This window comes from Alosa pseudoharengus, unplaced genomic scaffold (genome assembly GCF_046254945.1).
Source record: "Alosa pseudoharengus isolate Yale_2024_CS ecotype anadromous, Long Island Sound unplaced genomic scaffold, YU_APseudo_1.1 YU_APseudo_1.1_scf_56, whole genome shotgun sequence".
Taxonomy (NCBI): domain Eukaryota; kingdom Metazoa; phylum Chordata; class Actinopteri; order Clupeiformes; family Clupeidae; genus Alosa; species Alosa pseudoharengus.
The window spans coordinates 1-116221 of record NW_027468844.1 but is presented as its reverse complement, the minus strand read 5'-3'; the positions used below and the strand labels follow the sequence as shown (position 1 = coordinate 116221).

General features: G+C 41.0%; 1 protein-coding gene and 3 long non-coding RNA genes across 8 annotated transcripts; 2 read left to right on the top strand and 2 right to left on the bottom strand.

Annotated features, from left to right (window-relative positions):
* Positions 1 to 25733: 25733 nt before the first annotated feature.
* Positions 25734 to 26465, top strand: LOC143105440 (uncharacterized). Of its 2 annotated transcripts, XR_012983450.1 has the most exons (4): positions 25734 to 25752; positions 25845 to 25901; positions 25986 to 26183; positions 26274 to 26465. It is a non-coding gene; the product is annotated as an uncharacterized LOC143105440 (long non-coding RNA). The 2 variants fall into 2 exon arrangements; XR_012983449.1 differs by lacking the exon at positions 25734 to 25752 and having other exon boundaries at positions 25806 to 25901.
* Positions 26466 to 38596: 12131 nt separating this feature from the next.
* Positions 38597 to 39616, bottom strand: LOC143105438 (uncharacterized). The gene is made up of 2 exons (XR_012983447.1): positions 39162 to 39616; positions 38597 to 38840 (listed from the first exon to the last, which is right to left on the bottom strand). It is a non-coding gene; the product is annotated as an uncharacterized LOC143105438 (long non-coding RNA).
* A 651-nt stretch (positions 39617 to 40267) lies between these two features.
* Positions 40268 to 114277, top strand: LOC143105446 (NACHT, LRR and PYD domains-containing protein 12-like). Of its 3 annotated transcripts, none has more exons than XM_076269434.1 (14): positions 40268 to 40439; positions 89829 to 90106; positions 90646 to 90683; positions 91274 to 93050; positions 93295 to 93468; positions 94066 to 94239; positions 95719 to 95889; positions 97944 to 98114; positions 101501 to 101671; positions 102142 to 102312; positions 108491 to 108661; positions 109542 to 109709; positions 111182 to 111225; positions 112648 to 114277. In XM_076269434.1, the coding sequence occupies exons 2-14, from the start codon at positions 89838 to 89840 to the stop codon at positions 113178 to 113180; spliced, it is 4032 nt and encodes a 1343-aa protein (XP_076125549.1). In that variant the 5' UTR covers positions 40268 to 40439; positions 89829 to 89837; the 3' UTR covers positions 113181 to 114277. The 3 variants fall into 3 exon arrangements, with proteins under 3 accessions (XP_076125549.1, XP_076125548.1, XP_076125547.1); XM_076269433.1 differs by lacking the exon at positions 40268 to 40439 and adding an exon at positions 54995 to 55129 and having other exon boundaries at positions 90655 to 90683; XM_076269432.1 differs by lacking the exon at positions 40268 to 40439 and adding an exon at positions 54997 to 55129.
* On the bottom strand, positions 80588 to 85239 carry LOC143105441 (uncharacterized). 2 transcript variants are annotated; one of them, XR_012983452.1, is made up of 6 exons: positions 84659 to 85239; positions 83749 to 83835; positions 83520 to 83606; positions 83290 to 83439; positions 82965 to 83041; positions 80588 to 82191 (listed from the first exon to the last, which is right to left on the bottom strand). It is a non-coding gene; the product is annotated as an uncharacterized LOC143105441 (long non-coding RNA). The 2 variants fall into 2 exon arrangements; XR_012983451.1 differs by lacking the exon at positions 84659 to 85239 and having other exon boundaries at positions 80589 to 82191; positions 83749 to 84632.
* Positions 114278 to 116221: the final 1944 nt, after the last annotated feature.

Sequence of the window (116221 nt, the reverse complement as noted above, 5' to 3'; positions counted from 1 at the left end):
TTGGACGCGCGTTCACACACGTAACTTTTGACCCATAGGCCCAATTGTCAAAAATGAGGTATCGTTGGAATCCTTGGACCAAGCCGAGTTCAACGCACCATATGACATCATTTTCCGCCATGATGGATTTTCCGCCATTTTGGATTTTAGTGAAAGTGAAACTAATTCTTCACAGGTCACAAATTTTGTCCGATCGTCACCAAACTTGACACACATGATCTTCAGCCCAAGCCTCACAAAAGATACTCCTTTTCGTCTTCGGAACTCAAACCGTTCACCCGTAACAGCCAATCGAAACATGCGGCGAAGCCGCCAAACAGGAAGTGAGCTCACATCTCAGCAACCCTTGCATGTATCAAAGCCAAACTTGGTGCATGGACTCAGGACCCAATCATGGGGACGTCGAAGAAATCTGGTGACCTTTGACCTCTAGGGGGCGCTGTAATTAAGAAACATGTCATTTGGCCTGTAGCTGCAGTTGTGCTTAGAATTAAAATGCACTAGTGGTGTCTGGTAATACTGTTGGAGGTCCTTAGGCCGACCCAAGCCAACTTGTGATGTCATCATAATTGATTCGGCCGCCATATTGGATTTAATCAAAAACACGTACAAATTTTCGCAGGCCACAAATTTCAACGGATCCTCACCAAAATTGGCAGAGACCATCTTCAGACCATGCCTTATCAGTGCATCGCTTTTCGGAACGATTGACAGTAGCATTCGGCTGTAACAGCCAATCGAAACTTGCGGCGAAGCCGCCAAACAGGAAGTGAGCTCATATCTCAGCAACCCTACCATGTATCATAACCAAACTTACTACATGGATTCATGACCCCATTAGGAGGACGCTCAAAAACTTTGACCTGTAGGGGGTGCTGCAATTAGCAATATTGCATTTTGATCTGTAGTTGCCAATGTGTTTTATTGATGTTTTACTTTTTGATGTGAAACTGATGACAACATGTTCCATCCAGTTCATTCTAATGCGTGCGTGCATGCAAGGGCGGGGCAGGACGGGGTGGGACGGGCAGGGGTGATTAGGTGAGGGGGGCTGGCTGGCGGAGGCGGTGGCAATACTCAGCCCTGTTTCAGCCCTACAAAATCAGCTATGTTTTGATGTGACACTAGTTGAAAGTGTTGATCGCGGGTGTTTGCTGAGTTCTATCTTGTCGCCGTGGCTACTCCGGCCTATACTGCTTGGCCCCCTCATTGCTGCTTGCAGCTATATTTATTATTATTATTATTACGCTTCCGTCATTGAAGTCAATGGCAGCCCATAGAACCGTCTGGTGAAAAGTTCTGAAATTTGGCACACTGATTAAGGACAGTCTCATGATTAATTTCACCAAGTTTCATACCGGCACCTTGAGCGCTCTAGCGCCACCAACAGGCCAAAGTTGGATGTGCGTTCACGCACGTAACTTTTGACCCGTTGATCCGATTGTCAAAAATTAGGTATTGTTAGAATCCTTGGACCAAGCCGAGTTCAACGCACCCTGTGACGTCATTTTCCGCCATGATGGATTTTCCGCCATTTTGGATTTCATCAAAAACACTTAAAAGTCTTCAGAGGTCACAAATTTTCTCCGATCAAAACCAAACCTGACACACATAATCTTCAGACCAAGCTTCACAAAAGTTATTCCTTTTTGTCTTCGGAACTAAACCCGTTCTCCCGTAACAGCCAATCAAAGTTTGCGGCGAAGCCGCCAAACAGGAAGTGAGCTCATATCTCAACAACCCTTGCATGTATCAAAGCCAAACTTGGTACATGGACTCAGGACCCAATCAGGGGGACGCTCAAGAAATCTGGTGACCTTTGACCTCTAGGGGGCGCTGTAATTAAGAAACATGCCTTTTGGCCTGTAGCTGCAGTTGTGCTTAGAATTAAAACGCACTAGTGGTGTCTGGTAATACTGTTGAAGGTCCTTAGGCCGACCCAAGTCAACTTGTGATGTCATCGTAATTGATTCGGCCGCCATATTGGATTTAATCAAAAACACGTACAAATTTTCGCAGGTCACAAATTTTAGCGGATCCTCACCAAAATTGGCACAGACCATCTTCAGACCATAACCTATTAATATATTGCTCTCTGGAACAATTGACAAAAGCATTCGGCTGTAACAGCCAATCGAAATATGCGGCGAAGCTGCCAAACAGGAAGTGAGCTCATATCTCAGAAACCCATTCACCTATCATAATCAAACTTAGTACATGGACTCAGGACCCAATCAGGGAGACGCTCAAGAAATCTGGTGACCTTTGACCTGTAGGGGGCGCTGTAATTAAGAAACATGCCTTTTGGCCTGTAGCTGCAGTTGTGCTTAGAATTAAAACGCACTAGTGGTATCTGGTAATACTGTTGGAGGTCCTTAGGCCGACCCAAGTCAACTTGTGATGTCATCGTAATTGATTCGGCCGCCATATTGGATTTAATCAAAAACACGTACAAATTTTCGCAGGTCACAAATTTCAGCGGATCCTCACCAAAATTGGCAGAGAACATCTTCAGACCATGCCTTATCAGTGTTTTGCTTTTTGGAACAATTGACAGTAGCATTCGGCTGTAACAGCCAATCGAAACTTGCGGCGATGCCGCCAAACAGGAAATGAGCTCATATCTCAGCAACCCTTGCATGTATCAAAGCCAAACTTGGTGCATGGACTCGGGACCCAATCAGGGGGACGCTCAAGAAATCTGGTGACCTTTGACCTCTAGGGGGCGCTGTAATTAAGAAACATGCCTTTTGCCCTGTAGCTGCTGTTGTGTTTGGAATTAAAATGCACTAGTGGTTTCAGGTAATACTGTTGGAGGTCCTTAGGCTGACCCAGCACAACTTGTGATGTCATCGTAATTGATTCGGCCGTCATGTTGGATTTAATCAAAAACATCAAAAAGTTTTTGCGGGTCGCAAATTTCATCTGATCTTCACCAAAATTGGCACAGACCATTTTTAGACCATAACCTATCAATATATTGCTCTCTGGAACAATTGACAAAAGCATTCGCCCGTAACAGCCAATCGAAATTGGTGGCGAAGCCGCCAAACAGGAAGTGAGCTCATATCTCAGCAACCCTGCCATGTATTATAACCAAACTTACTACATATATTCATGACCCCATTAGGAGGACGCTCAAAAAAATTGGTGACCTTTGACCTGTAGGGGGTGCTGCAATTAGCAATATTGCATTTTGATGTGTAGTTGCTGATGTGTTATATCAATCTTTTATTTTTTGATGTGAAACTGATGACAACATGTTCCATCCAGTTAATTCTAATGCGTGCGAGCAAGGGCAGGGCAGGGCAGGACGGGGTGGGACGGGCTGGGGTGATTAGGTGGGGGGGGGGGGGGCTGGCTGGCAGAGGCGGTGGCAATACTCAGCCCTGTTTCAGCCCTACAAAATCAGTTATGTTTGATGTGACACTAGTTGAAAGTATTGATCACGAGTGTCTGCTGAGTTCTATCTTGTCGCCGTGGCTACTCTGGCCTATTCTGCTTGGCCCCCTCATTGCTGCTTGCAGCTATATTTGGGGGCCAAGCAGCGAAGCTGCGAAGGCACCCATTGTGTTTCTATTTGTTCTTATTATTATTATTATTCCGCCATGGAAGTCAATGGCAGCCCATAGAACCGTCTGGTGAAAAGTTGTGAAATTTGGCACACTGATTAGGGACAGTCCCATGATTAATGTCACCAGGTTTCATGATGGCACCTCAAGCGCTCTAGCGCCACCAACGGGCCAAAGTTGGACGTGCGTTCACGCACGTAACTTTTGACCCGTATGGCCGATTGTCAAAAACGAGGTATCGTTGGAATCCTTGGACCAAGCCGAGTTCAACGCACCCTATGACGTCATTTTCCGCCATGATGGTTTTTCCGCCATTTTGGATTTCATCAAAAACACTAAAAAGTTTTCACAGGTCACAAATTTTGTCCAATCAACACCAAACCTGACACACATGATCTTCAGACCAAGCCTCACAAAAGATACTCCTTTTCGTCTTCGGAACTAAAACCGTTCGCCCGTAACAGCCAATCAAAATTTGCGGCGAATCCGCCAAACAGGAAGTGAGCTCATATCTCAGCAACCCATTTATCTATCATAACCAAACTTTGTACATGGACTCAAGACCCAATCAGAGGGACGCTCAAGAAATCTGGTGACCTTTGACCTCTAGGGGGCGCTGTAATTTAGAAACATGCCTTTTGGCCTGTAGCTGCAGTTGTGGTTAGAATTAAAATGCACTAGTGGTGTCTGGTAATACTGTTGGAGGTCCTTAGGCCGACCCAAGCCAACTTGTGATGTCATCGTACTTGATTCGGCCGCCATATTGGATTTAATCAAAAACACGTACAAGTTTTTGGAGGTCACAAATTTCAGCGGATCCTCACCAAAATTGGCAGAGACCATCTTCAGACCATGCCTTATCAGTGCGTTGCTTTCTGGAACAATTGACAGAAGCATTCGGCTGTAACAGCCAATCGAAATTTGCGGCGAAGGCGCCAAACAGGAAGTGAGCTCAATTCTCAGCAACCCTTGCATGTATCAAAGCCAAACTGGGTGCATGGACTCAAGACCCAATCAGGGGGACACTCAAGAAATCTGGTGACCTTTGACCTCTAGGGGGCGCTGTAATTAAGAAACATGCCTTTTGGCCTGTAGCTGCTGTTGTGCTTAGAATTAAAATGCACTAGTGGTTTCAGGTAATACTGTTAGACGTCCTTAGGCCAACCCAGGCCAACTTGTGATGTCATCATAATTGATTCGGCCGCCATATTGGATTTAATCAAAAACATCAAAACGTTTTCACAGGTCACAAATTTCATCTGATCTTCACCAAAATTGGCACAGACTATCTTCAGACCATAACCTATCAATATGTTGCTTTCTGGAACAATTGACAAAAGCATTCTTCCGTAACAGCCAATCAAAAATGATGGCGAAGCCGCCAAACAGGAAGTGAGCTCATATCTCAGCAACCCTGCCATGTATCATAACCAAACTTACTACATAGATTCATGACCCCATTAGGAGGACGCACAAAACATTTGGTGACCTTTGACCTGTAGAGGTTGCTGCAATTTGCAATTTTGCATTTTGATCTGTAGTTGCTGATGTGTTTCATCGATCCTTTATTCTTTGATGTGAAACTGATGACAACATGTTCCATCCAGTTCATTCTAATGCGTGCGTGCAAGGGCGGGGAGGGGCAGGACGGGGTGGGATGGGCAGGGGTGATTAGATGGGGGGCTGGCTGGCGGAGGCGGTGGCAATTCTCAGCCCTGTTTCAGCCCTACAAAATCAGTTATGTTTTGATGTGACACTAGTTGAAAGTGTTGATCGCGGATGTCTGCTGAGTTCTATCTTGTCGCCGTGGCTACTCCAGCCTATTCTGCTTGGCCCCCTCATTGCTGCTTGCAGCTATATTTATTATTATTATTATTACGCTTCCGTCATTGAAGTCAATGGCAGCCCATAGAACCGTCTGGTGAAAAGTTCTGAAATTTGGCACACTGATTAGAGACAGTCTCATGATTAATTTCACCAAGTTTCATACCGGCACCTTGAGCGCTCTAGCGCCACCAACAGGCCAAAGTTGGATGTGCGTTCACGCACGTAACTTTTGACCCGTTGATCTGATTGTCAAAAATTAGGTATTGTTAGAATCCTTGGACCAAGCCGAGTTCAACGCACCCTGTGACGTCATTTTCCGCCATGATGGATTTTCCGCCATTTTGGATTTCATCAAAAACACTTAAAAGTCTTCACAGGTCACAAATTTTGTCCGATCAAAACCAAACCTGACACACATAATCTTCAGACCAAGCCTCACAAAAGTTATTCCTTTTTGTTTTCGGAACTAAACCCGTTCTCCCGTAACAGCCAATTAAAGTTTGCGGCGAAGCCGCCAAACAGGAAGTGAGCTCATATCTCAACAACCCTTGCATGTATCAAATCCAAACTTGGTACATGGACTCAGGACCCAATCAGGGGGACGCTCAAGAAATCTGGTGACCTTTGACCTCTAGGGGGCGCTGTAATTAAGAAACATGCCTTTTGGCCTGTAGCTGCAGTTGTGCTTAGAATTAAAATGCACTAGTGGTGTCTGGTAATACTGTTGGAGGTCCTTAGGCCGACCCAAGCCAATTTGTGATGTCATCGTAATTGATTCGGCCGCCATATTGGATTTAATCAAAAACACGTAAAAAAATTTCGCAGGTCACAAATTTCAGTGGATCCTCACCAAAATTGGCAGACATCATCTTCAGACCATGCATTATCAGTGCTTTGATTTCTGGAACAATTGACAGAAGCATTCGGCTGTAACAGCCAATCGAATCTTGCGGCGAAGCCGCCAAACAGGAAGTGAGCTCATATCTCAGCAACCCTTGCATGTATCAAAGCCAAACTTGGTGCATGGCCTCAGGACCCAATCAGGGAGACACTCAAGAAATCTGGTGACCTTTGACCTCTAGGGGGCGCTCTAATTAAGAAACATGCCTTTTGGCCTGTAGCTGAAGTTGTGCTTAGAATTAAAACGCACTAGTGGTGTCTGGTAATACTGTTGGAGGTCCTTAGGCTGACCCAAGCCAACTTGTGATGTCATCGTAATTGATTCGGCCGCCATATTGGATTTAATCAAAAATACATACAAGTGTTCGCAGGTCACAAATTTCAGCGGATCCTCACCAAAATTGTCAGAGACCATCTTCACACCATAACCTTTCAATATATTGCTCTCTGGAACAATTGACAAAAGCATTCGCCCGTAACAGCCAATCGAAATTGGTGGCGAAGCCGCCAAACAGGAAGTGAGCTCATATCTCAGCAACCCTGCCATGTATCATAACCAAACTTACTACATATATTTGTGACCCCATTAGGAGGACGCTCAAAAAATTCGGTGACCTTTGACCTGTAGGGGATGCTGCAATTAGCAATATTGTATTTTGATCTGTAGTTGCTGATGTTTTAGCAATCTTTTATTTTTTGATGTGAAACTGATGACAACATGTTCCATCCAGTTAATTCTAATGCGTGCGTGCAAGGGCAGGGCAGGGCAGGATGGGGTGGGACGGGCTGGGGTGATTAGGTGGGGGGGGCTGGCTGGCGGAGGCGGTGGCAATTCTCAGCCCTGTTTCAGCCCTGTTGATCCCGAGTGTCTGCTGAGTTCTATCTTGTCACCGTGGCTACTCCGGCCTATTCTGCTTGGCCCCCTCATTGCTGCTTGCAGCTATATTTCAATAGAGAATTGCAATGTGTGTAGCCCATAATATTAGATATTAGATTAGGCTAGATTTAGATTAGATTCAACTTTATTGTAATTTAAAAGAGTAGTACAGGTACAGAGCCAATGAAATGCAGTTGACATCCAACTAGAAGTGCAGTTAGATAAATAGGCAAGTTTTCAAGTTTTCTGTTTCCTATTGTTCCATGCCACTCTCCTACTGTCTCAATATCTTAGCAATATCTTAGTTCAATTCAATGTCTTATAATGGTAAAATATGTGGACAAATACATGATATGATATACAAATAAATCGTTGTTCACGACATGTTATGGTTAAATTATCGGAATGAGTGCGATGGTGATGCAATCCTGCTTTTCAATTAGTTGAGATGGTGTTTGACATTAAATTATAAGCAGGTCAGTTTCACATAATAAGCTATTTGTTTCTTTGGGTCTGGGTAATTCATGTGACAAAAAATTCTGTTATAGGCTTCTACCGTTTTTCTGAAAAACAAAGCAGTACAACAACATTTCTATCTCCAAAATAATGCATTGTACGCATGTGTGTACTACGTACATGTAGTGCATGCAGCTTTTAATGTCCAAAGTAGCCTATACGGATTTTCCTGCATAAAAACTACAAATACTCCTCCAAAACTACAGTGTTGACACTTGAAGTTGTGGAGTTATATTTTAGTAGCCTATTCTATAATAGAATAAATACCCACATCAGTTTTACCCTTGTCTCACCTGTATACAACATATGTCTATGAATTGCAGTAGTGATCAAATGAAAAAGGAAAGAAAGGTGTCCTGATGTGTTGTTTAGGGATGGTCCTGCAATGTTTTCTCGACATATCTTTATGTCTTTTTTTTCTCCCCTCTACTTATGTTTTCACAGATCCTTGCTCCTGATATCCTGATGTATGGGTTGCACTTCATTATATGACTCCAACAGAACACTCACAGAAAGGAGAGTGGTGTCAAACTACAAGACAGCCAGCATGTAAGCAAGGCCTTGTTTGTCCTTGTTTGGCTACTCATTTGTCTACTTCCTGAAGAGGCTGGAGCATGATGGCCTTCACACCCCAGTCCTTGCTTCCATTAACAGCTGTGTTATGGAGTGCATCCTCACATCATGGTCTACTGCAGCGGTGGATACAAAGGACAATTGGCAGGTATTTTACGTCACTTTTGCATTACTTTTACTGTGATTTTGCTAGATATGGTTGTCGCTGTGCTAAATATAGGCTTTCAGAAAATATATGGTTTAGGTGGTCAATTCAGCTGTCCCTTAATAGTATAGCCCAAGATGTATCCGCTGTACAAGGCGTTTCTCCATCTACAATATGGGCCTATGTACGCCTTATGATGCACCAAAGTCAGTAGGAAGGTGGGGCATGTCTTAATGTATATTAATTGACATCTAGAGGCTATACGCTTTCAGAAAATATATGGTTTAGGTGGTCAATTCAGCTGTCCCTAAATAGTATAGCCCAAGATGTATCCGCTGTACAATGCGTTTCTCGATCTACAATATGGGCCTATGTACGCCTTATGATGCACCAAAGTCAGTAGGAAGGTGGGTCATGTCTTAATGTATATTAATTGACATCTAGAGGCTATAGGCTTTCAGAAAATATATGGTTTAGGTGGTCAATTCAGCTGTCCCTTAATAGTATAACCCGAGATGTATCCGCTGTACAATGCGTTTCTCCATCTACAATATGGGCCTATGTACGCCTTATGATGCACCATAGTCAGTAGGAAGGTGGGGCATGTCTTAATGTATATTAATTGACATCTAGAGGCTATAGGCTTTCAGAAAAGATATGGTTTAGGTGGTCAATTCAGCTGTCCCTTAATAGTATAGCCCGAGATGTATCCGCTGTACAATGCGTTTCTCCATCTACAATATGGGCCTATGTACGCCTTATGATGCACCAAAGTCAGTAGGAAGGTGGGGCATGTCTTAATGTATATTAATTGACATCTAGAGGCTATAGGCTTTCAGAAAATATATGGTTTAGGTGGTCAATTCAGCTGTCCCTTAATAGTATAGCCCAAGATGTATCCGCTGTACAATGCGTTTCTCCATCTACAATATGGGCCTATGTACGCCTTATGATGCACCAAAGTCAGTAGGAAGGTGGGGCATGTCTTAATGTATATTAATTGACATCTAGAGGCTATAGGCTTTCAGAAAATATATGGTTTAGGTGGTCAATTCAGCTGTCCCTAAATAGTATAGCCCAAGATGTATCCGCTGTACAATGCGTTTCTCGATCTACAATATGGGCCTATGTACGCCTTATGATGCACCAAAGTCAGTAGGAAGGTGGGGCATGTCTTAATGTATATTAATTGACATCTAGAGGCTATAGGCTTTCAGAAAATATATGGTTTAGGTGGTCAATTTAGCTGTCCCTTAATAGTATAGCCCAAGATGTATCCGCTGTACAATGCGTTTCTCGATCTACAATATGGGCCTATGTACGCCTTATGATGCACCAAAGTCAGTAGGAAGGTGGGGCATGTCTTAATGTATATTAATTGACATCTAGAGGCTATACGCTTTCAGAAAATATATGGTTTAGGTGGTCAATTCAGCTGTCCCTAAATAGTATAGCCCAAGATGTATCCGCTGTACAGTGCGTTTCTCGATCTACAATATGGGCCTATGTACGCCTTATGATGCACCAAAGTCAGTAGGAAGGTGGGGCATGTCTTAATGTATATTAATTGACATCTAGAGGCTATAGGCTTTCAGAAAATATATGGTTTAGGTGGTCAATTCAGCTGTCCCTAAATAGTATAGCCCAAGATGTATCCGCTGTACAATGCGTTTCTCGATCTACAATATGGGCCTATATTTAGCACAGCGACAACCATATCTAGCAAAATCACAGTAAAAGTAATGCAAAAGTGACGTAAAATACCTGCCAATTGTCCTTTGTATCCACCGCTGCAGTAGACCATGATGTGATGATGCACTCCATAACACAGCTGTTAATGGAAGCAAGGACTGAGGTGTGAAGGCCATCATGCTCCAGCCTCTTCAGGAAGTAGACAAATGAGTAGCCAAACAAGGACAAACAAGGCCTTGCTTACATGCTGGCTGTCTTGTAGTTTGACACCACTCTCCTTTCTGTGAGTGTTCTGTTGGAGTCATATAATGAAGTGCAACCCATACATCAGGATATCAGGAGCAAGGATCTGTGAAAACATAAGTAGAGGGGAGAAAAAAAAGACATAAAGATATGTCGAGAAAACATTGCAGGACCATCCCTAAACAACACATCAGGACACCTTTCTTTCCTTTTTCATTTGATCACTACTGCAATTCATAGACATATGTTGTATACAGGTGAGACAAGGGTAAAACTGATGTGGGTATTTATTATGACCGCCGCGCAGCGAATCCCGGGACACTGAAAGACCGGGGTACACGAAACTTGGTGGGCATGTAACCCCACATGGATAGCATGGAACCATCGTTTTTCGTTTTGATCTGTAGCCCCCCCGCTGGACTGGACCCCCGAAAGGAGGGTAGGGCAGACACAGTTTTCTGTGAATATCTCGAGAACTGTAGGGTTTAGGAGGACCATTTTTTTTTTGTATGTTGACCTCAAGGGGCCATGTCAACCCATTCCATAACCACTCATTTCATGTATAGCGCCACCTAGTTAAACACAAAAAAGTAAAAATGAGGTGTTGTAATCGCAGGTATCTGTGACCTAACATAGTCAAAACTGCACGAAATTGGAAGTGTAGGATCATTATGACACCCTCTGTGTGCACGCCAAGTTTCGTGGAATTCCGTTCATGGGGGGCCACACAATAAATTAATTTATGTTACTATACACCAACTGGCCTGTAGGTGGCCGGAGACAGTTTTCTGTGAATATCTCGAGAACCGTAGGGCCTAGGAGGTCCACCTTTTTTATGTATGTTGGTCTTAAGGGGGCATGTCAACCCATCCCATTACCACTTATTTCATGTATAGCGCCACCTAGTTAAAAATTAAAAAGCAAAAAATTAGGTGTTTTCATCACAATATCTCTGGCTGACAAGGTCAAAACTTCACGAAATTAAAAGTGTAGGATCATAATGACACCCTCCGTATGCATGCCAAGTTTTGTGTACTTTCGTTCATGGGGGGCCTTACAATAAAATAATGTATGTGTACATTTAGTGACGTACACCAACAAGGATTCCCGGGACACTGAAAGACCGGGGTACACAAAACTTGGTGGGCATGTAACCCCACATGGATAGCGTGGAACCGTCGTTTTTCGTTTTGATCTCTAGCCCCCCCGCTGGACTGGACCCCCGAAAGGAGGGTAGGGCAGACACAGTTCTCTGTGAATATCTTGAGAACTGTAGGGACTAGGATGACCATTTTTTTCCGTATGTTTGCCTCCAGGGGTCATGTTAACCCATTTCATGTACACACATGTGCACAAACAGATACACACACACACACATACATTCACAGTAATCATACGTATGACACATACTCACACAGTAGACATATGTACGCTTGCACAGGCACATACACAGGCACACACACAAGCACGCACGGACGCACACACACACACACACACATACACACATAACATAAACATGAACATGCACACATGCACACAATTCAAGAATTTCTCAGAATTATGAACAGGCAAGATGGAGGTGGGGTTGTATAAAATTAATTTTACATGTGAAATCTATGAACTAATCATGTTTTGGTACTTGTTGTCTAGCAGATATCAGTGAGAATTGAGTGTGGATAATGCAATTTAGTGAGACAGTTAGAATCATATAGGCCTTTCAGCGTGATTTATTTTTGTGGAAAAAATGTGCTGGACTGGGCGGCGGTCATATTTTGTACCGCTCTGCGGTACATCTAGTTCTATTATAGAATAGGCTACTAAAATATAACTCCACAACTTCAAGTGTCAACACTGTAGTTTTGGAGGAGTATTTGTAGTTTTTATGCAGGAAAATCAGTATAGGCTACTTTGGACATTAAAAGCTGCATGCACTACATGTACGTAGTACACACATGCGTACAATGCATTATTTTGGAGATAGAAATGTTGTTGTACTGCTTTGTTTTTCAGAAAAACGGTAGAAGCCTATAACAGAATTTTTTGTCACATGAATTACCCAGACCCAAAGAAACAAATAGCTTATTATGTGAAACTGGCCTGCTTATAATTTAATGTCAAACACCATCTCAACTAATTGAAAAGCAGGATTGCATCACCATCGCACTCATTCCGATAATTTAACCATAACATGTCGTGAACAATGATTTATTTGTATATCATATCATGTATTTGTCCACATATTTTACCATTATAAGACATTGAATTGAACTAAGATATTGCTAAGATATTGAGACAGTAGGAGAGTGGCATGGAACAATAGGAAACAGAAAACTTGAAAACTTGCCTATTTATCTAACTGCACTTCTAGTTGGATGTCAACTGCATTTCATTGGCTCTGTACCTGTACTACTCTTTTAAATTACAATAAAGTTGAATCTAATCTAAATCTAGCCTAATCTAATATCTAATATTATGGGCTACACACACTGCAATTCTCTATTGAATTAAACCCCTCTCTTAATCAGGTTAAAGAAATACAATATTATATTATAATATAAGTGAATATCTAACATCTGGAGAACTGCTGTATCAGAATACAATTGTTTTATACCTGATATGTGGCCTAAAACAATGCGCGTTTTCGCAACGAAATCTATTCACGTTCATCATGATTATCGATTATACATGCCTGGCTGATAGGCTACCTCCCAGCTCTTAGCTGTAGCCCACACTAACAATATTAGTCTACAATGTTAATTTACACAGACAACAGCTGTTTTACAGATTAATGTAACATTACATCATGCACGTTAGCTAAATTATAAGTTGTGCAAGCCTACTCTGAATTCACAGTATTGCCCATGCATAGGCTACTATTTCATGTTAAATCAACTTTAAAATGTTTTGCTCAATTGCTAGCAAAATGATCATGCTAGCGGCAGTAGCAAGGCTCACCTCATTTCCCATTTGGATTCTTCTTTTTTCTCCGTCCCTGCTTGGTTCTTGTTTCTGGATTCTGGGGTTCAGCCTTCTAAAACTGCTAGCTAGAAGGTGGCTCCTTCTAACCCACAACTCAAAGCAGGCTTAAGAGTGTGAAACTGCACGTCAAAAGCATCAAATAACATTCTCGCCATTTTGTGAGGTCAGGCTTTTTTGACAGATGACGTGGTTCTGTTGGCTCGTTGAAAGCGAAATACAACGTGATAGTAACACGATAATTACGTCCTGCTCAACACGTTTTTTAACAAGGAAACGTGTTACACAACACCTCCCAATAGATTAATTAACGTGACAGTGACACGTTCAGACGTGAGACTGGGTTGGCTGGACGGAACGGCCATCACAAGGAACAGTTCCTTCTTCAAGAAGATTCATCTTGAGGCACAGCTGGATCCAATGCCACATCTTGACCCGGACCTGGATCCTGATCCAGATGATATTGTGGATGCTGAACAAGCACCAGCGCCACCCAGATATCCAGTCAGGCAGCACAGGCAGCCTCCAGCCTATCTGCGTGATTTTGAATGACAGACTGTGAATGAGTTAATAATAAGAGACTGTTGAAGAATCCCAACATAGTGGTTAAAAAGGGTTTCTGCTGAATAATGTTGCACCTTTTTCTGTAGTGCAAAATGTGTTATGTTGAATGTGACATCCATAGCTTTAAACATTCATGCAGTAATGTGATTTCATTAGGAATCTTTCATTTCAGTATTTGTTTAACTACATGTTTAGTTTTGATAGCCTAGAAATCTAGACGCGCCCCTAGCGGCAGCAAATTACATTTGCTGCCAGGGCTAGTCTAGCAACTCTCCGTTGACTTGTGAGTTCCAGAAATCGAAACTTATTCAGGACATTGAAATCGTGTATAGAGTCGTTTGTTGGGCTTAACATAATGATTGATGGCAGAGTTGCAACGGTTTGGCTTGAATTCCCTGGTACTTGAAAACAAATATCCTATTGCGTCCTATTGCGTGCAGAGGGAATTTGAAAGACAACTGATTATCCCGCCCCTCGGACTGAGCACTGCGAACGGTGAGTGCCCAGACCCTACATTTTAATGTGGGTCTGGCTTGCCAGGCTATAGTTTTGATACTCTGAGCCATGATGTGTTTATTGACAGATTGTTTAAAAAAAAAAAAAAAGAGTAATGTAATGGTTTGAACTGCGCTGCGCAGTGACGTCATGGACAGATACGCAATCGAGAACTAGAGTTGAGCACAGTGTGTGTGAATGTAACCTGTAAGTTCTAACAGTAAAGATACTAAACGAATTCCAACATCTCTTCTTTGAACTATACGCACCACAAACATTACACCATCTGTCACAATTGTGAACATAAAACACTCCTTTTCACACACTTTTTCATGAAAATTTGAAAAATAATTGATTAGGCTACATCAAAGGGTTACTCAAGACACATGATTTTGATATTTTCATGTCTGGGAAAAATGTGGGATTAAACGGGCTAATTCTCATTACTCAGTCAGTTTTACATGCTATATTACTGGCTAATTCTCATTACTTAGTCAGTTTTACATGCTATATTACTGGCTAATTCTCATTACTTAGTCAGTTTTACATGCTATATTACTGGCTAATTCTCATTACTTAGCCAGTTTTACATGCTATATTACTGGCTAATTCTCATTACTTAGTCAGTTTTACATGCTATATTACTGGCTAATTCTCATTACTTAGTCAGTTTTACATGCTATATTACTGGCTAATTCTCATTACTTAGCCAGTTTTACATGCTATATTACTGGCTAATTCTCATTACTTAGTCAGTTTTACATGCTATATTACTGGCTAATTCTCATTACTTAGCCAGTTTTACATGCTATATTACTGGCTAATTCTCATTACTTAGCCAGTTTTACATGCTATATTACTGGCTAATTCTCATTACTTAGCCAGTTTTACATGCTATATTACTGGCTAATTCTCATTACTTAGTCAGTTTTACATGCTATATTACAGCCAGATAGTCTCATTCTTTTCTCTCTCTCCCACAAGTCCTCCCTCTGTCCTCCCCTCCACACTAAACTAGAATCACACCATAAGCACACAATAAGCACACTAGAAATACACTGAGGACCCCTAGTGGTGAATCTTATCTGATGTATTTTCTGCATTTCTGACTAACCGCAGGACAGTGCAGAGCAGGACTGATGGTCTCAGTAGTTCGTCTGCATCCGGGTCATGGGTGGAGCAATCCATTCCTTAAAAATGTACAACTGCACACAGTTGAGTCTAGAATACTCCTTAAAACGCACACCATCGAGACGCAACTGCGGTACTAATTTGTGATATTCCCCCAGCTACCCAAACTCTCTTTGCTGGAGGCTCAGGGAAAAGCTAATATGGGAGTTCTCTCCATTGATTCCATCATATCATATGCTGGCTCATAATAAACAGTTCTAATATTACATTATATATTATTATATAATATATATATATACATATTACATTCTGATTGGACCTGATAGCAGAGGTATGGTGGCTCATAATAAACAATATGTACAGTATAATAATTTAACCAAATGTTATACCAAATTACACTAATATGAAGACAGTAACACAATACATTGTTTTTATAGATACAACTGCATACACTGACACACACCAAGAGAAAGGGGGGGGGCAAAGGTGTGTGTGTGGGGGGGGCTTCAAGTCAGATAATCTGGCTTTGTAGTATCTGTGTGTATGTAAGTGTGTGTGTGTGTGTTTGTGTTTGAGTGTGTGTGTGTGTGTGTGTGTGTTTGTGTTCTATGGAGAGGATACAAAGTGCAATGCTGAAACACACACACGCACATACTTGCTCTAGGTTGTTGAGCATGGTTGGATACGTGCTCCCAGACATGCAATCTGTCCAAACACAAACACACAGGCGCACGTACCCAGAAAACCAGGAGTGGAAGGTGAAAAGATGAGCTGTTCAAATTCTCACAGTCTACCTTGTAGTATCAGAAGACTAAAGTGCTCAAAGGCACAACAGGAATTGAGCCCACAACTTTTCAGGCTAGCCCTGCACCTTAGCCCCTATGCTACCCCTGCACCACATACACACACATAAGCACACACACACACACACACACATGTGCGTGCGCGCACACACACAGACAGACAGACACAACACAACAGAACAGCAAAGATAAACAAGCGATATGTGTGTTTGTGTGTATGGAGAGGATACAAAGTACAATCACCTGTTTTGACATCAGCCCTCTGAGTTTGGCAATATTTTTGAGGTGTTGACTGAGATTTAAGATTTAAATATGAATATAGTGCAATGATAGTGTATTAATAACAACGTGACGTAGTTGGCAGAACAGTGTTGATTGACTTTGATCAGTGTAAGGGTGGGGGTTATTCATGAGCGTTCAACAGAGTGACTGCTTGGGGGAAGAAGCTGTCTTTGTGTCGGCTGGTTTTGGCGAGCAGTGCCCTGTATCACCTACCAGAGGAAGGAGGTTGAACAGGATGTGAGGGGTCTGCAGAGATTTTTGCTGCCCTTTTCCTGACCCTGGACCGGTACAGGTCCTGGATGAAGAGAAGGTCAGCTCCAAAGATGCAGAAAGTATAACCTCTGCTGGCCCTTTTTCTGGATAGAGTCAATGTGGGTAGACCATTTTAGTTCCTGTGAAATGGTTGATCCCAGGAACCCAAAGGAATCCACTGTGTCGTTCTGAATGGCGAGGGGGTTGGGGGGGGGGGGCTTCTCCTAAAGTCCACTGTCATCTCCACAGTTAAAGATGTTAAGAGTTAAAGCCAAAGAGTTAAAGCTAGAGAGTGTGTTTACTTTTTGTTACATAACAGGTTGCAGCAGCCACACTGCCTCGGTCATATGCACATCATGGCTCAAACCCACACTGAAACCACAACCAGCTAGCAGCTAGGTTCTGTGCAGAAATACATTTAAAAGACCAGATTTGGTTTTGGGTTTGGTCTACACCGTGCTACGCTGTGCAGGGTTTCTTCCATCAATTGTAAAAAGTCTATGGTAAAATGAGTGTGCGTGTGTGTGTGTGTGTGTGTGGAGGTGGCCTCAAAAAGTAAAAGCCCTACATATTTGTTATAATTCTTCACAAACACCATCTGGGTCTTATGTCCCAACGCTCAAGTTAGGCAAATGAGATAATATTAGTGAAGTCATCTAAGTTAAGTGTACAAGTAGAACTTGGTCGAATGAAGCCATCTGGGGTAGAATTTGATGTATTAATTCTATTATTTTATTTAAATTTATTAATTTTGGTATTAATTCATATCCATAGCCATACATGTGGGCTCCGTAAAGCCTATGAGTGGAGTGCACGCACATCTACAAAATTTAAACAGGTGCTAATAAGGCTCAGCCGACAATTGAAAAAAATAAAAAGATACCCGCACACTGTTCTATAAGCTCCCAGAGTTTAGGTCGTCAGGTATCAAGGACCAGGTCTCTGGTCCTTGATACCTGACGAAGACCTCTGGTCCTTGATACCTGACGAAGACCTCTGGTCGAAACGTTGTTAATAAACCACTCTGGGAGCTTATAGAAACAGTGTGCGGATATCTCTCAGTAAAGCATATGCCTTCATTTAGTCTTCCTCTATCAAATCAACAAATCTCCTCCCACCCCCTTGATCCCCTCTTTTTAAACCTCCAATTGCCACTGACACACACACACAGACACACACACACACACACACACACACACATATTTGCTCTAGCGTGTTGTGCATAGTTGTGTACATACACGCAAACTGTCCAACCACAAACACAAGTGCACGTACACACATAGACAGGAAACCAGAAATGGAACGTTACTAGATGTTCAAATTCTCACTGCCTGCCTGGTAGCATCAGAAAGACTCAACTGAACGCAAACACAGAAGTCAGAATGGACACTGCAGTGTGCATGAGTGGATTTCTCCCGCTGGTTTTCATCACTGGCGCCCACCTCAATCCAGATCCATATTATGTGTATTGGGCCTGAAGGAGGACACGTGAAAATTCAACAATATATGTGGAGCGACTACGACTCCGTGCTGTACAGAGTTTAATTAAATAGAGATCTGCTGCTGGCCAGCTGCTCACAGCCAGATGGAACACCGCCAGAGGGACACAATGTGGAATGTAATCGCGATGGTTTTGTGATGAACAACCTCACTATGTCCCAGACTGGAGACTACAGGGCAATACAGTGGAGTGGAGAATACACTGCAAAAAATGTAAGTGTGTATCTCACTGTCTGTGCAGAACGTGGTGAAATGCCATCTGAGGAAGCAGTCATGTATGATGATGATGCTGTACTGTGTAGACTGGACCCTACTCTGCATGGGACCAGCCTGCAGCTGTATCGAGGTTACAGGCATTACATGTGTACTCAGGTCCTGGACACCAAGTCCTCACTGGAGCCACTTGTGGAGGATCTGAGGGGCAGACTGTAGCCTGGCTAGCGCCACCACTTCTCAATGAGACGTGGCCTGGGAACCAAACGTTCATTTTCTCGTATTTGAAAAAAATGCCCAGATCCGTTTATTGGGTGCCACGGATGTCTATCAAATGCGTCTGTGCATAGCTCATCATCGTCTTGCTCCCCCCCCCCCTGTTCTGTGATTGGTTCCCTATCTGAGGCAAACATTAGGGCGGTAGTTTCCAGGCTGCCTTAGCAGCGTGAATCAAATCACGCGCAAGGCAGCATGGGAACACCCAGGCTAGGCAGACTGCAGGTGGATCTCAACAACTCTCAGGTCAGACTCACTGGGGTTACAGATGTTGACTATATGGATTTCTATTGTGTTACATGGAGAGGAACACAGTGCCAAAGTTATAGTCAAAGGACTGTGAAAATAATTCCTAAAAATGTCTTTACTCATAAAGAGGAGAATGTGACTCTGTCTTGCATTGGAAATGGATCGTCCCCCAGTAGAATGCATTGGCGCCCTCCAAGGTCTAGATTTGTCCATCTCAGCAATAATAATCAGAATGATCAGTACATGCTTAACGGCAGCCAGACTGGGGACTACTCCCTCATCATTCCCTCTGTGTCACTACAGCACTCTGGGGAGTATAGATGTGGGGGCAATAGCCCAATAAAGTTAATTCACCTCTATGTTTGCATCAAAGTCGCCCCCTTGGATGTGATGTTCTCTCGTGGTGAAAGAGTGATTCTGGAACACAGTGCTGACTTAGATGACTCGCCTTTGGAGAGGGTTCAGTGGTACCATCAGAAAGTTCTACAAGCACCGGTTCTGATTCTAGACTTTAATAGATATTACTGAGGACCTGAGGGACAGAGTGACAGTGTCCAGTTTACACCCTAATCACTCTCTGACCATATCCAACCTCACAGCAGAGGACAGTGGAGTGTACACGTGGAGAGTCTATGGAGGGGACACAAAGAAGTACAATGTCAGGGTTTGTTATGAGGGACAGATCCACCTTGTGTACAGGGATCCGTTTGGGGTGCACTCTCCTTTCTACAGAGCGTACGCTCCACTGATGGGCTGTGTGCTGCTGGGGCTGGTCACTGCTGTGATCTGGTTCAACCTGAGGAGCAGAAGAGGAGAGCAGACCTCTGGACGTCTAGTGATGGGGACGAGACCGCCTATGCCGAGTCCGAGACAAGACCGAGTCTTTGAAGGGTCGAGACCGAGTCCGTTGGTTTTCAAATACAGTCGAGTCCGAGTCAAGACCGAGTCTTTGAGGAAGCAAGTCCGAGTCGAGACCGAGTCCTTTAGGAGTCGAGACCGAGTCGAGACCAAGACCATAAAAACATGTCAGTTTTCATATTCATGATTTAAAATCACCCCAATTAATAATCAACAGTTAGGCCCAGGCTTGGAATTTCACCATTTTAGGGGCAAGGCCACTTGGCCTTCAGTTGGGCATATTTAGTGGGGGGCACAAAGGCCACATGTCAGGGCACCAAGGCCAAAGTTAACTATACAGTAGTAGGCTATAAAAATAATCAAAGTTGTATTTAGCCTATTCACAGCAGTAGACCTGCATCACTGTATGAAAAATTACAAAAACATGAAACATGACATATTACATAGAACTGTTAATCATCTGATCATCTAATATTTAGATGTCTAGGCTATATTTAATATTTATATTTATTTTATATTTGGCCTGTTATGGAATCATGTATTGAACAATTTAAGCACAGCTCAGCTTTAAGAAACTCAAATAGCCTAGATGCATGCTTAGCATTTTTTGATCGATCATTAAGACTCCTTTCACAAACTTTTACTCAGCTGTAAATCCTCTGATTTTAACATTTACCTATATCTAGGCAATATTTGTAACATTTATTTTGTATTTGGCCTGTTATGAAATCATGAAGAACGATTTAAACACATTTTGAAACCTAAAGACCAAAGTTGAAGACATGAATGTAGACCTTGCTGCAGATTACATTTTTAATTTAACCGGAATACTCTGGAACGGCTTACTGTACAGGGGACTGCTTTACACCTTTGTGTTAGGTAAGGTCTGCTGTTTATTCTGATATATGGTTTGTCATGTGTTGAGCGAAGGGTTCGTGAAGTATTCCACCGAGATGAATGGGTAGGGAGATGGGTGTAGCACCTTATGTAGACATTATGATTAAATGTAATTATATTATTTACTTTTCTCGCGAACCGATCACCACAGCAGTTAGCGGCTAACATTGTTTAAAAGCTGAGAAAAAGCTATTTCATGTGACGTGATACATGTGTCTGTGTGATGAGTAGGCTTAGCGATTGCGAGTAGGCTATTTCAACTGAGAAGAATGGGTGAATTTGGACGCACTTTCTGTCTTGCCATGCGCTGTCATTTTCTACACTGTGTAAGACTGAATTAGTTTGCGCTGTGATGCTAAGATTATTTTGACAGGCTATAGGCTAAATAAAAATCGCTATTAAACGGAAGCAAAGCAGAATATTGAAAGAAGGGGGCAACAAGGCCAACGCAATGGGCAAAGACGTGGCTGCCGTGAAATTTCATTTTCACATTTTTTTTATGAATATAAAAAAATGCGTTGGTCTCGAGGACTCGGTCTGAAATTACGAGTCCTTCTCCTCCCACTGTGGTCCGAGACCGAGTCAAGACCGAGTCTTTGAAGGAACAAGTCCGAGTCAGTCCGAGAAAGCAGAAATCGGTCTCGAGACACTGTGGACGTCAGAGCAGAGAGGGTCAGCAGAGTGGAGATGAAGACGACTATGATGACGTGGAGATGGCTGAACTCAGCACCTGAACTCAACATGCTTCTCTCTCCTGTGTCTGCGGTATTGTAAGACCATTAGTGTACAGTATGCTGTCTTGTCATATATTGAATGTGGAAATATTAAAACATATTACCCATGTCTGAAAATAGTTTTAGGAAATTATTTTTCAAATATTTTTGAAAAGTATCTGGGTGTCTGTTGTAGGTTGTTCATTCATTCATATTAGATCATTTCTCTTCTAAATAAGATTACCTGCTATAAGTTAGCTTACGTACGTTGAAGAGAAAATCGAACCTATGTGTCCGCAGGAGAGAGAGAGTCCCTTAACTACCCACAATGCCCTGCTCCAGAGGTGCTCTGTCGCATAGATATTAGAAAGCTAGATACCGCGTTGGGCACGAGTTCTATTAGGTGGCATACGTAAACGCGGACGCCATATTGCTGGGGGCAGCACGTTTACTGTCTATGGGGGAGTGACAGCAACACTTGCCGCAATCAGAGACACCTGTTTGATTTCCAATCAGAGACACCTGTTTGATTTCCAGTCAGAGACACCTGTTTGATTTCCAATCAGAGACACCTGTTTGATTTCCAGTCAGAGACACCTGTCTGATTTCCAATCAGAGACACCTGTCTGATTTCCAATCAGAGTCACGTGTGTCTCATTGGCCTCCAGTGATTGCTGCCCCCACCAATATGGCGACGCTATTTACGTGCGTTCGGGAGCCCAATGCGGTATCTAGCTTTTGAATATCTATGCTCTGTCGTGTGTTAAACCTGATCAGGTCCAACCTGCACTGACAGGAAAAGGCCTCAAGGGGACGCAGGGGGTCAGAACCGAACTTGTCCTCCACTTGCTGCTAAATGTACACATTCATAAAGTGTAATACCAACACAATTTTAAACCACTTTATCAACTGCTTCTGAACACGATTTGTCTCCCCACACACATGCAGAAAGATCTACACACACTGGACATAAACAACCTCTCTCTCACACACAAACAATCTCTCTCAAACACTCTCACACATGTCTGTGGATCATTGTAGTAAAATATGGTTTCAGTTAATCAGGTTATTTTCCCACTGCACAACATTTCACTCTCAACTTTTCTGTTTCCATCACGACAATATATGCAGTGACTCTAGTCTGCCTATAGAGGGCACAGGAAGACTGCACTGTAGGCCTAGTACCCATCTATGAACAAAGTAAATTCCCAGATTTTGTGGAGATGGCTGAACTCAGCGCCTGAGCTCAACACGCTTCTCTCTCCCGTGTCTGCGGTATTGTAAGACCATTAGTGTACAGTATGCTGTCTTATCAAATATTGAATGTGGAAATATTAAAACATATTACCCATGTCTGAAAATAGTTTTAGGAAATTATTTTTCAAATATTTTTGAAAAGTATCTGGGTGTCTGTTGTAGGTTGTTCATACATTCATATTTGATCATTTCTCTTCTAAATAAGATTACCTGCTATAAGTTAGCTTACGTACGTTGAAGAGAAAATCGAACCTATGTGTCCGCAGGAGAGAGAGAGTCCCTTAACTACCCACAATGCCCTGCTCCAGAGGTGCTCTGTCGCATAGATATTAGAAAGCTAGATACCGCGTTGGGCACGAGTTCTATTAGGTGGCATACGTAAACGCGGACGCCATATTGCTGGGGGCAACACGTTTACTGTCTATGGGGGAGTGACAGCAACACTTGCCGCAATCAGAGACACCTGTTTGATTTCCAATCAGAGGCACCTGTTTGATTTCCAGTCAGAGACACCTGTTTGATTTCCAATCAGAGACACCTGTTTGATTTCCATATGTAGGCTACACTAGAGCCATAGAGATGGCTATAGATAATGTCAGAGAATGTCTAATAATCCTTAGAAGGGCTCTGATAATGTAGGCTACACTGTCGGCGGCCATTTTGTAACACAGTTGATCGGATAGACGATTCAAGTGAATAGACCTCTGAATTTTGCCTTCAAAAAGCTGAGATCCGGTAGCCTATCTTGCAATTTTTGCTATGGGAAAATAACATGGGGAGAGAATTATTGCACTCTCCCGGGGACGAAGAAGTCTGAAATGCAGACATTTTGCTCAACACACGTTTGTCCTCTGCCTTCGAGTGGTAGGCTAACTGTGATCTTCAACAGGCCTACGTTAAGACAGCAACTTAGATTTTTGCTACCCCAGACCTAACTTGCAATGTAACTTGTCATAGGTAGTTAGGTTAAATTAACACCCTGATCTCCTTATAGGCAAAGATGGCAGTTTTGGTTCCTTTTTGTAGGCAAACTTCAGAGGTCTGTTGGGAAGCATACAGGAAGGGGCGGAATGTGTCTAGTAGGCTATACACAGCTGCCATACTGGCTTTACAAACTAAGCCCATGCATTTCTATGGATGCTGTGTCTCCCCATTAGAAATTCTCTGGGCTACAATACAAAAATCAAGTCAAAAGCTGGGCCAAATATCCAGTCAAGAAAATCTGGTTGTGTACAGATGACTGATTGCTGCAATACTATCAATAATAGTTTTCTCTATATGGAAATACTGCTTTGCGCTACTACTGGCTCACAAAAACGTTGTTCTCTTAACGTAGATTCATACACCAAAGCTATGGAAAAATGTCAGCGGCTGATGGACACTTCTAGCATTGAGGCGGAAGAAGATGCGAGCGTCCACAAAAGGCAGTGCATGGTCACGTGATGGTAAGACCTCTTAAATACAGACTACATTATTTGCACAATTCAAATATTCTTTTTGCAATCAGTGCAGATTGTATGGTCTTTTATTTCAGATGAATCCGTTCCGCAAGCAAGAAAGCATTCCAGGATGGTGCGTGTGCCTGGAAGCCCTGTCTGTAAGTTAACATTTATACATGTATTATTTAAGAAAACCAGTTGAGTCATATTTCCTACCATGGAACTACTGACATTCATGTTTATTAACCTAGTGCATATCATGTTACTGTTCTGATGTATTTGTCTCTTCCTGCCTTTTATTAGGTCAGCAGATGTCACTGCCTCCACCACCTGCATGTGAGTTTTTCTTTTTAGCGATTGTTTCATGTAACAGCATAGGTTTATCTTTTGCAAATGTCATGTGCAAGAAACCTACCATAAATTAACTGACCAATATCAAAGTCAAAGTCAAAGTCGGCTTTATTGTCAATTTCTTCACATGTTCCGGACATACAAAGAGATCGAAATTACGTTTCTCACTATCCCACGGTGGAGACAAGACATATTTTACCAATTTTAAGTCCACAGACAAACATAACATTCAAGTAAACAAAAAAGTAAGTAAATAAGTAAATAAGAGGGCACATATAATGAAAAAATAAGAGCAGCAAAATTTGGTTGAAATTGTGCATAGACAGTCAATAAAATAAAATACTAGTGCAAAGTCAGGCCAATAAGAGGCTGAGGTAGTTCTGTTTGACCTAAGTAAGAAATAAAGTGGCATAGTGGTGCAAGTTATGTAAGAGCAGCAGAAGTGTTGTGTTTTCAGGACAACAGCAACAAGTTGCAAAGTGTACAAGTGTGCAAGTGGAGTGGTGCAGGCGGCCATTGTGGGTCCAATGTCCAGGATGTTATGTAGCTGAGGGTGGAGGGGGGAGAGGAGGGAGAGAGTTCAGCATCCTAACAGCTTGGTGTATGAAGCTGTTGGTGAGTCTGGTAGTGCGGGAGCGCAGGCTTCTGTACCTCTTCCCAGAGGGCAGTAGATCAAACAGATTGTGAGCGGGGTGACTTGCATCACTCACAATTTTGGTCGCCTTGCGGGTGAGGTGGGTGGTGTAAATGTCCTTCAGGGAGGGGAGTGAAGCACCAATAATCCTTCCAGCTGTGTTCACTATGCGCTGCAGGGCTTTCCTGTTGTATTCAGTGCAGCTTCCGCCCCACACAGCGATACAGCTGGAGAGGATGCTCTCAATGGTGCCTCGGTAGAATGTGGTCATGATGGCTGGTGGAGCACTTGCTCGCCTGAGTTTCCGCAGGAAGTACAGGCGGCGCTGAGCTCTCTTCACCAGTGATGCTGTGTTGGTGGTCCAGGAGAGGTCTTCACTGATGTGCACCCCCAGGAATTCATTTCATATTTACTTTCTTTTTAGATGAGTCAACACCACACAGGCAACCAGCTCATTGCCCAGAGCTGGATGGGTCTATTATAACGCCTGCCACTTCATCTTGGGACCCAGTTGAAGGTACAGTGTCTTTGAATTTTCCATTTCCAAGTAAATACAATTTCATGACAAGGAACTTGAGAGTAAGTAACTTTTTTTGTTGTTGTAAACAGCACAAGTGACTCATCACACAGAGGGAGGTGGCTTGGCCATGGAGACGGAAATAAGAGGTAAGAACACTCACTTAATTTGTTCACATATGCAGGTATATAATGTATTTAACAACTAAAACTAACACCATCCATTTTCCATAGCAATAAGGACAACCATTACCGCATGGCACAGCGAATGGAGGAGGAGATGGATGAGCTGCTCATGCTCTTAAGGAGCTCCCAGTCACCTCCCTCTGCTCCAGTCGATGACATATTGCTGTCGACCTGCTCGACAGTCACTGAGCTGCAGGAGAGGAGGAACAAAATGCCCTCCCTCCAGGACTTGGGTGCCAGTTGAAGGTACAGCGGCTTTGAATTTTCCATTTCCAATTAAATGCAATTTCATGACAAGGGATTTGAGTGTAACTTAACTTTTTTGGTTGTAAATAGCAGAACTCGTCACACAGAGGGAGGTGACTCCTCGCCCAGTCGGTCGCCCAGTGCTGGATGGGTCAACTTTGACTCGCCCTTCTTCACCTTGGGTGCCAGTTGAAGGTACAGCGGCTTTGAATTTTCCATTTCCAATTAAATGCAATTTCATGACAAGGGATTTGAGTGTAACTTAACTTTTTTGGTTGTAAATAGCAGAACATGTCGCACAGAGGGAGGTGACTCCTCGCACAGAGGCAGGTGACTCAGCCATCGAGATGGAAATGAGAGGTAAGAAGACTCGCTTAATTTGTTTACATATGTAATTTTATAATGTATAACAACTAACACTATCAACTTTTCCATAGCTGTGAGGACATCCATGGTCCGCATGGCACAGCGAATCGACTTGATTGAGGGCAAGATCGAGGAGGTGCTCAGCCTCTTAACCCTTAGAACCCGATTGACGCAAAGTGCGTCAAAAAACACACCCTTTCTTCTCTGTTACATTGCTCCGGAATGGTTCATCGGAGCGAGATGAAACCTTTAATGCACGACAGAGCAGAAGTGGGGCTTTCCAACGAGACTACACACTTGTCTGTACGATCAATTATGAAAATTAAAAAAAATCATGAAATTAAATCAAATTGCATCATATTTACAGTCTATACTTCTCTGCGTTCACCTGCACACACATTACTCTAGTTTGAATTACTCGCGAACCCGTGATCGCATCGATATGGCAAGCATATCAGATGAAAGAGGGGGCACAGAGCTATCCATTGGTACCATGTTTATCGATCCTTCATTTTTTTGGATTGTCTGATTATCCGTAGACGGGCTCTGGTGCGACGGATTAAAATCAATGGTTCCGTGTCATCCTTGTGTTGCTACATGCCCAACAAGTTTCATGTACACATCTTTCAGTGTCCTGGGAATCGTTGACATACAATTACTGAAGAAAAAAAATCCGGAAGAAACACTGCGCTGCGTGGCGGTCGTAATAAATATCTCCAAAATGCTTCTGTCTAGTTGTTGTGTGAGTAGACGACACTCGCGAATTTGTTGGCCCACCCCCCTCTTGTGCCATAGGCTATAGGCTCTATCATAACAAGTGACGTGGTTATGTTGAAACCGAAAGTAGCCAGTAGCCACCATTTTAGAAAAGTCTATTCGACAGCCAGGCAACTCCGTGCACAATATACACCGTATTTCCTAACAATTTGACATAATTGTGCTGCAGGGTAAGTATAGCCTACATTGTATTTTATGTATAAAAGCTGATAATGGTGGCGGAAGCGTTCGGTAGCGACTCACTTCTGAGAGTGACAGCCTCAAAGAGGCCTGGGCCTATGGCGGTCAAAACAAGCTAGTGAATCCGTAGCCTATATAGCCTAGCCCAAGGAAACTGCGAAATTAAGCTCTCTTAACGTTAGGTCTACACACCTGAGGATGTGAAAGGATGTGGGCGTTGCGCATTAACATTTAGTTTAATCTTAACCAGAATATGAACTTCAGTGTTTCGCTAGATGTTTTTTTAACAGTGGCGGCAGCCCAACCCACAACACTGCCTTTATTTGGTGCAAATCTCCTTTAGGCCTACTCTAGCCTATAGTCCGCGATTCACATTAGGCCTACTAGGCAATCGCCGCGTGCATACAAAATGTTTTTGGCCAAGTTTTGCAATTAATTTACCTTCGTTACTACCAGTAGTTGCTTTTTTTACTGGGTCGATTCGCGATTGAGTGCGCAACTAATGTAACGATGTCTTCGCGGAGACACTCTCCAGTTTCATTTTTGCTCTTGTTGAGAGCGAGTTAATAAGCTACGATAAGGGACATATTTTCAATACTCTAGTATGAAAAAAATGGGGGTTGGGTGTCGCACCCGGGATGTTTTTTTTTAATTCTAGTTAATCACACTATTTTGCCTAACGTGACTTGAGAAGGACATGATTCAGGAACTAAAGACAGGCCCATCTTCTGTCTGATTCACGTCACGTTAACCCAGTGTTTCCCAAACTTTTTTTCTGGCGACCCACTTTTTAAAAATGACAGACCATCGCGACCCATTTCACTTCAAATCTACCCTGCAACCACCAATATTGTTTTAGGCCACAGGTTCTCCAACTTTTCTATGCCTCCCCCAACCATACATTGCTATAGGATCCCTGCTTTGAACACGGTTGTGTTGCATTTTGAGCACCATCAGCGTGAAAAGTTGGAAATGACTACTGAAAAGATACGTTTTAATGCGCATCCGAAAGTAGGGGAAATTCTCGCATGTTGCGCAGTCGTCATTCGTCAGCATAGTAAGCTGTTCCTGTATTTCTAAAAAAAAATGTTGTAGGCTACGTTGCGTTGCAGACAAATGGGTCCATAAGAGTTTAATGTATTCAAACTAGGGAATAGATTTTGGCAAATTCACGTTTAGGTGTACCTTTTACTGTGCTTGCTTGCTTGCTTGGTGTAGGCCTACAATGCACATTTGTTCAGATAACTGTCATTACGTGATGCATGTAACATTGCTCATCATGTACTTATCATCTTATTTTCTGTTTTCAGGATATGCTTTTTTTTCCCATTGGTTGTTGCGTTAAATCTTACCCAGATACAATAGTGCTATTTTCTGATTGGCTATTGTGTAGCCCCTTTCTTTTTTTGATTGGCTGAAAAGAGGCAGGCTCGACTAAGAACTCCAGGGGAGATGTGCTTGATTCTTGCCGGTGTTACATGGTAACTGGCTCCCATGTTAACTGGCTGTGTTGATGATAATGTTTGACAATTGATGACGAGTCTTTGACAGATGCGGCTGCTTGCAGATTTGTCACTTTCTGATATAAACTAGAGACGAACACAAATACGCATGACATGTTTAAATGTCATAATTGTCTGTAGTACTACATGCACTGGACCATGAATATGCCACTCAAAAAACAAACACCTAAATAGTCAAGTCAAGTCAAGTTTATTTATATAGCGCATTTCATACACAGAGGTCATTCAATGTGCTTTACATAAACAAAACCAAACAATAATAACAAATAAAAGCATAGAAGGGCAATATAGTCAAAGAATAGTTAAAAGGTAAAGATCATAATAAAAAGGAAACATAAAACAAGGTAAAATCATTTAAAAATAAAGAATAATTAGTAAGCAAAACAAAGGCAAAAGTAGTAAAAAAAGTAATAAAAGACAAAGTAGAATAATTATCAAGGCAGATTCAGAATTTGTTACTCGGCACAGTTAGCAGAAAGCATCTGAGAACAGTTTGGTCTTAAGTCTAGATTTAAAACTGGCTACAGTTGGGGCCTTTTTGATGTCATCCGAAAGTTGGTTCCACAGCTGAGCCGCATAGCAGCTAAAAGCTGCTTCACCATGTTTAGTTCTAACTGTAGGTTTTACTAGCAGGTTTTTCACCTGGGACCTGAGAGGACGAGAAGGTGTGTACTGCTGAAGCATGTCTGACAAGTATTTAGGTCCTGCTCCATTTACTGATTTATAAACAAGCAATAGTGCTTTAAAGTCAATTCTGTGACTTACTGGAAGCCAGTGCAAGGACTTAAGAATTGGAGTAATGTGGTCAGTTCTTTTAGTTTTTGTTAGAATCCTAGCTGCTGCATTTTGTATCACTTTCATGTGGCTGTTGAAATTTAGATCACTGTCAATTAATACACCAAGATTTTTAACAGTATCCTTTGCCTTCAACCCTTTTGCGCCAAGGAGAGTGGCAACCCTAAGTCTTTCCTCATTTTTACCAAATATAATTACTTCAGTTTTTTCTTTGTTCAGCTGAAGAAAATTTTGAGACATCCAGGTGTTGATTTGTTCTATACACTGACACATAGATTCAAGAGGACCATAGTCATTTGGTGATAGAGCTAAGTAAATTTGTGTGTCATCTGCATAGCTATAATATGAAATCAAATTATTTTGAATGATTTGTCCAAGTGGGAGCATATAGAGGTTGAATAATAGTGGCCCCAAGATTGACCCCTGGGGAACACCACAGGTCAAGGACGTTGGTGTTGAGGTACAGTTTCCGATGGCAACAAAGAAGCTCCTTTCTTGTAGATATGATTTTATCTAGCTGATAACTATGCCTGTAAATCCAACCCAGTGTTCTAGTCTGTGTAGTAAAATATTGTGATCAACAGTGTCAAATGCTGCACTAAGGTCCAGTAGCACTAGGACTGATGTTTTACCTGAATCTGTGTTGAGGCGTATGTCATTGGAAACTTTAATGAGAGCTGTTTCAGTGCTGTGATTTGCCCGACAACCAGACTGAAAGTAATCAAAATACCCATTTGATGTTAGGAAGGTGGTTAATTGATTAAAGACTACTTTTTCAATAATTTTGCCAATAAAAGGTAGATTGGATATGGGCCTGTAATTGTTTAGCATGGAGGCATCCAGGTTATTCTTCTTGAGAAGTGGCTTTACAACAGCTGTTTTCAGTGACTTAGGAAAAGTGCCAGACAGCAGTGATACATTTACAATTTGAAGGACATCCGCCGCTATGAGGTGAAAAACAGTTTTGAAGAAATTGGTAGGCAGAGTGTCTAAGACACATGTGGAAGAGCTGAGATTCTGTACCGTTTTTTTAAGTGTTTCGTAGTCTATCAAGCTGAACTCTGACATCAAGTTTAGTTTCCCTCTGTTTGTTGCTGGAAGTTCAGGTTGTTTAATTTGTAATTGAGCAGATATGTTGAGTCTGATTTTGTCAATTTTACCTTTAAAAAAAGATGAAAACTCATTGCATTTATTAGTTGAGAGAAGTTCAGGCGCTAATTGTGAGGGGGGATTTGTTAACTTATCAACAGTTGAAAATAGAATACGAGTGTTATTTGAACTTCTATTGATAATGTTAGAAAAGAATGACTGTCTTGCTTTGCATATTTCAGAGTTATATGTGCGGAGCATCTCTTTATGGATTTCATAGTGGATCTGAAGTTTGTATTTACGCCATTTTCTTTCAGTCTTCCTACACTCTCTTTTTAGAAGTTTAACTGCTGGATTTTGCCTCCATGGTGCTTTCTGTTTGTCCTTAACTTTCTTGAATTGTAATGGAGCAATGTCATCCATAATGTTTGCCATTTTTGCATTAAAGTGATCAAATAAGTCTTCAGAGTCTGACCGTTGACTTGACTTTAGTGAAAGTGCTTGCTCAAAGAGAGCACTTGTCTGATCATTTATGATTCTCCTTTATGATGAGAGAGGGGGAAAAAGTCCGCAACACCAGTATATGCTCCCAAGTTAAAGTTTATTTACCGTGACGTTTCGGGCCAACTCAAGCCCTTCATCAGACGTAAGTCAACAATCCAAAGACACCCATATATGTACAATTAAGTGATCACATGATCACACAGTGGTGTTACACAGGCAAGTTTTGATATCTAGTGTTTTGATATCTAGCGTATGTATACTTACCGCTGACTGTTTTTTTGACATATGAGATGTGGAGACATGCTTGCTCTATGGATATGTACTATCAGTGAACATGACATGAGTTCTGACACAGACGTTAACTTGCACAATGTGATTTTGCACATTTTTATGGATATGTACTGTAAGTGAACATGAGATGAGTCCTGATGAGAAATGCGAATTTGCACAATGTGGTGATAGACGCCAATTTGCACAATTTTGCACAGACTGTCTGTATGACATCTAGCTGGTGATTTGTGATATGTGGTTTGTGTATACTTGCTTATTCTATGGACAGCTACTATAAGTGAACATGAGTTTAATGCCGACATGCTAATTTGCACATTTTGACAATGGATGCCAATTTGCACATTTTGCACTATTTGCACAGTCTGCTTTGACATCTGACCGTTGTGTATCCGGGGGACAGAGAATGAGGTCATGTTTTTTGTAGTTGTTGGATTCCTGTAATTTTTTGTAATTTTTTTTTTGTATATAGTGTATGTAGGTGTTTCTGGAAAATGTAGATATGTGTATGGATGTATGTATGCACTGCATTACTGAACATGTATTGGCTATTGCTGTGATTGGATAATTACTTGCCTGTGTAACACCACTGTGTGATCATGTGATCACTTAATTGTACATATATGGGTGTCTTTGGATTGTTGACTCACGTCTGATGAAGGGCTTGAGTTGGCCCGAAACGTCACGGTAAATAAACTTTAACTTGGGAGCATATAGGCCTACTGGTGTTGCGGACTTTTTCCCCCTCTCTCATCGTAAGTGTTTTGTCCAGCACCCAGGATTAGATCGGGATGTGCGTGCGTTTTTTCCTTTTTATACTGATTCTCCTTTTTATACTGATTCTCCTTTATACCATCATAGCTGTGTTTTGAGTGTGTGGGGACATAGACACATCAAAGAACACGCAGAAATGATCAGATAAGGCCAGGTCTTTAACAGCTGTAGAGACATCGAGACCCTTTGTGATAACAAGGTCGAGGGTATGGCCGAGAGAGTGTGTTGGCCCCTGTACATGCTGTGTTAGGGAGAAAGTATCGATTAGTGCAATGAATTCCTTGGCATAATTGTTTTCAGGATTATCCACATGCAAGTTTAGATCCCCTGATATAATAAGACAGTCAAACTCTATGCAAACAACTGATAGCAGTTCACCTAGTTCTTCAAGAAAAACTTTAGCTGAATGTTTTGGAGGCCTGTAAATTGTCAGTAATAAAATCTGAGGAGAAGACTTAATGCATGCACACAGATATTCAAATGAAGTAAAGTCACCGAATGACGACGTCTTGAAAATTGTGGCTACCTAGTTAAACACAAAAAAGTAAAAATGAGGTGTTGTAATTGAAGGTATCTGTGACCTAACATAGTCAAAGCTGCACGAAATTGGAAGTGTAGGATCATTATGACACCCTCTGTATGCACGCCAAGTTTTGTGGAATTCCGTTCATGGGGGGCCACACAATAAATTAATTTATGTTACTATACACCAACTGGCCTGTAGGTGGCCGGAGACAGTTTTCTGTGAATATCTCGAGAACCGTAGGGCCTAGGAGGTCCACCTTTTTTATGTATGTTGGTCTTAAGGGGGCATGTCAACCCATCCCATTACCACTTATTTCATGTATAGCGCCACCTAGTTAAAAATTAAAAAGCTAAATATTAGGTGTTTTCATCACAATATCTCTGGCTGACAAGGTCAAAACTGCACGAAATTAAAAGTGTAGGATCATTATGACACCCTCCGAATGCATGCCAAGTTTTGTGTACTTTCGTTCATGGGGGGCCTTACAATAAAATAATTTATGTGTACATTTAGTGACGTACACCAACAAGGATTCCCGGGACACTGAAAGACCGGGGTACACAAAACTTGGTGGGCATGTACCCCCACATGGATAGCATGGAACCGTCATTTTTCGTTTTGATCTGTAGCCCCCCCGCTGGACTGGACCCCCCGAAAGGAGGGTAGGGCAGACACAGTTCTCTGTGAATATCTTGAGAACTGTAGGGACTATGATGACCATTTTTTTCCGTATGTTTGCCTCCAGGGGTCATGTTAACCCATTTCATGTGCACACATGTGCACAAACACACACACACACACACATACATTCACAGTAATCATATGTATGACACATACTCACACAGTAGACATGTACGCTTCCATGCACAGGCACATACAGTACGCAGGCACACACACAAGCACACACACACACACACACACACACACACACACACACACCCACCCACACACATAACATGAACATGTACATGCACACATGCACACAATTCAAGAATTTCTCAGAATTATGAACAGGCAAGATGGAGGTGGGGTTGTATAAAATGAATTTTACATGTGAAATCTATGAACTAATCATGTTTTGGTACTTGTTGTCTAGCAGATACCAGTGAGAATTGAGTGTGGATAATGCAATTTAGTGAGACAGTTAGAATCATATAGGCCTTTCAGCGTGATTTATTTTTGTGGAAAAAATGTGCTGGACTGGGCGGCGGTCATATTTTGTACCGCTCTGCGGTACATCTAGTTGTGTATCCTTTTGTCCAGCCTATTCTTTAAGAATTCAGTTCATGAAGCACAGCCAGGAGAAGTCTAGGCTGTAACGTGTCCAAAATGTCTCTGGCCGCGCTGCTCTCACTATGGAACCGGTGTTACATGGCAACAACATTTGCGCACAGGGAGAGTCAAAACCCTTAGGCTTATTATAGGCTTTTAACATTAATGTTGCTGTAAACACAGGGGGAAAACATAGGTTTGATGTTTTTTTTTATACTTTATTTCTCAATTCATAAAATGGTGCTTCTCCTGTGGCGCAACAGTTAGTGCCCACACCACACATTGCTATTTCACACAGTCGATATGGGGTTCAATCCTCCCCCATCACAGGTGTTTTTATCATTATTATTTATTTCTTTTTAGACCAGCAATGCTTCCTCAATTTAGGCTACAGATAGACTACAGTATAGGTGGCCACAGAGAGCCTGACCAGCAGTCAGTGAAACGTTTAAAGACTTAACCATGATACTTTGAAGACCTACTGGCTTGGGCAACAGCTGTAGCAAGATAACACGGTAGGTAGCCATATCATCATGCCATGATCAGCCAAGTAAACTTGCTACAATCATAATAACATATATCAGTTGACTTCTTTTAATTGTATAAGTCAAGTAAATTTTACTGGAATTTGTATAGCCTAAGTATTACTGATCCCGTGAGGGAAATTTGGTCTTTGCATTAATCCGTGAATTAGTGAAACACACTCAGCACATAGTGAACACACACTAATCCCGACGCAGTGAGTTGCCTGCTACAGCGGCGCTCGGGGAGCAGTGAGGGGTTAGGTGCCTTGCTCAAGGGCACTTCAGTCGTGGATGTGGGCATGGGAGAGCAGTGCTCAAGCACTTCCCCCGCCTACTAGTCAGGGATCAAACCGGCAACCCTTCGGTTATAAGCCCGAAGCCCTAACCAGTAGGCCACGGCTGTCCCAAATTTGTCAGCTGGTTTGTGGTGCAAGTACGTAGTTGAATGGTTATCATGTAGCCAGTGGTCCCCAAACTTTTTCTTCCGAGGGCCAGCTCACTATGCCTGGCTCTAAGAGAGGGCCAGAGACTCAAAGTATATCAGTAACCATAAATAGCTTAGTGCGGTGAACAACAACAGTCTACCTTAGGTGAATATTCCATTACATTTAATCATAGGCTACTGCAATTTAATACCATTGTTAGCTGTGTTTATATTGCCATCATGCCATGTAAAACGTAGCTCAAATGAGATAATACGAATAAAAAGACTTTAGCATTCCCAAAAGTATTAGCAGGGAGTCCCAAAAGTATATTTTATTACTCTGTATCTTTGCATACACAGCTAGGGTTGCCACATTTGATTTGTGAAAAATCAAATGTGGCAACCCTAGCTGTGTCATTTCCGACCCAACCCCCCCCCCCCCCCCGCCCCCCCACAAAAAAAAAGGTATGATTTTGATTAATGTTAAATGTCTTTAATTATAGGCTACTAAGCCTATTACTGGTTTTAAATAATAATTTATTAACAAATGCTGCAAATGTTATACTGTTAACTATAAATGGTGCATTCATTGTCAGCGGTTCTTATAATGCCAAAAAGGGATAAAGTTCCTGTGCATAGCCTTCCAGGTGCTGGTGAGGTGCAGTCGTCAATAGATTAAAAGGAAAGTGAAGGATCACCGCACACCGGTTCTTATAATGCCCCTTCACCAGCTCTTTTAAGATATAAGGCTAATCCATAAAACATTAACAATACTATGCATAATATTAAGTTGTTACCCACTCCGAAAAGTTACCCATTTTCACCCTGTCGGTGTTGTGTAGTCTACTGTGTATCTCTCTTTCTTCGCCGCTGGCCCTACTTTGATTGTAGGCCTATATCCTCCTCCGTCTCGCGCCCCATTTTATCAAACCAAATTGAACCGAAATTTCTTTTTTTTTTTACTAGGCTATCCTCTCCAATCTGTTGCCTACCCGCACACACTCACTCTCTTGGACATGCTTGGTGCGCGCGGCCAGTAGTTGTTAGGTGATGCTGATGGTTAAGGTAAACTTTCGTTTCGCAGGTCTGCATTACAACCAATCAGATAAGCGCATGCCTGCCTCCGACAGCTGGATACAATCAAGATAACTTAAGAAAAATAGTAGGATTGCAGGAGCGGAACGTAGGTTTTATTGAAAGTGAAACTAGGGAATACTTAAAAAAAAATAGAAGTGCCTTTGCACCAAAAAAACCGGGACATTTGGTGTCCCGGGAAAGATTATCAATTTTTACACATTAAAAAAAGAGAACAATCCCAGGAAAACCAGAACGTGTGGTAAACCTATACACAGCTCAAGTTGTGAACAAGCAATATCCTACAAATAATTTAATAATCAAACTATGAGAGTTTTATGAAGTGCTGGCAAAAACATCTGAAATGACCACCATTCTAACTTTCACTCACCTGATGAGAACTTTGTGAATTGTGAATTTGGATGAACATTTGAACGAGTGAATAAAAAATGGAAATAATTATCCCAGGAAGTCCCAGAAATATGACTTGAATAGAAGTTAGTTAGTTATTAACAATTAATTGATAAACTTTTAGAATACTTTGAGCACTGATGCAGTCAGCATAGGCCTCTTACATTGTTTGCATGTAGGCCTACATTTCATTCCATTTTCGATTGGTTAACGCGAAACAGCACCAAAACAAACCACCAGTGGACAAAAAGAGTATTACACGTGTACTGTAAAGACTCGCCATAGAGAATGAATGGGGGAAATTACGGAGGTTATAGTTTGACGATGTCGTACTCCCGTGCGGACCAGATGCTATATACCACAGACATGTTTTGGGGGGCCACCCAAAATGAGGTGGCGGGCCGTAGTTTGGGGACCACTGATGTAAGCAGTTTCATTTAGGAGACAGGATGATACCCACATGAAGTTATTCTTTGGTATTCATGTTCCAGTGCATGTAGCGTACTACAGACAATGTTGACATTTCAATATGTCATGCTTTTTTGTATTTGTTTGTCTCCAGTTTCCATCAAAAATTGACAAATCTGCAAGCGACCACATCTGTCGAAGAAACGTCATCACTCGTGAAACGTCACCAACGCAGCCAGTTAACATGGGTGCCAGTTGCCATGTAACACCGGTTCCATAGTGAGAGCAGTGCGGTCAGAGACATTTTGGGTGCTGTGGCATATTAAATATTGTAGTGTTTTATGTAAGGAATGACGGCGTAGGCAGAGTATAACGGACGATACTTTACTCAGTCACGAAGCATGGCATCAGTAGAACATGGCAGCATGTCCGGAAGCATAACTACATCATTTGTAAACATCCTGTATACCTACTTCCTGTAGTTTTAATTAAGCAGTGAACACAACAAATATATTATAAATAGTTTTTTCTGTGTGAGAAATACAATGTGTGGCGGGAGTGAGTTACAAAAGACCTAAATGAGTGACTGTCACGCTCAATGCATGACACTTGAGAGCCCTGTAGAAGGTAACAAAGACGTGGCTGGAGGAGATTGCGGAGTTATCCGGTCCGGAGGTGGGTAAACTATGGCCCACGGGCCGTTTTATATTAGGGCTGTTCTGCTTTGGGCACCAAAATGGCCATCAGTGGCTGACTTTTGCTATACAAAAAAGACTTTTGCACGTTAAGTAAAGTAAAGTCTGAAAAACAAACGTTTGCATCACATTAACCTTTTACATTTCCACCCCTATTTTGAGTTTTTCCTCGAAATTGCACACCGCCTACTTAAAATGGCCCTGTTGCCACATACTTTGACTTACAATCAAGTGCCTGACCTCTTTGGAAAGCTAAGGCCTTGTAGACTTTTTTTGGTACCAATAGATTGACTGTGTGATGAACTATCAGAGAGTGGCAAAGGGTAGAATGATAGTTTTTTTTATAGGCGGTTATGTACATCTCTAGAAATGACCACATTCTGCCCTCTTGGTCACTTATGTTCTCTTGAAAACACCACTGAGGCCCACTACCAGGTCTTGTGAATCTGTATGTCAAAGTAGATCCTTATAGGATGAAGTATGACTGTGTGGGACCCATATTTGTGTGGGCATACACATGCGTTTTGCTAAGTGTCCATTTGGAGACTGCAAAAGGACCTTTGGTTACCCAAAACTAAAACTATTCCTATACAAGAACCCCTTTATGTAGAACCATGATCTTGGTGTCAAATGAAAGGTTACACTCTCTGTGTCATGTTGCTTGTACCTGGAGTGCTTTGCAGTGGCTGTGCCATGAGTCCAGAGAAGCATTATCTGACCTGAAACTCTTACTTTTGCTCCTACGTCTTTGAGATTTCCATGAAAAAAGGACAAACAAGGTAATGCAGTGAACATTTGTATTATAAAATGAAACAAAGGTAAAAAATAACAATACCCTGGCAAACGAAACATCAAATGATTCACATTCAATGCAATAGAAATGTATTTCTGTTGGCAACCACGGTCAACAAAATGGAACGTGTTATGAACAACTGAAATAGTCTCGGCCACCGGCTCCTCTTCCTCAGACACAGGATCCTCAGCTCTTGTTTTTTTGCTTGGCGGGGCCCAGTCTTCATCGCTGTCACTGAAACAATTGTACAGATGGAAGTTAGGCTCAGACCCACTAAAGTATATGAAAACCCTTCCCAACAACTTATACAAATGATATAAATGTGTGTACTCAGGTCACACCTCCCCCTGCTCTCTCTTTTACACACACACACACACACACACACACAAACACACACTGCATTCTCACCTAACTCCCCTCCCCCCCAGGTACCAGAACACTGTTCACACTGTTCACACTATGAAACAAAGCTAAATGAAAAACTATGCACTAAACATTACAAAAGCAAACTAAACTGTATCTGTAACTGTATATGGATATAAGTAGTCTACTCACAGCTCAAAATCGGGGTCCTTCCCAGCTAAAAAGTTCTGCTCCTCCTCGGAGTCGCATTCCGAGAAATTGCTTTCTTCTCCTTCATCGATGTCCTCCAGATCTTCAATGTCCTCGGGTTCTTCGACATGTTTCGTCTTTTTTTGTCTCTTTGGCATGTTTTACGAACAAAAACCTTCAAAAACATGCCTCTTGCTTGTTTAGTAACAAACTTCCAAACCACTGCTTCGGAATCTGGTTACGCATGGGCTATGCGCCTTGAGTTTAGCCGACAGGGAAGTAGAATGTGACGATGTGTCACATGTCTAAAGAAAGCTCTCCTCATTGGCTACACGGACATCTAGGTCCCATCTCATTGGCTCACTCAGACGCAGCGCTATGACCATTCAAAGACTGGTTGTCAGATTCATTGCTTACGTGACTCATTGGCTTTGATGGCATCTATCTCGACTCTCATTGGTCCTACAGACATGTAATGGGTATCGATGGAATCAGAAGAGCCTCGTGAACACGCGGAGTACCGTGAATCCAGCGACAATAATGGAAGTAAAACCGAAATATCTGGATTTCCGCGAAAAAGAAGTTTTTACTTCGCTTCTTTTCGTATGTATCTGTTTTGTTTGTACTGGCGTGTACAACTACTCAATATATTGGCAATAAAACAATGTAGATATTTTACATCTATGGATTCTTACGAAAATTTCAAGACCAAGCATGCTGGGCTAACTTATTGGTACGGCCATACAGACAAGTGACAAAGTATGAACGCAGCAACTTTGGGGGGTGGTGGAGGGGGGTATTCTGATATGTTATATATCGGGATAAACTTATATTTTACACACGAAATATATGTTAATTCATGGAAAGCTTTACATATATCGATTCTTGAGTTTCTCAGCTTTAAAATGGTATATAGCATGACTATGGTAGTTCATGATAAGGTGCAAAGAAATGCATGGGGGTTGTTGGGGGGAGGTGGGGGGCACTGTATTTGCCCGAATACGGGTCACCCTTAGTGTACTGGGTCTTCATTTATTCATTTTGGATTCTCAATTGAATTTCAAATAAACAAATTCTACATGAACGGATCCCCTTATCTGCGCTTCTGTCATCCTGACCACAGACGCCTACTAGGCTACTAACTGACAACTCAAATCGAAAGTGAAAGGTTGTAGCCCTACAGTTATCAACACTTTGTTGAGACGTGTAGCGGACAGACAGGCTTTGTTGGATGTAGACGTCTTGGAAACTTGATATTTCACTAGTGGAACCTATTTTGTGGTGAGTAGATCTATAGGTACAGTTTGTTTGTGCTGCTTCATAACATATTGCCTTATGTTAGGATACTAAGATAAAATACGACTACCGCACCAATATGGCTACGTTTTTTGCCTACCGGAAATGAAATAAATTAATGGTGAAAATGAAAGGGAACGGTGCGATCAAGTGCACAATGTCGGGATATCTTATCAGAGGTCTTTGTTTTTACAATCAGCTCATTCACGACGTAAATAGAGTCTGGGAAATCTCGACAGGGAAACGTTTGAGAGAGAGGATGAAGGGTTGATTAGGTTACTTTGTTTTTAAGTCCAGGCGTTCCCCATTTTTACATAGCCTTGCCTGTTTTAGACAAGGCTGCATTGACTGGATTGGATTGTGCCCTAAATTAGGCCAATATTGTATATTGTATTATCATATTGATGGAGTAGTCAATTTTATTGGCATATGGTAGAGTCTGTGAGAGCATCTGCAAATGTTCTTTCTTTTAAAAATGTCCTCGTGCAAATGTCTGTGGTTTTCATGTGGAGCTGAAAGATGTAGCCTACGTGACTATGTGCTTGTGCACATGTTTGTGGTTTTCCTGTGTAGGCTACCAGATGTAGTCTGTGACAAATGAGATGTAGCCTACATGGCAAATGATCATTTTGGGTGCTGTCATGCATGTCCTCCTATAGAGATTTGTGGACTCGTGGTGCCGAATTCTACAGAATTTCAACTATATTGCATAATTCACATTGATGGTATAGATGATGATGTTTTTGGGCATAGGCTATGGTAGGCAAGAGTTTGTGAAGACGTCTGCAAAATCCTGTCTTTCTTATTCGACTCAGAGAAAAACTATGTGCTTGTGTAAATGTCTGTGGTTTTCCTGTGGAGCTGAAAGATGTAGCCATGTGACTATGTGCTCGTGCAAATGTCTGGGGTTTTCCTGTGGACGTGAAAGATGAAGCCTACTGTACGTGACAAATGAGATGTAGTCTATATGACGGAAGAACTTTGCGGAAAGAGAATTGTTAAGAACCTTGCAGCTGATGATTTGCCTAGCAACGTGTGATGCAATTGAAATGATTAGCTGTGTCTCTTTGAAGAGTAACAGCTCCATGCGTATGTCTCTAGACTCTACCCAGATAGCAAACTTACTCTGCAGCGAATCCGAAACGGGTCTGGAATGATGTCCACTTGCACACTGCGATGGATCTGATCAGACTCCGTGGCAGACTCCAACCACATCCGCGTATAAAGGCAGCAGGGTCGTCCTTTATCCAGCCCATATCCCTGACTTATTTATAGGGCCAAACTAGCTAGACTAGGCTACTACTACTAATCTATTTGGCTAACATCTACATTGCACTTCAGAAAAACAGGTTTTTAATGTAAAATATTTTACCAAGCAGTATGACCAATATGATAGGATACACATCCAGTTCAAGACATGATTAAGTCAAAATATCTCATGTAAAGCACCCTGTGATTTTGCAGCCAAATGCTTTCATTGTATAGCCTGACGTCATACTTAACTCTAGTCAGAATTTGAGTCCGATACTGCTCCATTGGGACATGGGCGTGTTTCAGCCGATACAGGGGGGAAAGTGCCTCTGCCCTCAATTGGATAGACCTAACCAATCAGAGCAACGAAATAGCTCACATTGAGCTGTAGGAAGAACACTCTCCACAAATGCCTTAACATTGTTTTCTGGTATTTTTTTGAAGTCATTGCGCTGTCAATATCTTGTACAACACCAGATGTACACAATTTAAATGTGCAGTGTTGACAGTGTGAATATGAACTTTTTTTACAACTATTACTCTACTTTCTACAGCTTTTATATACATAGTAAACATATATGGTCCAAGAATCCTCACCTTATATGGCAAACATCAACTCCATCCCAGGAGGAAGTACACACATAATGCAAGTAAGCATTGAGTTCCCGGCTTTGTGACACCTCCAAGTGGGCAGGTTAATGGTAATTGAGAAAGTAATCAATTTTGCACCCAGAAGGGAGGTACATGTATGTGTACCCTCTAAAATGCACCCAGAAGGGACTAGGGAGGTATGTGCACCCTTTAAAGTATAAGTATAAGTATATATACTCTTTTGATCCCCTGAGGGAAATTTGGTCTCTGCATTTATCACAATCCGTGAATTAGTGAAACACACACAGCACACAGTGTACACACAGTGAGGTGAAGCACACACTAATCCCGGCGCAATCCTTGCTCAAGGGCACTTCAGCCGTGCCTGCTGGTCGGGGTCCGAACCGGCAACCCTCCAGTTCCAAGCCCGAAGTGCTAACCAGTAGGCCACGGCTGCCCAGAAGGGACTAGGGAGGTATGTGCACCCTTTAAAATGCACCCGGAAGGGACTAGGTATGTGTACCCTTTAAAATGCCCCCAGAATGGACTAGGTATGTGTACCTTTAAAATGCCCTTACTGTTTCAAGAATGATCTTCTCCTTAATGGAAATCCTGACAATACTCTGAAAATCATGTATCCATAATCCCTACAAGCAATTCACTATCATCACTCAACATGAGCATTGAAATACCACCTTTCGTTGGTGAAATGGTTCCATGCTTAAGAACCTATGTGGTTCCATATAGCACCCTTCAGAATATTCAGTTGTAGTCAGTTGCAATCCATGCAGGTTCATTTTTTGTGATGACAGCATCTTGTAAAACAAACTCCTTATTATTGAGAGTTATATAATTTGACTTTAATATTTTGGAATCGTGTGCTTTTGCATGTTGCCTCATTGTCTGGCTAAATGTAGTCAGTTGTGTCCATGTAGTAAAGTGGCAGGGAGGGTGAGCTGCTGGTGTCTGTCGAGGACAGTTTTTCCATATCCCGTGCTCTGATGAGTGTGAATAATAAAGGCAAACTTTTGTCACAAAATGATGTTGAGGTATTCTTGCCTACTATAAGCAGAACATTTGCCCTTGGTGTTATCTTAACCCTTAAAACTCAGCCGGTATAACAAATTATTTTTTCAAATATACACAGGAGAGATGTTAACTTCCTTGTGCTATAGGTAGCTGATTTCACACATGTTAAAATGCTTAAATGTTTTTAAAGGGACACCAGGCAACGTTTTCGTGTTAATTAATCATCTTCGTAAGTCGGTATATGGTTAAATGACTCATTACAGGGCGAATGAAGACTCTCTCCTCCGCCCCTACTGGAAGAATATTCCACTTGCAAGTTCGGTGTATCCTACCCGCCGACCTTCAGTCTCACAAAGTCTCAGACATCGCGAGAAGCAGGATCAGTTTACATCCTGCATCCCCAGCACGAGGCAGGCTAATGAAACGCTAGCGATTGTTGCAAACGTGTGTATAATGGCAGAGCCGGCAAAGAAGCAGCGAAAAACCCTTGATGGAAGATGCAAAGAAAAGGAAAACAGCTTCAGACCGAGTGAGGGCTCGCACACGTATCGACAAGTACAGATGGTAGGGGGAGCTTCGTAGAGAAAAAGCATCAGGCTTGCCTGGTATCCCTTTAAGTCGCTTTGGTCTGCCGAATGAAAAAATGTAAATGTGTTTCCTCATTGTTTTCATTATGAGACAATGAGATGAATTGCCATATGGGGATTTTTAATGCCTTTTTGCTCAACTGTACCGGGGATGCCAACAAATGTGGAGGATGCTGAAATATTATGATAATTTCTCAGAATTGTAAAAATTCTAACTATATTGTATAGTAATTGTATTGATATTGTATATTGTATTATCATATTGATGGAGTAGTCAATTTTATTGGCATATAGTAGAGTCTGTGAGAGCATCTGCAAATGTTCTTTTAAAAACAAATGTGCTTGTACAAATGTCTGTGGTTTTCATGTGAAGCTGAAGGATGTAGCCTACGTGACTATGTGCTTGTGCACATGTTTGTGGTTTTCCTGTGGAACAGAAATATGTAGTCTGTGCCAAATGAGATGTAGCCTACATGACAAATGATCCTTTTGGGTGCCGTCATGTATGTCATCCTATAGAGAGTTGTGGACTCGTGGTGCAGTCATGTATGTCATCATATAGAGAGTTGTGGACTCGTGGTGCAGTCATGTATGTCATCCTATAGAGAGTCGTGGACTCGTGGTGCAGTCATGTATGTCATCATATAGAGAGTTGTGGACTCGTGGTGCAGTCATGTATGTCATCCTATAGAGAGTTGTGGACTCGTGGTGCAGTCATGTATGTCATCATATAGAGAGTTGTGGACTCGTGGTGCCGAATTCTGCAGAATTTCAACTATATTGTATAATTCACATTGATGGTATAGATTTTGGACATATGGTAAGCTAGAGTTTGTGAGAGCGTCTGCAATATCCTGTCTTTCTTCTTCTTCTTCTACACTACGTGCTTGTGTAAATGTCTGTGGTTTTCCTGTGGACCTGAAAGTTGAAGGCTACGTGACAAATGAGATGTAGTCTATGACGAACGAACTTTGCGAGAAGAGAATCGTTAAGAAACTTGCAGCTGATGATTTACCTAGCAACATGTGATGCAATTGAAATGATTAGCTGTGTCTCTTTGAAGAGTAACAGCTCCATGCGTACAGTATGTCTCCAGACCTTACCCAGATAGCAAACTGACTCTGCAGCGAATCCGAAACGGGTCTGGAATGATGTCCACTTGCACACTGCGATGGATCTGATCAGACTCCGTGGGAGACTCCAACCATATCCGCGTATAAAGCAGCAGGCTCGTCCTTTATCCAGCCCATATCCCTGACTTATTTATAGGGCCAAACTACAACCCCAAAACAGAAAAAGTTGGGACGTTGTGTAAAATGTAAATAAAAACAGAATGTGATAATATACAAGTTTAATGAACCCATATTTAGCGGCAAAAAAGGACATAGACAACATATCAAATGTTGAAAATGAAAATATATGTTAAAAATATGAATTTGGTGGGACGGGAGCATGTTTACCATTGTGGTATCGGTATCATGTTTCAAAACACTTTAGGTCAAAATCACACCGGAATTCTCCTTTAATAACCGCACTGCACCCTGGGAACATTAACACAGAACACATCGGTTTGACCACCCGCATGCACGTTACACTACTTTATTTTTAAGTCCAGGCGTTCCCCATTTTTACATAGCCTAGCCTGTTTTAGACAAGGCTACATTGACTGCATTGGATTGTCCATGAATTAGGTTAGAAAGCGCTTTTATTTATTTGTTAGCCTAGGCCTACATGAATGTCTTGTAATATAAAGTAACATTATCATGGCTATGATATTGATGCAACCACGTAACTTATCATTAGAATTAGGGTTGCACCAACAGCAGTCTGTAGAAAAAGATCTCTGAATTCCTGTATCATAGCATATCTTTTGCGTTTTTGATTTTAGAGGGGTGCGGACTAGAAAGTTGTTAGGTAATTGTCATGGAATTTACCACAACATATTAGACACAAGAACCACAACACGTAGTATGGATTTACTCGCAGCATCCGGAACTACGAGGAGAGGGTGCTAGTGAAAGGTATGGAACCTTTCACCATCAGTCTCTGAGCCTGCAGCCCAAAAAGCAGTGTCTTTTATTGTACAGATGCACACAGAAACAGGATGCCAGACATCTATCTCCTTCAGCTTGATTTCCTCAAAACCCACGCACAGACGCACACAGAGGCGGGGGGCCTTTTCCTGTGCGTCCCAACTCGAATTCTGTGTCCTTGAAACTCAGCATAATATTTTTGCTTACAGAGGTGATTTATATATCTGCTTACACAGGTGTTTTATACAATGATAATAATAATTCTTTTACATTTCCCTCCTGTTTATCATTGGTAACTTTCACAATCATCTGTTCCATTGTAATCTCCAATACAGGTTTTCTGTAACAACTTCATTGCTGATCATGAGGTTAATCAATTAATCATTACACGTCACTGTTGTCCTCAGCGAGGAGCCTACATGCCTCTTCTTGCAAAAGCAAAGCATTCATATTAGCAGTTACAGTCTTGGTTATAAGCTGGCGAAAACAAGGTAATACACATGTTGTGAATACACAGAACAAGATTAATACAGCAAGTATAGGAGCACATATTTTTAAGACTATCTGCAGCCAGGTACCGGACCTAAACCATGAAAGAGGATCCCATCCTTGGTTAACCGTATCAGTAATCATTGCTTGTTGTACATTTTTCATTTGGTGCAAAGCTTCAGTAACATCATGACTGTTCGCCTCATCCGTAATGTATGTACAGCATGTATCATTCAGCATTGCACAAACACCTCCTTCTGCAGCTGCCATTAGGTCAAGCACCAATCTATTTTGCAATAACATTAAACGCATAGCAGATATATCAACATTTTGTTTCTCATCTACTTTAATAGATGAATTTACAAACAATCCAATTCTGTATTCTTGTGTTTCCATTCTTAACAGTAACTTCCCAACCCCTATCCAGGGGAACAGACTTAACCTTATTTTATGACTAGCAGACCACAACTTATGCTCATCAGGGACATCCTTTCCCCAAATAGGATCATGTGGTTTCACATCTACTACAAATCTGCGGCTACGGCGGTGGTGGGTAGTCTGAGTTATAATGTAAGTGTGGTCAGTCAGACGCACCGGAGCACAAATTCCTACCCACTTGGGTGGAAGATTTAGGTAGACTTTGTGGCCACACATCCAATAGATACCTAATCTAATCTGATCTAATGGGGTCGTACCATCAGGACTAGGTATAAGATAGTCACTCCAACACCTGCACCTGGTCTTATTTCTAGGATTGGGCCATGGACAGATATCACCACCTTCATCAAAACTTATAGTTTTCTTTTGACCTTGCATCACGCACGTTTCCATAGGAACCGCTGTCTGACGACACCTGTAGAGAGGCAAACTCCCCACAGGCACTGAACCACTTCTGAAGAAACACAGCGGGAATATTGTTCTAGGTCTAACAGTGGCATAAGGGGTCAATGTTACGTTAGAATTTAGGTACTTCAAAGGGTGTGTCAGTGCACAGGGTTCACTGATCATGAAAGTGCCATTGTCATTTATTGTTAGGTGGGATGAATTATAAGCGCTGTAAACGCCTTGTTTGTTAGACGTTCGCTCACCTACACACGCACTCTGTCTACGAGGGATTTTGGCGACTGTTAAACGGGGATGAGAAGCAGATATTGGCATCATGGAACATACATAACAGTCAGACACATTATTCAAATCAGCTAACATTTGAGCATAGCGATACCATGAATTCAAATGATACACATGTTGTAGGTATGCAGATCTTCAGACAAAATCCATCTTTTCCATCTTTTGTATTGGCTTCCTTTGTCTCTCACGAAAAAGTCATTGTTCAGTCCTTGTAGCAGTCTGTGCAGTTCCACTTAGGCCTTGCAGCACAATTCCCAGCAAGGTGAGGGTAATGACCCCTCCGAGGACCAGCCTCCACACCAAAGGTCCGTGACCCCCAGGCATCGTCACTAAGCCGTGGAGGCTCTGTAAAAACACTGACGTTGAGACGACTAGATTCTATACCTCTAGACCCCTTTGTAGTCAGATTTCCTCTCCACAGCGGTTGACTCTGCAGCTGGAAGGTCCCGTATCTTACAGTGCGAGATGCGTCCAAGAAGTCTTCCCCTGTACCTTCACTGCGGTAGGAGTGGCTAGTATAATTCTATGATGAACACCCAGTCTCCTGGTTTCACTTAAGGGTCCTGTGGAGAGAGAGAGAGAGGGAGCAGTATTCGTGTCTACACATTTAGATGACAGAGTCTTAATCAACTGTCCCACTACTCCTTCATCATCATCATCAGGCGTGGACTTACTACGAGAGAAATCAGGCATGGTGTAGGCTATGGTCTACCATACAGCATTTCAAAAGGAGTTAGCTGTGTGGCAGCACTCCTCCCGTTGACACAATGACCATGTGTCACTAGCTGCCCATTTATACATATATTTAGGTAATACTGGTTTGCCACTTGGACCGACGTAGACATTGTCTTTTAGGTAGCACCCATGTTTCTTCCATAGGTCCCTCTTTTTAACAGACGCTTGCTGCTGTCGTGTTTGTGTATGTGTTGTGTATCAGTTCCCGTTTGCAAGAGGAACACGCCTGTGGCTTTCTTTGCGCATTCATCTGCCAGGGCATTTCCTCTTGAAAAAGTATCAGTTTTGTTAGTATGCGCTTCACATTTACAAATGGCAAGCTTTTTTGGTAATTGAAGAGCGTCATATAATTTCAGAAGTAAGTCTTTACGTTTTACTGGTTTCCCAGTAAAGGTTTTGTAGTCACGTCTTTTCCAATGTACACAAAAAAATGTGAGACGTAGCAAAAGCATATTGACTGTCTGTGTAAATTGTTACTTCCTTTTTTTTAAAAAAAAAATCACATGCTCTGGTTAGGGCCGTCAATTCAGCTGCTTGTGCAGAGTATGAAGCGGGCAAACGTTTTGCCTCTACTTTTGTAGTTAGGGTAGTCACTGCATAGGCTGCTTTATTTACACCACATTTATCTTTTACGGCCGATCCGTCGACGAAAATTATTTCACATTTTTTCAGCGGTTGATCAGTTAAATCAGCTCTAGGTTTCATGTTCGTTTGTGTTATCTCCAAACACTTATGCTCCACCCCGTCCTCAGCTGTTGGCAACATAGTGGATGGGTTTAGCACAGTGCAGCGCTCGATAGTGATGTGTGGTTGCGATAACACTGTCATGCACGAGAGGTGTCTTGCGGGAGATAAGAATGTCATGTTGGTTTGTAACAGCAGTAGAGAGACAGCATGTGGAACTTTCACAGTCAGTGGGTGAAAAAGCACGACTTCAGCTGACACTTGTACTGCCATTGCTGTGGCGAGTACAGCCTGCACACACACGGGGGTTGCTCTCGCCACCGGATCCAGTCGTGAACTGTAAAATGCTACTGGTCTATTTTTTGCTCCCCACTGTTGTGTCAAAACAGAGGTCATGAAACCATTTTTTGTATCGACCATTTGTGTGAACGGTTTAGTGTAATCAGGCAGCGCTAAAACAGTGGACCCAGCAATTAATTGTTTTATGTTTTCAAACGCAGTTTCAGCCTCTTTAGTCCATTTTAGTTTATCGTGCGCAGCCATGGGCTCGTCAAAGATTAATGCTTGTAAGGGGCGCGTCTTTTCGGCATAGCTTGGGACCCACATTCGACAATAGTTGCAGAGCCCTAAAAATGACATCATTTGTTTCTTTGTCATCGGTTTTGGTGCTTCTAATATTGCTTTTTTACGGCTAGAATGCACATGTCTGCCATCCTTGCCACCTGTCAGTGTGTGTCCCAAATACTTTACTTCAGATCGCCACAATTGCAATTTGTCTTTGCTCACTTTATGTCTGGTTTTGTGCAAATATTGTAGAAGTGCCAGTGTATCAATTTTGCATTTTTCTTCGTTAATTCCAGCTATGAGCAAATCATCAACATAAGCCAAAATTTGACTTCCGCAGGGCGGGATAAACTTTGCCAGGCAATTATGTATTGCTTCGGAAAATATTTTAGGTGACTCACAATACCCTTGGCTCAGGCGTGTGAATGTGTAACGTTTCCCTTCAAATGTGAATGCGAACCAATGTTGACTGTCTTTATGGACAGGTGTTGAATAATATGCGTTGCTCAAATCGGTTACTGAAAATACTTTAGCTTCTGGATTTAATTGGTTCAACAGAGTATGGGGATCAGGCACATTTGGAGCTCGGGGTATTACTGCATTGTTTCGCTTTCTTGACAGGAAATATCGGCGTATTACACGGTGACTTAGGGCATGGCACAATAACCCCAGCTTTAATCATCTCTGCTATCACGGGTTTTATCCCTGCTTCTGCGTCAGGTTTAAAGGGATATTGTTTTTGGCATGGATAATAACCTGTTTTTGCTCTAATTCGCACGGGCTCTATGTCTTTAATCAGACCCACGTCCGTAGGTCCTTTTGACCATAAGCTTGACGGAATTATTTTTAGCGCTTGATCCTCAGCCTCTGTCAAAACCATCAATCATGTCTCTGTTTTGTCATGTAGTATTACTGTTGGTGTAAAAGTCACCACATAATTTAGACTGGTGCGCCTCCAACAAGTGTTGGGGCTTTTTTTCAACATCTTGAGTTTCAGTTCTCCAATCTTGTATTTGTGTTATGTTCACATGTTTGTCTAGACGTGACTGTTTTTCATTTGGGCTAGTGGACAGCTGCATGTGGGGTTTTAGTTTCCAACTCATCAGTTTCTGCGCGGGCGGTGGCAGAACTGTTTGACAAAAAGATTCTCTGTCCAACCAACACAAATAAGTCAAAGTCACCCTAGTAGGTCCTAGTTTATCGACTAGTTTGTCTTACTCTGGGTCTGGCCCAGGTGTAGGTTTGCGTCTCAGGTCAATTCTTAATTCGTCAGGGGGTACCATGCTAGCCAGTGGGTTAATTCTTTCCTTAACCTTTTGCACTATCGTCTCTATTGTTTTTCCTGGGTCCTGGTGCGAAGGCTCTAGGGCCCAGACGTAATATGGCGTACCTTTCCCCTCGACTAAGTGTATGTCAATTTTATCACATGTCCTAGCCTCCATACCCCCCTGTAGATTTGGATAGATGGCTAATTTTAATTTCACCATTAAATCTCGTCCTAGCAGGTTGTAGGGACAGCCGGGGGCCATGACTACAGGGGCGAAAACAGTGCTTCCTGTTTCTGTCAGCTTGACAGCCACAGGCTCACTGAAATATTGTTTTTGCACATGACTGTTGGCTGATTTTACGAGAATAGCTTGATCTGTTTTTTGCAGGCCATCTATGTCTTTCATTACAGTTCTGCATGCTCCAGTATCACATAGAAAGATTACAGGTTTGGCATTAATATGTATCACTTTCTCTGGTTTTTGCTGTCTTAAAAGTGACAAAATGTTTTTCTATCCACCCTTTTATCTTTGGCCTGAAACTCTGGAGTAATGCTTGTTTTAATTGTTGTTCATAGATTTTCTTATTGTCTTCAGTATCTGTTTTTAAACCGCTATAGGCTTTAAACACTTTTTCAAATCTGTCTCTAAACTCCCAAACGTCCTCATTATCTTTTTGTATTGTGGCATATATTTTGGTGTAATCGCAATGTTTTTTGAACACTAGTCTACATTTATCCTCTAAGTTCTGAACTTGTTTATTTAGTTCAGTGGAGCCGGGGGCATATGCTGTACCACCTGTATGGGCTACAAAACTGTCTTTCACGCGGCTCCAATCGGAGCCCATTTTACAGCGGAACATCCTTTCGACCTCGAAACCATTCAGGTGGTACACAAGTATTATATTTTTCATTTCGTCGCAGAATTCGTTGATCTGGGCCCACTTCCCCGATAACGACGGAGACACGCTCTTAAGAGGGTTTTCTACGATTCATCTTACGATCGTTCGTTTGGTTTTTCCGACTGTTTCCCGAACATGCTCGTAGCGTGAACGCGCGTGCACTGCTCTTAAGATGCTCTTAAGGGGAGCTGTCCACGTTAATAGTTCTGAAATATCCTCTGATTTGACGGTGATGTCAGGTGACTGCACGTCACAGCTATATGCCTACCATTTAAACTTCGGATCTACACATTAATTCACATCAATACGAAAATAGAAACACTTTAACATCTGCATGTAAGCATCCCAAGTAGGTTATATACCACACAGAGACATAAATAATTGTAATTATTTTAAGATTAGATTGTTGCACCATGCAATAATTTTTCGCGGTGCCACTTAAGAACACGTTTGAAGATAAGAAAAAAGTCGAGTAAGAAAGAGAGGAAATGTGTAGGCTTAGATTTTGATGCAGTAGGCTACATAATAAACCACATGTTGCTTTCTCTGCTTTTTACCTCATAGGCCTAATAAAATATTCACTTAGCAAAGATAATGTCAAACTATTCTGGCAACGTCTCGTTTCATAACTTGATTGCATTTTTGTCCGCTTTTCATCACATTATTATGACCATTAAATGTAGGCTATTTTGCACGCTAAAATCTGATTCATCACAGGTAAACACAATAAAGAATGGGAACGTAAATTGGATTATGTATTCTAAGTTGTAATTCCTCTGTATGTCCTGTTGGTGACCTCAGTGAGAAGTAGCCTAGGCCTACTGTTAAGACGCTCTTAGCCGGTAACGAGTACTCTGGAGCACTCGTAGATCTACGAGTGTTTTCACGATGCTCTTAAGCTACGATGGTTTCGGGAAACAGTCGGCAAATCTTAAGATGCTCGTAAGAGGGACTTTACGACGCTCTTAGGCTTAAGATGCTTTCGGGGAAGTGGGCCCTGTGCTTTGTGAGAGGCTACTCCCTCAATTGCCTTCTTCACGTCCTCTTGGGTCCATGTCCTGTAGACATGCATTATTCGACGGTTGTCAGCACTTTCTTGTTCGCCTGGTCTAAATGTTGGATTAGGTAATTCTACCATTGGGAACGCGTTTATTTTAGACGGCTGTGGAGGCCAGCTTGGCGTTTTGTCATCATAATCAAAATCATCAACGTCATCATCATACAGATGTGTATGTGAAGTTGGCGGTTGTGGCGAAAGGTGAAGACCTGGAGAGAGACGGGGATATAGTGGGAGATTTACCGCGTCTAATAGAACTGGATTTGCGGATGCTCTAGTTCCTGTCTTTAAAACTTTATTTACGTCCCCAGACATCCTGGTGTCCCATTCTAAACGTTTACCGTGGGACCGCGTCAGTTGTCTAGGTCTTTAGGGCGTTTTCTCCTCCCCTCCCCTGGCTGGCGTCGGGACAGGGGGATTCAAGGTTACAGGAGCTGCCGCGGGCGACGGTGCAGACACGGAGGCACTAACCACAGCTGCTTGTGGTTGTGGTCTGTTGTAAGGAGGTGGTGAGGTGTAAGGCATATTGTCTTTCTCTTTTACATACGCTACGGTACATTTTTTTCCGTTCTTTTATTTTATTTTCGCGCTTTCTTGCCTCCTCCAAACACAATTTAACTGCATCAATTTCTTTTTGGTGCTGTGTTTTTATACCATTTTTCTTTTTCGAGTGGTGCATCATTATGTCGCGTAACAATTTCGAACAGCCAGGAACTGTTAATTTCCCTTCAAATTCGAACTTATCTTTCCGTTGTGTTAGCCAATTTTCAATTCCTGGGTGAATTTTGGACATAAATTTGACATCGCCTTTCAAAGCATTTTCTTTGTCTTGGGTATTACCCATTTTTACAAATAGGGGGTTATACTGTATCGTCCTCAAATGGGCAAACAACAAATCTAGAAAGCAAGCTTCTAGATGTCAGGTGTTAACCTAACACCCGGCTTTCTCTGGGTGATCACACAGATTCTGTTGTTCGTTTTAACTTACAGATAATCCCCTCATTCACTCACATTCAAACACATTCAAAACTTTCCCTTTCTTGGAGAGACTTTTAGGCGGGACTCGAACCCCCTGTAGTACTCTCCCGATAAACTCAGGTGGGACTCGAACCCCCCTGTAGTACTTAGTTTATCGTTAGGCCTACTTTAACAGTACTGTATACAGAAAAGAGCAACTTAATGCGATCTTTCCCTTTCAAACATAGTCCCAGACTAGTTTTTACTCACGCTGTTATGGTTCTGCTCTGTTGCTATTCGGATCCCGTCAATCCAGTCCAGGGCCTGGTCGCCGTCGGTTGGCCAGCACGGAATTCACCGTACGGGGCTTTCCACGGTCCCGGACCGCGGGCTGTGCACAGTCTTCAACTTCTGACGATCAGTCCCAGGAACTTGGGTGTCTTGGGATCCGGCTCGAAAGGACCAAGTAATGTCATGGAATTTACCACAACATATTAGACACAAGAACCACAACACGTAGTATGGATTTACTCGCAGCATCCGGAACTACGAGGAGAGGGTGCTAGTGAAAGGTATGGAACCTTTCACCATCAGTCTCTGAGCCTGCAGCCCAAAAAGCAGTGTCTTTTATTGTACAGATGCACACAGAAACAGGATGCCAGACATCTATCTCCTTCAGCTTGATTTCCTCAAAACCCACGCACAGACGCACACAGAGGCGGGGGGCCTTTTCCTGTGCGTCCCAACTCGAATTCTGTGTCCTTGAAACTCAGCATAATATTTTTGCTTACAGAGGTGATTTATATATCTGCTTACACAGGTGTTTTATACAATGATAATAATAATTCTTTTACAGTAATCGCCTACAGAGGGCCCCTCAGACAATGGCAGAAGGGCTGTTCATCATGTTATGAGGCTGTGGTCAAAGGTCAGATAACTGTTAAGGGTGCCTTTAAATTGTTTTCTTTTGCTGTAGCAGTAGCCCTGTAGCTTACATGTTAAAATGCTTAAATGTTTTTAAAGGGACACCAGGCAACGTTTTCGTGTTAATTAATCATCTTCGTAAGTCTGTATATGGTTAAATGACTCATTACAGGGCGAATGAAGACTCTCTCCCCCGCCCCTACTGCCTGTAGGAAGAATATCCCGCTTGCAAGTTCAGTGTATCCTACCCGCCGACCTTCAGTCTCACAAAGTCTCAGACATCGCGAGAAGCAGGATCAGTTTACATCCTGCATCCCCAGCACGAGGCAGGCTAATGAAACGCTAGCGATTGTTGCAAACGTGTGTATAATGGCAGAGCCAGCAAAGAAGCAGCGAAAAACCCTTGATGGAAGATGCAAAGAAAAGGAAAACAGCTTCAGACCGAGTGAGGGCTCGCACACGTATCGACAAGTACAGATGGTAGGGGGAGCTTCGTAGAGAAAAAGCATCAGGCTTGCCTGGTATCCCTTTAAGTCGCTTTGGTCTGCCGAATGAAAAAATGTAAATGTGTTTCCTCATTGTTTTCATTATGAGACAATGAGATGAATTGCCATAAGGGGATTTTTAATGTCTTTTTGCTCAACTGTACCGGGGGTGCCAACAAATGTGGAGGATGCTGGAATATTATGATAATTTCTCAGAATTGTAAAAATTCTAACTATATTGTATAGTAATTGTATTGATATTGTATATTTTATTATCATATTGATGGAGTAGTCAATTTTATTGGCATATAGTAGAGTCTGTGAGAGCATCTGCAAATGTTCTTTTAAAAACAAATGTGCTTGTACAAATGTCTGTGGTTTTCATGTGAAGCTGAAGGATGTAGCCTACGTGACTATTTGCTCGTGCACATGTTTGTGGTTTTCCTGTGGAACAGAAATATGTAGTCTGTGCCAAATGAGATGTAGCCTACATGACAAATGATCCTTTTGGGTGCCGTCATGTATGTCATCCTATAGAGAGTTGTGGACTCGTGGTGCAGTCATGTATGTCATCATATAGAGAGTTGTGGACTCGTGGTGCAGTCATGTATGTCATCATATAGAGAGTTGTGGACTCGTGGTGCAGTCATGTATGTCATCATATAGAGAGTTGTGGACTCGTGGTGCAGTCATGTATGTCATCCTATAGAGAGTTGTGGACTCGTGGTGCAGTCATGTATGTCATCCTATAGAGAGTTGTGGACTCGTGGTGCCGAATTCTGCAGAATTTCAACTATATTGTATAATTCACATTGATGGTATAGATTTTGGACATATGGTAAGCTAGAGTTTGTGAGAGCGTCTGCAATATCCTGTCTTTCTTCTTCTTCTTCTACACTACGTGCTTGTGTAAATGTCTGTGGTTTTCCTGTGGACCTGAAAGTTGAAGGCTACGTGACAAATGAGATGTAGTCTATGACGAACGAACTTTGCGAGAAGAGAATCGTTAAGAACCTTGCAGCTGATGATTTACCTAGCAACATGTGATGCAATTGAAATGATTAGCTGTGTCTCTTTGAAGAGTAACAGCTCCATGCGTACAGTATGTCTCCAGACCTTACCCAGATAGCAAACTGACTCTGCAGCGAATCCGAAACGGGTCTGGAATGATGTCCACTTGCACACTGCGATGGATCTGATCAGACTCCGTGGGAGACTCCAACCATATCCGCGTATAAAGCAGCAGGCTCGTCCTTTATCCAGCCCATATCCCTGACTTATTTATAGGGCCAAACTACAACCCCAAAACAGAAAAAGTTGGGACGTTGTGTAAAATGTAAATAAAAACAGAATGTGATAATATACAAGTTTAATGAACCCATATTTAGCGGCAAAAAAGGACATAGACAACATATCAAATGTTGAAAATGAAAATATATGTTAAAAATATGAATTTGGTGGGACGGGAGCATGTTTACCACTGTGCTGCTTCACCTCTTCATTTAACAAAATTCTGTAAATGTTTATAAACTGAGGAGACCATTTGTTACAGTTTTGAGAATGAAATGTTGTCCCATTACTTTGCTTTCCATTCCATTATGCACCTAATTTGACAAATCTGGACTGCAGACAGTCCATCTTAGCACCTGGACTCTTCCTCTATGGAGAAATACTATTTAAATATGTGCAGAATTCATTTTGGCATTGTTTTCCTGAAATATTCAAGGTAGCCCCTGGAAAAGACATTGCCTGTATATGTTGCTCAAAACCTGTATACATCATTCAGAATTGATTGTGTTTTGCCAAATGTGCAAGATGCCCATGCTGTAGGCACTAATGCTCCTCCACACCATCATAGATGTTGGGTATCGAACTGAGCACTAAACAAGTTGGATAGGCTGGATACTTGGATAGGCCCTCTCCTCTTTAGCCCAGATGAGTCCATGATTTCCAAAAAGAATGGCAAACTTTACTACGTGACTTTTCTCCATGTTACCTCAGTCCATTTTTAAAAAGCTCAGGCCCAGATAAGAGGTGGCATTTTCTGTATCATGTCTCAATACAATTTTAGCTGTTACAATTTTGGCTGCAGTTTTTGAATTGAGTATTGTGCACATAGAAAATGGTTATCAGAGGTTGTCCTGAGCCCATACAATGACAGGTCTGGAAACAGGTCTGGTGTTGATGCAGTGCCATCTGAGGTCCAAAAGACCACGGCCATCCAATGTGTTTTTCAGTTCTATCCCTTGTTTGCAAAGATTTCTCTGGATTCTCTGAATGTTTTAATAATATTATGTCCTGTAGATGATTAACTCCCCAAATACATCACAATTTCATGTTAAGAAGCATTAAAATGACATTATTTTATCGCACACAAGTTTACGCAGAGTGATGAATACCCCTACATCTTTACTTCTAAGAGACCCTACCTCTCTGGGATGCTCTTTTTCATACCCAATCGTTTTGCCACTTACCCTAATTAGTTGTGAAATATTCTTCCTTTTGTTTTCTTTATCATGATATTACACAACTTTTTCAGCATTTTGTTACCCCGTCCCGTCAAAGTCGAAATTAACATATATTTTCCATGAAATAGTCAAATTTGTCATTTTCAACATTTGATATTGTCAGGATTGTGCAGGAGGACCCAAGTGCAAGAATCCAATAGGCAGAATTACAGAAAAAAACACGATTTATTTTAGCACAAACAATTAGACTGACTTACTTACATATACATACTGTATGGGCTTTGACAAGACAAACAGAGAGACAATCCGACAGGGAACAGAGAAACAGGAGGGTAGAAATACACATACCAATTAACAGAAAGACAGAGGACTGGACGAAACCAAACGAGACAATAACAGGGAACAAGTGAGGAGGCAGAAAAGGAGGGAAAACTAACAAGACAGGAAGCACAGACCAAATAAGGAGATGGGGCGGAGACAAAGACAAGTGACGGGCAGGTAACACAAAGCACATAGACTTCTCCAGAATATATCCCGCCTCCTAACTTCCGTATCCATCCAACTTCCGGGCGTGGATTGTCTATGGGAAATAACATGGCGTTTTGAAAGATCGTACCTGTCAAACTCTGTAGGTGACAAATTAAAAAAAGCTGCTGGGCAGATTGACCTACACACTTCTGCCATCTAGTTTCCACTGGATTTTTTGATTTTCGGTGCCGTTTAAGTAGTATAGTCTATAGTATACTACTTAAACGGCACCGACAATCAAAAAATCCAGTGGAAACTATATGGCAGAAGTGTGTAGGCCAATCTGCCCACCAGCTTTTTCAACTTCGCTACCTACAGATGTTTTACCGGTATGATATTTCGAAACGCCATGTTATTTCTCATAGACAATCCACGCCCGGAAGTTGGATGGATACGGAAGTTACGGAGGCGGGACTTATTCTGGAGAGGTCAATGGGGAACAGGCAAAAACAAACATAGGACAATACACAAAATGGCCACCAGGGTGGCACAAACTTAGTAGTCCGGGCCAGATCCTGACAGATATGTTGTCTGTGTCCTTTTTGAAATTAAATATGAGTTCAAGAGATTTGCAGATTATTACATTCTGTTTTTATTCACATTTTACACAATGTCCCAACTTTTTCTGTTTTGGGGTTGTAGATAGACTAGGTTACTACTTCAGAAATAGGCTATATAATCTATCTGGCTAACATCTAGATTGCACTACAGAAAAACAGGTTTTTAATGTAAAATATTTTACTAAGCAGTATGACCAATATGATATTCCACATTCCACAAATGCCTTAACATTGTTTTCTGGTCTTTTTTTGAAGTCATTGCGCTGTCAATATCTTGTACAACACCAGATGTACACAATTTAAATGTGCAGTGTTGACAGTGTGAATATGAACTTTTTTTACAACTATTACTCCACTTTCTACAGCTTTTATATACATAGTAAACATATATGGTCCAAGAATCCTCACCTTATATGGCAAACATCAACTCCATCCCAGGAGGAAGTACACAGACACATAATGCAAGTACTGTAAGCTTTGTGACACCTCCAAGTGGGCAGGTTAATGGTAATTGAGAAAGTAATCCTCAATGTAGCCTACATGTATGTGAACCCTCTAAAATGCACCCAGAAAGGACTAGGGAGGTATGTGCACCCTTTAAAGTATAAGTATAAGTATATATACTCTTTTGATCCCGAGGGAAATTTGGTCTCTGCATGTATCCCAATCCGTGAATTAGTGAAACACACACAGCACACAGTGTACACACAGTGAGGTGAAGCACACACTAATCCCGGCGCAGTGAGCTGCCTGCATCAACAGCGGCGCTCGGGGGAGCAGTGAGCGGTTAGGTGCCTTGCTCAAGGGCACTTCAGCCGTGCCTACTGGTCGGGGTCCGAACCGACAACCCTCCAGTTCCAAGCCTGAAGTGCTAACCAGTAGGCCACGGCTGTCCAGAAGGGACTAGGGAGGTATGTGCACCCTTTAAAATGCCCCCAGAAGGGACTAGGGAGGTATGTGCACCCTTTAAAATGCCCCCAGAAGGGACTAGGGAGGTATGTGCACCCTTTAAAATGTCCTTACTATTTCAAGAATGGTCTTCTCCTTAATGGAAATCCTGACAATACTCTGAAAATCATTTATCCATAATCCCTATACAAGCAATTCACTATCATCACTCAACATGAGCATTGAAATACCACCTTTCGTTGGTGAAATGGTTCCATGCTTAAGAACCTATGTGGTTCCATATAGCACCCTTCAGAATATTCAGTTGTAGTCAGTTGCAATCCATGCAGGTTAATTTTTTGTGATGACAGCATCTTGTAAAACAAACTCCTTATTATTGAGAGTTATATAATTTGACTAATATTTTGGAATCGTGTGCTTTTGCATGTTGCCTCATTGTCTGGCTAAATGTAGTCAGTTGTGTCCATGTAGTAAAGTGGCAGGGAGGGTGAGCTGCTGGTGTCTGTCGAGGACAGTTTTTTCATATCCCGTGCTCTGATGAGTGTGAATAATAATGGCAAACTTTTGTCACAAAATGATGTTGAGGTATTCTTGCCTACTATAAGCAGAACATTTGCCCTTGGTGTTATCTTAACCCTTAAAACTCAGCCGGTACAACAAATTATCTTTTCAAATATACACAGGAGAGATGTTAACTTCCTTGTGCTATAGGTAGCTGATTTCACACAGCGGCCCATCAGCCTAATCAGATTAAACCCATGTGGTTATATTACTGTACGCCCCATGATGGGTTAAACGGTTACCCATGTGGGCCTAACATGACACCCATGAAGTGCCCATCATCAGCACATCTGGGATAACCCATGTAGGGCCACCATGGAAACTGAGGACAAAATTAGCTGCTCCATCTGGGCTACCCAGTTGGGGCCCACAACAGCCTTTGCGGGCCCCAGATGGGTAAAACTTACCTGTCTCAAACTACAGGATCTTTTACGATTTTAAAATCGGGTGGCATCACATAATCTCAACCGATGATCTTCTCTTTGATCGGAAACACGCACACACTACAAGATTTGAAAACAATGGGGGATCAAACACTACAGTAGTGTTTATCCTGTAGTGTGAGATAAGCATTAGGTTACCCGTGTGGGCCCTACATGAAGGCCATCATCAGCCCATCTGGGCTGACCCATGTAGGGCCACCATGGAACCCGAGGACAACATTAGCTGGGCCCAGCTAGGTAGCCCAGATAGGGCCCATTTGTCAGCCCAAAACCAGCCCACACGGGCCCCAGACGGGTGTGTTAGATTTGTGCTCTATAAATGAACTTACTGGTATGTTGTGTAGTGCATAAAAATAATACACTGACACTGCTATGGGTGGACTTTGCTGCAAACTTCAGTGGAGTCAGGTCTCAATAGGCCTTCATCTCCTCACGTGTACATTTCTCATGCCTAGTGCATTCTGGGAAATGTGGTTCACTGAACCTGCACATAACAAAAAAACTAACCTTGACTAAACTGACTAACCTTGCCTGGAACCGACGTGTTTAAGAACACAATTGAACCAGACTACTGAACACAGCACCCATGACTTCTCTACTGGATTGTACTGCAGAACTTTTTAATTAAGCAGCTTTTTCAGGTTAATTGTGTAAAATTCCCCCTCCTGCCTACTCTACACCTACTGTACGCCATGTACTGTGTCTTTAAGGAAACAACCTCAACACTGAAGGATGGGCTTTAGTGCTGTGTGAAGTTACACTAAGTTCAGGAACAGGAACACTAAGTTCACTCTGAAACAGGCATCAGCCAGAACAGGTAGAATACTTAGGTGGTTAAAAAGATCTCAAGGTGGGTGTTTTTAATTATTTTGTTGTGAAATGGAATTGGATATGGTTTAAGGGTGAAAATGAAAATAAAAGGTTTGTTAATCTTAATTTATGCATAGAAACGTGCTCTAAACAAAAGCATATAAAGAATATTGTAAAGGTAGAGGTATGTACACAACATCTTAGACAACTTTATGAATGGTAGTCAGGGACAGAAAATAATGTTTTGTAGCTGTTTGACTCAAGGGTTGAATGTTGTCCTTGTGCTGATGCCCTGCGTATCCAATGTCATGTGACCCCATAGTGGAACATGTTCCTAACAGAGAAGCTTCACCGAGCACGTAACTGTAGTGTTCCGTTTGAGGAGCGTCTGCTGCATCAATTAGCTTCCAATGTAATCAATGAAACTGGCTACACCAGATGTGATAGAGGTGTGTATACATTGGGAAAAAAATGAGACCAGTCTTCAAAAACTATCTTTACAAACAGAGTGCTTCAGTTGTGGACCCAGTGTAGTCTAAACGAGCCATATGAAATCTAACAGTTTTCCATCTCTTGTTGGTGTAGCCTGCAGCAGGAGCTGTTTGTTGATTTGGGGAGGGGGGCTTTTACTTTGACAGAGTGATTGACGGGACGAATAAAGTCTCGTGTCCGTGGCAAAGTATCGTTTGATCTCGTTTGTCGTTCATTAACAAAAGGCAACACCTGTGCTTTTGCCGAGTCGTCGCTGGTAGGATACTTGTCCTCAGTTCAGCAACGAAGCATAGCATCTCGTTTAGGACGACTACTGTGATGGTTTAGAGCTTTCATACAGGTATGCTATTTATGTTTGAGCAGACATAGAAATGTATTGTAGCTGTGGTAGTCAAGTGTTTTTAACCTAACGAATGCTTTTAGACTGGGCGCATAGTAACTTTGATGGACAAGGGATATGCCAAACAAACACTGGAAGCTCCGTACCCTGTGTCCATTATTAGGTATGACCTCCCGTTTTGTTCTAAATGCACTAACTAACATCAGTTCAGTCGTAACAACTGCTATTTTTTAACAACTGTTCCAGTGCGAGCTGCATCCACACGGAGGTTGGACTGCTTTACGCAGGGGTTCGGGAGTTTATGTCAACAGCGTTGCCATGACGGAGCAGGTACAAACATTTGAAGTTTACACCTACTGCATTCATAGCGCATGGTTGTAGTTTACTAACTATGGTTGTATCTGTTTTAGGAGCGACTGCCCAGGTAGCAAACAGACGTGTTGTACACGTTTTTTATCAGTGCTCTGTTGGTGTCAGACACGTTCAGAATTGGTTCAGAATAACGTTCATTTTTGGTAAAAGTGTAGGTTCCCGATTACGCTTTTTACACGTTCCAGAATAGTTAATATTAAGTGTCCAGTACGTTTTGTGCACGTTGCAAAAGGCTGTTAAAACACAATGTTGTGAAAAACACGTTCAATGAACGTGCAAATTAGATTTTTATTACGTGTACTGCACGTTGAGTTTGACACTTAAATTAAACGTGTGTGCTATAGCTCAGGGGCTTTGAATTTTATTTTGGCCTAGGCTAGGCCTATATGCTTTATAATAGCATTTATGTGGCCAGTTATTCTAACTTCGATGGAAAAGGCATAACCAATGAATAATTGTAATAAATATAGCTATATTTATTTATTTAAAATAGCATCAGCGACTGTGACGGGCTTGGGCTTGATGTCGGGCTTGGGCTGCCGTAGTGCCGCTCGAGGTCATCCAATGCTTGGCCTGCTGAAGTTCCTCTCTGAAACAATACAAACATATGATGTAAGCTTATTTCTATGAACAGTTTCTTTACTTCTTTACATAAAAATAGTGGATCAAAACAAAACAACAATGAGTGTAAACCGGAGAAACAACCTAGAGGATGAATTCCATGAATGGCTTTCATGGTAACGCTACATTGTTTGTGTTTTCACCGCCGTTGCGAAGGGGTCTATAGCGCTAGCCTACAGCTAACAGAAGTAGCCAAACTATTTTGGAAATAATAGTAATAGTAATATTAGAGATCTACACTGCTGGTTAAGACATTGAATATAAGTAACTGAACATTGCTTATCAAATAAAACTGACTTGACTTGACTTATCAGACTCCGATTGGTTTTTATAAAAATGTAATTATCATGGTCTACATCACAGCATTCGATTCTACTTAGCAGCTAACTGTCATTTTCAAGTTTACCAATGTAGTTAGCAAGTAGCTCTGCTTACCTGAGCTTCGTGGTGAAAAGCATAATGTTGAGCACTGGCTTCACGTCGGTTTTCACTTCTGGATTGCTCTTTGATATAAAATAACTTATTAGTATTGAATTTGATTACATTTATGAAAGAATTGAGCGATTTCAAAGTATTTAGTGCCTTTTTTCCTTTCGGACGTTAGGCTTGGGTTTCCTTCAGTGTCAAAGCGTAACGACAAACTGACGTTGGCATAACAGCTGACTATGGTGTGCGTGCGCCACCCTGAGGTCAAACTATGCTACAACATCTTTCATGTTGATAATGGCTAACCATTTCATATGGGTTACACCAGTGTTTTTCAACCTTTTTTGTGCCACGGCACACTTTTGACACTTAAAATGTCCCACGGCACACTCACATCCTGTGTGAAGAAAAAATAAACATACCATAGCCTAAAATGTCAAATAATACACAGATATGGCCTTATTATGGCTTCTATGCAAGACCTGCTCAATAAAACAAGCACCCTCTGTTTCATTTGTAGGTGACTATATCTAATTTAATTGTTGTTATGAACTGGATATGTGATGATTCTGTGAATACTGGATATGGGGCCCCCGTACAATGCCTGCATACCACAAATAGTGCAATCATACAATCAATGAGAGCATGTGGTTATAAATTCTTTGATGCAACAGTTGCTTTTCTGGACCAGTGAGTGACATTTGGGTAATGTTCTGCGGCACACCTGATGATCTCTCACGGCACACTAGTGTGCCCCGGCACAGTGGTTGAAAAACACTGGGTTACACCCTCCCGTCTTGAATCAGCATCCCTTCATGAGCTAGTCTGGAGCTCAAATAGGATAACTATCATAGTTATAGATCTACTATCCTTTCAATTGCTTGGTCAAAGTTAGTAAAGATATAATTAGAATAGTTAATTACTTAAGCATGGTTGCATTAGATCTAAAAACAACAGCAATTATATGAGTACTATTGTTTTCGGATGTTTCCCGCATGCAATCATCATACTCTGGTAGGCAAATGGAGAAAAAATTGACATGTTTTTTAATGAAATGCATTCATGCATTCGACGAACTCTCACAGCATAATTTAATTGTTTGCTCCATGTTTAATGACAACGAATTAGCGAGTATTTCTGTTCTTCCTGATTACCGTTTTTTTCTGTTCAGCCCGCAGTTGCGCAATCAATTGCGCACCGGGCTTATAATTTCACTCCGCGGACCAGCAGTCGCACAATTGCCAGTGTGCTCACAGTTTTGCCTCTGGTTAACATCAGACGTGTCTGGCACGTTTTCCACACATTTTCCCCTCGTTAGTATTTGGTGTAAAAATGACACCACACCAGCACCTTCATTTAATGTTGAAAGTAAGTGTCAGATACGTGCGTGAAAAAACGTTGTGATTTTCACCCATTTTGAACGTGTAATTCACGTTGTTTTTTAGTTGGTAATAGTTGGTGTAAATTGAAACCGAAATTGCATCTTCTGTTGACGTTGGAATCGGTGCTAGATGCGTTGGGTTTTGCACGTATCTTTTGGCACCAGGTTACAACGTTCAATGGACGTTTTTAACAGGGTTAATTGTACTGGTGCCAAAAAACACGTTGAAAGAACGTACTAAACACGTCTGTTTTATTTGAAACCAAAATACAACCTAAATAAAACGTTTGTTTTGGTTCAAATAACGTGTTTTGCTGCTTGGGTGGGTTGGTAGTGATAATAGCCACTGTTTTGTCTTGGTTTATTTTCGTTCTGTTTGTTTCTTTTACTGAGTGCCACACTGATTTTGTCCATACTGGTGTTTGAAGGCCTATGTTTGGCCCGTTGCAAGGGATTGCGCTGTAGGCCTAGCCTACGTTGAAACTAACCCTTGAAATCATAGATAAGTACCAGCGTACTACCATAAGTATTTCCATAGTGTCTATGCTTCCGGCTGTATTAGTTCATAGAGTTACTGACGGCTGCTTAGTGGATTCACACGGTATTTCCATACGGGAGACTTACTCCGGGGGCATAGGGTCTATAGGCTACTCCCGGCAGTATTAGTTCATAAATTTACTAACGGGTTTACCCATTGACTTAGCGCATCCATACTGGAAACTGGTACTTCTGAGCCATAGGGTTCTATGACTCGTTGTATAGGTTGAATTAGATTTGCTATAACTTAGCACACTTACACTGTGAACATTTAGCAGACTCTTACAGTATCTGTGATACCCTCAGACCTAAGCTTTAAGTACTACATTAATCCCCAGAATCTTAAGCAGGGCTCCTCACTCCTAAGTGTTTGCTGTGGTCACCCTTGTTTGCTCAGCTTGTAGTGCACCTTACCTTGGCTCAGGCCATTTTGCTGTGCTGTGAATCATACATTTCCCTTTCTTTTGTTTTCTTTTGTGTCCTGTGTGTCACTATTTATTGTGAGGAGACCCCGTCCTGGTTGATCTTTGTGGAGGCTCTGTAAACTTGAAGCCTATGTTGAGTGCCCTACCAAACTGTCATCATTGCTATTTTTTTAAAGACTTATATGTATACAGACTTTTTAGAATATTGAATTAATAAATTGTGAATGTTTTTATTAGTCTTGTTCTAGAGACTGCTGGTGACACTTGAAAATTTGGAAAATAAATATATTTTTGTATCAGTCTCAACTCGTTTCCTGCGTGCTTTGGTAACTCTTAGCTGTAGGTCACATTGGTAGTCTAAGCAAGACATCTCAAACATAGAGGAGAGATTTGAGATTTGTTTTGTAATTATGGTGACGCCGGTTGTCATAAGTAAATCAGGGCTGTGCAGGTAGCCCATACTGTGCTGAGCTCAGTGTTGTGTGTCTGTGGGTGTTTATCTGGTAGCACCAGAAGAGATGTAACGGTGGTCAGGCGGTGATGGGACTGAGACCAAAACTGGCTTTTATCACATTTATTCCTTTAGGAAAGTTAAAACAAAACATGCCTTCAGGCACTGGCGTACATAAAACAGCATCCAATGCAAAGCATACCGCTTCTGATCGAGTAGCAGCAGAGCTGCAGTTTCCTGTTGCTCCAAAACAGCAATCTCAATAAAGCTGCTTAATTACGGTAAAAATCACATAAAAACTAAACTACAGTTACAGAGAGAGCATGGTGCCTCATGTAGTAGTCTCTCGTATCAGCATATTCTGCCATTGAGATCTGTGCTCATGATAAGAGTCAGGGAGGAGATCAGGTGCTTGTAGACAACAGCATGATCAAGTCTGTAAATCAGTTACTAAGCTGCACTGGAACACTGTGCTCCATCAACAACAGGGTCTGGTGTCAGATTCCTGCTCATGTATGTAGTTCTGAAATCATACAACGGTCTATCTAAATATTGGAGTATGTTAATAGACTAATATGTTCACTGAAGCAAACTATGATGACTTAGAGAACATGTTAAACTTCAGGCTTATTGTTTCCCTAGTGCTGATTTCCAGTAAATTCCATTAAGTTCCTTTATGGCTCTTGGACATGAGCCATCAACCTTTGATTCAGTGTCAGCCATATTTGATCCACCAGCTAGCTGAGACACTACAGACAACTACAGAAAAAAAACTGTGTCAATGTCAGATAACTTTTGTATGACTGATTATGAAAAGTTGATGGCAAGAATTAACCGTCTGTATGCAGTTGTTTTTGAAGAGCTATCCACAAGGCCAGGCTGTGGAGATATTTCTCGGAGCAGTTTAGGTCAGACAAGAAAACAACAACTCAAGCATCTGATTATTTCCTCTTAGCTATCAAATAACCGCACTGACAATTGTATTACGACGACTCAATTATCTTGTCTGCACAAATGACTCCATATCACACATTCTACTAGTTTTATAGGCAGCTCTTTATCATTCCCAAATTATATTTTCAATTGAAAAATTGAGCTGGCTAAACAGGGAGAGGGTGGATGTGTTCATGTTTGGTGGCCTTGCAGACAAACAATACAATTTTAAACAAGACAATATTATTATTGAAAAACATGGATATGTAATTTTTTCTTAATGTCTTCATTAAAAATCGTTCCATTCTTTGATACAAAGAAGGCCCCCAAAATGGTTACAAATGGAACCTTTAAAAAAAAGAAACATACAATGTGCCTTTGTTCTGCATTGTAATGGTTCTATGTGGAACCATTTGAAGTTTGTTCCTAGAATGCCACAGCCCCAGTCCTCATCTTAAAGAGATTACTTATCAATCCTAACTGAACTTTAATCTTAAAATAAAACACAGAACTAAGTGGCAGTGACACTAAAGGCTTTATACTGTTGCTGTCATGTTGTCATGTTGTGATTATTTGTTGGTGCCACAAATAGATGACCATCCACAACACCGTAATCCTGCAAAAGGCTAAAAGTATTGGTTGTGCTGGAGGCAGGAACAGATGTACACAAATTTAGATGTGCAGTGCTGACAGTGTGAATATAAACTTTTCACAAACATTCTTTTTTTACAACTATTACTCCAGTTTCTACAGCTTTTATATCCATAGTAAACATATACTGGGGCAGCCGTGGCCCACTGGTTAGCACTCTGGACTTGTAACCGGGAGGGTTGCCTGTTCGAGCCCCGACCAGTGGGCCGCGGCTGAAGTGCCCTTAAGCAAGGCACCTAACCCCTCACTGCTCCCCGAGCGCCGCCGTTGTAGCAGGCAGCTCACTGCGCCGGGATTAGTGTGTGCTTCACCTCACTGTGTGTTCACTGTGTGCTGTTTGTGTTTCACTAATTCACCGATTGGGTTAAATGCAGAGACCAAATTTCCCTCACGGGATCAAAAAAGTATATATACTATACTATATATATATATATATATATATATAAGGTCCAAGAATCCTCACCTTATAAGGCAAACATTAACTCCATCCCAGATGAAGTACACAGACACATAATGCAAGTAAGCATTGAGTGCCCAGCTTTGTGACACCACCAAATGGGCAGGTTAATGGTAATTGAGAAAGTAATCAATTTTGCATTGAACCCAGAAGGGAGGTATGTGTACCCTCTAAAACGTCCTTACTATTTCAAGAATGATCTTCTCCTTAATGGAAATCCTGACAATACTCAGAAAATAATTTACCCATAATCCCTACAAGCAATTTTACATTTCCCCTTGGGGATCAATAAAGTATCTATCTATCTATCTATCTAATTCACTATCAACACTCAACATAAGCATTTAAATAGCACCTTCTGATGGCGAAATGGTTCCATGCTTGTAAGAACCTATGTGGTTCCATATAGCACCCTTCAGAATATTTTTTTCTAATTGTGTATTCAGTTGTAATCAGTTGCAATCCATGCAGGTTCCTTTTTTGTGATGACAGCATCTTGTAAAACAAACTCCTTATTATCGAGAGTTATATAATTTAACTTTAATATTTTGGAAACATGTGCAGTTGCATGTTGCCGCAGTGTCTGGCTTCAAATGTAGGCTGTAGTTGTGTCCATGTAGTAAAGGGCTGGGAGGGTGGGGTGTGGGTGTCTGTCGAGGACAGTTTTTCCATATCCCGTGCTCAGATGACTGCGAATAATAATGTCAACATTTTGTCACAACATTATGTTAAGGTATTTTTGCCTATTATAAGTGGACATACTGAAAAGATGATGCTTTTTAAGTGCACTGTAAAAAAGTATTTACCCTTGGTGTGATCCTTTAAAATTCAGCTGGCACGGCAAATGACTTTTTCAAATATACACAGGAGAGATGTTAACTTCCTTGTTCTATTGGTACAGTAGGGGATTTCACACAGTGGCCCGTCAGCCCATGTGGGCAGATTACTGTGGGCCCCATGATGGGTTAAACCTGGGTTACCCATGTAGGCAGATTACTGTAGGCCCCATGATGGGTTAAACCTGGGTTACCCATGTGGTTATATTATAGGCCCCATGATGGGTTAAACCTGGGTTACCCATGTGGTTATATTACTGTATGCCCCATGATGGGTTAAACCTGGGTTACCCATGTGGGCAGATTAAAGTAGGCCCCATGATGGGTTAAACCTACATTACCCATGTGGGCAGATTGCTGTGGGCCCATGATAGGTTAAACCTGGGTTACCTTTTTAACGAGGCATATATGAACAATGCACATATTCATGTGTATGTGTCCTTAGCTTGTTTGAAAGGCCCCCAAACATTAACAAGTCAGATTTTCAATTGAAAATCAGTTGGGAATGATAATGAGCTGCCTATAAAGCTAGTAGAAAATGTGCTAGGGAGTCATTTGTACAGACAACATAATTTAGTCGTATACATAAAATTGTCTGCGTTTACTTGATAGCTAAGAGGAAATAATCAGATGCCTGAGTTGTTGTTTTCTTGTCAGACTTAAACTGCACGAGAAATATCTCCACAGCCTGACCTTGTGGATAGCTCTTAAAAAAACGTCATACAAAAGTTATCTGACATTGACAGTTGTTTTCTGTAGTTGTCTGTAGTGTCTCAGCTACCTGATGGATCAAATATGGCTGATGCTGAATCAAAGGTCGATGGCTCATGTCCAACAGCTGTAAAGGAACTTACTGGAAATCAGCACTAGGGAACCATTAAGCCTGAAGGGTCATTTCACGCCAACTCAGCCAGCCATGTACATGACACTTCTCAGATTTTGCTGAAAAGTGGTGGAAATATACCTTATGTTACCAAAACAAAGGAATCTGAAGTTTCAGGTCAATATCTCAAACGGTTTGGCTGTGGCGTCCATTTGAATTTTGGGTGCCACGGCCCTAATTGACACATTGGAATTTCACATTTCATCTTTTGGCATTTTTGGAAGCCCATAATGTCTGTTCTAATAGTGGTATAGGTCTGGAAACTGGTGTGGTAGTTCTGTGTGTAGCCTGTACTACACAATTCTGGCGGCAGAATCAATATTCCTTACTGTTTGGGTGAGAGGTTGGTCACCAAAATCCTAAAAAATGTTGACGGCATGTATGATTTTTCACTTTTTGGGTGGCCCTACCACCACAATTAATGATCATATTTATTCTAAACAGGATTATTTGTTATATGTGGGAACCTTGCTCTTGCCAAAATGAATTTGAAGGGTATGGTACCACTGGTGGGGGTTTCATGGGGGTCCAAAAACCCTCTCCGGCAGAGGTGACTCTTTTGGAACCCCATATTTGGACCCCCAAATGACCATGTGGGCACTTGATCATCTTAATGGGATTTATACCAGATAAAGATACAGATTTGTTCTTTCTTTTAATGAAATAAAACCTTTGACCTATGAAGCTCCATAATAAGATTTTTTTTCTTCATAATGCACCATTTTGGACATTGTTTCCCAGAAGTCTGGAATGCAGATCAGGGAGAATTTAGTGATGATTAAGCATGAAAATAGTGGAAATAACTTAGTATTATGCTCAGTGATGGCAAACAATTAAATACTGAGACTGTAACGGACTGTAACCCCTTATCCCCCATGAAAGAGACCCGCCATGAAACTTCAAAATTGATATAAAGCAATGATGCGATCCTGTTCCACTGATCGTGTTGGCCGAGGCATAACGTCTCTCCAATTTGTATGTTTCCTCGTGTTTTTTAATATCTTCTGCACTAACAAAGAGGAATGTAATGTTCTTAATGTTTTCTTTTGCCCATTGAAACATCTCCATTGGTGTCAGAATATGGTTTGCATCAAACCATATTCTGTTAACCATAAGCATAGAAACTGGATCTAGGATTGCTATAGAACATTTGAATCCACTTAATAAATGTATCATTAAAGCCCATACATCTAAGGGTCTGTTGGAGGAAGAGCCCGTCAACCCTATCAAATGCCTTCTCAGCATCAAGGCTGAGAAGCACTGACGTGGCATTTCTTTTGGCTGCAATTTCCTGTAAATTAAGGGCTCTTCTAATGTTGTCTACTGCTTGTCTATTGTTGATAAATCCTGTCTGATCTGGTTTCACAAGTTTATATATATATTTCTGTATCCTCTTTGCTATTATTGACGTTAATATCTTAAGGTCTACACACAGGAGACTAATTGGGCGGTAGGATTTGCATTGTGTTGGATCGATCTTTATTGTCTTTATGGATTACACTAATTATTGCTTCTGACCATGAGCCAGGTGGGTCCCCTTCTTTAAGTGCATAGTTATACACTCTGAGCAATAATGGTGTTAATTCATTTATAAATGTTTTATAATATTCTCCTGGAAATCCGTCCACACCTGGTGAATTATTATTTTTTTAGATTTTGAATATTATCTTTAATTTCCTTGTCTGTAATTGGAGAAGACAACATTTCTGATTCAGATGATGTTAATTTAGACATTTTAATTGAGTTAAAGAATATGTCCATTTTTTCTTTTATCTGTGGGTCCCTCTCTTCCTCATATAGCTTTTCATAGTATTTAGCAAATGCCTCTGCAATATCATGTGGTTGCGTTAGCATCTTACCATGATATGGCACTGTATCTTGTGAACAATTCTACTAGATTGTTCTTTTCGGAGTTGGAAAGCCAATAAACGGCTTGCTCTATTTCCAAATTCATAATATTTTCTTTTTGTAAATCTTAATGCACCTTCTGCTTTAGAAATTAACAGGTCATCCAATGTTTGACTAGTCTCCTTTAGTACTGCTAATACTTCCTGGTTATTAGATAGCTTGTGCTCTGTCTCTAGTTCCTTAATTTCTTTCTCTAATTTATCTTGTTGAGGTAATCTTTGCTTTTTCAGTCTTTAAGAAATTGCAATAATTTTGCCCCTCATCACCACTTTGGCCCCCTCCCACAGGATAGAGGGAGATACAGCTCCATTATCATTTAATGTTATGTATTCTATTAAATCTTTTTTTATTTCTTGTTTAATTAAGTCGTCATTTAACAAAGAAACATTCAGTCTCCAGTATTCAAACTGTTTACTAGGCCCTATCCTCACCTCCAAAGTCACTGGTGCATGGTCTGATATAGTGATGGGTTCAATACTGCAGTTCCTAGTCCTAAAGAGTTCTTACCATAACATATCTCCCTTCTTTATCTTTAATAGTCTGTGTATGGTTAAAGTAGACTGATTTGTTCAGTAAAATGGCCACCCCCCTTTTTCTCCCGCTCTCAAAGAAAGAGCTAAATACCTGGTCCACCCATTCTCTTTTTAATTTTAGGTGTTCTTTTTCCGACAGATGAGTCTCTTGAATCATTACAGAACAATGTAATTTCTTAAGTTGACCTAATATCTTTTTTCTCTTGATTGGATTGCCCAAACCCTTCACATTGTAACTAACACAGATTAACCCGTCCATATCTCAGCCTGTATGTCACTGCATCTCTATGCACCCTATCTTTTATCTCCACAAAAGTTTCACACAATATACATAATGACAGCCCAGCATTTAACTCAAGGTGAAAAAAGCAAATTAAAAATAAAATAGAACAATTACCTAAGCCTAACCTAAGAACAAAGTTATGAACCATAGACTTCCACATACCCAGCTGGTAATCAAAAACTTGACAAAATTGTTTGGTCGTTAGACTGAACAAACCAGCTCCTGGTGTTGCCTGGGCGAAGGGTGGTGACAGCTCCTCCGCGGGTGTCACACTCAGTGTGTTTGGGCTGCTGTCGTCCGTCTCGTAGAACGATTGCCATGGGCGGATTATGAACTTTCGGGCCCCTGGGCCCAGATGTATTAAGGGCCCCCCACTTATTGTCGTATATGTGGGAGGGGGGGTTTGGGGGTCCTCCCCCAGAAATTTTTTAATTTGTTTGATTTCCTGTATTTTGGTGCATTTTGGAGATGGCCAATACTACAGTAAATTCAATCAGATTCATAGCCTACATCCTGATTTGTTGATATTGAGGCAATGATTCCATGCAAAGGCTTGGGCTTCAGGGCCCCCTGACCCCTTGGGCCTGGGCCCGGTAGGCCCGTTCAGTAATCCATCCCTGACGATTGCAGCTCAGTCTGCACAGCCTCGCGTTTCAAAAGTTCCGTCCAACATTGCAAAAAACGATTAATGTCCTAACGTTGTAGTCTTTAACATATCCAAATTGTAGAAGAAAACTCGGCGTAATCAATGTCACTCTGCTTCCTCAAAGAAGGCCCTTACATCCGCATTCGCCAGCGTCGCTGAATCTCTCTCCTTTCTCCTTCCTGCGCTTTTCCACCTGTAGCGTCCCATCTCCCCTTCCATCTGCTCCCGTTCATCTATCTGAGGTTGGATATTAAGTTCCCGAAGTGTCGGGAGTGCTTCTGTTAGCGTCGGATAGGTCTTCTCACCAGAATCCATGAAGACTTTTAGCTGTGCTGGGTAGATGCATTTACCCAGACAGCAAAATATATTTGGGCCAGATTTGGTCCAGATCGTCATTAGCATTTGGCGCAGATCCACTAAACGGACCTGCCCCGGGGTCATTTCTTCCAACGGGCCAATACCGGAACAGGTTGGAATTACGGATCAGAGACAGATCTGGGCCAGAACTGGCCCAGTACAGTTATATTGCCATGGCATTTGGTGCGGATCTGGCCCAGACTCATATTCTACATCTGGGGCTCATCTGGCCCTGGCCTGTGATTCATATTTAAGCTATCAGACAATTAAGGCCCACACAATTTGTAATTTTCAAAATAGTTTTTTATTTTAAAAAGGCAAAATAGAACAGTGTGTCCGCTAGCCTAACCTTAGGCCTATGCCTACAACATAACACAAACCAATATGTGAAATGTAAGCGTAATGTGTCTTTTTTAATTTTTGCTACCATTTTCATTGGCGTATGTTGATGAAAACAAACTCCGCCAAACGCACTGAAAGAAAATGTTATGTTAACATAGTCCGTTGCGGTTGCATCTAACCGGCTGATGTCCAATGATGATGATGACGACGGCGCTCAGCTGTGTCGGAGGATGTAAGATTACTGGCAGTCTGGTGAGCACTGAAAGCACAGAACAGTTGGGCGATCCTGCAGATCAGCAGCTCGGTGGACTTTGACAGCGACAGTTTGTTGTTTCGTGAGAGATCTTCGACGTTAATATAATAATAATAATAATAATAATAATAATAATAAGCTTTATTTGTATAGCACCTTTCATACACAGAATGCAGCTCAAAGTGCTTTACATTTGAAGCATGTAACACAATAATAGTCAGTCAGTCATTATCAATCACTTTTCTTCATTGCTGGGGCCGTTTATGATCCACTCAGCAACATATCAAAAATATAGAAAATAACTTTATTACATATATAATATATAACAATAACAGCCTTAACCCTTTACCCCCCATAAGCACGCCATATGGCAACTGTGGCAAGGAAAAACTCCCATATTCCAGGAAGAAACCTTGAGCAGAACCTGACTTAATAGGGGGAGCCCATCTGCTTCTGGCTGGCTGCGCCCTCCAATGGCAGCAGATGTAGAATAATCTGAAAAAGTAGTCTACAGGATAAGATGAGTTTAACTAAAAGCTTTCCTGTACAGGTATGTTTTCAGATCTTTTTTAAAAATATTTACTGAACTCGCCTGCTTGATGTACAGAGGCAGGGTGTTCCATAGTTTTGGGGCATAATGGATAAAAGCAGCTTCTCCACTTTGCTTGTGGAGCACTTTGGGTACGATTAAAAGATTAGAATTGGATGATCTAAGTTTCCTTTGTGGTTGATACGATATTAAAAGCTCAGAGATATATGAAGGTGCTATGCCATTCAGAGCTTTGTAAGTAATTAACATAACCTTAAAATCAATTCTATAGGAAATAGGGAGCCAGTGCAGTTCAGCCAACACAGGGGTGATGTGTTCTCTCTTCTTGGTCTTAGTTAAAAGTCTAGCCGCAGAGTTCTGTATGAGTGCCAATTTCTTTAGATGTTTTTTGGGAAGACCAGTGAAAAGTGCATTGCAGTAGTCTAACCTGCTAGTAATAAAGGCATGAATTAGTTTTTCTGCATCTTGTTGAGTTAAAAAGGGCCGCACTTTGGCAATGTTTCTCAGGTGGAAATAGGCTGTCTGAGTAACTTTACTGATATGGGGCTTAAAACTTAACTCTGCATCTAAGATGACACCGAGGCTTGTTACTTTTGGTTTGACCTGGTGCGCCAAGTTCCCCAGATTACTAAGAACAATGTCTCGCTTTAGTTTTGGTCCAACCAAAAGTACCTCTGTTTTGTCATCATTTAGTTTCAAGAAATTTTTGCTCATCCACTGATTAATGGAGGTTAGGCATGCAGTGAGGGAGCAAAGGCCATCTGGGTTAGTTGGCTCCACAGAAATATACAATTGGGTATCATCTGCGTAGCTATGGAAGTTTACATTATGCTGACTTATGACGTTTCCCAACGAAAGCATATATAGGGAAAATAGCAGGGGACCAAGGCAGCTCCCCTGGGCCACACCAAAAGGCAAGTCATGTTTTTCAGACACATGATCTCCTAGACTGATATAAAAATCTCTGCCAGTAATGTAGGTTTGAAACCAGTTTAGAGCATTATCAGAGAGACCCACCCACTTCGCAAGGCGGTGAATTAGGATGCTATGATCAATGGTGTCAAATGCCGCACTCAAATCCAGAAGAATAAGGGTTGAGACTTTGTTTGAGTCAGTAGCCAGTCTAAGATGATTGACTATTTTTACTAGAGCTGTTTCTGTGCTGTGATTTGATCTAAAACCTGATTGGAATTTTTCAAGGATACTGTTTTCGTTGAGGAAGGTATTTAACTGATTACAAACGACTTTTTCAAGTACTTTGTTCAGGAACGGTAGATTTGATATAGGCCTGTAGTTGCTCAGATTGGTATGGTCAAGATTCGACTTTTTAAGTAAAGGTTTCACAACAGCGGTTTTAAAAGCAGTTGGAAATATACCTGTTTCTAATGAGGTATTTATTACCTTGAGAATAAAGGGAGCTAAGCTATCATATACATTTTTGAGGAATCTAGTAGGGATTGGATCCAAAACACATGTGGAGGAGCCGGTTTGAGTTATAATTTTACCAAGCTCAGATTGAGTAATACTGCTAAAGAACCTTAACTTTGGGGGGCTGTTTTTGGGTGTATTACTTATGTTACCAATAGCCTCCCTTATAGAAATGACTTTGTTTTTGAAGAAGTCTGCAAATTCTTCGCATCTTAGAGAGGATGCCTGACTGAGTGTATCAAAAGGTGTTTGATGCAATAGCCTATCAATGGTGGAGAACAACACCCTATGAGTTTCCACTGTTTTCAGCAATTACCTTAGAGAAGTGGTTCCTTCTCTCATTCCGAATAGCTCTATTATAATTAGCTATTTTTTCTTTTAGAATGGCACGGTGAACCTGTAACTTAGTTTTTCTCCATGTTCTCTCAGCTTTTCTACATGATCTTTTTAGATCATGGATATTTTCATTCATCCAAGGTGTCAGTTTGCTACAGGGCCTTTTTTTAGTCTTTAAGGGTGCCACTCTGTCAAGCAGAGCGCCTAATTCATGATTGAGAGCCTCTACCATTTGATCAATGGGATGATGTAAAATATCTAAATTTATGGAGTCTATAAGAGCTATGAACTGCTGTTCTGCTCTAATGTCCAAGAGTCACGATTTGATTGCAATTTCGGGATGAATTTTTGGAGTATGTATTACTATATCAAAAGATACACAATAATGATCAGACATATTTATATCATTTACTGATAAGTCTGTGACTTCTATCCCTCTAGAAATGACTAGATCGAGGGTGTTGCCAAGGTTGTGGGTGGGTCCTGTAACATGCTGCTTTAGCTCTAAACTGTCCAACATATTAAGGAACTTACTGGCTTTAGCATCAGTTGTCTTATTGACATGAATATTAAAGTCGCCATTTACAATTATCCGATCATAGCTAGTGATGATGAGCGACATAAGTTCAGAAAACTGGTCGAGAAAGCCAGTCCATAGTTTAGGAGGGCGGTATAAGGTTAATAGAAGTACAGCTGGGTCAGCCTTCCTATACTCAAAGGAAGCGAATTCGCCACAGTTGACTCTAGTGCAACTATATTTGTTTGAGAGAATGGAGGCAATTCCACCACCTCGTTTGCCTTGTCTAATTGAGTGGAAGAAATTATAATTTGGGGGACAGGTTTCAACAAGAACAGCTTCGCTGTCTGACGTTATCTGCTACTCAATCCAGACTGCAGGGCAGGCTGCTAGCATGGCAGCTCGCAGGTCAGCAGCAGTTCCTTGGTCGCGGCAGCGGTAGATCTCTCGCAGAGGCTAGTAGCTGTCCTGAGAAATATTTTTCGAGCAGACGGTGAATTGCAGCGCCGTTCACGGATGGATGTCAGAGGTCCAGGGCAAAAACTAGCCCAATTAACGTTAGGCATCAACCTGCGATTCTCCTCACTGCTCCTGTGAGATGTACAAAAAGCACACAAAGCAAAGAAACAAAGAGTAAATATTAGATTCAACATCCAAAGATTATTTATTTTATAACAGTATAATATGCCAACGCATTGCATCCTTTATATTCAGTTTGGTAGGCAATCGCAAAAAAAACCCAAAAAACTGCTTGAACAGGTCTCATCAACTTAACATGCAAACCGGATAAACTGGAGGACAGCGACAATTCTTGTGGACCTTCAATAAAAAAAGTGTTTACTGCCAAGTTTTTCCACTCTAAATCAATTTTAAACAGGCTTAAATAACGCTGGCCGGCTATGCAATACCTGCAGTGCTACTAGCAGCAAGGCTAGCTACAGACAATTTGGGTAGCGCTAACGTGGCTACGAATTTGCAGCTAACACACAATGGACACGATATTCAGCGATTTTGGTGAATAATAAGCAAAGCTCACCAATTCAGCCTTAAAGCATATGTTCAGATTAGTTGTGGATGCATGTTTAAAAGAACCTAGATTACCAGCTAACCGTAGCTATACCCAGCTTGTCTGGCACGTTGCAGGTTGTCAGAATTTCAGAGTAAACTAAGTTTGTACACTTTCATGTTTAATACAGGCCTGAATATTTAACAGACTAAGATGACATCAACGCCAGTTTACTTTTAAAATGATACTTGTATAATGCACTTACCAATAATCACAAAGACGATGCAGCCTGCAGTCTTCCACTCTGCATAATCAGATAGAGTTGCAGGTTTATGTGGGGGAAAAGTGTTCCGTTAGTTGTGGCGCGTCAGGTCTGCGCAGCTCCTGCGGATCCGGCCCACACCCGCCGGGCGGACTCAATTCAGTTGTGGCGCGTCTGGTCTGCGAAGCTGCCCCGGATAGGCACCGCACCCGCTGGATGGACTGTCAAAGTCAGAAGCTACAGACAAGTCTGGCGCAAAGTTGGTGCAGATCGATCTGCATAGTGAGTGCGACTGCTGCGCGTATCTGCTGATTCAAAAACGGATCTGGCACAGATGTAAATGCTGTCTGGGTAGCTTTGATGTTTTTCTCTTTTAAACTTTTGATGACCTCTCTAACCTGCGTTCTCTTCTTTTGTAACTCTGGGGAGTAGGCCTAGTCGTGGTCAAAGTATATTTGTTCTCCTTTGAAAACAGGTTTTTGGCCCCATGCTTGTCTGAGAATCTTTTCTCTCACGGAATAGTCCACAAATCTTATGATGAGAGATCTCGGAGTGGCATTGGGACTCGTCGGCTTGGTTGTTATAGACCGATGGGCTCTCTCAATTTCTAGGCTCACTTCAGGCATTGGGTCGAGGACGGACTGTATCAACTCCTTTGCAAACTCCCTAACATCTTTCAGTTGGATTTATGTACAGTGCTACTGGGTGACTTGGAGAAAAATGGAACTAGTATAACAAATATTGTTATCTTTTTGGGGAAATTATTTATAATTAGAACAGAGGAGCTAAAATGCCTTAAACAATATGTTAAGTCTTACTCGATGACAGAGTGCTTAATGGCATATGATATGGACAGGAAACAATATATGGAAAGATGGGTTAAAATTAAAGAAGCAGAAGGATGGGATAAATAGAAGATCTGGGTAAGATTTGCGATAATATACATTTTGATATCTGGATGGCTGTCTCTTTTTGGGGAGTAAAGGGGGTGGGGGGTTACATATTTTGTGTGTGAGTGTGTTTTTTTTTCCCTTTCTTTCTTTGTCCTTTCTTTGTCCTTTATGTTCATTTGTTTTTTGTTTGTAACTTGCTGTGAGAAAAATAAAAAAGTTTAATAAAAAAAAAAAAAAAAAAAAAAACTCCCTAACATCTCTGCCCTCACTCCCCTCAGGCACCTTATATATTCTCAAATTATTGCGTCTCATCCTATTCCTCAGGTCTTCACATCTGGCTGTTAAGTCCATATCACGGCGCAGCAGATATCTCATTGCTCTCTCATACCTTTTCCCATCGTCTTCTGCCGCACTAATGCGATCTTCCGCCTCTGTTGTTCTTGTCTCCAGCCTTCTTATTTCAGTTTTCAGTTCCTCCATAGACAATCCCAATTTTGGCTTATGCCTTAGACATGGCGTCACCGGAAGTCCGTTATTAAAGGATAAAATTAACTAACTGTTAGTAATGAAGTGTTAACTGCTTATTATGCACTGTTAATACCTAATAAGCACATGTTATTCTAAAGCGTTACCGTAATTATTTGTTGGTGCCACAAGCCTAGGCTAGATGACCATCTAAATCAGGGGTCCCCAACCTTTTATGTACCATGGACCGGTTTGATTCCCATTTTTTTTTACGGACCGGGGGGAGGGGGGGGGGGTCTCGGGGGTTCCATGTTCCATATGTGTTGTGCATGCATTACTTGAAAAGAACTAGCTCCAGTTAACAGTGAAGGTAACAAACTCTTAAAAATGTGAAAAACGTGAACTTGAAGAAGTGAAAATTGAACAAAATGAACTATGCAAATTGAACAACTTGAAGCTACATCTATCAAGTGTGAACATGCTTAACAAAATATGGGAACAAAACATGGGAACTAAACGTGCATTACGAATATAATCAGTGGGAGCCCTGTGCTTGTTTCCCTGCAACAAGTAGGTTCCACACAGTAAAATTGTCAGAGTTGTTTTCAACTCTAATAGAGTCGATTCTGACTCTGTCATAGAGACCCATTGGTCCCACCCCACAGAGAGTAAATTTGACTCTTCTCCTAGAGCACATTTTTCAGAGTTAAATTTACTCTATAGAGAGTTGAAAAATCACCAAGATAAACTCCACAGGGAGTAAAGAAAAATCTACTCTATAAGCCAACAACTCTTTCCAGAGTCATCTTAACTCTTAATGGGGTAATCTTAGTTTATCTCTATTCAGAGTTTATTCCCAGCTACTCTTGCTAGAGTCACCATTTTGCTTGTCTTTATCAAGCTCTACAAAATCTGAAGGACATACAGACAAATTATTGAAAATATATTTATTACAAAATATTAAGTTAATGTATCAATATACAATATAAAAAGTTTCATTTTTTTTTTCCTTTTGTAAATGCATGTACAACACATTTGGCATCAAATGGAACAAAGCCACTAGAACATAATATCAAGTTGTTGTTAGTGATACATTAGCTTACATACCAATTTTACTCACTCTACAGCCTGTACTGAAACATTCTAGCATCACCGACATGTTTAAGTCCACACATTCTAACAGTGAAGCTACACCAGGCGCGTAACTGAAGCATTACGTTCGCATAGCGTCTGCTGCAACAATTAGCTGCCACTATAATCAATGGCGGTAGCTACATCAGACGTGATAGCGGCGCGTACGTTCGAAAAAAATAGACCATTCATTTAAAATGAATTTTACGCGTCGCGAACGGAACGCTTCAGTTACGCGCCTGGTGTAGCTCATACCTAAGGTAAGATCCAATGGATGGGGCCTAGAAGAGATTTTCAAGATGACTTAAAGTATGATTCATTTCCTCAACACTTTGCTTATCACTCAAAAAACTGAATAGTTTCCTTAACCTGTATCTCATGTACAGCAGAATGCATAACAGGAACCACTGTATCAAAATCTACCGCCAAATCATTACTTCTGTGTTCACTACAGTTATTTTCCAAAACATGAACATTATTAACGCTATACTCATGTAACATTTCCAAATGTTTTCTAAAAGCCAGAAAATGTCCCTGAAACACCCAGTCTCACCACACTTTAACCTGAGTGTTCTACCGGGACACAGCCCATGTGGTGATTCTGCTACCTGGATCCTTTTTTGCAGTTCGATGCTGGAGGAAGAAAGACCTTTACTCTGTTTAATAGTCTTCTCTTTGAACATAGTTGACCACCTCTCAAGAAGGTTCGCTGAAATCTCACCAAACAGTAACACAGTCTTGCTCAATCTGATCCATTACATCCACGAATCGAGAGAATGTTGCAAGCATATGAGGTGATTGAGGGTCATGGACCATTTTTTCTGACGATAATCAAACGTTCACCTTCAGCCGCACAACTTCTTCATCAGAAGAATGCTTCATTAGAGATACCGCCTCTCTCAGCTGTTCTTCATTCAGGACTGGCTCGGGCACATCTTCAGAAGCTGGTCCTCCATTATGTTCATTGTGTGCTGGACTTTGTGGTTCCTGAAGCTTTCCTCTGAATTGTTTTAATGCGTCAGGCCAGGTACCCTGATCCGCTGGCTGGATCATAGAAATGTTCCTATAAAACAGTGTAAAGTAGGGTGAGTTCCAGCATTAAGGGGAAATCCAGCGATTTTCCAAATAGATCTCCATTTCTTGGGTCACCGAGTATGTAAAACGAAAACAATCGGTTTTACATAGCTCGAGTTGCTAAAGCCAGCAGCTAAAGCGACTGTGCAGCTACAGCGCTACACTCTGGGGTCATGAACATTGGGGCTCAGGAACATGCCCCTAGAGTGTAGCGCAGTAGCTTCCTGGCTGCAGCATCTCGAGCTAAGTGAATCCGATTGTTTTTTTGTTTTGTTTTTTTTCCCTGTACCGACAGCTCTCGGTGACCTTGAGAAATGGAGATCAATGTGAAATTCAGTGCACTGTAAACAATGTATTTGATCTTAAACAGATTCATTACAATTTGTATGCAGAAATACTTATGAAATGGTTTCATTTCAAGTTCAATCATTTAAAAGAGACAAATAATGCTGTTCATCTGGTGGTTGAGATGCTGGGATTTAAAGTCAAAAGTCAAGCACAGCATGACAAATCCACACACTCACATCTGTGCAAAATTATCTTTTTATATAGCTTTCGGTCATGGGCCTTTTTCAGGATTCCTGAAGAGGGTCTATGACCGAAATCTAGAATAGAAAGATCATTTTGCACAGATCTGAGTGTGTGGAATTTTTTTGAAGAAAAAAAAATACCTCAGTGTGGGTTTCAGTTTAGGTTACCTTTGTGTTAATGGGCAGCATAAAGATTTTACCAATATTTAACTAGGGAAAAAATGCCACTTACTTGCTCTACCCCATCATCTCCCTTGGGCTTATTTGGAGACAAGGCAGTGGTGTCATCTGAATCACATAATGCATCTACTACAAAGCAGATAGCAAAGGACAGAATAAATCAGTAATATAGTCATGTCCAGTACCTGTGACGGCTGTATGTCATGTAGTCTTTGATGGCTGAGATTTTTAAACACTAAATAGGCTCAAAGACGGACATAATCAACATCCACAAACCCCACAGAGTGGAATTCCATCAAAACAATGTGTTGCAACCGCTGTTGATATATTCACAAAACTTGTACCAAGTTTTAACTACATTCCATATTACAACTCACCATCATCTTCTGCAGGCTTCAGCTTTAATACACCACATTTTGGATCCTTCACCACATCTTCAGACATATAGTTGTCAATCTTCTGTACCAAACTCATCATACATTTTAGTCCAGCTTGGTGTTTGGCTTAAATATCAAATTTCATGAACACTAAAATAAAAATTAACAGAACATTACAAAAAAAAACTGACAATAGACTTAAACAATGCAACAATTGAATAAATCAGTACCTTGGTTAAATAAATCCTCTAGAGTGGCATCAGTTTCCACCATTTTAATGTATCTGGTCTGCCTGGTATTTAACTTTCACCAACATCCTGAGAAAACATAAAATTAAACATTCAGACAAAATCAACACTACTTTTAAAACAGTTTCTTAAAAAAAAAAACAGGTAACAACTATCTCAGTGACACTGACTAAACTAGTAAATGTGATGCAACAATTGAATAAATCAGTACCTTGGTTAAATAAATCCTCTAGAGTGGCATCAGTTTCCACCATTTTAATGTATCTGGTCTGCCTGGTATTTAACTTTCACCAACATCCTGAGAAAACATAAAATCAAACATTCAGACAAAATCAACACTACTTTTAAAACAGTTTCTTAAAAAAAAAACAGGTAACAACTATCTCAGTGACACCGACTAAACTAGTAAATGTGGCACGTGCACCTGTTGGCACTTTGCACTGAACACGTGTCTTCTATGCTATCAATGATGCACATTCAGCAATCAACACATGTCCTTGATAGTCAATTAATGCAGCTAGTTTTGAAATAACCAACTTGTGAAGGCCAAATTCATGCTTATGGATGCCTGTTTTACGTGAAACAAGCTTTTTGGTAGAGCATGAACTTTAAGCTAATTTGCCCTATTAATGACTGTTAATGTTAAGTAGCTAACAACAGTAACTGTTACCTCATTAAGCTAACCATAGCCTTTATTTGATAGCTGATTTGCATTATGCTAAGCTGCCAATGAGAGCTACGTTGGCTGATAGGCTAGCTGCTAACCAAGTCAATGTTGACCATTAAAGACGATTATACTGGTATCATATTTGGTTGAGTAAATATTAACATGATAAAAAAAACGTATAGCATTGTACAATACAGGAGCACGAATTGACATGTACCTCATGTTACACAGAGGTAACGTTCATGTTAACTTTCAACCTTCGTTAGCAGTTAACTTAACGTTAACGTTAGCCCCTGAAGGTCAACACATTTCAGAATGATATCTTGACCATACATTTACGTTAAGTTACACTCCTCTTTCGCATCACCGCTTATTGTTTATCATTTTCGAGGCATACTACGGAACATGTGAAATAAATCTCTAGTAAGTGTATTTTAGATGAACATCTACTCACCTTCAACTGCACTTCAGAGAGATTCTTCTAACCAGGCTCCGTCGCGTCGCTGCATTCTCTCAAATGGAAGGAAGTGGGTGATAGGCTACTAACGTTCGTCTCTGACGTGAGATGCCAGAAGGCACGTTCCGCCAGTTAGTAATTTGTCTGAGCCCTTACACACTTGCATGTAACAAACATACAATAATTATAATTATTAGTATTATTATAATGTTTGTCCGCTTTGACTATTCTTTGTGAACAGCTATAGGCTTGATAACAGAGACTCCGTTTATAGATAGCTTAGCAGTATTTGCCTATTTTACTGTAGCACATGCTAGCCTACAAACTTGCAAGTAATTTTTTAGTAGCCTAGTCCAGAAAAAAATCTTAAAGCTACCGAATGACTTTGGAATAAACCAGAAGTAAACACTTGATTTTTTATGAATAATATCCAAATAATAATTAGGCAAACATCTCCCAAGAAATTTCTAAAATGGCGTCCAAATGAGAAAATGAGGTGGATGATTAACTCTTGTGATTTTAACTCTGTTTTTTAACTAATATGCTAGAGTATATTTTACTCCAACTGTAGTAAATGTAACTCTATTAGAGTCAATAACAGTCTACTCTGTCATTTTAACTCTTGGATGGGGGTGATGGAAGACAGTGACACCCTCAGTGTGTTTGAAATGTCCAGTCGATTGCGCAATTTGGTCTTAGTTGCAGTCATTGCAGAAAACCCGGCCTCGCATAGATACGTGGTGGGAAATGGTAGCAACGTTTTCAGCGCTTTTACGGCTATCTCGGGATATTCTGCTTTGGTTTTGATCCAAAAACCCGCCAGAGAGGTTTCCTCATACACACTCTTAAGACCACCGTCATTTGCAATTTCGATCAACTGCTCTTCCTCCTGCGCTGACAAGTTAGGACTATTCGGGATATTGACAAATGGGTTGCGGACCCACTCATTGGTTTGCCGTGGATCTTTGGAGGATGGGAAGTAGCCTAACGCTTAAACTCATTTGAAAGCGCAACAAGGTGATCGCGCACCAGCTGCGAGAGAAAGGGCCCTGCCTCAGTCTCTCCCAAAACCCCCACTACTGTTTGGAACATATCAAATACACCCCGTCCCCACAAACCAAGCTTGGCTTTAAATGCAGCGACTTTATCTGCCAGTTTAAAGACAGTCGTCATTCTCCCCTGGAGTGACAGGTTGAGGTAATTAGCAACATATGCCACACAGGTAAGCGAGTTTTGACACCCAGTCCTCATCACTAAAATGTGCAGCGGTGACTTTTTTTCTGTAAGAAATCTCTGCAGCGGCTCTCGAACACTCTGGCCAGTGACCTGCTAAAGATGCTTGTTTTTTGTTGCTCATTCTAGCAGTTTAGCTAACTTTGTGTGACACTACCGTTCGCCAAGAACTGATCAAGTGAAGTGAGCTGACCTGAGGCTGCGCAACGCTGAAGGCAATATGTAAAGTGTTGAAGGCGGGACAGACAGACGTAAGAAAATAGACCTTGCAAAATGCAAACATGCGTGCAATCAAACAACTGCATATAGGCCTATGCCATGTAAAAACGTGACATTATTGCGAATTAAATTGAGTTTAGTTTTTTTTAAACTCATGTCGTAGGCTACGGCCTGGTTAGGAATGTCCCACGGCCCGGTACATATATACTAGGGGTGTAAAGATTAACCGATACGTATCGGTATCTGTTTTTAACGTGTAAGATACGGCTACATCGATACGTGAAGCCCCGTATCGGAAAAAAACTGAAATGAACCGGTCGTTATATCGATTTACTTGTTATGAATCGGTGCACAACCTTTTCTGCTCGCTCAGACTCTCATTTACGTTCCAAGCAGCGCGTTCATCCCACTTCCGGTTTTGAAACGATACGTGGCATGGAATTGTGGGTAATGCAGTTCGTTTTTGGTTACATTCATTGCCCAAAGTTGTCAAATGACCTCATTACCCATACATCTATTCCAACTTAAGCATGTGACAATTGCACTCGGTCGGCTTTTGTTTTTCGAAATCCAGCGCGAAATTAAGCACTTATAGCATTCCTAAACAGCAACGATAGTCTGTAGAGTAGCCTTACCTTTGATGAAGGGATTTCCTTAATGTTAAATAATAATTTGGCCCTTGATGCTAAAACGATGCATAAATTATTAGCCAATGATTTTGTTCATATTCACTCAGACATTTTAGGTTTCTGCATTAGGTCTACTGTTGGAACAAAATAAGCCCAGAGAGTTCATTGATTTGTAGGCCTATTTTATTCTTGTAGGGTAGGCTAGGCCTATATGAGAAAAGGCCAAGAGTGTCTTAAGCACTGTTTTATTTTATTTCGGTATTGTCTTACCTCAACAAGGCTACAGCTCCATGAAAACAATCAGATATAACTCTATAAAATCTGTAAAGTCTAACAATGTATTTTTATGTTGTATTTGGCTGCTGTGTTTGACTGAAATGTAGACTATTCTTTTTTCATTTCAATACAGTATATGAAACAAACCTCAGTTTAGATAATCATATTCACACATTTTGTTGCCTAATTGACAACCATGACCATGATAATTGATAATATAAAATGAATGTGCACCTTGAGCAAATTATAAAAAATCTTTCAGAATGTTTTCCATTCTTGAACTGCATCGCATCGAATCGTACTGAATCGTTTTTTATAAACATGTATCTTTTCTTGTATCGAATCATGCCCATGTATCTAGATGCGAATCGTATCGTCTTTTACATGAGAGATTCACACCCCTAATATATACCCATAATCCCTACAACCAACTCAACAACATCACTGAACATAAGCATTGAAATAGCACCTTTAGTTGGTGAAATGGTTCCATTTCCATGCTTAGGAACCTATGTGGTTAAAGCACCCTTCAGAGTCTTTTTTCTAAGAGTGTATTCAGTTGTAATCAGTTGCAATGCATTCAGGGTCCTTTTCTGTGATGACAGCATCTTGTAAAACAAACTCCTTATTATTGACAGTTATTACACGGCCCTTCATAATGCTGAAGAATGTTCCATTTACTTGAATGGGCCTTCCCAAAGTTCGGTGGCCTGCTATTTCTCGATAACAGACCGTTGCTAAGTATAACAGACCGCCGTCAAGGAAAATGTGTTTTGTGCTTCTAATTCATGTCTTTCATATCACTACGCAAGGACTGGAACTTCATTCAAAAGTGAAAGCAGACGGTTGATCAGCTGTGTTCTAAAAGAATGTTTGATTCAAGTTCAGCTTGTGTTGTTGCAAACTATTTGCTTCTCAGCAAAAGCCACGATGAAACGTAACAAATAAGCCATAGCCTAGGCTAAAGAGTCAAAACATGGGGAGTTTATTGTTTCATTTTGGCAAGTAGCCGTGTAATAAGTGGGATAATGTATAGACCGCCGGTCATTATCGGGAAATAGGTCCCTTCATGAACTTTGTTCATGTATAATCTGTATAGTGCTTTACATTGTCAAATTAATCTTACTATGTCTCAATTAATTTTAATCAAAAATGCCCTCATCATCCCCCTCCTCCGCCTTTGGTGCCTCCCTATATTCTAGCTGCAGTGTATATCCTTAGCAATATGTAGATGCAGCATATTGGGTCTTGAAATATCCACAAGAATATCAAGAAATAGAATATTCATTTTGTTTTATCCAATATTGTGCAGATGTATAGTCCATCTTATACACACCCATTGAACCAAAGACAAAAATGCAAAAATAGAGACTTTTGTGTAATTATTCCATATTTTGAGTAGTCCTTTTACATCAGAACCACTGGCATAAAATCAAAATACCAATAAAGAAACGTCAGAGTGTTACCTTTCATTTGAGACCATGATTGTGCTTCTACACCAAGGGGGTTCATATGCAGTAAGCCTTTTATTGTCAGTATGCATTTTGGGTAACCAAAAGTGTTATGGGGAGTCTCAATATGGCATTTTGCCAAACGCATGGACATTCCTTTACAGATAACTGTGTAATCTACTCATCTTTTCTTCTATATCCATCTACTTTTACACACAGCTTCACAAGACGTGGTGCTAGGGCTCAGTTGTGGGCAGCCGTGGACCACTGGTTAGCACTCTGGACTTGTAACCGGAGGGTTGCCGGTTCGAGCCCCGACCAGTGGGCCGTGGCTGAAGTGCCCTTGAGCAAGGCACTGCTCCCCGAGCGCCGCCATTGTAGCAGGCAGCTCACTGCGCCGGGATTAGTGTGTGCTTCACCTCACTGTGTGTTCACTGTGTGCTGTTTGTGTTTCACTAATTCACGGTTGGGTTAAATGCAGAGACCAAATTTCCCTCACGGGATCGATCAAAAAAGTATATATACTTATACTATACTTATACTTTGTATTTCTCAAGTGACTTAGAGGGCTGAAATGTGGTCAGTTCAAAGATGTTTGTAACCCGGTAGAAAGAAAAACACAACAACATTTTAGCCTCTGTAACTCTGTGCCAGTACATCATACATTAATTGAATGCTTGCTAAGAAACTACAGGACCTCAGCTTTCTCAAAAGGCATTTGGTAGGCCAAAATAGGTGGGAACAGTGCCCTCTGAAGTAGGCACAGTGCAATGTCGGAGGGAAAACCTAAATGGCCCATACCAGATCGTGTTAATAATGTTGAAATATGGGTGTAAATTAATGGCGCACATTTTTAAGTGTAGGGTACAACACTTTTCAGAAACCAACACTTTTGTTCCCATTACTGTGAGATGAAAACATGATTTTACAAAATGTTTCCGTCTGATCATCCTGGATTTGCTTCAAACTGTATGTCAATAATGTCACTGTACCTAACAACATGCAAAAGTGTAGTAGTATCTTCCTTACTGCCTTATGCCTTAGTAGTATTTTCCTTACTGCCTTAAAGAGCTTACAAAGTTATTACTTTGTAATGATTCATGCTAGATCCTTAGAACTTTCAGGGATTGATCAACACTTAAGTGTCTTCTAAAATAATTGTCTAACAGTTATGGCTTCCTGAAAATTGTATATAGGAACATGTGGAGTAACTTGTGCCCACAATATCTTCACACCAAACCACATCAGAGTGTTCCTTTAAGGGGCTAGAACTTCAATAGTGATAAAGACTAAATGGGCACCGTGGCAAACTGTCTAGACCCCTCAGAGACCAACTATCTGTATGTGTCTGTATGTCAGGTGAACGTCATGGCTGTGAACTCTCTGGACCTGCTGCTCGTAACTCTGGATGAGTTGGAGACTAAAGACCTGAATCGGTTCAAGAAGTACCTGTCTTACTCTAAGGGGATCATGGAGGGATTCCCACATATTCCCAAAGGACAGTTGGAGAACAGTGACGCTAATGATGTTGCCTCTAAGATGTTGGAGACCTATGGGGATATAGGCTCAGTGAAAATGGCTCTGACCATCCTGGGGAGGATGAAACTCAACAACCTTGCAGACAAACTAGAGGAGAGGTACAGTAGATATACACAACTCAAACACAGTCACACATACACACACAGGAACACACAGACACAAGCACACACACACACACGCACAGGTCCTGAATGGGACACTTCATTTTACCAGGAAATTAAAAGTTCAAGTGGCCCTTTATAAGATAAGATAGAATAATTGTCTCCCAAAGTTATAGAGTCCAGGGCAGTGTAGGAAAAAACTTACAAACACAAGCTGACATCCCAGAACAGCACTAGCCCTCTTAATAAGTTTGTTCAGTTTCATCCTGTCGGCAGCCGAGATGCCGCTTCCCCAACATACTACCACATAGAAAATGGCTGATGCCACCACTGAGACAGGCCCAAAATGTTCGACCCACCGGGAATCCTCTCGAAGCTCCCGATTAACCACTCTTGGCCTACACACACACACACACACACACACAAGCACTATACACAACAGTATTTCCCCAGTACTCTGAGAATATTATGTCATATGTATTTAAGTGTATGGTTTAAATGCATTTATAATGAATTTGCATGGTGTTCTTGACAAGTTTCTCCAGGGATGTTGCAGAGTCAAGAGAGATAGATGGTGAGACTTTAACGCATTCTACACCTACCTGTACCTCATGTCTGAATACTTTAACACATTCTACACCTACCTGTACCTCATGTTTGAATACTTTAACACATATTACACCTACCTGTACCTCATGTTTGAATACTTTAACACATTCTACACCTACCTGTACCTCATGTCTGAATACTTTAACACATTCTACACCTACCTGTACCTCATGTTTGATTACTTTTCACTGAGTGCACTTGAATGAATTCTTATGAAACTTTTTACTTTTTGTATGAGACGGTGCAATTGTTCAAGACTCAAATAAGGAAGATGGTTAAACTTTTATAATGACACACTAATGAAATATGTACAGAATAATTATGATGCAGTAGTTATTTATAACTTAAATATAATAATTCATCATAATTATGATCATTATGGACATAGATTCAAGTTTTTTCCATGAAACATCACTTATCATAAATTAAAATACACAGTTTAAAAAAAGTAAGTACATACAGTAAATGTATTATGTCATGTCAAAAATGTATGTGTGAATTGTTCTAGCTGAGTACAGTGGATTGATTTCTTGTTACGCTTCTTTTTTTTGGTAGATGCAATTCTACAGGAAGTCAAAGCAAATCACAAAAAGTGGATGATGGAGAAGTTTGGTAAGATTTATGAGTGTCTTGAGGATGGGAAGAACAAAACACTCCTGAGTAAGATCTACACGGACCTATACATCACAAAGGGAGAGAGTGAAGGGGTGAACACTCAACATGAGGTTCGCAGGGTTGAAACACAATCAAAATTCCAAAGGGCAAATGAAGACAAAATCAACTGTAATGACATCTTTAAGTGTTTACTGGATAATGAGGAAATCCGAACTGTGATGACCACAGGCATTGCTGGCATCGGAAAATCTGTATGTGTGCAAAAGTTCATTCTGGACTGGGCAGAAGAAAGGGCACATCAGGATGTTGATTTCATATTTGCACTTCCATTCCGTCAGTTAAACTTGAAACAAAATGAGTCATACTCTCTTCACAAACTCCTCCATGACTTTCGTCATAAGAATGAAAAGAACATAAATCCACATATGCTTGGAAAGTTGAAGATCATGTTCATCTTTGATGGTCTGGATGAGAGTAAACTCTCACTGAATGTAGAACAAGACATACATGATCCCTGGAAAACTGAGTCAGTGGATGTGTTGATAATCAACCTCATCAAAGGCAATCTACTGCCTAATGCGCTTATTTGGATAACCTCCCGACCAGCAGCTGTCAAACAGATCCATCCTAAATACATAGACAGGTGGACAGAAGTACAAGGGTTCGATGACCAACAGAAGGATGAATACTTCAAGAAGAAGATTGAGAATCCAGCAAAAGCGGACACAGCCATCGCTCACATTAAAAGGTCAAAGAGCCTCTACATCATGTGCCACATCCCTGTCTTCTGCTGGATCTTAGCGTCTGTGCTTCTGAAAAAGATCAGTCAAACCAACACAAGTGACTTGCCTCAAACACTGACTGAGGTCTATATCTGTTTCCTGCTTACTGAGACAAACAGGAAAGCCCAAAAATATGACGAGAGCGTTGAACGAGATGATAAAAAACGTCTGGAGTCCAACAAAGAGGCAATTTTGAAATTATCTAAACTAGCGTATGAAGAACTGCTGAAGGGTAATATCTTGTTTTATGAAGACAATTTGAAAGAGTGTGGCATCAATGAAGAAGACATTACATTGTACTCTGGTATGTGCTCTGAGTTCTTCACGAGTGAGTGTGCTGTCGACCAACATAAAGTTTATTGCTTTGTGCATCTGAGCATTCAGGAGTTTCTGGCTGCGTTGTTTGTGTTTCACTCCTTTGTGACTAAGAACACAGAAGCCCTGCGACAATTTATCTCACAAGAATCTCTTTCCAACCTTTCCATGGCTGAGTTTTTAAGAACTGCAATAGATAAATCCATGCAGAAGGAAGATGGACAGCTGGACCTTTTCCTCCGCTTCCTCTTGGGCATGTCACTTGAGTCCAACCAGAAACTCCTACAAGGCCTTCTGACACGCACGGAGAGCAGTTCAGACAGTCTCAAGGAAACAGCCGGAAATATCAAAAGAATTCTGAGTAAAGACACAAATGTCCCTGAAAGATGCATGAATCTGTTACTCTGTTTATTGGAGATGAAGGACAATTCCCTTCATCAGGAGATTCAGCAGTACATAGACTCTGGAAAAGAGCTCTCACCTGCCCAATGTTCAAGTCTGGCCTACATGCTTCTGGTGTCAGAGGAAACACTGGATGAGCTTGACCTGGCTAAGTACAAGTCATCAAATGCGGGTCGTAGGAGACTGCTTATAGTGGTGAAGGCTTGTAGGAAATCACGGTGAGTAAGAATAGCAGCTTTGTCATGCATTTGAATCTAAATTATAATATACTACAGAGCAAGAAAATAGCTACTTAATACTGGTGTTGTATTGTGGTATAGTGGTGATGTAGACTGGGTGAACCCAGCCTGATCTGCAGGCATTTTTTGGTCTGGTGATCGCGAGACTAGTGGTGATGCAATATCTTGTTAAATTTAGATCATTAGCAATAACCAATCTGCTACATGTGTTATGTTACTGCAGATTGGTTGGTTGTGAGCTTGAAGAAGAATCCTGTAGCGTCCTAACATCTGCTCTTCAGTCCGAAAACTTCCTGTTGAAAGAACTGGACCTGAGCTCTAATCCTCTGAAGGATTCTGGAGTGAGGTTGCTGTCTGTTGGGCTGAAGCATGCTAACTGCAGGCTGGAAACACTGAGGTTAGTGATGTGGTTACAATACAGTATGATGAGGTCAATAAAATAGTTGTGGTCAAAATTACTCCAAGACAACTGGTGTGAGACTGCAGCTTTATTCTCGATACTGGGAGCATGTTACCCACAGCAAATGTCAAGTAACAATCCCACACATGTGTGGGTGAAGCCAGTTCTTATACCCTTAACACACACACACACACATACATGACATGACGACACACCCAACAATAATCCATCCATCCAGTTAGTATTAACAGAGATAAGGATGTGACAAAACCCCTTAACCTTCTAATGGCCTAGGTATGTTTGTGTCCTTGGGGTGAAGAGAATCAGACACCCTAAAACAGTCTTCTCACTCTCTGGAAATTGCCACAGAGGGAGACGGATGAAGGGAACCATTTCCTCATAGCACATGTGCATGGTTAAACTAAATATTTCAGTTAATGAGAAACCTATATAAATTTGTTTACTATATCACACCATTATACCACATAGTAACTGCAAGCTACTTAATACTAGTGTTGTATTGGTGATGTAATATCTCATTAAATGTAGATCATTAGCAATAACCAATCTCCTACATGTGTTATGTTACTGTAGATTGGTTGGTTGTGGTCTCACAGAGGAATCCTGTGAGGTCCTAACATCTGCTCTTCAGTCAGAACACTCCCTGTTGAAAGAGCTGGATATGAGTTCTAATTCTCTGATGGATTCTGGAGTGAGGCAGCTGACTGTTGGGCTGAAGCATACTAACTGCAAGCTGGAAACACTGAGGTTAGTGATGTGGTTACAATATGATGAGGTCAACAAAACAGCTATAACTGTAGGCTACTTAATATTGGGATTGTATTAGAGGGTATAGTGATGTAATATCTAGTTACCGTGCCTGTTGTGTGAGTCACTCACTGCACGTAGTTGTGAAATAACACTGACTGCACAGAACATTCCATTTTTTCAGACTTGATACCCTTGTGACACAAAAAGGCGTGGTTATGCTACAGGACAGAAATACAATATACCCACCATTGTAATCGGAGACATAGCCCTTTGAAATGACACATACCATATACTAATATATGTAATCTCTTCAAAATTCAACCCCCCCAAAACACAGAAATATCAGTTTGCCAAGACCCGCCCCCCCCCCCACACACACACACATTTCTGTTGAAAATGGACAAAAACCTAGAGTGTATGACATATTCACAATTGTATCCTCTACAGAACAGCAGAAAAACAGAATCAATTTGTCACCTTTTGTTCAAAAGTTATGATACATTTATTAGCCCTTTGCAGACGGCACAAAACATTCCGTTTTCCTTACTTGATGCCCTTAAGGCTTATTGTGTGGCCATGCTACATGGCAGAGATAAAATATACACATCATTGCAATGGTGGACTGGCAATGTGTGCGTTTGGGAAAAGTCCAGAACGGCTGTCCATCCGACGGCCGTCGACTGCCTGGCTCAGTTGCTCATCGCCACGTAGGGCTACTGTCTTTCCACATAAATATGTGACATTCAGGCTTAATTACAGCTATCAGTATGTCTATGCTACCAGTTGTCATTGTCCTCCAAAAAAGTAAACATTTGCAGCATCGCGTTTACAGTGACACTGTAATTTACAGACCATTACTGTGAGTTTTTAAACATTAATTTATGAAGAAATGCTGTTTTACTTAAATGGTGCATTGTCACTTTAAGAGCATTGAGTCTTTACGTTCTCATAATGCCCTTTTGCCAGATCTTGTTTGTTTAAGCTACATTGATGCTCCAGATTCCGCTATGTAGCCAAGATGGCATCTGTTGAGGGCGAAAAGTGTCCACCGTTCCACACTCAGCCGTTATGAGTTCCCTCCGGGGACTAGCAGGGCACTTCGTGTCGTCGGAATTTTCAGTGTGAATGCACTCATGCACTCAAATTAGGTATTGGAAGTGCAGAAGTATGCCATCTGAGACAAAGCCTGTCTTATTTGCTGTTGTTAAATTACTTTAGGGTCATCACACCAACTCCTACAGATGGAGGTACTGTATCAGCACCTGTCTTTTTTTTTTTTGTGAACTTGAAAGGACGTGTAACGTTTTGTAAAATTATACAACGTGTCACATTCTGGAGTTCAGCTTCTGTCTATCAGACTGTAATTGCCACTGCATACTGCAGACCTAAAAATTGGTAAAACCCTTTTATTTACATCTACTATCCAAACACCTTGCATAGTATTTTGTCATATAATATTGTCAAACTCTTTTGCAGACTTGCTGATTGTAAGATCACACATAATTCCTGTGAGATTGTGGTGTCCGTTCTGCAGTCAACAAACGCCCTCATAAAGCTGGACTTGGGTGAAAATGACCTGGGGGATTCTGGAGTTAAGCTTCTCTCTAAGGGACTATCTAGTCCCGACTGCAAACTGCAGACATTAAGGTTGGTGCAGACCATGCATTTCCTGATATAATTTTGTATTTGTTTGTGTACTTAATCTTTCTTGTTAATAATATGTGTGATATCATGGCAGGGTTTTTTCTTTGAAGCAGGTGGGATGTATAGCAGAGAACTGCCAAAACGTGAAGCCGAGCAAACAGAAGTTTTATTTCAGAGCAGTCTTTAAGTAATAGTCCAATGCAAAACATTCAATCCAACTCAAAAGATGCCTGGGTAGCAAACAAAATATACCTTCACAAACTCCAGAAAATAGGTGTTACAATATCGGTCTTCCTCTACAAACATCCACGTTCCTCTGTGCTCTTCCATGTGCCATGTTCCTCCGGCTCTTCCAATCGCCTGAGTTGGGAGAATTCCCAGTGAGCTTAGAAACAGGCATGATATTGTTGTTTATAGGCTATCAGTTCAGTTCTGTGTGATCTCAGCCCCACACTCTCACTCCCAGCGGCCCCTCCCCACAGACCTGGTAGCCTTCTAACGAAGCAACAGCTGTGATGAACGGTCATGAAGGTTCACCTGAGAGTGGCCTACAGAGCCTTACTGAAAGTTTTAGATGGATGGTGGCGACATCCATTTAGTTGCCCTGGACTACGCTCCTAATAGGAATAGTCCCAATAAATACCTTGAAGCCATCCTTAATCAATCAGAGTCGCTGGAACACAGCTGCCACTCCAAGAATTCCTGCGTACTTGTGGCCCGACTTCATAGAATAAAAGCCTACACTGCTAGAGCAAACTTGAAATAAAAAATGTTTCATAGGCTATGTTTATTTGAGTTGTCATGATAACATATTGTAAATGTTGTGCAATACAAGCATATTTAATGTTATTTAATTAATTAATTAATTAATTAATTAATTAATGTATCACATCTTCCACTGGATATTATATATTTTTTCTGCCAAACAACTACATGTCAATCTGACCAATTTCCGGCTGTAACTGGCTAAACTCTGCTGCCATCTTATTATCATAGCTTGTACAGATAAGCCAGTACCAGAGACAACAAGGCAAATGTGTGTGTCATGGTGTGCATGTGAATGATCTCTGCACTGTTAGTTAAGGGTCTCTTGATTTTTTTTTGCTATTTATCAGGGCACATGGGAATACTATGACACCGTCAAACTATAACCTTTGTAATTTCCCCCATTCATCCTCTATAAAGAGGCTTAACAGTACACTTGTAATACCTTTTTGTCCACTGGTGGTTGTTTTGGTGCTTTTTTGAGTTGAATGGAATGTAGTCCTACCTGCAAACAATGTAAGATATAGATTAGTAAGATAATAGGCCTATGCTGACTGCATCAGTACTCAAAGTATTCTAAAATTTGTTTTAATAGTCCTAACTGTATTCAAGTCATATTTCTGGGACTATTTTCTTTCACTCATTCAAATTAATACAAAGACAGCAGAACTCACAGGGAAATTCTATGGAAAACTATGTTTTATGTGACATCCATAATGCCAATAAAATGTGATGGTATGGTATGATGTGAATGATTACATGAAATTTGAGCATTTGTTATTTTTGGCTGAAGAATGTACATGAGAAAAAATGCACAAAAAATGAATGTTATCATTAACATCATACAAATTCCAAGGCATTTCACTGGCGTTATGGATGTGACAAAAAGTCCATTTTCCGTGGAATTGCCCCACACAGTTCTCCAGTTTTTCCAGCACTTCATAAAACTCTCATAGTTTGAGAACTTTCAATTATTTGTAGGATATTGCTTGTTCACAACTTGTTAGCTGTGTATGCAAAGACAGTTCAAAATTTTAAATAAAACATATTTAAATATGTTAAATATTTAATATAAAATAAACACTGCTTACAATGGTGTTAGATTGCAATAGCCTATGACTAAATGTAATGGATTAATATTCAAGGCTATTACAGTTGCTGACATACTCCGATTCTCTGGCCCTCTCTTATAGCCAGGCATAGTGAGCTGGCCCTCTGAAGAAAAAGTTTGGGGACCACTGGTGTAGACAGTATATCTTCCATTTGTTATCTTTTGTTGTGTTCTTATGCAGGCTTGCTGACTGTAAACTCACAGAGAAATCTTATGAGATGGTGGCTTCAGTTCTACAGTCACCAAACTCCCTACAGCAGCTGGACTTGAGTGACAATTACCTGGGGGATTCTGGAGTTCAGCTCCTCTCTAAGGGACTGTCCAGTTCCAACTGCAAAATACACACATTAAGGTGGGTGCAGACATTTCTTTGTAGTCTTAGGTCATGTCCACACAAAGACAGTTTTTGTTAAAACAGTAAAGTTTGTTATCGTTTTAGCCTTGTTTCCACACGACCACGGGAATTTTAGGTGACCAAAAATTATACTTTTTGAAAACGAGTTCCAGGTTTTTTTTTAAATTCCGGTTTGCACTTGCTGTGTGGACAGCAATCAACATTGGCGATGAAGACATAGCCCCATTACCTCTGACCCTTAAACCCAGCTGCACTCGACCTGGCACTCATTACAGTATTTCCTGGTAATACTAGTTTTCATACATGACATTAGCCTACCTAGGATTACACTCAGTAAACACCACAATCAACTGCTGTGCTGTGCCAATATCTTATCATGACTTGGTGAACAGTGTTTTCCCTAGGCTATGTGTTTTCCCGATGCATTTTACTGTCAGTGACTGATGTGAGATAACTAGTCAAAGGTTATTAGGGCAGTGCCATTTTAGTTTAAATTAATTTGTGCGTAGTGCTGGTGTCTTTCATTTCTTTCACATGTCTCACAACATACTGTAAATAAATGCATTCATAGTCTAGTGAAGTCAGAAATGAACCTGTCTACGTCTCTTAGAAACCATGTTAGCCTACATTAGATGTACACTCAATGTGGATGCACGATTTGATACATGGCAAAAACTATTGACTTTTAGCAAAGGTAAATGGCATCATAGAAATGTATTATAATGTGGTAAATGAACTTAGTTGAACAGTTAAATTGAAAACTCAGGTTGAATTTCTCACGGAACTGCTGCGGAGAACGCATAAGCTGTATAAAATAGGGAGAATGTTTTTGTGTGAAGCTCTGCACCGCCAGGTACCACATAGGCTACAGGCCTGGCATAGGCCTATGCACTACAGTGTTTTCGCTCGTTTTCACCTCTTCGTGCAGACGCAAGACTTTTTTTTTACCAGTGTCGATAAAGGTGTGAAAGCGGCAAGACATGTGTAGACATAGCCTTAGGCTAAGTCCACTCTTCTGAATCTATTTTGATACAGATTTTCGGAATAATGATAATGTACTTAGGGTTTTTTATTATAGTTATCCGAACATTATTGGAGGAAATGCTTTTTTCAGGCTATGTTTTCGATGGTAACCCTTTGTCAGTCAATCGTGAAAGTAATTAACTGTGTGTATAACTGTTTTGTCGTTGACCATTGGCACCGCCAGCTGTAATCCTGTACTCACTGTGCGTAAATTTTTTTCATCACTTTATCATTCATTCATTCATTCACTATTAGGCCTACAACAATAAAAACATCTTGAGTAATGTGTTGATTGAAACATGCTTCGCGAATAAACGATAGCCTGTTTGGGGCTAAAAGAGTGGACTTCTCAGCATAAGGATACATTAGAAGATGATGATTGGTGTAAACCTTGTCAAGACATGATGAGAAATTCTGGTGCTTAAAAACGACGTTCCATTTGCCTTATTCACCCGGAGGCCAGAACGAGGCTACATGGTACACTTGACATTACACCTCTGTCCAGCAGATGGTGGTGGTAACGCACTCCGTTTGCAAACTGCCAAAAGAAAAAGCTCACCGACAAAGAAGGGTTCGCTGGCCTGTTCTTCTTCAGTAAGTTTTTTTGGCTGGTGCCTGGCCACACGACATCTTCATGAAAATTTACCACATAACCAAGATACATTATTCCCCCTATAATGAAAGTGCAAGGTGTAGCAGTGTTTCCTCTAGGATTTTTTTAAGCAGTGGGGGCAGGCCTGTCCGAACCCCCCCCCCCGGCTCACGGAACTGACAACTGACACTTCGCTGCCACTTATATGTATTCACCTCTATTCACACACAATGAGACATTATTTTATGATTGAGCAGTTGTGATTGAGCTGTATATTTGGAGAATCTACAACAGGTCTGCACAATGAATTTTGAAAGGCAACTGCGACGTCTGCCCCATTTCTGATACCGTGGGGGAAGAAAATGAAACCGTGGGGGGCCGCCACTACCAAGTCAACATAGAGGAAACATTGTGTAGTGATAGATGTTGATTTTTACTTGATGCTGCATTTAGATTTCCTGACACATTAACGATTCATATACCAGTAGGCAAGTAGTCCTCTTTAATTTATGCAGTTTGTTATGCTTTTATGTTAAAAAGAATGCATGCCAAATATTAACCTTCCAGATGATAGAGCAGACATAACATTCTAAATGAGTAATTTTATATCATGGGTTTCCCCTAGAAATTTGTCCAGCAGCAGTGCTGTTATGTGCAGGAAGCTGTTACCAAGCCACACTACAGGGATCCGGGGACAAGGCCCCTCAAAAGAAATTTAGAATATTTTAACATTTAAATGCATCAATCTGGTGCACTTAAATTCAGAGGTAGATGGAAATATTTCTGTGTCCGCCTCCTTGTTGTCCCTGTCAGGGTTGCCATGGTGTGGACACCTCAAGGCAAGGCAAGATACAATATACCATTGAAGAGTGGGTATGGAATAGTGCAATATCAGTATAGACTTTTAAGATTTAAATATACATATAGTACAAGGCGTTCAGTGCAATGATATTGTGTATTTTGTAATTGTAAAATTGAATTATACATGAGGTAGATGAGCAGAACAGTGTTGATTGACTTTGTTCAGTGTAATGGAAGCTGTCTTTGTGTCGGCTGGTTTTGGCGAGCAGTGCCCTGTATCACCTACCAGGAGGTTGAATAGGATGTGAGGGGTCTGCAGAGATTTTTGCTGCCCTTTTCCTGACCCTGGACCAGTTAAGAAATAGTAAAAAATAGTTTAGGTTATATTTCAGCAGTCCATGAAATTATGCAGAAGCGGTCACCTGCAGCTAGTTAAGTATAAGTATATATACTTTTTTGATCCCGTGAGGGAAATTTGGTCTCTGCATTTAACCCAATCGGTGAATTAGTGAAACACAAACAGCACACAGTGAACACACAGTGAGGTGAAGCACACACTAATCCCGGCGCAGTGAGCTGCCTGCTTCAACGGCAGCACTCGGGGAGCAGTGAGGGGTTATGTGCCAAGGGCACTTCAGCCGTGGCCTACTGGTCAGGGCTCGAACCGGCAACCCTCCGGTTACAAGTCCAGAGTGCTAACCAGTTGGCCACGGTTGAACTAACTGTAATACAACGACCACATACTATATCTTTCTTTTTCAAGACTATCTGGGCCACCCATATCTGGGAAAGGCTATGTGATTTGCATATGTCTTAGGTCACGCTTTTTATCAAGAAATCATTTGCGTCTCATTATTATTTTTTTCATATTTTTCCAGTAATGTCACTCGGAAGCAGGGCCATGCAGCCGAACATTAAACAAAAGGGATAATCATAATATTTGATCTTTTCTCATGTTGTTATGCAGACTTACTGACTGCAAACTCTCAGAGAGATCCTGTGGAATTGTGGCTTCTGTTCTACAGTCACCAAACTCCCTGATAGAGCTGGACCTAAGTCACAATGTCCTGAGAGATTCTGGAGTTTACCTTCTCTCTAAGGGACTGTCTAGTTCCCACTGCAAACTGCAGACATTAAGGTTGGTGTAAGGCCATGCATTTCCTGATATTTTGTATTTGTTTGTTTCCTTAATTGTTATTGTTAGTAATATGCTATGGTGACAGTGAAACAACAATATATGCAAGTTGTTCAGCTGAAGAATTTATACGACATTACAGATAAACCTCAGCCATCATTTACAGATAAGCCGGTACCAGTCAACAAGGGCAATATTGGCTGGTGGCGAAGTTAGGCCAATATATTGTTCAATGCACCCCTACAATTTAGCTACATCACCTAGCACTACATCGTAGTAAAATCTATCAGGTGTGTGTGCATGTGTGCTTGTGTGCGTACGTGCCTGCCTGTGTGCATGTGTGTGTGTTTGTGGTGTTTGACCAGTGTACACATGAATGATTTCTGCACTGTTGGTGAAATGTCTCTTGATTGTGACTGTGTAAACACTATATCTTCCATTTATTCATGTTATCTTTTGTTGCTCTTATGGAGGCTTGCTGACTGTAAGCTCACAGATAAATTGGGTGAGATTGTGGCATCAGTTCTACAGTCACCAAACTCCCTGCTACAGCTGAACTTCAGTAACAATGACCCGGGGGATTCTGGAGTGCAGCTTCTCTCTAAAGGACTGTCAAGTTCCAACAGCATACTGCAGATATTAAGGTTGGAATAAGGCCATGCACTCATTTCCTGATATTTATTTTATTTGTTTGTTTGTTTAATTAGGCAAATATTGGCAGACACCGTTGTTAGGACAATATGCCATTCATTAGATCCCTACATATACAAGTTATCCACATTACATCTTATTAAAACCTTTTAGATTTGTGTTTGTGTGTGTGTGTGTGTGTGTGTGTGTGTGTGTGTGTGTGTGTGTGTGTGTGTTCTATGTCATTACAGAAGAATAATGTCTCCTGATTATGTGTTTTGACTATTGTTACGGCCGGCTCAAAGGCCGTAACATAAAATGGAGACGGAAATCAGAGTTTATCAAAAATAGAAACATTTATTTCAATAAATAATAATTCGGATTAATGCCACATTCACACCAGATCCATAGTGTGTACGTTCCATCACAGCTGTGGCATGGTTGTGTGTGTGTGTGTGTCCATCTACGCCTAGCAGACAATGGGGTGTAAATGCTATTGGAGTTGGTGTCTCTGTCTATGTCTGTGTAAGAATAAGCAAAGTGAGACGCGTTGATGCTCTACCTGACTTGGAACCTGATAAGAAATGGTAAACCAAACTCAAAATAAAAAAATTGAGTGATGAGAAAAGTAGAATTTTAATTACAAATGTAAATAAACTATAATATAATCCCCGTCATTATTGTTATAAGCAACACTGTCGTCACAACCACAAATGTAGCCTACATGCGCACAGTTGGGAGATTACTCTCCTCCTCTAGCACATCCTTGTCTTCCTCTTCATCCAGAACCTATCCTACATGTCCATGTGGTCCTTGAGGTCATGTTTGCCAATTATCTGGAGCTCATCAGCAGTTGGCTGCTTCCAACCCAGTTGTGTGTACTTCTCTCCCTCCATCTAAAATAACGCGAGTACAAAACACAAGCCTGATAAAGGTTGTTTAGTTTTATTATAGCCCAGGGCCCAGTCCCCGAAAGCATCTTAAGCCTAAGAGCGTCTTAAAGTCCCTCTTACGAACGTCTTAAGATTTTCCGACTGTTTCCCGAAACCATCGTAGCTTAAGAGCGTCGTGAAAACACTCGTAGATCTACGAGTGCTCCAGAGTTGTCATTACCGGCTAAGAGCGTCTTAACAGTTCTCACTGAGGTCACCAACAGGACATACAGAGGAATTACAACTTAGAATACATTATCCAATTTACGTTCCCATTCTTTATTGTGTTTACCTGTGATGAATCAGATTTTAGCGTGCAAAACAGCATAGCCTACATTTAATGGTCATAATAATGTGATGAAAAGCGGACACAAATGCAATCAAGTTATGAAACGAGACGTTGCCATAATAGTCTGCCATTATCTTTGCTAAGTGAGGGCTATATTTTATTAGGCCTATAAAGGTACAAGCAGAGAAAGGAACATGTGGTTTAGTCTGTAGGCCTCCTGCATCAAAATCTAAGCCTACACATTTCCTCACTTTACTCGACTTCTTTCTTATCTTCAAACGCGTTCTTAAGTGACACAGCGAAAAAGCCTATTGCATGGTGCAACAATCTAATCTTAAATAATTACAATTATTTATGTCTGTGTGTGGTATATAATCTACTTGGGATGCTTACATGCAGATGTCAAAGTGTTTCTATTTTCGTATTGATGTGAATTAATGTGTAGATCCGAAGCTTAAACGGTAGGCCTATAGCTGTGACGTGCAGTCACCTGACATCACCATCAAATCAGAGAATATTTCAGAACTATTAACGTGGACAGCTCCCCTTAAGAGCGTCTTAAAGCAACACCAAAGAGTTTTTTCTACCTTAAAATAATGTTTCCAAAATCGTTTCAGTGGTTCATCAACTCGTAACAGGGTGAACGGCACTTCTGCATTCGCTTCGCGGCCCTCTATCGGCTATAACTGCACTATGTAAGTTTGCCAGATCGGGTAGCGGATCTGTAGTTCGATGGAATGACACATAAGAAACTACAAATGTGACTTGCATCTGATGCAACATATTCTACCTTGTCTGTGGACATTGTTATTTCCAAAGCCAGTGCTGGATAAACAAATAGTGCGTGCGACAGAGGAAAAGTTCTTTGGTGTTGCTTTAAGAGCAGTGCACGCGCGTTCACGCTACGAGCATGTTCGGGAAACAGTCAGAAAAACCAAACGAACGATCGTAAGATGAATCGTAGAAAACCCTCTTAAGAGCGTGTCTCCGTCGTTATCGGGAAACTGGGCCCAGGCCTATCACTTCCACATAGGCCTAATCTTAATCACCACCAACCATAACTCTTTTCACTAAGGTATAGGGTAGACTGAGTACAGTTGAGACACTTTTTGCCCACACAAAATCAAACAAAAAATAGATACTGAAAAGAAGTGATTTTCCACACAATATTCCACATGCCATTTCCTTAGCTTGTAGACTAAAATATTATCAATCAATAATACCCATAAGTAGTTTATATTTTCCACAATTAGCTCATAAACATAAGGTGCATTTTTTGTCTTGACTGTGTCTCAACTGTACCCTATAGAGTACAGTTGAGACACCTACCAGTTGAGACACCCATCTTTAATGATGTAGGCCTATAGTTAACTAACCGTTAGTTGGAAAGTTGAATAAATAAAAACATAGCAATTGCAAAGTGTTTGTAGTTCAAATTCATTAATTTCATTTAAATTAGAATTGGTTAAAAGGAATACATCGTGAACAAAATGTGACACAGGAACAGATAGCGAACAGTAGCCTACAAATGGAATGTTCAAGTAGCCTAACACAATCCAATGTGTGTCTCAATTGTCCCCCGCTGACCACCTCGCACATTTCTCTAGATTTTGCAACGACCTTACATGGCACAATGCCATAAAATATGCCAGTTTTTAGGACACAGAATAATGTTTGTAATGATACCAGTTACGCTTAACAGTAACATAAGTGTAATGAGCTATTCATTGTCGAAGGTGCATGGTGAAGTGAAATTCTGACTTTGGAAAAAAAACACTTGCCGATATCCTTGGATGGGAGATACTTGTGTCGTTCAAATTTTCCATGATCAAATAGGGCACTAATATGCATGTGCATAGCAAAAATCACAACTTGGGCTTGCTGTGCAAGCAAGATATTTAAGGTGTCTCAACTGTACACATGTCTCAACTGTACTCAGTCTACCCTACTCACTGGAGTTCTCACAGATCGCTTTGAGAGGTAACTTAGTGTCAGAGCTCACTACTAGTGCAGGGCCGGAGTGGGGCCACTTTTCAGCCCGGGAGTTTCAGGCCCAAGACCGGCCCACGTTTTCCATAGTGGCGGAAATTGGATTAATTAAACAACATTTCAGCTCTTACTATCCTGTAGTTTTTATTAGTACCATGGTTCAACAATGTGTAAAGGTTATATAATAATTCACTTAAATTGAGAGTTAACAAAAAATATTACACTATAGACCTACCACAAGTTAAGAAAGAAAGAAAGAAAGCCTTTGAAATGTAGTCTATCGCTTCCACAAAGAGGCATATTGAACTAATGTTTAGGCTACATGTTTTTTGCATGGATAGGCTATTGTTTGGTGATTTAGCCTACTCCTTTACTGCACCCTCTTCTGAACAAACAAGGTTCATCATGTAGAATAATAGCTCTTTCTTACAATAAATAACTTTAATTTATCCTCTCTAGGTTACTTGTCCCTCATGGCCTCCTCTTCACTAATTTCGGGCTCATCATTTTCAGTGGTCGACTTGATCTGCTGCTCGGCTACAATTTTTACCGCATAGGCAAGATCAAGCTTCAGTTTTGTTATCAATATTTGCATACTGCAAAGTCTATGAAATGGATACAAAAGGCTAATATTTTAAGTAGCCTAATTGAATATGTTGCTTGCGAATAGCTTGACAACGCTACAAACGTCTAATATTAGCAATAATTACACTGCTAATAATCATTGCCTATAGGCAATCTCTCTTTATCAGTTGCCACTTTTGTCTATAATCTGGAAGCTTGGCACATTTAGCAGCATTCTACCTGGCCGTTTCAGTACCTCCTGGCCTCTTTCTACCATCCATCCTTCATGACGCTTATGGCTACTGTGTAGGCCGGCCCGGCTATCCGTATCTGAGAAAACTTTTTGGAAAAGACGGGCTATATGGACCCGCAACCAACTCTTTTGGGGAGGGGAGAGCTCGCTCACATGGAGCCCATGCAACGGTGTCATGCACAGAATGCGGAACGTGTAGGCGATAGTCTACTTAGAGAAGATATACTAACGTGAAAAATGTCAATATTTTTTTTCCTCGACCGGCCCAAAAGTGAAGCGGCCCACCGGGAATTCTCCCGATTACCCACCCGGTCCTGACATAAGTGTCATTCCTTTGGCTAAACCATACATAGCATAGGCTACCAGCTAACTTACAAGCAAACATTGATTCATTAAGAGATGACCTAATCTAGACAGTGTTTGCACATAACCCACCCAATATTTACGTCAGTCATTTGCAATGTATTATAATTGTGGTTGCTAGGTGTATGTTATACACCTAGTTATGTACCAACCTATGTAATTATATTATATTTTATTATACAAGATTAGGCTACTGTTTCTATCCATTTTTCTCCTATCCTTTCCTCTTTCTTATCTCGCACGAGAGATACAGTCAGTTCGTCATGCTTACGTCACTGTTGGGATATATACTGCAGCGCAGCCGTTGAAGTTATTTCTGAAATATTTCAACAAGTGAACCATAGCGAGTACTGTGTCTCTGCTGTGCCTCGTTTTGCTGTTGAGACTTTAAGACAATTCCTGAATCTTCTCGCCAGGTAGGCATCTGAACTCGTATTCCTTTCCTTTCAGTACTTTTTAAGTTCTTGGGTTAACCGTTATACTAGAATGAGTTATTTAGGAAAACTGGAGAAAGGACGTTGGCGCTGCTACAGTTGACAGCTCAACTTTTCTGGTAACGTTAAGTTAACGTTAACGATATTGTTATTAAGCTAGCCGACAGTCTAGCTAACCACGGTGTTGTTAACTCTAGACTGGTGAGAAATGTCTTCAATAAGTTAACGTTACCTTTGTAATGAATGTATGTCCACTCCTAAATAAGTTTAAGAGTATTTTTTTTTATCATTTGCTTGACGTTTTTGTTTTTAATGGCAGTGTACGGTTCACCTCTGCATGGTGTCCAATGTTAGTGATTCACATTCTAGTAGAAGCTAGGCATAGAAGCTAGTTCAACAAGACTAAATCACACAGAGTAACTGTAGGATCTTATGTCTGATGTGCCTCGTTATTTACTCTTCTCGTCAGGCTTTGAGTAGGTAGCTGGAGGGCAGCTGCTAGATCCGCTGATTTTACGTCTGGTGCCCAACGACCCTCCTGCTTTGCTCGAGTCTGTGGGGATCCAACGGCTGCTTTCGCCAACGGCTTGTGTGTCTGCCGCTCGAGCCCCGACTCGATTTGAACGATTTGGTGTTAACATTCCATTGTAACGGTTATTGCTTTGTTACCTTCGTCAAGCCCACGTACAACTCCACTGTACACTTTGCGAGTATTTGCAAACGTTTGCCAAAAACTTATTTGCAAGTGTTCGCCTGCGAATTTCAACCAACGCACCTCTCGGTTCTCAATACAGACAGTGTATAATGTTAGCGGCTACAGAGAGGGAGGGGTTTACAGGGGTTTGCAACAGGATATTGCATTAATCCAATTTAATTAATCCTAACCAAATAACATGGGCGATATATTCCGTTTCAATGTGTAAGAATTAAGAAAAATATAAAATGTATTAAGAAAAGAGAGAGAGATAGGGTATGATATTAAAATACCATTTCATTGAACAAGTCTTCCCTAAATCCTAAAATGTATAGGCCTTCATGAGCTCATATCACACAGCACCTGAGCAACTAACCTCTTTGTTAGATAAAGAAAATAGATTAATAAGAATAAATAAAACAATCAATACATATGCTAATTACAATGAATAAATAAATCATTATGAAACAAAATAGATAGCTTCAGCGACAACATCAATACTAAATCAGTGTGAGTGAATTATTTGACCAGCTGAACAGCCGCCGACCCGAGTATGGCGACAGTAGCCATCTGATCTGATGTTGAGTTCTTGATTTTTATTTATGTATCAGGGCACTGTGTAAACACTTTATCTTCCATTTATTCATGTTATCTTTTGTTGTGTTCTTATGCAGGCTTGCTGATTGTAAACTCACATATAAATCTTGTGAGATGGTGGCTTCAGTTCTACAGTCACCAAACTCCCTACAAGAGCTGGACTTGAGTGACAATGACCTGGGGGATTCTGGAGCTCAGCTGCTCTCTAAGGGACTGTCCAGTTCCTACTGCAAAATACACACATTAATGTGGGTGAAGACATATCTTTGTCTTAAAATTCCTCATTAGTTAGAAGAACCATGACGATATAAAAATAAACATTAACTGGTCAACCAAATGAAAAAGCAGCAAATAATATCCCACCTTGTTTATATCATTGTGCAGGTGTCATTCTACTTTTGAGCTTATTTGTGAGTCTTAAAATGTCTGTGAACTGATCAAATCTGTGTCATATTAGTTTATAATGAAGCAATATCGCACAAGTGAGAGTGGGGTTGGTAGCACATATCACCATGGGTTTTATTGGGCCCTGTGCTGCAGGTAATCACAGCCATGGAAATATCTGCTACCAATGCCACTCTGACTTGTACCATATTGCTTTCATACATCAACAGTTCTACTACCAACTAATCATGTTGGAAGACACCAAATTGCTTCTTATGTCCTTTATTTAGATTTTTTTTCCCCCCATTCATCCTCCACCCTAGAGTAGTTCCAAATCGTCCAATTTGCAGAGCCTACTCGCTTGTCTATATGTCATTTGCTAAATTGAACATTCACCCTACTCTACTTACTCCATTTTCCCACTCAATAGCTGTCAAATGTGATGTTATGAAATCGCTACTATCTCGCTTTGAATGAATGGAATGTTCACATTGGACAATTCAGAGCAAAAAGCGTGTTTGAGTGGGGATGTCCTGAGATATCGCCACTCTAGGAATGTCTCTTGTCCAATCAATTAATAAATAGTTTATCCAGACATATCTGTTGTAAAATAAACAAATAACTTCAGATTTAAACAGTCACCAGTTGTATGCAGGTAAGAATGAAAAGGACCATCTCTCTCTTTCTCTCTCCCTCCCTCCCTCTCTCTCTTTCCCTCTCCCTCTCTCTCTCTCTCTTTCTCAGGCTCTCTGATTGTCTCATCTCAGAGAAGGGTTGTGGTGTTCTGGCCGCAGCTCTGACTTCAAACCATCTAAAAGCGCTGGACTTGAGGCACAACACTCTTGGAGAATCAGGACTGAAGCTGTTATCTGCTAGACTGGAGGATCCTGTCTGTAAACTGGCGATACTTGAGTATGTTTGGACCGTGTGTAGTGGTCTATTTTCAAATATGTATTGTAATAGCTGCTTTACACTGACGTGTATTTGTTATCTCTTTGATGCAGCATCCAATAATGCAAATATTTAGAGGTGTGTTCAAATTCACAATCGTAGCTGAATGTGTAGGAACTTTTACAAACAGTTTTCTGTTTTGTCTTGAGTTCTCCGTGAACTTTTTTGAACACTCAGGGTGGGTTTCACCAACAGGGATTAAATGAATCTTTGGTGTAGGCCTAATCAAGGATTTGTAGATCCAGGTTTAAATTTAATTTGTTGCACCACTTAATTTTAAGCATGGTTTAACAAATCCACGATTAAAACCTTAACCTGTGATTAAAACCTCGACTGGTGGGTTGTACCAACAAGGATTACGTTTTAACCTGGATTAAATCAAGGTTTGTCCATTAAACCTAGTTTAAAGATAATCAGGTTGCTGCCATGTTAATTGTGCACTTGCAGTTTAAATGTAATCTTATTACAAATTCCTAGTTGAATCTGTCCCTCCTTGAAAATTCCTCATCATAAAACTCCATAGGGTTGAGACGGTCTCTTATTTTCCTTTGTGGACTCGATTTTCGTCAATCCATCAAATATATGCAGCCATTTCAGACATTTAAAGCAAGTTTAAAATGAATCCCTAACTGAAATTTAAATCTGAGTTTAAAGCAGTTTAGCAACAGGATTAAAATGAAACCAGGTTTATGTTAACATTTAAACCAAAATTAGGATTTGGTTTAAATGTTTCAAGGATGGTTTAAACGTAAACCTAATTACCTTTAAACTAGGTTTAAAGTTTTGGTGCAACCCGATTAATGGATAAAACGTAATCCTTGTTGGTGCAACTCACCCACAGTGGAGCTGGACGAAGAGTTACTGTTAATGTTATGGACCCTCAACACCATTTTTTCTTGTTTTACTCACAAACATTCATCACTATTTTGACAAATTTAAAATTTGAACGCCTCTCAGATTCCATGCTGCGAGATTAACAGAAAAAACAGGGAGCTGTTTATCTCCATGTTACAAGAAATACTAAAAAAAATACTTTTTTTCTTGTTGTCTGTCAGAGAGGCCATTAATTCTGTATATTGGGACCCCTATGAAGTAGATCAAATTTAACAAAGTTAAATGTCTATAAGGCCTATTATCACTGTGAGTAACCAGTAATGCAACAAACAATCATTAATTTAGGGTTCTCAACATGTGGTCTGTGACCCACAGGTGGGTTGTGAAGGTCTTGCTGATGGTCCCTGACATATACATTAATGGAGTTTCACTGTTGGAAATTGCATTTGTTATTCAGAGGTAGCCCTCATGTTGCTCACTAACTCTAATCTAAGTGCAGGACAGACAGTGTTGGGGCTTTTTACATCATGATTGTCTCCTTCTGAGAACTAGTTGGACCTTGTATGGTACATGTGTGTGACATTTTGTTTTTCTTACAGAACTGGGGCTTCTGTAAGCAGAGCACGGCCACATTTGCTGAGATGTAAGTTTTTTTTGTTTTGTTTATTCAGTATTTGTATATATATAGTATTTATATAGTATTATCATTCACATGCTTGAATGTGTGTGTGGGTATCTAATAGCAGTGTGTGTGACTGTGTTGCTAGGGTGAATAGGAGTGTGTGTGTGTGAGTGTGTCATGTTTTTATGCTTGAATGTGTGAATGGGTGTCTAATAGCAATTTGTGTATTTGTCTTGACATGATGTTTGGTTGTGTTGACATGGTGTGTGTGTGTGTGTTGGTAGGTTCAGTAGGGGTGTGTGTGTGTGTGTGTATGTGTGTGTGTGTGTGTGTTCTCATGTCCTCTTCTCTTGTCTTTCACATGTTTTAAGCATTAGATGTGTATGAGTGTCTAATAGCAATGTTGGTAAGGTGTGTAGGGGAGTGTGTATTTTGTTTGTGTTGACATTGTGTGTGTGTGTGTGTGTGGGGGTACTAGGGTGTGTGGGAGTGTGTATATGTTGACACGGTGTGTGTGTGTGTTTGTGTTGACATGGTGTGTGTGTGTAGGTAGGGTGTGTAGGAGTGTGTTTGTGTTGACGTGGTGTGTGTGTGGTGTGTGTGTGTATGTGTGTGTGTTTGTTTGTGTTTACTGTGTGTGTTGGTAGGAGTGTGTGTCTTTTATTTGTGTTGAAATGGTGTCCGTGTGTGTGTTGGTAGGGTGTTTAGGAGTGTGTGTGTTTGTGTTGACATGGTGGGTGTGTGTGTGGGTACTAGGGTGCAAAGGAGTGTGTATGTGTTGACATGTGTGTGTGTATGTGTGTGTTGGTAGTGTGTGTAGGAGTGAGGGTGTTTTGTTATGTTGAGTGTGTGTGTGCGTGTGTTTGTGTTGACATGGTGTGTAGGAGTGTGTTGTGTGTGTGTGTGTGTTCTCATGTCTGTCTGTCACATGTTTTAGCATTAGGTGTGTATGGGTGTCTAATAGCAATGTTGGTAGGATGTGTAGGAGTGTGTGTGTTTTGTTTGTGTTGACATGGTGTGTGTGTTGGTAGGGTGTGTAGGAGTGTGTGTATTTTTGTTTGTGTTGACATGGTGTGTGTGTGTGTATGTGTATGTGTTGGTAGGGTGTGTAGGAGTGTTTGTGTTGACATGGTGTGTGTGTGTTGGTAGAGTGTGTAGGAGTGTGTGTGTGTTTTTGCTTGTGTTGACATGGTGTGTGTGTGTGTGTGTTTGAGTGTGTTAGTAGGGTGAGTAGGAGTGTGTGTATATGTATGTGTTGACAGGGAGTGTGTGTGTGTGTGTTTGTGTTGACATGGTGTGTGTGTGTGTGTGTGTAGGTAGGGTGTGTAGAAGTGTGTTTGTGTTGACATGGTGTGTGTGTGTGTGTAGGAGTGTGTGTGTGTAGGAGTGTGTTTGTGTTGACGTGTGTGTGTGTTCTCATGTTCTCTCTCCTCTTGTCTGCAGATGCCTGTGATCTCACACTGGACCCAAACACAGCAAACAGACTTCTCTCTCTCTCTGAGGGGAACAGAAAGGTGACACGTGTGATGAAGCAGCAGCCGTATCCTGAACACCCAGAGAGATTTGACTCCTGGTATCAGGTGTTGTGTAGAGAGGGTCTGACTGGACGCTGCTACTGGGAGGCTGAGTGGAGTAGAGATAATGGAGCTGAGATATCTGTGGCCTATAAAAGCATCAAGAGGAAAGGGACCAGTGATGACGTCATAATGGGAGGGAATGCCAAGTCCTGGAGTCTGCGCTGCTCTGATCACAGATACTATGTCAGGCACAATAAGAAACGCACTGACATACCTGCCCCCTCCTCCCGCTCCAGAACAGTAGGAGTTTACCTGGACTGGCCGGCCGGCACTCTGTCCTTCTACAGCGTCTCCACTAACACACTCACCCACCTGCACACGTTCCACTCCACATTCACTGAGCCCCTCTATCCAGGGTTTGTGGTTTATGGTGAGGTGTCCCTGCGCAAGATCACATGAGCTCGTCCTCCAACAGTACGTCCACATGTCACCCTTTCTCTCTACTTCCCCTCTCTTCTCTTCCCCTGCCTTCTCTTCGTCTCTTCCTCTCTCTCTCTTATCTCTTACTCTCTACCTCTCTCTTTCTGACCCTTCATTTTCTCTGTCTCCTCCCTTTTCCCTCTTCCACTCATTCTCTCTCCCTCATCTCCCCCTCCTCCTTTTCTCTTCTTATCTCTCTATTTTTCATCCATCACCTGTTTGCTGCTGTTCCATTTTTAGATTTGTGTGTGTGTGTGTAAGAGAGAAACTGTTGTCTATTTTGCAGACTTCATCATCACCCTCTTTCTACACTTTTCTCTTTCTCTCTTCCCCTCTTCTCTTCCTTCTCTCTTTTTGTATAAATGAGGCCATTTCACCAACTGCAAAATTAAAACACAAATTCATCAACACAAAACACTCTGTAACATTCCGCAGTAGCCACGTAACCGTAGCAACATCCAACTTAAATTGCAACATTCCGCAGTAACCATGTAACCGTAGCAACGTTCATTCTCTGTGGCCCTGGCAGTTGAGCATGCTGCAGGAACACCAGAGTCACACACTCCTGTTCATACACAAGTGTTATGCTATTGAGATTATATTATAGTATTTATTTATATTCATTAGGCTATTGATTGAATTGACATTGTTGTTTATTATTGTCATTCTCCTTAATGTGGTCTTATCAACTTTTTAAATTGTATACTGTTAAATTGAATGATTGTATTGTTGTTATGTGTGTCTGCCAAATACCATAGCCATATTGATATCTATTCAATGTATAGGCTACTGTTTGGGTGATACTATACAAATGCTGATGTTTTCTTCATATTCTGCGCTTTTCCTAAAATGAATGTCTGGATTATAAGAATGTTTCAGCAACAACATGATGCATTCTGTTCTCTCTAAAGTTATTTGCTGAATTTCTTTGAAAATTATTTACCGGTCTGGGGGTGTCAGTGTTTCTATATTTGTTCACACAGAACTATAAAAAAATGCTTGTTTTTCTAACTTGAAATATGTAAATAAAAATGTGTTTCTGAATTTAAAATGTCTAAATAAAAATTCTGAAAGGACTCGTGATGAACCTGTGGTCATTTCTTTGTTTTCTGTTTTGTTTCATTGTTTTCTATGCCATAACAAAATATTATGAGTATGTGATCTTTTTTCTGTAGTTGGTCATGACATGCATTAACCACCAAGGCCATATCTCCATTCAGTGCAACACTGTACCAGATGAGTACATTGCAGTAGTATGATAACTAAGGTTCCTGTTTCCATACTGTAGCCTGCAAGTACAGTAGATGCACACAGCCATTTTTTTATCTTAATATAAGATATATATATATATATATCTAAGATTAAAACAGTAAGATATCACTTTTTGCAGATACTGTATCCTGCAGGTAGATGAGTGAGGGCAGCTGTGAGTTGGTGGCCTAGGTTCTCTTCACACTGCTTACCGTACACATACGGTTCTGATGGGGAACAGTGTTACCTCATGCAGCAACCAGGGGCATTGGGGAGGTGATAAGGTTGCGCTGAGTCGGGTGTAGGGTAGTGGCACTATACTGGATGGTATATCGGTCAGAATATAGGACAAAGAAGAGATGGGTCTTAACTCTGTATTGTTCCAGCATTGATATTCAGAATTGCCAATATAGTATAGGCTAAACACACCGTCTGAAATTATAAAAACAAAATACGACTTAGATTCTATTTACTTACAGTAATATTTCTGCAGCTCATTATACATAAATGCATCACTATTATGCTCATCAAGCTGAAATCGTAGGCTTGAAACACATACAACACTAATTCCCTTCCAGTTTAGAAGTACTTTTGTTTGTGACTACAATTATTCCATGGTCAATGTTGCCATCTAGCGGCGTAAAACGGTACTGCGTAATCACGTTAACAGCACATGTAGCACAACAGCACATCTCTCCTCCATTAGGAGATGCTACGTTCTTACAACAGTAGAAACGTCAGGTGGTAAATTCCTGCGCTAAACATATTAAAATTACAATCTCATAGAACAATTACATTATATTACTTCAAGTAAACTATAGCAAAAGCAAGTTTAACTATGTTAGAAAACCTCTTGCGTACCAGTGTGGATTAACACGATTTAAACATCATCTGAACTTACTTTTCGTCAATGACTCGGCACTCTGAATGGTAAATACTGGATTTGATTAACAGGTAAGTAACTTTATTTATTTATTTTTTTAATCAAACTCATCAAGAGGTACAGTATGCAGTATATACACAACATCAACTGTTATCAAAAGTTACATCATACATAACATACCAGGGGACAAGTAGTTAAAATAATACAATGGTGAACAGACAAAAAAACATAAGGACATGGAATGAAAAAAAAAACATTAATAAATAATGAGAACAAAATAAAAACAATGAAATAATAAAATAAGATAAAATAATAATAATTACTATTAGTGCATTAATCAACAAGATTGAAAGAGCCTAGAGGAGGTTGTTTTAATGGTCTAATGGCGTTGAACACTGAAGACTGTTAATGTATATTTTTAGATCGTTTGTAAATAAAGGGAGGAGTGGTTTATTGTTTGTATATCTACATTTATTAATAAAAAAGGTTAATAATATAAAAAATATTTCTTTTTTTCAATAGTAAAGTCATAGAAGCCAAATAAAACATGTTTAAAAGGAAACTCAAAATTATAATTAAGTTTGGTGCACAAGATTGCGAGTAGATCTGCCCAGAATTTCTCAGTGTGGGGACAAGACCAAAATAAATGTATGGATTTTTCTGGTGATTTTTTACAAAACTAGCATGTGTCATCTAGGTCTTTCTTCATTCTGATGATAAAGCTTTTGGAGGGATAGTATCTATGGATAAGCCTATAAGTCACTTCACATACTTTGTTTATTAGTAAGTATTTCAGGGGTAAAGTCCACACTTTCTACCATGGAATGTCATCACATAATCCTGACCAGTATGGAACTACCCAGGGAATGGTTACAATATCCCTCTG

What these genes read in the sequence shown, in the direction of transcription:
- LOC143105446 (XM_076269432.1), top strand. Translation starts at nt 55,019, where the DNA reads ATGGCAGAGCCAGCAAAGAAGCAGCGAAAAACCCTTGATGGAAGATGC. An exon ending in TGCAGGCTGGAAACACTGAG is followed by an intron (nt 93,469 to 94,065) that starts GTTAGTGATGTG and finishes ATGTTACTGTAG; the next exon opens with ATTGGTTGGTTGTGGTCTCA. An exon ending in TGCAAGCTGGAAACACTGAG is followed by an intron (nt 94,240 to 95,718) that starts GTTAGTGATGTG and finishes ACTCTTTTGCAG; the next exon opens with ACTTGCTGATTGTAAGATCA.